Here is a 134,637-nt window from a genome sequence, read left to right on the forward strand (position 1 = left end):
TTGGGCACCACATGGTTAGGTCAGACCGCTCAACAAGAGCAACCACAAAGCGAACACGCAATATATTCTTTCCCTTACAGATGTTGAATAGAAAGTAAGTCTGACCACCTTGAAAGTATAGGTTGCCCACTAGAAGCAAATAAAGGTAGTGGTGACTGCTAACATAATATTTGCTACGTGAGACGTACCATGCCTTCCAAGTAGATATGGTCCAAGTAAAGGATTGTACAGCATAATGGAGATCTCCTGTTTATTTAAGATAGATAAGATAGATAGATAAGATAGATAGATAAGATAGATAGATAGATAGATAGATAGATAGATAGATAGATAGATAGATAGATAGATAGATATTTTAATAGTGTTTTAAAACTATTTTAAAAAAATCTTTAAATATTTTATTTAATAATAATAATAAATATATATATATATATATATATATATATATATATATATATTGTAACAAGCGACCTTCCACCAGACAAAACGCTGACACAGTTGTGTTAAAGAAATGCAGGCAGTTTATTTCCACAGCATAGTAAACCGAAGTTTTGCAGCGGGTTTCAATGGGTACCTTAATTAGGCAACAGTTTACAAATAGCATGTACAAAATCTCAGGCTCCCTCTCTCTAACCCACTGGCTCGCCCTCTATTGCCGGCCACTTGTTGACATCAGGAACCCTGAGCCCTTGCCCTAACAAGCTTTATAAAAGTGTGGCAGGTGTGCCTGATTGCTGGGAGCACTTTCTCATGTATGAAATTGCAGGGTATTTCTGTGTATTAACAGCAATACAATACTATCATTTCCAACTGTCAGATAATCTTTGGCACAACATTAAAGAGACAACCTGATGTGTCCCAACACCTCCCTGTGCTTCCTCTTGGTCCAGTCCTGAACCCAGGTTGCCTTAGCCCGGGGCACCCGAACTGTTGTGCCCTGTCCTGCAAACACCCGGGGTGGCATCCAGACTGTACTGCCACATATCGGATGGTGTAATGGTTAGCATTACTGCCTCACAGCACTAAGGTCATGGGTTCATTTCCCACCATGGTCCTAACTGTGTGGAGTTTGTATATTCTCCCTGTACTTGTGTGGGTTTCTTCCGGGTACTCCGGTTTCCTCCCACAATCCCAAAAATATACTGGTAGGTTAATTGACTTCCAACAAAATTAACCCTAGTGTGAATGTGTTTGTGTGTACATGTGATAGGGAATATAGACTGTAAGCTCCACTGGGACAGGGACTGATGTGAATGGGCACATATTCTCTGTAAAGTGCTGCAAAATATGTGTGCGCTATATAAGTAACTGATAATAAATAATAATAATAAATAATAATAATATCCTCCCCCTAAGCTTTGAGGCTACGGGTGAAGCTGAGTCCTTCTTTGGCATACATACCTGCTCACCGAACTCAACAGGCGTACCCCTTTTTGGTTCGATCTCTCGGCTCCTCCTCCTCCCCTCTAGCTTCACCCCACAGAGATCTGCATCTTTTGAAGAGAGGAACCTCCTTGAAAGGGCATCCGTGTTGCCCTGTAATCCTCCTGCTCTGTGCTGGACCTTGAAGCGGTATGGCTGGAGGGCAAGGAACCACCATGTTACCCAGGCTTTGGTTTCCTTATTCAGGTACATCCATTGGAGCAGAGTGTGATCGGTGATTAAGGTGAACTCCCATCCCAGGAGATAGTACCTCAGAGTCTCTACTGCCCACTTGATAGCCAGGCATTCCTGCTCTGCCATGGCATATCACTGTTCCCTAGGCAGCAGTTTCTTACTGAGGTAGAGGACTGGTTTCTCTTCCCCACCTACACTGCACCAAGGCCTGTTCCTGAAGCATCCGTCTGCAGGATGAACCTTTTACCAAAGTCCGGGGCTATCAACACTGGTGCTTTACACAGGGCACTTTTTAAATCCTTCCAGGCCTTATGTACCTGGAATGTCCGCACAAGCTTGTCCTGACTTTGCTTTTTCAAGCAATCAGTGAGCGGGGCTGCTCTGGTGGCAAAGTTCAGGATAAACTTGCGGTAATATCCCACCAGGCCTAAAAAGGCCCTGAGTTGGGTTTTCCTCTCAGGCCTTGGCCAGACAGCAACCGCCTCCACCTTATTGACCTGAGGTTTGATTTGGCCCCGGCCCACCACGTACCCCAAGTACTTGGCCTCCAACATACTTATCGCACACTTCTCTGGGTTGGCCGTGAAGCCGTAGAAGCGCAGAGTCTTTAATGCGGCTTCCACTTTGGTAAGATGAGACTCCCAGTCGTCGCTGAAGATAATGTCATCTAGGTACATATACAGAAATGGGTTCTCTGCGCACTGAGGTGTTAATCTGAGGCGGGCTGTGCTGCTGGTAATGAGGGGTGTCCCACCCCCCCTTAAATGGTAAGTATACAGATGTGGATAAATCCACAGGGAACCAGCGCTCAAACCCTATTTGTAGTGGTGAATGATACGGTTATAAAGTGAAACTAAAATCAATAATGAAAAAGCAGGTAATATACTTAAGGTTGTTTATTCTAAGATGCTGAGATACTTTCTTTCCCAACAGGTATAAATTCGGTTTAAAAGTCAATCAGTGATTGGGGCACGCTCCTGGTTTGAGCTTAGATTCTGAAGTGCAAGGTTCAATTGAAAGAACAAATGCTGTAATCTTTGTAAAGTCGAAAAAAAGAAAAAGAAAAATGCCACAAAAAAATATTAATGATAATATGTACTAAAGTCCAAACGGTTTACAAGTCTATACAGACAGCGGCGTCCCGCTAATCTGTGCTCTGAAGTGAAGGATTCTCTTGTGAAGTGATGAACAGTTGACAGCGGTAGTGTATGCTTTGGTTAGAGTGGAGAATAAGGACCCTGGACTGGCGCTATTCCTCCTGCAGCACGTCCCACAGTAGAGCGCCCGAATCAGGCCCGCTCTGTGGGGCCGCTGACCTGGGGTGTGTGCCTGTCACAGAGGCGAAGTGGACCCGGCCGGAGCTCTCCGAGCGGCTGGCCGCACCTCTCCTCCTCCTACAGGGACTTACCTTCTCCCTTCCCCTCCGCCTTCCACTCTCCGCTGTCTCTGGCTTCTTCCGTCGCCTGGCAACCGGTTGCTTCCGGAACTCCGGATCACGTGACCGGATGGTTTGCGGAAAGGATTAGCAGTACTGTCCTTCTTTGTAGTGAATATTCGTCCTCAGTCCAATGTAGTATAGATGGGTAGCTCCAACGCGTTTCGACCTGTTAGGGTCTTCCTTCCTTCCCAGAGGAAGACCCTAACAGGTCGAAACGCGTTGGAGCTACCCATCTATACTACATTGGACTGAGGACGAATATTCACTACAAAGAAGGACAGTACTGCTAATCCTTTCCGCAAACCATCCGGTCACGTGATCCGGAGTTCCGGAAGCAACCGGTTGCCAGGCGACGGAAGAAGCCAGAGACAGCGGAGAGTGGAAGGCGGAGGGGAAGGGAGAAGGTAAGTCCCTGTAGGAGGAGGAGAGGCGCGGCCAGCCGCTCGGAGAGCTCCGGCCGGGTCCACTTCGCCTCTGTGACAGGCACACACCCCAGGTCAGCGGCCCCACAGAGCGGGCCTGATTCGGGCGCTCTACTGTGGGACGTGCTGCAGGAGGAATAGCGCCAGTCCAGGGTCCTTATTCTCCACTCTAACCAAAGCATACACTACCGCTGTCAACTGTTCATCACTTCACAAGAGAATCCTTCACTTCAGAGCACAGATTAGCGGGACGCCGCTGTCTGTATAGACTTGTAAACCGTTTGGACTTTAGTACATATTATCATTAATATTTTTTTGTGGCATTTTTCTTTTTCTTTTTTTCGACTTTACAAAGATTACAGCATTTGTTCTTTCAATTGAACCTTGCACTTCAGAATCTAAGCTCAAACCAGGAGCGTGCCCCAATCACTGATTGACTTTTAAACCGAATTTATACCTGTTGGGAAAGAAAGTATCTCAGCATCTTAGAATAAACAACCTTAAGTATATTACCTGCTTTTTCATTATTGATTTTAGTTTCACTTTATAACCGTATCATTCACCACTACAAATAGGGTTTGAGCGCTGGTTCCCTGTGGATTTATCCACATCTGTATACTTATCATCTAGGTACATGGCTACGTACTTCTGGTGGGGCTGGAGGAGCTTATTCATAGCCTGCTGGAATGTGGCCGAGGCCCCGTGAAGACCAAATGCAAGACTCAATACTGAAACAGGCCATCTGGGGTGGAAAAAGCCGTTTTCGCCTTGGCAGCCTCGGTGAGGGGAATCTGCCAATAGCCTTTAGTAAGGTCAAGAGTGGTCAAGTATTGGCTTTTGGCCAGTTGCTCGATCATCTCATCAACACGTGGAATGGGTTAGGCATCAAATTTAGATATTTGGTTCAAATTGTGGAAGTCACTGCAGAACCGCAGTGCTCCAGATGGCTTGCAGACCAGCACTATGGGGTTATTCCACCCAATGGTGGACTTATTCAATAACCCCCAGGCATAACATTTCCTCCACTTCCTTGTGTACTGCTTCCCTCTTTGCCTCGGGTATCCGGTATGGCTGCAGATTGACCACTACCCCCGGAGGAATAACGATATCGTGCTCGATGATCTTAGCCCTCCCTGGAATCGCGGAAAAGACATCTAAATTTCTCCTGACCATGTCTTGAGCTTGACGTGTCTTGAGCTCGTCGAGAAATCTGGCAATCGGGACTGCGCATGCCGAGATCTTGGCCACTGTTGCAGTTGCTCTCTCTGAGCTTTCCATCCAAGGCTTCAGCAGATTTATATGATAGATCTGTGGAAGCTTTTGCTTTCCCGGTTGGCTCACACAATGAGTCACTGGTCCCACAGCCTCGAGCACTGTATATGGCCCTTGCCAATGGGCATAAAGCTTGTTCTCCACTGTGGGTACCAGGATTAAGACCTTCTCTCCAGGGTTAAAACTCTGTTTCTCAGCTGGGACATCATAATGACATTTCTGTCTAGACTGGGCCTGAGTCATATGGTCCCTGACTAACGGAGCTATCTGCTGGAACCGCCCGTAGAGCTGGTGAATGAACTCTACTACATTTGATCCGGTGATGTCTGTTGTTCCCATCCTTCCTTTAGGAGGTCTATTATTCCCTAGGGCTGTCTGCCATACAGCAGCTCAAAGGGGCTGAAAACCGTAGAGGACTGGGGAACCTCTTGGATGGCGAACATCAGAAAAGGTAGGAACTGGTCCCAATCCCTATTGTCCTGGGCAACTGCCCTCCTGAGCATCTGCTTGAGTGTGCGGTAAAACGCTCCACCAAGCCATCAGTCTGGGCATGATACACTGAGGTGCAAATCTCCTTAACCCCCAGCAGCCGATAGAAGTCGCTCATAAGACGGGACATGAAGGGGGTCCCCTGGTCAGTGAGGACCTCCTTGGGTATGCCCAGATGGGAGAAGATCAGCAATAGTTCTTTGGCAATGGTTGCTGTCTTCATACTGTATTTCTTAGAGGGATGGCTTCAGGGTATTGTGTGGCTTAATCAAGGAGGACTAAGATATACTGATGTCCCCTTGCTGATTTTTCTACTGGCCCCACAATATCCATCCCATTCCTTTCAAAGGGAATGGAAATTACCGGAAGAGGGATGAGGGGAGCTCTGCATTGGGGCTTTGGTGTGGTATGCCGGCAGATAGGACACTCCGGACAGTACTTTTCTACCGACGCTCGGATTCCCAGCCAGAAAAACCACTGCTGTATCCTCTGCAGAGTTTTCTCCTCCCCTAAATGTACTTCCCACAACTCTGAATGGGCAGCTTCCAGGACCAGAGGCTGATGGACCCATGGTACTACAAGCTGCTCAACTTTCTTGCCCCATTCCTTGACAACCTGATATAGTAAATCCTTCTCTGCTATGAAATAAGTGATGCCCCCCCTGGTTAAGGGTAAATACATTTTCCCATTATAAGTACAAATGTTCTGGAAAGCATTCGCAAAGTTCGGGTTTTCCTGCTGGTCTCGTCCGAAATCCTGAAGTGACATGACAGTTCTTAATGTCCTTTCGTCACTCGCTTCCTCCGGATTGGTCGGCTCTTCTGGCGTAGACATACCGACTCCACACACACACTTGAGGACTTACTCAACCTTCGAGCCACAAAGCTGGGAGAGGAAGGCAGCTCCTTCAGTTGAAATGGCAACAGTTTCGATAGGCCAGGGAAATCTCACCCCAAGCGCGGGGTGACGGCTGCCACCAGCTGGATTGTCCGCCCCCGATGTTGTACTGGAAACTGCACTCTGGGGTACTTGCAAGTGGCACCATGGATGCAGAGCACCTCAACCACAGGTAAGACCTGGTCAGCGCCTTCAGGGACCGACCCCGCGGAGATAATTGACGATTCACTTCAGTATCGACAAGCGCCTGGATTTGCCGTGCTGCAATCTGGATGGTCACCTGGAATTGGGAGGGCACAGAAGAACCCTTGCTTCCGACACAGCTGTAGTCTGGTTGCCCTGATTTTGCTGCTATGCACTCCATAGGCTCAGGTTGTTTGGTACAATCCTTTCGGATGTGGTCCAGGCCCCCATTTCGGAGGTTGACGGGTCCGGGGTCTTGGGACTGGTCGAGTCTTTCAGTCTGAGAGCTTAGCCATTTTCCCCAGTGCAGTATATCTCTCCATTGCGGCGGCTTGGTCCTCCATATTTTGAGAGAACCCACCTCTGTCTAAGACCCACACACAGTGGTCTATGGTTACGGTCTCCACCACTTGGGCAGCCGTATTCTTTTCCGGCTGAAGCCAACACTTCGCCATTTTTAGAAGTTCAGCCAGCTGGATTCTAGAATTCTCTGTCGAGGTCCAATGTCAGTCTTGGAAGCGCTGGGCTTTGCAGGCCTTGGTTATGCTGATTCGACCCAGTATGGCAGCTTTAAGTTGCGAATAGGTAGATGCCTGGGCCACAGGAAGGTCATGGTACGTTTTCAGGGGATCCCCCATCAAATATGGGGCCAGCTTATTTGTCCAGCTGTCCTCTGGCCATCCCAGGCGTTGGCTGTGCGCTCAAAGGTCCCCAGGTGGGCTTCTACATCGTCTGAGGGACACATCTTTTGCAACGGCCTAGGCTCCTGGTGATGCTGTCGCAGGAGACCCACTTCATCACGAATCAGTCACAGGGTTTCCTGCTGAGCTTTTACTTGTGTTTGGAGAACCTGCATATGGGATTGTTGCCCTGCAGCCACATTAGTTAGGGCCCTTAACAACTCCTCCATGGTGGACGGTATGGATGCATGATATATGAATCTTGCGTCCCTTAACATACACCACCAAACCATAGTTCAACAACAACAACAACAACAACAACAAAAACAACAAAAACACAAAAAGGGAAACCCCACCGATTTAAAAAAAAAAAAAAAAAACTAATTGACACACACACCCTGGCTGGTTACTAACCTGACCAGAGGAAGTTTGCAGAGTCTGTGGAGACTGTCACGGTTCCTGCGGCTCCTGCAGCTGCTAGGTTCCCGCTGCTCTTGGTGCATCCAGCAGAGGGTCCCTGTTTGGGCGCCAATTTGTAACAAGCGACCAGGGGTTAAAGTGAGCCGGAACGGGGCGGAACTGCGTTCCGTCAGTTCCACTTGGAGACGGAACGCAGTTCCGCCTCCTTTGGCTCACCTAACCCGGCGACGTGTCCCCGTCATTGCAGGGAGATGACGGGCGCCCACTGAGAGTGTGTTACCAGCGGGCGCCCGTCTTCCCGCACAGCGGCAGCCAGAGGCAGGAGCTCAGTACTGAGCTCCGCCTTCCGGCTCAGTCAGTGCGCGCTATGGGAGAGACATCATGACGTCTCTCTCATAGTGCAGAGGAGCGGGCGGCGAGAGGACTGCAGCGGCCGGACAAGGAGCGGGGCTTGGTAAGTATGGTGTGTGCTGTGTTTTTTTATTTTTTTTATTTGTGTAGCAGCTGGGGGGCAAACTACTGAGAGGTCATTACTACGAAGGCATTACTACTGGGGGGCAAACTACTGAGGGGCATCTACTGGGGTCATTACTACTGGGGGGCATTTACTGGGGGACATTACTACTGGGGGCAAAAAACAAGGGGGCAAACTACAGAAGGGCATTACTACTGGGGGACAGACTACCGAGGGGCAGTACTACTGGGGGACATTACTACAAGGGGGCAAACTACAGGAGGGCATTACTACTGGGGGGCAAGCTACTGAGGGGCATCTACTGGGGGGCATTTACTGGGAGACATTACTACTGGGGGGGCAAACTACTGAGGAGCATTACTACTGGGGGACATTACTACAGGAGGGCATTACTACTGGGGGGGCATTACTACTGGGGGGCAAACTACAGAGGGGCATCTACTGGGGGCATTACTACTGGGAGACATTACTACTGGGTGCAAACTACAAGGGGCAAACTACAGGAGGGCATTACTACTGTGGGCATAACTACAGTGGCATTACTACTGGGGGCGTAACTACAGGGGTTAAACTACTGGGGGCATTACTACTCGGAGGCATTACTACTGGGGGCTAAACTACAAGGGGGCATAACTACAGGGGCTAAACGACTGGGGGCATTACCATTAAGGGCATTACTACTGGGGGCACTACTAATGAGGGCATTGTAAAGGGGGCACTTCATAAGGGGCATCACTCCTGGGGTCATAAGGGGCACTGCTATTGCGAGCATTGCATAAGGGGCACCACTACTATGGGCTCTATATAAGGGGCGCTACCACTGTGGGCATTGTATAAGAGGCGCTACTGCTGTAGGCATTATGTGTATTATGGGGTGCTACTACTGTGGGCGTTATTACTATTGTGTAACACGCCCCTTTTTTGAGACCACGCCCCTTTTTGCGACGCGCGCCTACGGCGCGCGGAATACCTTTGTTGAATTGCCACTGTGGGAAGGGGGGTGAGTTCCACCACCTCTCTAGAACCACTTTAAGCACTGCAAGCGACCTTCCACCAGACAAGTCGCTGACACAGTTCTGTTAAAGAAATGCAGACCATTTACTTCCACAGCATAGTAAACCGACGTTTCACAGCAAGTTTCAATGGGTACCTTAATTAGGCACCAGTTCACAAACAGCATGTATACAAGCTCCCTGTCTCTAACCCACTGGCCCGCCCTCTATCGCCTGGCCACTTGTTGACATCAGGAGCCCTGAGCCCTTTCCCTAACAAGCTATATTAAAGTGTGGCACAGGTGTGCCTGATTGCTGGGAGCGCTTGCTCCAATACCTGGACCGGACCTGCATGGATGGGATCTCATGTATGAAATTGCAGGGAATTTCTGTGTATCAACAGCAATACAATACTATCATTTCCAACTGCCAGATAATCTTTGACACAATATTAAAGAGACAACCTTAATGTCCCAACACCCCCCATGGGCTTCCTCTTGGTCCAGTCCTAAACCCAGGTTGCCTTAGCCCGGGGAACCCGAACTGTTGTGCGCTGTCCTGCAAACACCCGGGGTGGCATCCGGACTGGACTGCCACAACATATACAGTGTATATATATATATATATATATATATATATATATAATCCAAGAAATGAACCCGCACTCGGATGCTGGTAAATCAAAATAAATGAATGCAGGGTGCCCTCAGCAGATGTGAAGATGCAAAGGGGAAAAAAAGGCTGCGGCACTCCAGTTGCAGAAAAAAGATGTATTAATTTAAAAGGTCATAACAGCAGTAATAATGGCAGCAACGTTTTGGTACTCGCAGGTACCGTTTTCAAGCTACATACTGCTGAAAGGAAAAAGGCAGAATAAACAAGAATGACATGTATATACTCACTTAAATACCCCCCGCCGCTGAGAGAAGCCGGGTGACGGCAGCGTCCCGCATGGTGTCCGTCCACGACGGGCGCTTGCCGATGACGTCATGCCGCAGAGCGCCGGGGTGATCCAGGGGAGCGTGATGCGTTGCCTGGCAACCGGATGCTGAGGACTGAGATCTCTCCCCGGCCTCCGACAGCAGCTAAAGGAGACACAAGCAACAAATAGAAATCATGCATCAACATAGGATATTAAAAATAAACATGGGATTATGAAAGACACATGTGTACATTACAGTGTGGGCGCGAACGAATAGAATTGCGCACACGCTGATCAGAGAAGCAGGTTACCATGGGAACAAAAATGCACAGAAGTAGTTGGATAATGTAAATATTGCTACACCATAGAAAAAACATCGCTTGCGGAGGCTAAATATTATCAAGATACCACGAGCCTCTCATAGCAAGCAAGCAAGGAAGGGAAGGCGAACTGGGGACCTAATTATATGCATTCCATATGTCTAAACTAATACAAAAAGAGCAAACGTAGCATGCCACATATACTAAATATAATAAATGTTGCTAGTGAATAGAGTGCCCTTTATAAAAAAGTGTTCCAATTATAACGTTCGTTCAATCCAGCTGGTGATACTGTATTGAGACTGTGTATCCACTTCATCTCACACTTCAACAGCTTTCCACTGCGATCGCCACCACGAAGCGATGGCGGAATGTGATCTATTAGCATATGTTTCAGCGAAGATAGCGGATGTCCGAATTGTTGAAAATGTCGGGCAACGGGTTGATCCGAGCTCCCACTGGCAATGGCCTTTCCAATGGAAGATCTGTGGAGTGAAATACGTTCGCGTGCTGTACGAATTGTTTTGCCCACGTAGTACAATTTGCATGGGCAAATGATGATGTAGATCACATAAGTGGAGAGACATGACAACGTATGCTTCAGAAATATATTTTTTGAAGTATGTGGATGTTGAAATGATGGACCAGTTAACATGTGTGAACGGGTGGTACATCGAGGGCATTTATAGCAGCCTGGTGGTTTTGTCATAAAGTGAGGCACCGGAGCAGGTTTATCAAAACCAGTGATGTCCGTGTGGACAACCATGTCCTTAATATTTCGTCCTCTTGTAAAACATGCCATGGGCCTTTTCGATTTGAAACAAGGTAAAGCTTCGTCAGACGCTACAATAGGCCATAGAGCACGGCTCGCTCTCTGAACCACTTGACTAGATGTAGAATATTCCATCTTCCAAGGGATCGTGGATTGGGTGTCCTTCACTTTCGGAGTAAGCAGTTGGGACCGGTCCAATGCTAAAACTTCCATTTTTTGTTTCTTTAAATCAGTGAGATTGTATCCTCTGGCCACAAATTTGTCAATGACAGCATCAATACTATTGGCTGCTATTGTTTTATCGCTTGCTATTCTTGCCACACGCATCATTTGTGATTTAGGCAGGCCTCGTTTAAGAGGTTTGGGATGGAAACTGGAAGCTGATAGCAAAGTGTTCCGGTCAGTCGGTTTGGAAAACACCTCGGTTCGTAATTTGTGGTCTACAATGGATACTTGGACATCCAAATAATGGATTGAAACTTTACTATAGTTTACCGTGATCCTGATGGTGGATGGTTGGGAATTGATGGTTTCAATAAGGCCCAGCAAGGCTTTTTCATCCCCCAGCCATAACATGAATAAGTCGTCAATGTAGCGCATATATATTGAGATATTTCGTGCACTCTCTGGAGCAGCAAAGAACATTGACTCTTCCTCAGAGAACATAAAGATGTTGGCGTAGCTGGGTGCTACGTTACTGCCCATAGCACAACCCAACAGTTGTCTGTAGATTGTGCCATTGTAGATGAAATAGTTGCGTGTTAGTGTAAGTTCAAGCAACTGCATGAATAAGTCGATGTCAAGATCAGTTATCCCTTCTTCCAGATAAAACGTTCTTACTGCTGAAGGACCTTGTGCATGAGGGATCGACGTATACAGACTATTGATATCCATTGTAACTAAAAATGCGTTTGCTGGGATATCAGTAATGACAGCTAGTCGGTTAAGGAAGCTTGTAGTGTCCTTGATTAGTCTTGCATGTCGAATCACATAAGGTTGGAGAATCTGATCGAGGTACATCGCGATGGGCTGGTATAGAGAGTCGCGAGCCGAGATGATTGGGCGCCCTGGGGGAGACACGGGGTCCTTGTGGATCTTGGGGACAGTGTACATTATCGGACTCACTGGAAATGGTTATAAATGGTTATATAATATTTAGCCTCCGCAAGCGATGTTTTTTCTATGGTGTAGCAATATTTACATTATCCAACTACTTCTGTGCATTTTTGTTCCCATGGTAACCTGCTTCTCTGATCAGCGTGTGCGCAATTCTATTCGTTCGCGCCCACACTGTAATGTACACATGTGTCTTTCATAATCCCATGTTTATTTTTAATATCCTATGTTGATGCATGATTTCTATTTGTTGCTTGTGTCTCCTTTAGCTGCTGTGGGAGGCCGGGGAGAGATCTCAGTCCTCAGCGTCCGGTTGCCAGGCAACGCATCACGCTCCCCTGGATCACCCCGGCGCTCTGCGGCATGACGTCATCGGCAAGCGCCCGTCGTGGACGGACACCATGCGGGACGCTGCCGTCACCCGGCTTCTCTCAGCGGCGGGGGGTATTTAAGTAAGTATATACATGTCATTCTTGTTTATTCTGCCTTTTTCCTATCCGCAGTATGTAGCTTGAAAACGGTACCTGCGAGTACCGAAACGTCGCTGCCATTATTACTGCTGTTATGACCTTTTAAATTAATACATCTTTTTTCTGCAACTGGAGTGCCGCAGCCTTTTTTTCCCCTTTGCATCTTCACATCTGCTGAGGGCACCCTTCATTCATTTATTTTGATTTACCAGCATCCGAGTGCGGGTTCATTTCTTGGATTGTTTTTTGTGAGTCACCTGACTCCGCACGGAACCCTGCACCATCAGCTGTATTTACCTACCCCTCTTGGAACATTGACACATTTCATTACGGAAACACAGTCGGACGACAGTGGTGGCTTTGCGACAGGTTGCCGCAGCATGCCCCGAACCAAGGGACTGTTGTGCAGCTTTACTGACGAAGAGGCCGAAGGTATCCTATCCAAAGAACCATGGCCTTCCTTTGAATCAGATTTATCAGCTGAAGAAGTTTATCAACATCTAGTTAAGTTAAAAAAACGTGAAATAGACTATCTAATGCACGGGGTCACCTTGACCAAATACTTCAAGGAGAAGATGATACCACGCGGCTTCCGCTGTCGCAACGCACCAACCATTGGTCGGTACAGCCCGGAATTCTGTCAACAGTGGATAGGGATTGTGAACAAGTGTGGACTCGATCTCATGTTACTTGTGATTAAAGAATCTGAAAAAGAACTCCACTTGGTGAGAGAGAAAATCAACAAGTTTCAAACGACCAATGTCCCTGTTCTGTCTGCTGACACGGGCACCGACTGGCTTTCCAAAATCAAGTCAACTATGGAATCCTACCAGAAGGAATTGTCTAAATTCAAGCTTAAGAAATATGACACAGTGGTACAAGATTATGAGACCAACAGAGTCTACCATTGGTTAATGGGTGGCGAACGCCCTTCTATGCGATCACAGAAGGGAGGATCTCACCAAGGTTGGCGACAACGCCGTGAAGCCAGGGCAAGAGGCACTGTTACTTCTAACAGTGACAGTGACTTTCAGATTCGGGACTCTGACGACCCTTTAGAGGGGACCTCTATGCCCCCAGGCGGACAGACCAAGAAAATAAAAGACCAGGCTGTCAAGTCAAAGCCACCCGCCGCGGGGGTCAAAACTCGAGGCAAAAAAGAAGTTCCCTCCCAAAAGAAAAAATGATTTACAATCTCTCTTCCCATGTGCTCACTGAGGCAGAGGAAAAGGTTCTTAACAAGGGCCTCTCCTTTGTGCCGACTAATAAACATCATGATCTAACTTGGAACATCGATCTCTATAGATTTTCCAGGTCGCTCCGATTAAAGGAGCATTTTCAACATGTCACGGAAGTTCCCACTACATCACCTACACAACAATTTTTGAGGAAGAGAAGCCGTTCTAAGTTTGATCCTAATTCTCAAAACTCTTCAATACAAACGTTTTCCCGATTGATGGATGCTTCGGTTCAGAAATTTGTGGATGCCCAACCCAGGCCACACCATAACTTAAGCAGGGACGAACATCTTGCCCTTTAAAAATTTGTCTGAGTATAGAGACATCGTAATTCGTCCGGCAGACAAGGGGGGTGCCATTGTGGTCCAGGATCTGGGGGCCTACATGGCGGAAATTGAACGACAATTAGTTGACACGGCCGTGTACCAGAAGCTTGATGGTGACCCGACTCATCAGTATCAAGTAGAACTCACAGGCATTTTACAACAGGCAAAAGCCAATGGTCAACTGGATGATATTCTCCTCCAGGCCCTACAACAACCATTTCCAGTGAGTTCGATAATGTACACTGTCCCCAAGATCCACAAGGACCCCGTGTCTCCCCCAGGGCGCCCAATCATCTCGGCTCGCGACTGTCTATACCAGCCCATCGCGATGTACCTCGATCAGATTCTCCAACCTTATGTGATTCGACATGCAAGACTAATCAAGGACACTACAAGCTTCCTTAACCGACTAGCTGTCATTACTGATATCCCAGCAAACGCATTTTTAGTTACAATGGATATCAATAGTCTGTATACGTCGATCCCTCATGCACATGGTCTTTCAGCAGTAAGAATGTTTTATCTGGAAGAAGGGATAACTGATCTTGACATCGACTTATTCATGCAGTTGCTTGAACTTACACTAACACGCAACTATTTCATCTACAATGGCACATTCTACAGACAACTGTTGGGTTGTGCTATGGGCAGTAACGTAGCACCCAGCTACGCCAACATCTTTATGTTCTCTGAGGAAGAGTCAATGTTCTTTGCTGCTCCAGAGAGTGCACGAAATATCTCAATATATATGCGCTACATTGACGACTTATTCATGTTATGGCTGGGGGATGAAAAAGCCTTGCTGGGCCTTATTGAAACCATCAATTCCCAACCATCCACCATCAGGATCACGGTAAACTATAGTAAAGTTTCAATCCATTATTTGGATGTCCAAGTATCCATTGTAGACCACAAATTACGAACCGAGGTGTTTTCCAAACCAACTGACCGGAACACTTTGCTATCAGCTTCCAGTTTCCATCCCAAACCTCTTAAACGAGGCCTGCCTAAATCACAAATGATGCGTGTGGCAAGAATAGCAAGCGATAAAACAATAGCAGCCAATAGTATTGATGCTGTCATTGACAAATTTGTGGCCAGAGGATACAATCTCACTGATTTAAAGAAACAAAAAATGGAAGTTTTAGCATTGGACCGGTCCCAACTGCTTACTCCGAAAGTGAAGGACACCCAATCCACGATCCCTTGGAAGATGGAATATTCTACATCTAGTCAAGTGGTTCAGAGAGTGAGCCGTGCTCTATGGCCTATTGTAGCGTCTGACGAAGCGATTGTGCACAGTATTGCGAGTATCAGGAGTAAAATAATAGATCATGTTCCGGCATCAATTCGGGGTGGTGATAGGTGTAAAGTGTTATTCCAGCTGGAAAACAGTTGGGTTTTCAGGCTGGACACACTGGCCCCTAAAGGGCTAAATGAACAGCATGGGTTACATAGTTTTTTATAACTTAAATGTATCCATAATCTAACTGTATCCACTGTAACATACTGGTAGAAGTCGATTAGTTTATGATTATGAGAACACCCAAGATGCTGCTTACAACATGTTCTTGATAATATTTATTAAATATACATGCCGCGTATTTAACACATTGTATTTGGGAACCATTAAATTACAGTGCCCCATAGCTTGTTTTTAACTTTATATTTCATTTTTTGTGTTTTTTTACTTATATATGTTGTTCTATTTTTTCATTAGTAGTATGTATTGAGGTAATGTTTAAATGCTTGCTTTGTTTTCGGGTTACCTAGGTAACCGGTATTGATGCCTGACTTCCGCCCCCTGCGGGCGCCCCTTGATGACGTCGCCCGCTGTGCGGCAGCGGCTGGTTAGCTGGACGGCTCGAGGCAGCGGCAGACAGTGTGGCGTTCAGCTTGGCGGGCGGGATCGCAGGTGAGGTGAATCAAGGTTGTTATTTGTGTGGTGGGAGGTCCTTATGTGGATATAAAACTTGTGTTCACATTGTGTTATGTATCCCTGATGACGGGCGGACACCCAAAACAATTGTTGGATGTTACTCCATTAAATTAATCACTGGTTGAAAAGTCTCCCGAGTGCCGCCAGATTTTCTTCATTATATATATATATATATATATATATATATATATATACCTATGGGGTGTTTTGCACCATACTCCCCCCTCCCTGTGTCCATATGCTCCCATTGTGATTTTACTTCTCGCCACCCTCACAAATATTCCCCCTAGTGGCATAAGATCCCATGAATTGTCACACCCTCCACACACCCTGATGGTAAGAGATCCCCTGGCAGAGATAGCACAGCAGAGTGTGGGGAGGCGGGGGGAGATCACATAGATGTTTTGGGGAAGGAAATGATTTTCCCCTCCCAGCACTTTTAATTCAGGCACATGCGCCCCAGAATGCAGCTCTGATCACTCATAGATGTCCTGGACTAAATACACTGAATTAAGGCCATAATGAAAGGCTGTGGTATCGCACAGAGAGCAGGGCTCTATGGGCCGCATCTTCGCTGTCCCATGGATGGCTCATTCTTCTGGCTAGCAAGTTGACTGGAATAGCACACTGCAGTCGGTATTCTGCAGGAGTGTTGCCGCGGTGCCTCCTTTTGATGCTCCAGACAGGAACCCTGCAGTTTATGCAGCCACTCAGAGCATCCTCAAGACGCTATGACCAGCGCTAGTGGTCCTGGCCCCCCTGCATGATGTCATGTGTTTAGGGGGCGGGGCAGGCACAGGGTGCTCCAGACCCTTGTTATGGAAATGAATATGTGTCAATGGCAATCCAGAAATTTGAGTCTTCAGAAAATTCCTCTACATTGTGTGGCTGATGAAGATGGTAAATTTCTCCTAGTTGTCAGCAGACTGTTGCATTCTTTCTTCCCCTGTTTTTAAAAGTTTCTCACTTTCTGTATCCATTATGTTCTCTTTGGGTTTTCAGTTATTTCCTTGCTATGTTGTTTATTAATAAATTGGCTATTCATCTCTTACAGCTGAACTGAAATAACATCACTTTCTATAGTCACATTCTTTGTGTTCAGTATCTTGTCCTTTATGTAAATGTTCAGATCTAAGAAGTTGACAATAACAGGACTACGGTTGAATATGAAATAAATATTTAAATACTTATTATCAAGTTATTAAAACATTGCTGAAGTCCTGTTGGCGTTTCCTGACATATATAAACTATATATCCATGTAACTTATACCCCCTATCCTGTGCACTATGGATTGACAGATCTGTTTGTGACAAACTGGTCTCCACCCTTGACCTTTTATTTTCCAACTCCCTGCATCTCCTAGCAAGTACTGAAACCTGAATTACCCCCTCTGACACCACTTCTCCTGCTGCTCTCTCTGCTGGGGGCCTCACATTCTCACACACACCCCGACCCAGGGGTCACCAAGGTGATAGTTTTTGGGTCCATTTACCCCCTACCTACCCCTATCAACTCATACCCCCAGAACCGTCCCTTACATTCACTACATTTGAGGTCCATGCTATACGCCTCTTCAAACATGTTCATCTTCGAGTTGCTGTCATATACAGTCGCACTGGCATTCCCATGCTTCCTGGCTCCCTCAGTTCCTCTCTTCTGATATTCTCTCCATTATCTTAGGTGATTTCAACATCCAAATTAATATCCCCACAAAATCCCTTACCTCTAAACTATTTAACCTAACATCTTTGTGCTTGGCCTCTCCTAGTCAACCTCCTCCCCCTTACATGTGAATGGGTACACAATTGATTTGGTCTTCACTCACCGATAATGATATTTCTGGTGTCTCCAACTCCCTATTTCCCCTCTCTGACTATCACCTGCTCTCCTTTAACTTATCTCTCTCTGCTACTCCATCTCTACCTCCTTAGTCTACCATACCTAAATGTAACATATCGACACCACTTCCCTATCCTCCCTGCTCGTCTCACTTCTCTCTCCTCTACTGTCTCTCTCATGCCCTGAACAAGCCACTTGCCTATACAATGCATCCTTTACTTCTGCTCTTGACACTGTCACTCAACCAATGACTATTCACCCTCGCAGATCAACACCCCAAATGCTCACATACTGAAGAGCGATAGTGTAGGAAATCACACTCTAAGACAGACTTCCTCCATTTCAAATGTATGCTCTCATCCTTCAGTGCTGTCCTTTCTCTCGCTAAACAGTCAAACTTCAAAAACCTCATATCTTCCCAGTCTTCGAACCACCTTTTTCCACTCTCAACTCCCTTCTCTGCCCACCCCTACCTCAACTCTCCTTCTCACTCTCTGCTCTTGACTTTTCCACTGACAGTAGTTCACATCATAAATTGACCACATATATCAGGACATCACATCCCTACAAACCATCAGCAACAAGCCACCTACTTTCCCTTGCCACCCCTCCCTATCCCTCTTACCAACTCTGACATCTTTCTTGCATGTTTCTGGTGAGTTAGTCATGGCCCTCATCTGTCCTCCCCTCCACCTCCCCACTTGACCCTATCCCCTCACATCTCCTAAACTACCTCTCTCTTTAAGCCTGTTCCCATCATGCCCACCTCCTTAATCTCTCCCTCTTGTCAGGCAATGTCCCCTCTGCATTCAAGCATGCACCTGTCTCCCCTATTCTTAAAAAAATCTACCCTTGATCCACACACTCTCTCCAACTACCGACACATCTCTCTCATCTCTATTACCTCCAAACTCCTTGAGTGTATTGTCTACAACTGCCTTAATGTCTTTCTATCCTCACACTCACTGCTTGACCCATTCCAGTCTGGCTTCCATCCTCTCTAATCCACTAAAACTGCCCTCATAAAAGTCTACAATAACCTCCTTTCTGCTAAATCCAAGGGCCACTACTGTCTGCTTATTCTCCTTGACCTCTCTGCTGCTTTGACATCCTCTCCTTCTACAAATCCTACACTCTGTTGGTCTGCGTGACACTGCCCTATCCTGGCTATCATCCTACCTCTCTGACCGCTCCTTCTCTGTCTTCTCTCATGTCTCCACCTTCCCACCACTTCCACTAACTGTAGATGCCCCTCAAGGTTGTGTTTTTGGCTTCTGACTGCTCCTTCTCTGTCTTCTGTCATGACTCCTCACCTCCACTTCCACTAACTGTAGGTGTCCCTCAAGGTTCTGTTTTTGGACCGCTCCTTTTCTCTCTCTATATGTCCTCTTTAGGTAAGTTCATTAGCTTTAACTTACAATATCATCTCTATGCTGATTATACTCAAATCTACCTTTCCTCCACTGACCTCTCCCCTGCTCTCCTCACTCATGCATCCAACTGTCTCTCTGCTATATCTTCTTGGATGTCCCAGTGCTTTCTTAAACTTAATATGTCTAAGACTGAGCTGATCATCTTCCCATTCTCTCACATAACCTCACTTCCCACAATTGAATTGTCTATTGAGGGCACTACTATCTCCTCTAGCTCCCAAGTGCACTGTCTTAGAGTGATCCTTGACTCCTCTCTCTCCTTCAAACCACACATTCAGTTCTGATCACAAGCTGTAACTTTCATATAAAAAATATTTCCAAGATCACCAAGGATGCCGCTAAGACCTTCATCCACTGGTCATCTCCAGACTAGACTACTGTAATCTTCTTCTATGTGGTCTCCCTGACAAATGCCTCTCTCCACTACAGTCTATCCTCAATGCTGATGCACTGTTCATCTTCCTCACCAAACTTAATAAATCCACCTCCTATCTCTTACAAGCCCTTCACTGGCTCCCCTTCCCCTTCAGAATCCAATTCAAGCTTCTCACACTCACAAAGCCCTCCCCCACTGATCCTCCATTTACATCTCTGATCTTATCCCCCTTAACATTGCTGCCCATCCTCTTTGCTCCGCTAATGCATGCCACCTCTCCTGACTACTGATTACTTCCTCCCATTCCTACCTCCAAGATTTTGCATGTGCTGCTCCCTTTCTCTGGAATTCTCTACCTCTCCCCCAAGACTCTCCACATCTCTGCAAATCTTCAAACGGGCTCTCAAGATCCACTTCTTCACCAAACCCGGCAAATTCTTATCCTAAGCCCTCTGTCCCTCACTCACTGTCTACCCCATCTGTATCACCCCTGTCTGTCTACCCCTCCCCTTTAGAATATAAGCTCTTGTGAGCAGTACCCTCTTCCCTCATTTGCTTTTCCTTCTCTTACTTAACCTATCCTCTATTTAATACTCCCTTCAATGACACTAAATCCTTTGTTTTCCTGCCACCCTAATACTTATTTCAGTGTTGTCTACTGATGCAGCTATGTTTATATACCTTGTACTTGTCCTATATTGTCTTGAATTGTAAATCAATGTTGTCCTGTTTTGTTTATTTGTTTATATACTCTGTAATTGGGCGCTGCGAAACCCCTGTGGCACCATATAAATAATAATAATATTAATGCTTTATTGATTATAGATAACATACCTCATAACATCAGCCGACTGACTCCTATATGATGGAAACCTCCAAAGGCATCAAGAAGAGAGAGAGAGAGGGAGAGAGAGAGAGAGGGGGGGGGGGGGTTTATCCTACTAGCCGTTGTAATTTACTGCATGAAAAAAAATGATTTTCAATGTGATTTTTTTCCAGAAAAGTCATTATCGGGCTATACATTTACACATTTTGAAAACGCAAAGGATCTGTGCAAAGCCATGGACCTAAAAGTTTTTACAGCAGTGATTGCAAAAAACATGCACAATTATGGGGGATTTTGTTTTGCCTGCCTGAGGCAGGCAAAACAAAATACCAGAGAAGTGGCTTATTGGATTTCACCCTTAAGGGGGGTATACACAGGAGAGATCCATTCTTAAAATCTAAGCAATTTGACTAGATTGCTTAGATTTTAAGCACGGATCTCTGGTGTGTACGCCCCCCAGCGATCGCCGGTGCTAGATTGGCCTGCATGCAGACTCAATCTAGCACATCGCTCATTTCACCAGGTGGGTGAAATGAGCGGGCCCCTCGTTACCCCCAGCCAGGCTTGGACTGGCCCACAGGGGTACAGGGGAAACCACCGGTGGGCCCCCACCTCCTACTCTAAGGATTATACATCATACATATGTTACCTTATACTGTACCCCCTGTATACTGTATCCCATTATACTGTACCCAACACCCCCTCTGTGGACTAGCCACACCCCTAAACATGGGCCCCTACCACTTAATTCCCCCGGTGTGCCCTACATTCCCCAGTCCGACACTGTCCCCACCTCGCTCAGCACACATCGCGCTGTGCTGAGCAGGGGGAGATATGTGTGCTGAACGGTTTGCTCAGCACACATCTCCCTATATCTCTCCCCGTCAGTACGACCCTTAAGTGTTGTGTAAATGTACAAGCAATAGGGTATTATCCGAAACAACAATACAGAGTAGGATGGCATTTTTTCTTTAAAGACTATCAGAGGTAGAGGCACTGGCGTATCTATAATGGGTGCTGTGTGTGCGGTGTGCACATGGGCCCCTGAGTCCAGAGGGGGCCCACATCGCACACACTGCACCCATTTTTTCTATACTTACCTTCTGGCGTCCATCGGTGAGGTGTGTGGGCCCCCTCCTCTCCTGTAGCCATCACCGCTGCTGTCCGCGCTGAGACTTTGGCACAGTGCCAGGGTCTACAACGCACGGCAGCCATTTTTTGGAGTCCTGCACATGCGCTGTAGACTGTGCCAGAGTCTCAGCGTGGACAGCAGCGGTGACGGCTACAGGAGAGGAGGGGGCCCACACACGGAGTCTGCACACGGGTCCCCTCCTCTCTAGAAACTCTGCTGAGTAGAGACAAATATTTATATAGTGCACACATAATCTGCAGCACTTTACAGAGAATTTAGTTAGTCACTGCAATCCCTGTCTCAGTGGAACTCACAATCGATATTACCTATCACATACAGTATACACACACATACCAGGGTTCTCTATTTTATGTCAAAAGCCAATTAACCTACAGTAGCACTCTGTTTTTGGATTGTGGGAGGAAACTGGAGTACCCAGATGAGACCCACGCAAACATGGGGAAACATACATACTTCACATTGATACACTTTGAAAAAGACATATAGGACTTGTCAGAAAGATCATGGTAGACTTTCAGTTTCAGTATAGTGGATTTAGCCAAAACAGAATTGTAGTCTGACTTTTCTGCCCCTTGCCCTACTGAATGCAGAGGAAATGGGTCTAGACTGCACACCCTAGTGGTTGTAATGAGAGGTGCTATCTGCTAAGATTTTATGGTAATACAGGGGAAGAAATGGGTGCAGATGCACTATGCTATCATTACTGTAAATTACAATGTATAATATATAATAAGAGGTTGTTAGCATATTATTGGCCAATGATATGGGCTTGGCCACCGCGTCGAGGTCACCTCTATCGAGCACGTCCATAACACTTTGGGGTTCACATTGGGGCGCAGAATGCAGACCTGGCTGGACACTATTAATCCTACAGCAGTAAAAGGGTTAACTGTGCCCTGAGTGCTGCTCCTGGCACTAGGACACTGATCAATCAGCAAGAGGCATATGGATCCCAGGAAGAGAGCTGGCTTGTGCTGTGGCAGCTACAGACGTGTTCTGGGACAGTTGGCAGTTGAGTGGCGGCCATCATAGAGGACAGGAGGAGCTGAGAGACAAGGCCGGCGCTGCTGTGATTCCTTGCCAGGGAGATAGGACAGAGACACGTCTCTCTCGAGTAGGGTAGAGTCAGAGACCCTGAGAGACAGCTCCATAGTGGCAGAGCCCACCATACTTCCAGCAACAGTGTGAGTGACAGCACCAGGAGGCCCTCTGAGAGAAGTAGCTGGCTGGAGGAAGGAGCAGCCTCTTTGACAGTGTCTACAGTACAAGCAACCAGAGAGGTATTATTGCAGTATACCTGATCACTTCACACCAGTGGAAGTCAACATTGTTTTATAAAGAGAGAGAAGGAGACTCGTACTATAGAGTGCAGACTAGGTACAACAGCATTATAAATGTAGGAGTAGGCACACTCAGTCTGTCAAACATTCAGCAGGAATAGTTACTTCAGCCCTAACAAAGACATCTCCCCAAAGTCACTTTGAACACTAAGTCTCGCCCCCAAGTGCGCTGTCTTGGAGTAATCCTTGACTCCTCCCTCTCCTTCAAACCACACATTCAGCATCCCTCACGAACCTGCCATTTTCATCTAAAAAATATTCCAGGATCAGACCCTTTCTGACCCAGGATGCTACTACAGAGCCGGCCCTAAGCATAGGCAAACTAGGCAACTGCCTAGGGCATTTGGGGCACCAGCAGCTTCTGCTGATTAAAATGATATGCTGCATGCCTATATTCTGTGTGTAGATTTCGTATGCAGATACAGCCACAGTCGCACACAGTATATAGGCATGCCGCATATCATTTTATTCAGCAGAAGCTGCTTGTGCATCCTAGCCATACAGAAATGCAAAGAAGATACATTTTCATTAAAAAAAAAAAGGTGCCCGACATTAGGAGAGCTGCCAGCTGACTCACACAAGGCATCTCCTGCTGCATGGTGTATTGAGGCAAGATGTATGAGGACACATCTGTATCCAAGCAGAGGCAGAGGTCACCGTGTTAGCAGCCGTGTGAGTGCTGTGTGCAGGTAGGTTGATTGTGCAATAGTATTCGGCATAAGAGGCATTATGCATGTCATGTGAATAAATGCATTAATAATGTGCAGCAAATGTGTAAGGGACATTGGGGGGTCATTCCAAGTTGATCGCAGCCAGCAACTTTTTGCTGCTGCTGTGATCAACTAATCCCCCGCCTATGAGGGAGTGTATTTTAGCATAGCAGGGCTGCGATCGCTTGTGCAGCCCTGCTATGCTTAAAAAGTTTAATGCAAAACAAGACTAGCCCTGCAGCTACAACGCTCAGCTTCTTCCTATGTCCTGTGCGGTCTCAACGGCCGCTCCACTCGCCGGCCGGCGAGGAGTCTTCAAGGAATCCTTGAAGAAGGCCAGTTGCGGCCGAAACCGGTTGGAAACAGATCCATGCAGACACCTCAAGTTTGCCAGCACATCACAGCAAACTACATCCACAATACTCCTCGCCGGCCGGCGAGTGGAGCGGCCGTTGAGACCGCACAGGACATAGGAAGAAGCTGAGCGTTGTGGCAACGCAACTTCCGGTTGTTCAGTGCGGCTTCCGGCGGGACCAGGCAGCCTAGCAGCAGAGCCAGGAAGGCTTCCAGCCCTGTCTGCTGAGGAACACCACCGGGGACGGATACAGCGGAAACAGCGCAAGTGGCCACATCATCACTCACCACAGAGTGAACAAAGAGAACTAAACATCACATCGTGAGGGTAAGTTGCAACTGGCAGGCCGGGACGCCGGCCTCCCAGAACACGACCTCCACCTACGATCAATTATTGACAAAAGAACCGCCTCTGGGCACACTGTTTAGACTCACACTGAGGGGAAAGGAAATCCCTTCAGATAAAGACTGACTCCTATATATCTGGAACAAAGACACTCCTTTTCTCACAAGACTTTTTTTTTTTTTAGGATATTCATCAAGCGGCAATACCATATTTTATTTCATCTTGTGTTTAATTTCCCTATACATCGGATGTTCACACAATATGCATGTTACTATAAGGGCATTTATGTGTAATCACAATATCATCAATTATATATGAATTATTGTACCATCTGTTATACTAAGCATTGTGACTTATAAAGGTATTTACAGATCATAGAGATACATCATTTCTCACATACAAACACCAAATAGAGGGTGAGCGCAGGTATCCAAAACCTGTATGGCAACATCCATCGCCAGGCAACGACACGCGTGTGCAATGCGCACGCCGCACATGCACAGTTCCGACCCGTTCGCACTGCAGTGAAGAACCGCTGCATGCGAACGGGTCGGAATGACCCCCATTATGTGTATAAGGGCATTAATAAAGGTTGGCAGAATGTGTAAGGCCCATTATGGTTATAAGGACATTAATAATGTGTGTCATATGTGTGAGGAGGCATTACTGTGTGGTATTATGTGTATAAATGCATTACTAATGTGTGGCATTATGTGTATAAAGTGCTCTACTATGTGGCATAATGTATAGAAAGGGCACTACTGTGTGGTCTAATGTGAATAAAGAGCAATATGATGTGGTGTAATGTGAATAAGGAGCATTTCAGTGTGATGTAATGTGAATAAGGGGCTCTATTGTGAGGAGTAACGTATATATTGTAAAGTGGTACTACTGTGTGATGTAACGTGAATAAGGGACACTGTTATATAATACAATGTGAATAAAGTTGCACCACTGTGTGGCATAATTTGAATTGAGGGTACTATTGTGTGCCCATGCCCCTTGCCAGCAAAAACACACCCCTCTTTGGGCTGCGCGCAGAATGTGCGCACTGTTCCTATTTTAAATATAGGGGGTAGGAACATGAAAATGAGGACTGCTATGGGTGAGGGGTGATGGTGCTGGAAAAGGGGTACAAGGTCAGAGGCGGAAATAGCGGTGGTTCTAGAGGGCACCAGACAAAATCTTGCCTAGGGCATCATATTGGTTAGGGCCAGCTCTGTGCTACTAAGACTGTTATCCACTCACTGGTCATCTCCAGACTGGATTACTGTAATCTCCTCCTGACTGGCCTTCCTGACAATTACCTCTCTCCACTCCAATCTATCCTCAATGCTGCTGACTGCTCATTTCTCTATCGTCCTAAGTGGATGCTGGGGTTCCTGAAAGGACCATGGGGAATAGCGGCTCCGCAGGAGACAGGGCACAAAAAAGTAAAGCTTTACTAGGTCAGGTGGTGTGCACTGGCTCCTCCCCCTATGACCCTCCTCCAGACTCCAGTTAGATTTTGTGCCCGAACGAGAAGGGTGCAATCTAGGTGGCTCTCCTAAAGAGCTGCTTAGAGAAAGTTTAGTTTAGGTTTTTTTTTCTTTACAGTGAGTCCTGCTGGCAACAGGATCACTGCAACGTGGGACTTAGGGGGAAAGTAGTAAACTCACCTGCATGCAGAGTGGATTTGCTGCTTGGCTACTGGACACCATTAGCTCCAGAGGGATCGAACACAGGCCCAGCCGTGGAGTCCGGTCCCGGAGCCGCGCCGCCGACCCCCTTGCAGATGCTGAAGCGTGAAGAGGTCCGGAAACCGGCGGCTGAAGACTCCTCAGTCTTCATAAGGTAGCGCACAGCACTGCAGCTGTGCGCCATTTTCCTCTCAGCACACTTCACTGGGCAGTCACTGAGGGTGCAGAGCGCTGGGGGGGGGCGCTCTGAGAGGCAAATATAAACCTTATACAAGGCTAAAAATACCTCACATATAGCCCATAGGGGCTATATGGAGATATTTAACCCCTGCCTGACTGGAAAAATAGCGGGAGAAGAACCCGCCGAAAAAGGGGCGGGGCCTATCTCCTCAGCACACGGCGCCATTTTCTGTCACAGCTCCGCTGGTCAGAACGGCTCCCAGGTCTCTCCCCTGCACTGCACTACAGAAACAGGGTAAAACAGAGAGGGGGGGCACATTAATGGCTATATATATATATATTAAAGCAGCTATAAGGGAGCACTTAATATAAGGATATCCCTTGTATATATAGCGCTTTGTGGTGTGTGCTGGCAGACTCTCCCTCTGTCTCCCCAAAAGGGCTAGTGGGTCCTGTCTTCATTAGAGCATTCCCTGTGAGTTTGCGGTGTGTGTCGGTACGTGGTGTCGACATGTATGAGGACGATATTGGTGTGGAGGCGGAGCAATTGCCAAATATGCAGATGTCACCCCCCAGGGGGTCGACACCAGAATGGATGCCTTTATTTGTGGAATTACGTGATGGTTTATCTTCCCTTAAACAGTCAGTTGAGGACATGAGGCGGCCGGACAATCAATTAATGCCTGTCCAGGCGCCTCAAACACCGTCAGGGGCTGTAAAACGCCCTTTGCCTCAGTCGGTCGACACAGACCCAGACACGGGCACTGATTCCAGTGACGACGGTAGAAATTCAAACGTATTTTCCAGTAGGGCCACACGTTATATGATTTTGGCAATGAAGGAGACGTTACATTTAGCTGATACTACAGATACCGTAAAACAGGGTATTATGTATGGTGTGAAAAAACTACAAACAGTTTTTCCTGAATCAGAAGAATTAAATGACGTGTGTGATGAAGCGTGGGTTGCTCCTGATAAAAAGTTGATAATTTCAAAAAAGTTATTGGCATTATACCCTTTCCCGCCAGAGGTTAGGGCGCGCTGGGAAACACCCCCTAAGGTGGACAAGGCGCTCACACGCTTATCCAAACAAGTGGCGTTACCCTCTCCTGAGACGGCCGCACTTAAGGATCCATCAGATAGAAAGATGGAAGTTATTCAAAAGAATATATACACACATGCAGGTGTTATACTACGACCAGCTATAGCAACTGCCTGGATGTGCAGTGCTGGAGTAGTTTGGTCAGAATCCCTGATTGAAAATATTGATACCCTAGATAGGGACAATGTTTTACTGTCGTTAGAACAAATAAAGGATGCATTTATCTATATGCGTGATGCACAGAGGGATATTTGCACACTGGCATCTCGGGTGAGTGCTATGTCCATTTCAGCCAGAAGAGCCTTATGGACACGACAGTGGACAGGCGATGCGGATTCAAAACGTCACATGGAGGTTTTGCCGTATAAAGGGGAGGAGTTATTTGGAGTTGGTCTATCAGACTTGGTGGCCACGGCTACTGCCGGGAAATCCACTTTTTTACCTCAAGTCACTCCCCAACAGAGAAAGGCACCGACCTTTCAACCGCAGCCTTTTCGCTCCTACAAAAATAAGAGAGCAAAGGGCTTGTCGTACCTGCCACGAGGCAGAGGAAGAGGGAAGAGACACCAACAGGCAGCTCCTTCCCAGGAACAGAAGCCCTCCCCGGCTCCTGCAAAAACCTCAGCATGACGCTGGGGCCTCTCAAGCGGACTCGGGGACAGTGGGGGGCCGTCTCAAAAATTACAGCGCGCAGTGGGCTCACTCGCAGGTAGACCCCTGGATCCTGCAGATAATATCTCAGGGGTACAGGTTGGAATTAGAGACGGATCCTCCTCATCGTTTCCTGAAGTCTGCCTTACCAACCGTCTCTTCCGAAAGGGAGAGGGTGTTGGAAGCCATTCACAAGCTGTACGCTCAGCAGGTGATAGTCAAAGTACCCCTATTACAACAAGGAAAGGGGTATTATTCCACTCTATTTGTGGTACCGAAGCCGGATGGCTCGGTAAGGCCTATTCTAAATCTGAAGTCCTTGAACCTCTACATAAAAAAGTTCAAGTTCAAGATGGAGTCACTCAGAGCAGTGATAGCGAACCTGGAAGAAGGGGACTTTATGGTATCCTTGGACATCAAGGATGCGTATCTACACGTTCCGATTTACCCCGCACACCAGGGGTACCTCAGGTTCATTGTTCAAAACTGTCACTATCAGTTTCAGACGCTGCCGTTCGGATTGTCCACGGCGCCTCGGGTCTTTACCAAGGTAATGGCCGAGATGATGATTCTTCTTCGAAGAAAAGGCGTATTAGTTATCCCATACTTGGACGATCTCCTAATAAGGGCAAGGTCCAGAGAACAGCTGGAGACAGCTTTAGCACTATCTCAAGAGGTGCTAAGACAACACGGGTGGATTCTGAATATTCCAAAATCCCATTTAATCCCGACAACTCGTCTGCTGTTCCTAGGAATGATTCTGGACACGGTTCAGAAAAAGGTTTTCCTTCCAGAGGAAAAAGCCAAGGAGTTATCCGATCTGGTCAGGAACCTCCTAAAACCAGGAAAAGTGTCAGTACATCAATGCACAAGAGTCCTGGGAAAAATGGTGGCTTCTTACGAAGCAATTCCATTCGGCAGATTCCATGCAAGAATATTCCAAAGGGATCTGTTGGACAAATGGTCAGGGTCGCATCTGCAGATGCACCTGCGAATAACCCTGTCACCAAAGACAAGGGTGTCACTTCTGTGGTGGTTGCAGAAGGCTCACCTATTAGAAGGCCGCAGATTCGGCATTCAGGATTGGATCCTGGTGACCACGGACGCCAGCCTGAGAGGCTGGGGAGCAGTCACACAAGGAAGAAACTTCCAGGGAGTATGGACGAGTCTGGAAAAGTCTCTTCACATAAACATTCTGGAACTAAGAGCAATCTACAATGCTCTAAGCCAGGCGGAACTTCTCCTGCAAGGAAAGCCGGTGTTGATTCAGTCGGACAACATCACGGCGGTCGCCCATGTAAACAGGCAGGGCGGCACAAGAAGCAGGAGTGCAATGGCAGAAGCTGCCAAGATTCTTCGCTGGGCGGAGAATCACGTGATAGCACTGTCAGCAGTGTTCATCCCGGGCGTGGACAACTGGGAAGCAGACTTCCTCAGCAGACACGATCTTCATCCGGGAGAGTGGGGTCTACATCCAGAAGTCTTCAACATGTTAATAGACCGTTGGGAAAGACCAATTGTAGACATGATGGCGTCTCGCCTCAACAAGAAACTGGACAAATATTGCGCCAGGTCAAGAGATCCACAGGCAATAGCTGTGGACGCACTGGTAACTCCTTGGGTGTACCAGTCAGTGTATGTGTTTCCTCCTCTGCCGCTCATACCAAAGGTATTGAAGATCATACGGCAAAGAAGAGTAAGAACAATACTAGTGGTTCCGGATTGGCCGAGAAGGACTTGGTATCCGGAACTTCAAGAGATGCTCACGGACGAACCGTGGCCTCTACCTCTGAGAAGGGACCTGCTACAGCAGGGTCCCTGTCTTTTTCAAGACTTACCGCGGCTGCGTTTGACGGCATGGCGGTTGAACGCCAGATCCTAAAAGGGAAAGGCATTCCAGAAGAAGTCATTCCTACCTTGATTAAGGCACGGAAGGAAGTCACCGTGAAACATTATCACCGCATTTGGCGAAAATATGTAGCGTGGTGCGAGGATCGGAGGGTTCCGACGGAGGAATTCCAACTGGGTCGTTTCCTACATTTCCTGCAATCAGGATTATCTATGGGTCTCAAATTGGGATCCATTAAGGTTCAAATTTCGGCCCTGTCAATATTCTTCCAAAAAGAATTGGCCTCTGTCCCTGAGGTCCAGACTTTTGTCAAGGGAGTACTGCATATACAGCCTCCTGTGGTGCCTCCGGTGGCACCGTGGGATCTAAATGTAGTTTTAGATTTCCTCAAATCCCATTGGTTTGAACCATTGAAAAAGGTGGATTTGAAATATCTCACATTGAAAGTGACTATGTTACTAGCCCTGGCCTCTGCCAGGAGAGTATCTGAATTGGCGGCTTTATCTTATAAAAGTCCTTATCTAATCTTCCATTCGGATAGGGCAGAACTGCGGACTCGTCCGCATTTTCTCCCTAAAGTGGTATCAGCATTTCATCTGAACCAACCTATTGTGGTGCCTGCGGCCACTAGCGACTTGGAGGACTCCAAGTTGTTGGACGTTGTCAGAGCCTTAAAAATATACATTGCAAGGACGGCTGGAGTCAGAAAATCTGACTCGCTGTTTATATTGTATGCACCCAACAAGTTGGGCGCACCTGCTTCTAAGCAGTCGATTGCTCGTTGGATTTGTAACACAATTCAACTTGCACATTCTGTGGCAGGCCTGCCACAGCCTAAAACTGTAAAAGCCCACTCCACAAGGAAGGTGGGCTCATCTTGGGCGGCTGCCCGAGGGGTCTCGGCATTACAACTCTGCCGAGCAGCTACGTGGTCGGGGGAGAACACGTTTGTAAAATTTTACAAATTTGATACCCTGGCAAAGGAGGACCTGGAGTTCTCTCATTCGGTGCTGCAGAGTCATCCGCACTCTCCCGCCCGTTTGGGAGCTTTGGTATAATCCCCATGGTCCTTTCAGGAACCCCAGCATCCACTTAGGACGATAGAGAAAATAAGAATTTACTTACCGATAATTCTATTTCTCGGAGTCCGTAGTGGATGCTGGGCGCCCATCCCAAGTGCGGATTATCTGCAATACTTGTACATAGTTATTGTTAACTAATTCGGGTTATTGTTAAGGAGCCATCTTTAAGAGGCCCTTTCTGTTGTCATACTGTTAACTGGGTTTAGATCACAAGTTGTACGGTGTGATTGGTGTGGCTGGTATGAGTCTTACCCGGGATTCAAAATGCCTCCCTTATTGTGTATGCTCGTCCGGGCACAGTACCTAACTGGAGTCTGGAGGAGGGTCATAGGGGGAGGAGCCAGTGCACACCACCTGACCTAGTAAAGCTTTACTTTTTTGTGCCCTGTCTCCTGCGGAGCCGCTATTCCCCATGGTCCTTTCAGGAACCCCAGCATCCACTACGGACTCCGAGAAATAGAATTATCGGTAAGTAAATTCTTATTTTTCCTCACCAAACGCACTGCGTTCACCTCTCCCCTCTTACAAGACCTTCACTGTCTTCACTTCCCTTTCAGAATCCATTTCAAGCTTCTCACACTCACTTACAAAGCCCTCTCCCACTCCTCTCCCATTTACATCTCTGACCTTATCTCCCTTTACACTCCCGACCCATCCTCTTCACTCTGCTAATGCATGCCGACTATCCTGCCTACTGATTACTTCCTCCCACTCCTACCTCCAAGATTTTTCACGTGCTGCTCCCTTTCCCTGGAATTCCCTACCTCGCCCCCTGAGACTCTCCACCTCTCTACAATACTTCAAACGGGCTCTCAAGATCCACTTCTTCACCAAAACCAGCCAAATCTCACCCTAACCCTCTGTTGCACGCTCTCTATGTACCACGTCTGTGTCACCCCTGTCTGTCTGCCCCACCCCTTTAGAATGTAAGCTCTCAGGAGTAGGACCCTCTTCCCTCATGGCCTTATCCTTTTTCTTACTTTAATAATATTCAACTGCACCAAATCCAGCAGTCTTCTGCCACCTGATACTCATTTCAGTGTCATCTGCTGATGTAGCTATGTTTATTTACCCTGTACTTGTCCTATATTGTTTTCAAATGTAAGTTGCTGTTTTCCTGTTTTGATTATTCATTTATGTACTCTGTAATTGGGCACTGCGGAACCCTTGGGGCGCCATATAAAGGATAATAATAATATTAATAATAATAATAATAATAATAATAATGTATGTACATACATATGTGCATAGACTAAAAACTGATTACTAGTCAAGTGTGTGTGACATAGCCAGATCTCTAGGAAAATTGGTCAGGGACAATAAACAGGAGCAAAGAATAGCAAAATTCATTACATTGATCCTACTCAGGACAGTGAGAATAATAAACTGAGCCAGAAATAAAGCCCCACAGTACTTGCGGAAATTTCTAACTATTTACGCTGCAGGATCTAAGGAGACACAAATTGTTAGTAACTCGGATTATTCTACAAAGAAACAACTCATGTACTTCAGGGCGCTGCATTGATTTCATTAGAAAGGAGTTTAAAGAATTATGTGATACAACCTTCGGGTCAGCAACTGCACGTTGTTAGTCACCTGAGAAATTAATAATGAAGAAAGGGGTGACTCCCCAAATAAGTGCCCCATTTTACAGATTTCTGTTGAACTGTGTTACTTTAAAGCCTGAGAACATTTTTGAAAGCATTTTATTTTGGTTATTTGTAATACCAGTATTTGCATGTGTTGATAGAAACAAGTGCTCCAGTTGGTCTAAATACGTGTTCATAAATACTGAATACAGTTAGATATTCATAATTCAGTTGCATAAAGTTTCTCATATTTTTCCAGTATCAATAGTAAGATTGTAACTTGAACTGCTTACATGTCTATCAGTGATCAGTATCACTGTTCCAGGTAACCTTCTGTTGTTGCCGTTAAGAAAAAATACCAGACACAGAGTTCCAGTGAAAGATTAGAAAACTGTTTTTTTTTTTTTGTTTCCTTTGTGCAATTTATTGTAAAAGTACTGACTCATCCTCCTTAACTTTCTTAAGAAGACATAAGGAACCTTTACCTAGGGCAGAGAATATGACTAACAGGTAAAAGAGAACATAGTCGCAACAGTTTACTGGCATACTCACCTTACACCAACCTGTATTCTGAGCTGAGTGTCACAGAATTATCTATAGCATTACAAATCTCCCAATTAAGAAATTGGGCATGGGGCCTAATTCAGTAAGGATTGCAAATTCTGCAAAGAAGCAGAATATGCAATCCTTGTGATCGCATGCTTGGGGCCATGCCCCATGGGATCACGCCCTTGCCACACACCCCATTTGGATGACGCCGTCCCGATTTCCCCACCTCCGCCCCCGCAACGCTCCATTTCCACCTAGGAAATGGAGCATTGCCGCACCCCACCCTATGAACGCCTCTGCCTGATTGACATGCCTGCATCCTTTTAGTAATTTTTGCGGTTGGATCGCCTATTGTGATTCAACCTGAATCGGGCCCATTGTACAAAAAAAAATGATGGTTAGGTCCATTAGTGGCATACAGTGCTGTAGCAGGTGGCACTGTGACCTGTGTTGGACATGTCCTCTGACCAAATGGCATCATGATGTCACAACTAGGGTTAGGGGCTGCCACTGCCAGAAGATGCAGCACTGCCCTGATCATCCTCCAAATGATCCAGTAGGATGCACAGGCTGCAGTATGCATGTCTATAGTGTCCAAAGGGTGCTCCAGGTGGTGCTGCAACAGCAATACCGGCTGCAGGGTGCCATAACAGGCACCCTGCTATCCATTAGCAAGGGTTATGGGGCTTCAACTGTACACCTGTGCTCTATGCAGTGACACCACTGGCACACCCTTAGTTAGAGCCCTGGGGAAATAATCTGTCTATAATGGATGACTCTAAACCCAAAAACTGAAATTCTTCATTAATTATATTACCAACTAAAATCTAAAATACAGTTAATAACTGTTAAATAACAATTTTGGCTTTATTCATTATTTAATCCAATTGTAAATTCTCAGTGTGGCAAGAAAGGTGCTGCACATTGGCAATGGCCAGACTTAAGGAATGTTATCAAATAAGGACTGGGATAGTAACAGACCCTTGATCCAACCTAAACATTACAAGAACCACCTTTCTCTACTTGGCCAATGCTGTCTTGTCCCTAAGACAAGTGACAAGTTGAATTTAGGGTGATGGCTTTGTCACCCATTCAAGGGAAACTAAACTGTCCAGAAGCAGTGACTTACAGTCTAAGCCCGGATCTAAGAACTGCAGCCTACCACCACTGAGACTCCCAAATCATAAAAAGGAAAAGAAGAGTTTGTACTGGTACAAAGGCACCTTATCAAACAGGAACTTGGGAGGCTTAACCACTTAACTGACAATTTATTTTGCCAAAAACCGCTCCGAAATTATTGTTTTTTTTTTTTTTTATAAGTCAATTAGTTAAAAAAAGAAAAAAGAAAAATTTTTGTTTTCAAATATTTTTCCCAAACATCGAAACATTGATCAAGAACATCGTGACCATTGGAACATCAGAAACATCGCGAGCATCGCGACTTTCATTTTGAAACCTGGACAGCCTCCAGGTACACAGGGGGTCTTGGGGGGGAGGGTCAATTTACACTTTCCCAGCGGCTGCTATTGTCTGCAGCCACTGGAGGGGGAGGTCCTGCCCTGCTGACCGATCAGCAGTGATCGGCAGCATGGCAATCAGTAGGGGAGAGTACAGGGAGGCAGAGGGACCTTCCTGTCCCTCTGACAGCAGCAGCGGAAGGAAGTTTCCCTTCTTTGCTGCTACTAACACACTTTATCTGACTGGTCGCATCATGTGCGACCAGGTCAGATAAAGCACTTGCAGGCATGGTCGCATCTGATGCGACCATGCCAGGCAAGTGGTAATGACTCTACCACATTCTGATAGAAGAAACTTCACAATGGCTTTGTTAATTTTAATTATGAACTCCATCCATTGTCACAGCTGGTTATTTGCTAATTACGCCCTCTTCATGGGATGGCCACACTCGATCTAAAAACAAGCATTTGGAAATCCCCCTCTAGAAATCCTGCATTTGCCCCTGCCTCATAATAGGGCTCTCATTTAATCCCTTGAATAGCCAGGTAGAGACCCCAGTGCATTGCTTTGCCCAGGGCCCTTAACGCCGTTAATATTGCCTTTAAGAATAGCTACCTCCCTCTTACTGGGCAAAATTGATTGTTCTTCATGACACACTACAGGTTCCTTTGCAAAGGCATATCCCCAGGGTCACCTTACAATTACAACTATGTTTTCCACATTGGATTAATGTTTTAATTAACACCAGATGAGTGGCCTGTAACAAAATGGTTGTCTTGACATTAGCTTACTAGGTAGTTAGATCTTTAGGAACAAAGTTGATGTGCAGGTGAAATGGCGGATACAGCTAGTACATTAGCTCTGTAATCTCATCTGTCTCTCTACCATTGTTAGTATGTGGCATCATTTCCATTGGGGTAAAGAGTGGTACAATGCTGCCTGGTCTGGAATGCCTATAAGTTATTTGGTTAACCTCAGAGGGGTCGTAAATAGGGATTCTATATCTTTAAGGCTAACAATGACAATGCCTGAGTTTTTCATGGGAACTGTCACTTTTTGGTGAAGCAGAGGAGAATGCTATCTTGGCTCCTTAGCAAGTGATTGTGGGTTAGTTAGCATGGTCTTCTACTCTAAACATCTTACTATCTCAATTCAGCTCCGGACAGCTCCTCATTGTCATTAGTCCTTCAAGCTAACAGTTCTATTTATTCAGTCAGGGTTGATGGCCGCAATATACAGGTACTTCCAACCATCGAGGAATGGCAATACACTCCCATCCCTACATTGATTTCTGACCTCCACTCCTTCTGTCAGAGCTACAGTATCAGCAGTGACACAGTACTCTGGTTCTCATTCCAAGACCCCCTTTTCTCCTCTTTGGTTTTAGCTGTACTAGGTGTTAATATGTCAAGGGGGTTTTAAATCTTTAAATGCATTCTTACATGAGAAAAGCATTTATTCTACCTACTGTATCTTTATATTTATATTTCATACTTGATATTTAATACTTTGGTAGCATACAAAAGATATGGGAAAATATTTTTCCTCTGGTTAGGTGGCCAGTAAGACTGCTCATAAACCATTAGGAAAATCTTTACATAACATACAAAATATTTGTCCTGAAAATACTAATGAGTCATGGTCACCAAATAGCTGTTGGTGTTTCCAGTACAAAACCACACCTTCAGCATGTCTGAATAATCCAGGAAAGTCAGAGGTGTCTATTTATAAAGAGTAGAAGCTAATAATCTGTATCTCCACTTACCACAGCAATTTTGTTTCTTCTCTGGATTTATTTTGAACGGGAATTGTTGTAGTAGAAATAACTATTACGCGGAATAATTAGCAGAGTTTTGTTTTGATATTAATAGATATTAGTGGTCACCAGGGCACAAGCAGGGTCATAATGTCATAGTGTCACAGCTGGACCAGAAAGAAGATGGTCTCTGTTTTAGGCTGCAGGGTACCATTCCTGGTACTCTGCAATTCAAATACAGGTGCAAAACGGCAGTAATGGTGCCACTCCCTTGGTCCTGTGCCCTCACACATCCCTAGTTACGGCCCTGGTGGTCACAGTATCTATATTACAAATACTTTTTATCTGGGTGTAATGTACTTAGCAGTGCGCAGTACCAGCACATTTTTGTGTGTCATTTTTAATTAATATAGCTAGTTCCAGAATCAGCAAGAAATCGCTGAAATCATTTCAGAAATTGATAAAATAAGCATCTGAAGACCATGTAATTTACTATAAATATTGTATCAACTTGTAACCTTAGTCGAATATCTGCATCTTTTTTTTCTGAGAACCATAACCATTTTCCAAAAGAAGAAAAGGAGTTGGTATATGAGTATGAAAATGACATTGCTAGTACAAATTCCAACGGTCTATGTCTATGTTTATGCCAGTACTTTAAATTTGTATATCTAGTTGGTCTCTATTGTTCAATGCATTTTTTTACATAGCTTAGGCATTGTGAATGTAGCTATTCCTATGTATTGAAGGTTGTCAATTGTAATGTTCTTCCAGTTATTTGGATTTGTTCTTTTGGTTTGTTGAAGGGTTATACGGGTGTGTATGGGGCTGATTCAGACCTGATCGGTGCTGTGCATTTTCGCACAGCAGCGATCAGGTCTGAACTGTGCATGCGCTGGCGCCGCAGTGCGCCGGTGCATGCTAGACAGACGATGGCTGTCTCAGCCTTGCGATCGCCTCTGCCTGATTGACAGGCAGAAGCGGACGCTGGGCAGGAGGGGGCAGGCTGGCGGCATTTAGCCGCCGTTTATGGGGCGTGGTCTGGGCAATGCAGGTGTGCCCGGACCGTTGAGGGGGGCAGGCCGCGGCAGCTGCGTGATGTCACACGCAGCCGCTGTGACCCGAGCAGCGGCGAGTAAACTCCCTGCCAGCTCGCAGGAGCTGCACTGGCAGGGCGCCCCTGTGCGATGCTTTTGTACTTGTGCAGGGGGGTCGGCCCTGACATGCGTGGCGGACTAGCCCTGTGCTGGGCATCCCCCCACATGTCAGGGAAGCTGATCGTAGATGTGCTAAATTTAGCACATCTACGTTCAGGTCTGAATCACCCTCTATGTCTTTTGATTAGGTTTGGTTAAGTCTGGTTTCTGTAATTTTCTTTTTACTTGCCTGTACAGTATGTGCACTGGATAGAATTTTCTTTGGTTGATTTTGTTTTGTTTGTTTTTTTTTAAAGTCAAAAATACAAAAATAATACATTTATCAAACTGCATTTTATCAAACTGTAAAAGTGAAAATCAAATAATGAATTTTAATTAAAAAAAAAACTCTATCCTATTCTGTTAGTGTCAATTTCTACTTAGCATTAGACCCAGTCTGCTAGGGGCCGATCCTGACTGGCTGTCTTTCTATTAAAAATGTGAATTTACAAAATGTTTACTCATTTGAGGGCCTATTCATCATGTTAATAATCAGGGTCTGGGTGGCCCCCAATAATTAAATATCCAACTAGCTGCAAGTGGCAACAATTGCATACTTACATATTGTGGGACAATAATTAAGTATCACCAGAGCACCAGAGATGGATTTAGGGGTCAGGCCGTCCCTAGGCACAATAATATTGGCCGCCCCCCACTCCCCCCCAGGCACAATGATATCCCCCCACTGTTTACAGCGGTTAATACGGTTAATAACTCACCAGATGTACCTTTGTTCAGGTGCTCGGTGCCTATATAGCCATTCTTCTCAACCCGCCTGTCCGTCCGCCCTCCATCCGCTGCTGTTCTGATGTGGCGGTGGGAGGAGGAATTGCCGAGCTCTGATGTGGGGGGGGGGGACAACTGCTGTATACACATTACGCCAGGTAAATCCTCTTATACACATTGCGCCAGGTCGAGCCTGTTATACACATTGCGCCAGGTAGCCCCTTATACACATTGCACCAGGTAGCACATTAAACAAATTGCACCCGGTAGCCCATCATACACATTGCAACGTGAGCGAGAGAGCAAGAGTGAGTGGGTGTGTGTGTATGTGTGTCTGTCTCTGTGTCTCACCCCCATCCGCAGTGGCTCCTGTCCCTCGACTCCTGGCTCTTCCTCCCCAGCATCAAGTAAGGGATGGTAGTGGGAGGTGGCACAGTGGGTGATGAACAGCTGCGGTCAGCAGGCAGCTGCTTATGGCACTGGCACGGTGACTGCCCGCCCTGCTAGCCCCGCCATGAGGAGGGAGGAAGGGACTGCTGTGCTGCTCCTCTGGTTTGGGTGGGAGAATGCTGTGCCACCCGCAGCAGGTGCCACCCATAGTCATGTGCCTCATGTGCCTAGTGGGAAATCCGGCACTGCAGAGCAATTCGACATTGCTCCAGTACGCAGAAAGCTGATCCTGTAGCCATGAAATTTAGCACTGCTGAGTCTGACTCATTAGTGGAAGGAGACCAACAGGAACAAAGGGATCTGATTGAATCCCCCTTCACAATTTATGAGAATTATTCTCATAAGAAGAAACGGGCATGCAGATCAAAAGATCACGCAGGTTTCCGCTATCAAGCTCTAAACATTTAGGGGGATATTCAATTTGGCCCGAAGAGACATCGGGAGTAAAACTCCCCGATGTTTCTTCGGGTGCTGCGGTCGGGCTATTTAATTTGCTCGGCCAGTAACAAGTCTTCTTAAACCCGAAAACACACTGGTTCAGTGAAACCTGTGTGTTTTCAGGTGAAACAGCCCCATTTTCAGTTGAAAACGGGGCTGTTATCGGGCATTTTGCTTCGCCTGCCGGAGGCATGTGAAGCAAAACCCCCGAAAAGCCGCGGCACGCGCCGGCTTATCGGGGCCAATTAAATAGCCCCCGCCGGCCGATACTTATCACCCGGCACCCCGGGCCAAATTGAATATCCCTATTAGTGTTTTAGGTCCCCATACTATTGTACAGTGGGCCAGATCAGTACTGAAAGGTAAGTAGGAGACATCCTTTTAATTTTCACCTACAGTACTTTGTAGAAATAAAGAGATGCTAAATAGACCCCTAGGTATTTGTCTTGTTTGTCAATGTAGGTTTTTTCACAAATGGATTACAATGAATCATGAAAAGAAGAAGATTGTAGGAAAGTACTTACAACATTCACTGCACTAAAGAAAAATATAAAAAGCCTATGGATACTGTTGTCAATGCTACAGTACTTCAATTAATTTGGTGTGTAGGGTTTTTAGTTTGTATTGTATGTGTATATGTTAGGTGGTTGTAAAAGTTAGATTTTTTTCTCATGCTCCATAATACTTTAAAATAGCATGAACATTGAATAGACGGTGGCCATCTTGCGGTTTCTCCCCTGCTCTCTGGGAGTGCAACTGCTCAGCCTGATCTCTGCGCTTGGTGGTCCCCCAGCTTCACGGTCCCTGCTGTTGCTTCTGGGAAGGACTCTCTGCACCCTCTGGACACTACACCCCACAGATAGAGCCTGTTGCTGGCTCTCTGGGAATCAAGAATAGTTGGAGCCACTTGCAGCTTTCCTCCCTCTGAGTATGGTAGTGGTGTAGTGAGGCGCCATCTCCTCACCTGGTGCATCCATTGCATGACACTGAAGTGGTCTTTTTCCCAAGTGCTGGTTCTGAGCAGTATATGAGCTCATCGTATTGTGGCACAAACTTGTAGCCGCTCACTGTTCACCGCTGCTGCCTCACTTCTGCCCCTACCCTAATACTGGGTGACACCATTTACTATTCCGGGGGATATATCTATATATCTGCTTGTTTGCCCTGATACTGGATCCTGTAGACCCGCAGTATTGCAGACTTCCTCTGCACAGCGATGTGGCGCTGGACATTCTTTTCATCTCCATCCTTCAGCCCCGCTGCTACCTGCTCTGGCCGCAGCCCCTGATGCTACACCCATGGCCCTCTTACTCTGACCCATGCCCAAGGTCCCATTATTATAGTGAGTTAACCACACCATCTATGTCTCACTGGCAGGACCAGTGTACTACCCTCGAGTGGTATAGTAATATTTTATTTGTTTAGGCATTCTCAATTTTTTTTACATCCCCCTGCCATTGGCATCTACCTGATTTTTTGTGTACTGGACCCTGACAAGGAGTATAACCATGAGTAATTCTAATACCGCTGCTAAAAGGATAAGGATCTCCTGATGCAGTTGGAAGAATCGGGCCCTGCATCTACTCCGACTTCCGCCTCTTCAAAGAACTAATTCTGCCTATGCTTTGCTGAAGAGTAGAACATTCTTCTCCAGATTTTCTTACAGATGCTGCAAGTGTATGCTATCTTTTTCTGATTCATTCTTTCAGTGGATTATGTTTATTGACTGTTTGCCCATTGATATCTGTGTAACTTTGTAGACAATCCCTCCCTTTTAGTTTCGTTGTGTGTTTTTTTCGCCCCCATTGGACCTTCAGCTGCTAATTGCGGGACACTCCATACTGTACCTCGATTAATAACGTCCTTGTTTATTGACTCAGATTCGCCCTCTTCCCGCTAGGTTCACCCCTTAGACAATATGGTACTTGCCTACAGTTCACTATTTACTTAGACCACTGCTCGTTTGAACTGTAGCATTTATCACCTTTCTTCATATATGTATATCTCCTCGTGGATGCCTTGGATAAGTTGATGGCTTTTTCTTTTTCCCACCCTGAAATTCTGAATTGTTAGATTGTTCTTACTAGGGACTGGTCATCCGACTTACTCCAGGGCACCCCGACATGATTTATAGTACCTCCTTACCCTTATTCATATCGTTGTAGCCTGCAAGTTATTATTGATGTTTTTCTGCCTTGATTTCACATGCTTATAATTCCTTTCTTTATTGTTCTTTAGTTAATATTTTCTTCTAGTCTTGCAAAATTTTCATATTTCCTTGGCCTTCATTTTTTGGCCATTACTTATATATTTCTGTTTACAAAACCACTGGAGGGTTTAGACCCTCTACTCTGTTACTTCTCTCCCTGTGTTTGATATTTTTGCACTGTTACCACTAAGCTTGACCCCTTTGGTATTCTCCTCTCCCTTCCCCTGAGGAAGTCTGGAAGTTCTCTGATACTTCCCCGATTCAGACCACAAGGACCTGAACATTTTTCCTCTGCAGGACGTGAGGAATTTCCACACAGATTCCCCTCCCCTCTTCTTTTTCCTTCCCTATTCCTCGCTCCTGACAAACCGGGAACCTTCTTCTATCCTCTCTCCCTGCTCCTCCCTTTGTTTTCATTTTATCTTTCTCCTTCTTTTCCGCTCCCTTCATTTCCTCTCACGATGCCCCTAGTCTTGGCCTCCATGAATGTTAAAGGTTTAAATACCCCGCAGAAGCGTTCCTTTCTATTCTGCTCTCTGTGGACTTTCAAAGCAAGGATTGCATTCATCCAAAAGACCCATTTTAAAGCTCTCTCTCATCCCACTTTAATTTCGAAGCAATATCCTACAGTCCATTATTCCTCCAGCCAATCTAAACACAACGGGGTGGCGATAATGATAAATAGTAAAGTTCCATTTACTCCCCACTCTGACCACAATGACTCTGACGGTCATTACATCATTCTTACGGGTAAACTGGGACATCTAGAATGTACGATAGCCAATGTCTACGCCCCCAACTCTGGCCAGGCCTCCTTTTTCAACTATTTTTTCTCTACTCTGTACAAAATTCGAAAGTGCTACTTGCTGTTAGGGGGAGATTTCAATGCTGTACTTGATAACCATTTGAACAGGTCCTCTTCTCATTCTCACATGAGCACAGCCCTTCGACATGCTCCCTAAACAGACATATTAGAAAATTCGGACTCTTCACACTTTCTATTCCATTTCACACCAATCTTATTCCCACATAGACCTTTTTCTCTGCTGTACCTTGGCCTCTAAGCATATCTCGGGCTCTACTATTATCACTAATATGTGGTCGGACCACTCCATTTTAACTGCCACTTTCGATTTTCTGGACACGCAAATATCCTGCCCCTCTTGTCATTTAAATGAAACTCTGCTGAAGATCTCAGTTTCAGGAAAAAATTACACTGGCTATCTCTGACTATTTTTCTTTGCATATTTCCAACTCTTATGTACCCCATTAGTGTGGGAAGCACATAAAGCAGCCATCAGAGGCCACATCATCAGTTATGCCTCCCATAGAAATAAAGAACATAAGCTCAAACTGGCCTCTCTCACAGAAGAGGTCCACACTCTGAAAACTCGCCATAAACAATACCCCTCGCATGCTCTTTACACTCAACTCATGAACGCAAGGGAAGCTCTTAATGCCCTTCTTTCTGAAAAGACTGAGAAGGCTTTCCGCTGGCTTAAACAGAGATTTTACAAAAAGAGTAATAAGATAGCATGAACATTCATAAGAAATAACAATAATAAGAAATTATAATAATGATAATAATAATAATTATTATTATTATTATTATAATAATAATAGTAATAATAATAATAATAAAAAGCAATCTATCAATCCATGCATAGCATTTCTGTTACCTAGGAGACTACACACTTGCCATACAAACTTTGTTTCAAGGTGTTTTGTTTCGAGATAGAAAGTGTCCACTTACAAAAGCAACTTTTTAAAATCAGCAAAGGGAAGATATTATACACGGTCAAGTCACATTATTATGACAACTTTCTATATTTGACCTCGGCAGCGTGTAGCCCATGAAGTGTCATGCTCTGGCTTGGTGGGTATATAAGGTGTGCGATAGGATGTCTGCACACATATCACTCGTTGCTATCATGGTAAAAGGAGCATTTTATCTGAGTTGCAAAAAGGGATGATTATAAGCTTTCGGGCCATAGATGGCAGTATTTCTGAAACAGCACAGTTTGTGAAGTGTTCGCATACTGCAGTGTTGACAGTGTATCGTGACTGGATAAATGGCACAATTGCGAATAGCCAACATGAAAACTGCTAGCACCGCGTGCCATTGATGTGAGAGGTGAATGTCGGCTGTGAAGGTGCGTGAGGGCAGACCGACACAGTACAGTGGAGTAGCTCACCATCAAAATGAATCAGGGGGCTACCAGACGTGTGTCTAAAATGACAGTTCAGCCGATCTAGCTGCTTTCCATGCTGCACATGGAGGTTATTCTGCCTATTAGCTGGTGATCATAATAATGTGACTCAATCATGTATTTAGATAAGTAATATAATGTATGTATAAATATTTTGCATATGCCAAAAGATATATTATTTAGATAACTCCTACACATATATTCATGAATGTAGCTGTAAGCCTACTGGCATGTTGAGTATGCTCTTCTATAGAAAAGAACTGTGAAACCCCAAAGCATTGATGAAAGGTATAGGATCATCTTGAGTCATAAAATGAATATAAAATGTTTCACTCAAAGAGTTAAAAATTCTTTATTACGTCAAACTAACACAGGCAAACATGTTGACTTACATCTTAAGTTTCCTATAATTGAACAGTTTCCGCCCTTTCCTAGTCAACATTTGTCTTTCCATTTTCTTACTGATGACTAGTTTGTATGTATGGTAAAACTATAGGATCAGAATGAAAAGCGCCTTCTTTGTGCACCGGCATTTACTGTAAATTGCATTCTCAATATTATTATCTATACACCGCCAGTGCTTATGCAAGCTAATTGTATTGTATGTTTTTCTTCACTCTGTATTACACAAGGGCATTTATATTTAAATGTGATATCAAATGATCTTATTCTGCATGTAGTTGACGGTGCCTGCTTTTTCAATCTGCTCACTATTCCACCTTTTCTTGAACTTCATTCATCTTGGTAGAAACAACTTTCCCATCAACCACTTCTTCAATAATTGTTTTCACAACCCTTGTTTTTAATGGATCTAAAAATATATGAGAAATTTAAATAAGGTTAGAATCAAAGTAATTCCAGTAATTCATCAGCATAGACTTAAAATGCGGTTTTGAAATTGTGAGTTATGTAAAGTGTGTCTGTTGTAATAAATGTTACGTGTATACAGTACATCAAGGCATGCTGTACATCAGGCATTCCCAACTGCGGTCCTCAAGGCACACCAACAGTGCAGGTTTTAGTGATATCCAGGCTTCAGCACAGGTGGTTAAATCAAAATAACTGAGGTGCTAATTAAGTCACCTGTGTCCAAGCCTGGATATCACTAAAACCAGGACTGTTAGTGTGCCTTGAGGACCGCGGTTGGGAAACACTGCTGTACATAGTAATATATATATATATATATATATAAATGGAGGAAAGTGCGGCACTCGGCTCTTAATAAATATAACAAAGTCAAATATTGATTCAAAAAGTTGAATCAATATTTGACTTTGTTATATTTATTAAGAGCCGAGTGCCGCACTTTCCTCCATTTGTATTTATTCACTGTGAGGGCACCGACTGAAGTTATACACTGCAACAAGGAGTGCCAGACTTCCTTTCGTATATATATATATATATATATATATATATATAAAAAACAAGCAAGAAAAGCCGCACACATTTGCATAGTTAAGCCCGGGTGCTGTAATTCCATATAACAGGTATAGCAAGCATTCCAAAAGCATGAGAATCCCTCCTCAGCAAAAAGAAAGAAACCAGCACACCAACACTAATCGATTCAAAAGTGCTCTATTTCAGCATGGCAACAGTCAGAATTTGAAAAAAAACATTATCCTCCAGTTAGGCTAAACATGATACATCACATGTCCCTCTGGTAGAAAAGTCATGGTTACATGACTTTTCTACCAGAGGGACATGTGATGTATCATGTTTAGCCTAACTGGAGGATAATGTTTTTTTTCAAATTCTGACTGTTGCCATGCTGAAATAGAGCACTTTTGAATCGATTAGTGTTGGTGTGCTGGTTTCTTTCTTTTTGCTGAGGAGGGATTCTCATGCTTTTGGAATGCTTGCTATATATATATATATATATATATATATATATATATGTCTGTGACTTAGCTAACCAATCTCCTACAATGTTTTATTTTAGATATATTCCTAAAATAATACATGGTTTATTTGCATTAATGGTTAAAAAATTTTAAATCAGTTTTTATTGCTTTTGTAGTTTTGACTGTTTAAAGATTTTTATTACCTTGTGCAATGTATATCTACTGTATAAATGCACTTCTCAGCTGATGTAAAAATAGGTAGTGCAAAGTGCAATCCAATTTACATGCTATCGGCTCTAAGAGAGTGCAAAATTCAAGTGTTTTTGCAGAAGGGAAATGGCTTTGTACTCAATAATACAACAAGGAACCCGCATAAAAGTATGTGTACTGTACCCCTCTATCCTATTACAATTTCACAGCTACAAAATAATATTTTGCTCTTGCATGGGTAATCTAGGAGAGCACTGTCTCTGCTTAACCCTTGCCATCATATGTGAAAAGTTGTGTGCCTTTTTTGCAAAAACCTTCAGCAAATTCATGCACTTTGGGAAAAAATATGTCCGTCATTGCAAATCCATTGTGCATGACAAATAACCTGTGTGTTCAAATCAACATACGGTAATAAGATTCTGCTGGAAGTTCAAATAGGGACTTTACATTTTAGACTTAGCACATTTTCGAAAGGGGGCTTTATATATTATCTGCTATTGGCTCATTTTCAAACATGTCAATATTTCTACATAAGTGATTATGCTTTTCAGTTACAATTCCCTCAACATCACCAAACACATGTTCAAACAATACCCTACAACATAGTTTGCAAAGAAAGTGTATATACCCATTCATTATGCTTCCATCATTTTCTGCACATACATTGCTAAACTCACTCCCATCAAAATTATTATTTTCTTTATTGTTAATAGGGTGACTGTTTCCCTGGGAGGTAATTTTAAAGTCAATCTGCTAAACGTCATCATTACATTAATTACCACTGACTCATTTCCTTTCATGTTGTATGAATGGCTGGAGTTTCTGTAACTTTCTTGGTAATGTGCTATAATTGACGCCCCTTCCTGAATGTAGTGCATTTTAACAAACACTCCAAATTAGAGAATACTGACTTGCTATACATTTCTTCACTGAGATAGTCAATGCTGCCAATGACAATTGCAGAAAACAAATGTATTTTGAGATTTTCAGTGTATTGCAGTGAGGGTATAAAATGAGGATTATTTAAAAAAAAAGATAAAACGGACATTAATTCTGTAGTATCACTACATATGTATGAAGCAAATGCATCGCATAGGTGAGCACACTGCATGCTGGGCTACTAACAGGACAGGAAGGGTAAATAGATATTTTAACTGTTACTTTGCTAGATATATACTATCATTACATTTACACTATTATGTACAGTAAGTGCACATTTAAATTACCGGTAGGTGTTTTCTTTTTGTAGTCTGGTAGTGAAGTTCCTACACTCCTCACAGAACAATTATTTTATATTTATGAAATACATTATTTTATCTTTGACAATGCAAGATGTGTAACCCATGTGTATGTCATTCATTATTATTGCTTTCATCATCTTCAAACTCTTTTATAATGCCATCTACAATTGTATTCATCATAATGATTAATTTATTTTGCTACCATGCTGTATCTAGTACTGCTAACATAACTTAGCTTAAATAGGTTATCTTCAGTTTACTACGGGTCAGTTTTATGTATCAAACTTTCACTTACCTTTCTTTGAATCTATTGATGATGCTTGTGACTTGGGTGGCTGTGCATTGAAACTCCTGTGAATATAAAAATTGTAACACAAATTATTATTATTATTATTATTATTATTACAGAGTCTTTGCAGCTTTAGAGGTATATTCAATTAGGGTCAGATCCATTCCGACATGCATTTTTTAGAATGGATGCGACAACCCCTATTCAATCTCATCTCAATTCGACTTTTAAAAAGTCGAATTGAGATGAGGGACCCAGAGGAGGAGAGGGGGGGGGGCGCGGGGAGACCAGCGGGGACAGCCGCCGGCAGACGGAGGAGAGCAACGTTACAGTAACGCTGCAGGAGTTTGTCTCACAGCCACCCGACCTCACGGCAGTGTCCACCCGGCCCCAGCAAGCATGACCTCACTTGCTGGAGCCGGGCGGAAGCTGCCGCGAGCGGCGCGGCTGGGAGACATCCTGCTGCAGCGCTGTGCTGTAGCGCTTCTCTCCCCCCTGTATGCCCGTGGCTGTCCCCCGTCTGGGCCGTCTCCCCGTGCCCCCTTCCCTCCTCTCCTCCTCTGGGTCCCACATCTCAGTCCGACATTTTTTTATGTCGGACTGAAATGGTCGGAAACTGTGCCAAATTCTGTAGAATTTGGCCCCGTTTCACTCAAAAGTACGTGAATCAGCAGCTATACCGCCAATTCACGTACTATTCGACAAGTCGAATTCCACGACTTGTCGAATATTAACTGATGGGACTGAATAGGTCGAATCACTATTCGACCTTAAAAAGTCGAAAACTGCCGTCTTTTCGACAGACGGCAGTTTTCGACCCTAATTGAATATACCCCTTAAACTGTCTACTCATGGATTGATCCATAGGTCAGTTCTGTAATTTCTGATTAAATTACCCTATCATCACTGTGTGCTGTCCAAATAAGAAATCATTATGTTAACATGATTGAGTTTTTATTATTGTTGCTTGTAAATGTTGTTGGCAATGACATACTGTATTAGTGTGTGCAATCTGTTATCTAATAGCCATGCTGATAAACTTGTTCAATTAATTACAATATCTGAATAATTTAGCCCATATTAGTGTCCCATATTAACTTAAGGTATTAATCAAGTAATTACTGCACTGTTAGGAATGATATGTAGGTTAATGTCATGGTTTTTAACAAGATAATTAATTCAATGGTCTAAGTTGTCAAACCGATATAATTGTCTTCACAGTCTCAGGTTTCAATTTAGCAATTGAAATGTAAGTTAAATTGTGCATTATTATAACCATGGTTATTGAAGTAATTTTCTCATATAATCATCTCCAATCAATGTCTAGCGGACACCTTGAGCTTACCCTAGTTCTCCCTCCAGTAAGCGTCTGTAGGTCTCAATCTCCATCTCCAGCCTTGTCTTGATGTCCATTAGACGGAGATATTCTCCCTTCTGTCTTTCCATATCAGACCTGACCTGTTGCAACTGTTCTTCAACGCTGGAAATCTGAAGCTGGAGTTGATTGAGCTGAGCACAGTAACGCCCTTCTGTCTCTGATAATGTACCCTCAAGAGAGTTTCTCTAGAAATGAGACCGATGTGGAAAAAGATGAAACAAAACATTTTCTGGATATAGAAATACTATAAACAGGCTGAAAACTGGTGAGCTGAGCAGCATCTGAGTGGTTGTGTCAGCATTATTCCACAAATACCTGGGGCTATTCAACAGCAGGAGACTCTGCTCTACAACACTAAATTGTGGCCTTAGCTCGAGGAGCTGAGTTGGAAGGGACTAAGTGTCACGTTGAGCTTATGAGTAGGTACATCTTAGTAATACATTTACAGCTGGTTTGTCCTGTGCATCAGGGTAACGTATTCAGAGAAGAGAAACACATACTATACCTTGTTGGAGGATGGTGCCAGTCCCATACTAGGATATGGTGAATATAAACCGGCTTTCCATATATTGTATTAACCATCTACTGCTACTAAGTTTTGCCACCTGTTCAAAATATCTCTACACGCTCACAGATAGAGCTCAATTATGCTTGTATGCATTAGAAGTATACTGGCTAGACTTTTATTCTAGGTGCTATTTAAACAACTGTGTGACCCATATTGCGATGTCATATGTGATATGTTTATATTTATTTTTTAATACTTGTATAATATTGAATTAACTAATCAATATATATTTTATGAAATTTTAAACCAGCAGATATACATAAGGGCCCTTATTGCTGTTCAATAATTTCCAATAATTATTTATAGGTTCCCAGACCTATATCGTAGTGGCAGCTGTGTATGCTGCATATAATACATTTTATGTTAATTTTATTTAAATACCATCCATTATAATTCATTTGTTATGCTCTATAAATATTTTATCTTTAGTCGGTTACAAATATTATAAACATTGGCCTGAAATGTGCAATGCTATCAGTGATGATAATCACATTTAATGTCATTTATTAGTTTCACACACCTCATTGTCACAGGTGTGCTAAAAAACCCTTCCATCTGTGGACAGTAGATTGGTCACATGAAATAAAGCATTCACGCTAAAGAAGGGATACATGTTTTAAATAACAATGATGGCTATTTCATTGTTTTACACAACTCCATGGATGTTGATTTGTGTGGTGCTTTACAGCAATGGTAACGTTACCTCTATTGAGAAGGATAAGGTTGCAGAACATTGTCTAACACTTACCATGGAGAACTGAGCCTGTAATTCAATTTCAAGACTTTGCAATGTGCGCTTCAGGTCTGATATCTCAGTTCTGCTTGTTTGAACTTCTTGCACGCCAACGGAAATTTCTTTTTTCAACTCACTGCTCTGTAATTAAATAACAATGACAGAAACCTAAGATTGTCTTCTTCGAAAAGTAACTCAGAAACGTAAAACTTGATGATTCAAAGACACTATACCTTCTTCAGGAACCAGTCTTCAGCTTCTTTGCGATTCTTCTCAGCCAGTGTTTCATACTCTGCTCTCATGCCATTCAGAAGTTGGGTAAGATCCACACCAGGAGCAGCATCCATCTCAACATTCACTTGGCCAGAGCTTCCTTTGTAGGTATTCATCTCCTTAACATAAATATTTATCAATAACAGGGCTCTATTTATACTTAGTGCAGTAGAAAAGCTACAGGTCCCATAGACACCCATAAAGGATGGTCTAGCAAGCCTATGGCATCCCTGTTTCTATTTATTACTGCATTTGCAATGCAAAACATATTTTTTGTATAATTATCTAATCCTACCTACAGTACATTATAGTTTACATGATTATCTATATCTTGTCCATTATGATACTGCTATAGTTCAGATATTGTACAGCACATTGAAGTATTTTGACCCCATAATAGTTTGTTGATTAATGCTAACATTAAGGTCATCTGTTCTAGACATCATTGGTATTTAGTATTATTATTAGAGATGTGCGTTTTGCTTCTCCAGAATTCAGACCCACCTGAATTTTGTGAATCTGAACCGAACCAAAACCTGGTCTGGATTTCCCAAAGGGAATTCGGATCTTTCCGAAGTTCGGAATTCATATTTTAAATCTGAATTTGGGGTTTTGGATTGCAAAAATTACATGATTTTAGCTGTTTTTAGCATTAAAAAAAATCCAAATCCAAAACCAAAATACGTAATGATGGTTTTGCAAAATCAAAACACGAGAATCAATGCAGAGTCAAAACCAAAACACTGGGCTCGGCACACATCTCTAATGATATATTTTTTTCAAATAACATCATAGCATTATATATGTACAGTGTATATACTAAATGAAACCAGAGCTCCCATAGGTGAGCCAAAGAAGCACAGTGAGAACATAGAGACTAATAGGATAGATAGAGATAGATAGATAGATAGATAGATAGATAGATAGATAGATAGATAGATAGATAGATAGATAGATAGATAGATAGATAGATAGATATGTGATAATGTTACCGACACCGGTATCCCGACCACTAGAAACGGCGACAGTTGGCATGCCAACTTACAGGGACAATTCCCACTTGTGGGTGTCCACGACACCCATAGAGTCGGAATAGAACCACCGAGCCCACTGCATGGTGAGCGCAGCGAGCTTGCAAGGGGCTTTGTTCCGCTCGCCCCCTCGCTGGCATTCTGGTGGCTGGGATCCCATCCTCTGTATGCTGACCGCCAGGATCCCGGCCGTCAGCATCAAATACCCAACCCATACATAGATAGATAGATAGATAGATAGATAGATATGTGATCATGTTACCGACACCGGAATCCCGACCACTAGAAACATCGACAGTTGGCATGCCGACTTACAGGAACTATTCACACTCTATGGGTGTCCACGACACCCATAGAGTGGGAATAGAACCTGTAGCGAGCGTAGGACGGGATCCTGGCCGTCAGCATCAAATACCCAACTGATAGATAGATAGATAGATAGACACACACACTAATGAGTCCTGCTCCGAATCAAACACATGACAACAGCACCTCTATTCAGGAATACTAACCACTCTGCCACAGATTACTCTATATACAATGTGTAACAGTGTTCTATTCATTTCTGCATTTCTTACCTCCAGATGGTTCTTTTTGAGGAATGCAAGCTCCTCAGTCAGTGACTCCAGTTGCAACTCAAGGTCAGATCTGGAGAGGGTTAATTCATCCAGTACACGTCGGAGACCATTGATGTCAGACTCCACGCTCTGGCGTAAGGCCAGTTCATTCTCATACCTGAAAGAAAATAAGTGATAATATAATAATAATAATAAGAAGAAGAAGAAGAAGAAGAAGAAGAAGAATGATTATATTTTACTTCAATTTAAAATGATGAAATTAGTTGTGTTACATTATATCAGTGAATGTGCTGATCTCGTGGGAGGCAGTGACCTGTCCACTTACATCAAGCCCTCACTTCATGTGATTATACATTGGGGAAAACAGGGCTTGATGTGACGGTGGCAGTGTCATGATGAGAAGAGGAAAATTAATGCAGTTGGGGACTGAGAGAGGATAGTTAGTGGGAGCAACAGGTTTTCTAAGAGCAGTAGATGTCAGGGGCTGGTGAGGTAGAAAGATTGTGACAAAACATGGATTCTGGTTTCCAAACCTGAAAACTGTCAAATTTCATGTGAAACCCAAAACTATCAAAAACCAGTCTACACATTTATGGATTTATGTACTGCACTGTGGTGGAGATGTACTAAGCCTTGGGGAGAAATAATATGGAGAGAGATAATGAACCAGCCAATCAGCTTCTAACTGCCATGTTACAGGTTGTGTTTGTGAAATGAGTTAGGAGCTGATTGGCTAATACTTTACTCCACTTTATCATTCTCCAATGCTTAGTACATCTGCCCCTTTATGAATAAAGTCCAAAGATAACAAAGATTTTTTTGCAACTATGTTTAATGGAAAAGACCAGATGAGATTATATGTTCAACGTGATGATTCTCTTATGAATTAAGTTATACTCACTTCATTCTGAAGTCATCAGTAGCCAACCTGGCATTGTCGATCTGGAGGACCACTCTAGCATTGTCTGTAGTTCCAGCAATAATCTGTAGGACATAAATATTTGTCATGCAAAGTACTTGATCAGCTTTCATGTAAATATGTCCCAAAACACAAGTTGACTAATTTGATGCATCAGATACTTTAGTCATAGTCATAAACAATAAGCCTTAGCTAATGTTGGGCCAAAGTGGACAAGAAATACTGTATATGTCACAGATATCATTCTAATATATATGCACACATATTATTATTAATTATTATTATTATTATTATTATTATTGTTTAAGTACTAATCAAACATTTAAAATAATAAAAACATAGGATAAGCATTTTTAACCAATCATATGTCTTAGAATTTTTAAACTATACCCAATTAATAACTTGGGATAAAGGGGGTCATTCCGAGTTGATCGCTTGCTGCCGATTTTTGCAGCTCAGCGATCAGGTAAAAAAATGGCAAAACTGTGCATGCGTATGCACCACAATGCGCAGGCGCGTCGTACAGGTACAAAGAGGTTTGTTGCTAAGCGATGGATTTAACGAGGAATCCACTCGCACAGCCGATCGCAAGGAGATTGACAAGAAGAATGCGTTTGTGGGAGTCAACTGACCGTTTTCTGGGAGTGTTTGGAAAAACGCAGGCGTGTCCAAGCATTTGCAGGGCGGGTGGCTGAGTTAGTCCAGACCTACTCAGAAACTGCACAAACTGTTTTTGCAGAGCTCCGCTACAAAGCCGTTCGCACACTTGCAAAGTGAAAATACACTCCCCCATGGGCGGCTACTATGCGTTTGCACGGCTGCTAAAAGTAGCTAGCGAGCAATCAACTCAGAATGAGGGCCAAAGACTCTGGGGGGAATTCAATTGTTTGAAAAGTCAGTTGGGTGTTTGTTTTTTCCTGTTTATTAGATAGGAAAAACAGACACCAAACTGACTTTTCAAACAATTGAATACCGCCCCCTAAATATAAGGAAGGGTTTAAAGTACTATACACACAAAACGCTGCAGTAATATTCACAAATACATTATAAAAATCTAGAAATTTTGACCTTAAGGTCATGAACATCAGTCTTTTTCAATTCGCTAAATGATCTAAAAGTCTTGTTTTATTTGACTAAATTAAGCCTCAGTTAAAAACAGTCATCAAAAAGGTTTAAGAAAAATTAGTGATAAATGTGGGGGCACGTAAATATCGTCCAAATAGAAAGGCACAGGCACAGGGAGAAAAACTTACAAATAACTAATAAAAGAGACTGTGAGGGCATTTATGAAAAGACAAAAATTTTTGGTGTTGCCTAGCTTTAAACCACATTTGTTTTTATTTTCTAACCGGCAACTGAGAAAAGAAACTATTTGAATTCGATTTGGAAACCACAATTTTATCGTCGCACCAGTCTTCAGAATTGCCTCTACAGTACATCATTTCATCACGGATTTTAGGTTTAAGAGCCTTTATGTTTATATTATAAACCATAAAAATAAGAACACAGTTAAAAGGGTGGTTCTGCTTTATTATGTTTATTATGTTTAAGTCTATGTTTAGACTAATTATATTATATTTCTGTTATTACTGTCAGTTAATATGTCGTCCCTATGATACTGTTTCTCATAACACACAAACACTTGTATTGTTTGCTTTCTATGGGACCATGTTTTCATTACTCTTTAGTGTGTGTTGGATGTAACATAAAAGCTTCAGACATAGAAACCATCTCTAAGACAGAGAGCCTCAGGGCATCAGCATGGCAGTTGTATGCAAATACAGAATATCCTGCTTCAAAGTATTGTGAGCAATTGAGAACAGTAGCAGTAGTATCTATTCACCACAAAGCTGTCTATAACGCGTCATCACTAAAATATATTGTAATAAGATAGGACAATTTTATGACATCCAATTTAGAAACTTCCAATTTTAGGGGGAGTATTTGTCTCCCAAGTTCTAGCGTTTTATTATAGTAACATTCATGTGATGACTTTTTGTTATTTATAGTCATTTTAGTGGTTTATGGTAATCTTGTTAGTTTTAATTTAGTGTGAATTGGGCATGTTTTGTGTTAAACAAGCAAAACTGTAAAGCTACTGTACAGTAGAATATCTTGTCTATAAATGCATTCAAAATAATTTAGATATATATATACACCTTAAGCATTTTTTAACAAGTTGAAACTTTGAGTATTATGAACGTTTAAACCACTTCCATACTTCTGTCTGATTTGTAGGCTAACACATTTTTAGCAGAGGTGCTAATTACAAGTAATTTGGACAGTACATTAGTATTGGATATACACACCATAGTAATATAGAATATAAAGTAAAAAACATTAATAATGACTCAGCACCTGGATAATGAAAACCAATAGTTTATCGGAATCTGACATCTGTGTTTTCAGCCCACTTTATGAAATAATGAATTGTGAGATATCATTCACCTATTGTGATATCTCACAATTCATTGTGATAAACAATAGTACATGTACAGAGATACACTGGCTGTAATGTATGTATTTTTATACCGTAGATGATAATTTATTTTTGTACAAAAACATTAGTGATTAAAAAAATATATATTTTGTCCTACTTTATGTGGAGACAGAATGACTAGAGGATATTAGTTAACTATCTCATAAACCTACTGTACTGTAATAGTAACTTGCCTTATTCTTCAGATCTTCGATGACTTGGAAGTATTTGGAGTAGTCTCGGTTTTGGTTGTTGTTGAGTGCATGATGCTGCTCGTACCATTCTTTAATTTTCTTCTCCAGCTCGGAGTTAGCTGACTCTAGTGCTCGCACTTTATCCAGATAGGAGGCCAGACGGTCATTCAGATTTTGCATGGTCTGTTTTTCTCCGCCAAGCAGAAGACTGTCACTCGCACCAAAGCCTGAGCTACCATAGCTGAGGATGGCACTTTGAGATGACAATCCTCCTCCAAAGCCAGCTCCAGACAATGAGCCACTGCTGAATCCTCCATAGCTACTGCCCCTATTGCCACTTTGCACCCTCTGGCTGGATGATCTAATGTGATAACTGCCTGAGAGAGACATGATGTACAGACAAGCACCACCAGCTGTGTTGATGTAATATTAGAGGATTGCTCAATAAGAAGCAGTATCACCCTGTTGCAGTGAGGATGCAGAGACTGTGCTCAGTGCTGTCTGTGTCACCTTTATACGGTGAAAGTGGGTGGGTCTCTGGATGCTCATTGTGCACATTCCTCCTTTTCTATTTAGCTACTTTTAATGGTCTGTTTACCTGCTAAGCATCTTCTTGTGCCCACCTGTTTAAAACAACAGACGTAACAGGCATCCCTTTTAAAATGTGCCTGGAGCATTTTTTGGTCCAGGACAACGGAACAGAGGCAGGAAGACATCTAGCTTTTACAAGAATACTTTTCCTCTTACAGTGGCTTTACTTATAGCCTGTGCTTTTTGATGCTTTACAACCTATGCCTTAGGGAAAGAGAACAGGCAATTTAGTTGTGTATTTACATAGTATATCCTACCTGATCAGCACTCTGTTCCAGGGGATATATCTTTCTCTTTTTCACAGCATCTGGTTTAGTACATCCCAATAACAAAATCTTGTTTTTCACAAACAATATTTTGCAGAGTAAAAATTTAGGGCTAGATGTACTAAGCCTTTAAATGTGATAAAGTGGATTTAGAGCACACCTGTTTATTTCCCAACTAAAACAACACAGCAATGGCTATAATATGTTATCAAAATAATCTCTATTCAAAGTAATGTCTGTCCTAGGCTTTTTATATAACAGCAGATGGTGGATGAAAGTGTGGCATGGTAGCACAGAGGTTAGAATTGTTGCTTTCAGTATCTGGGTTTTAGACAAAGCTATTTGTTCAGTATTATTGTCTGGGATCCACACAATCTTCTCACAGTCCAAAGACGTACTGGGAGGTGATGATGGCAGTGGTGTTGTGTCTATATAGTAATTGTTTTACAATGCTCCAGTGGGACATGACTGTATTTGCCTATTTCTTTGTATGTACCGCACTCACTGCAAGATTGGTTGGTCCTATTAAATGATTATTATTATTATTATTATTATTATTATTATCATGCTGATGTATATGACATATAATCTAGGAGTTGCTATGCTATTATTAATGCCTTTTACTGCCCAGTGATATATCTTACATTATATGCTGCTACGTTTAATCATGAGTTGAATTTTGGCACTGAGACTCAAGCAAGCAATAGTTAAGTGTCAGATCCAAGGTAAACTTTCTTTCACAATTTTATCTCATCCGTGTACATTTCTTAGCAGTTTACTGTGCAAGTGTCTCCAGGACATGAGCCGACATTATGGAAATTGCTCCTATTTCAGCCCCAATTAGAACACTTTAAAATATGTTTTAAACAGAAAAAAGAATTATAGGGAACACGGTTCTGTTACATTATGAAATAGGATGTGGATCTGTGTTTAGTAATGTAGCAATAATTAATCATAATTTGTGCAGCCAGGGTGTGGTTGCAACAAGGTACATCTGCCATTCCTTTAATGCTTCATCACCTTTCCCTGTCATTCCCTCCTATTGTGATTTCAAATTGTGAAATGAAGTTTCCACGCAAGTAAAAGGAGATAATGATTATATACTTGGGTGGGGGCAACATGTTGAACAATTTAGTTTCTTGGTATGTGAATTCATAAAACGTCCCAAGAATGATGATTTATCACTATGACGGGTGAGGCTCTAAGTTATTGCAGCTTTCTATAAAACTGACAGAAAACCAGTTTCATATTTGATGAATTGATCTCCTATTCAGAGTCAGGCACCCATGAAAGCACACGAGGGTGATGATAGTAATGTGAATCAAGTCCATGACCCGTCTGGTGCTGTTTAGTGTAGAAAGCTTCAGGCACAAATATGAATATGAAATATTTTAGTTTATGTTATTCTTGACAGTCTATCTCATCAGTGTTATGTATGTATTTGTGTATATGGAGAAACAGAAGGAACTTACTGTACATGGTGACTTCTGGACTCGCATACAACTACATTTCCTATAAAATTGATCACTTGGGGATAGATTTACTAAAGTTTCTAAAAAAAAGACCATAGCAACCAAGATTTTACTGTAGCTATCATTTATCTGTTGCATTCTAGAAAATTAAAGAATCTGTTTGGTTGCTATAGGTAACAATTCACTTGACCGTTTTAGAAGCTTTAGTAAATCTACCCCTTGAAGACATAGTGGTCATTTGCAAATCAGATGTGCATTTCTAATGTCCCACAAACCTATCATGATGCTACACAAACTGTATTGGCCAGTTTTTAAAAAAAACTGTACCAGATGAGACGACATTTTGCATGTGATTTGGTTATGTGACCGATGATCGGGAGATCACACACGGTGGAAAGCCAGACAGTCGGCATGCCAACTTACAGGGACTAGTCCCACTCGTTGGTGTCCACCACACTTATAGAGTGGGAATAGAACCTGTGGCGAGCGGAGCAAGCTAGCAAGGGTCTTCGTTTACCTCCCACCCCACCCCCAGCAATCTAAACCCCCGGGATCTCTACCGCCGGTCACACATAGCCAACCCATTTTGCACAGCATATTGGATAGATAGTACGCAATCATATAGGATATCATCATGATGCACAACCAGGGGCATAGGGAGGGTGGCTCCGGTGGCGCTCAAACTCCAGGCGCTGAAAATATTAGAAGGCACAGGCCAACCATGCCTGCGCCAGCACTGGCCACCCGTCTGCCTGGCCACCCACAGCTCGCAGCTGTTAACAGCCGCCTGAGCTGCTTCATCCCTCTGCGCTCCCAAGTTCTGTGTGTGGCATCATGACAAATGATGTTAGATGGGTGGAGACGCTGCTGGAGAGGAGAAGAGAGTAAAAGAGCTGGGACTCACTGAAAAAACTGAAAAAAGGTGCATTCTGGCTGCGCAGCTGCGCCTGCCTGCCTGCTGCTATATAGTATATGTTTTGTAATATAAGTTTTATTAAATAGATATAGAAATGTAACATATATATATATATATATATATACTCCCGAGTACCGCCTCCTTCAAATTCGCTATATATATATATATATATATATATATATATAGTTCTCCAATTCAGTCAGCACTCTGGTCCTAAAAGACAGCTTCCCCCGGTGCCTGATTCCTTTAGAAATAGCTCTCCAAACGCGGTACAAACAGCACTCGCAGGGTTTAGTAGATGAAGAAAACGCTGGTACATTTAATAGTGTAACGTTTCGGAGCTGACACCAGACAGAACAAACACAGAAACAAACTTACCCCTTCTTAACTCTCCCTGATCAGCGCCGCTCACCCGCACCCGGGCGCACTTGCAGTCCAATTCCCTGTACAATGACACACTTCCTGGCCGTGACTTCCAGCTGTTGCCATAGCAGCAGCCGGCTTGCACTCCAGCCCCGGGCTTGCCATGGGGACGCGGCTGCAGGCGCCCTGTACACACAGGCGGGCAGCGCTGAAACAACAAACTAATAACATAAATATACATAATCAACACATTTAGCATATATATCCACAACAAGAATAATGTAACAGATACCTTAGTGATAGTGTACATATTAACAATGTGATGAACGTATATATATATATATATATATACTCCAGAGCATTGAAGCATACCTAATAATACAATATATATGGTATATAAAGCACATATAACGTATAGATTAAATATATACACAAAGCAAAACCAACCCCCCAGAAACCACATTAAAAAGACAACCTTACATGAAACTATTCCAATTGATTTTCTCATTTAAGCCAAGTGGAGCCATGGTGTTTAACCTGAACATCCACCTAGCTTCAGTCAGCAATAATTCTCTACCATGGTCACCCCCACGAAGGGATTCCGGGACATGATCAATTATAAAATAGCGTAATTGAGATAGCAAATGTCCCTTCATTTTAAAGTGTCTCGCTACGGGTTGATCAATACTTTTACCCGCCAGTGATAAATCAATGTTGGACCTATGGAGGGCCATCCATTCTCTAAAACTACGAGTAGTCTGTCCCATGTAGTATAAACCACAGGGACAGTAAACTACATACACCACGTGCGTGCTTTTACAGGTGAGCACGTGACGAATGTAAAACATCTTGTCAGTGTGAGGATGTTTAAAACTTTTACATGGAGACATGTATTGACAGGTGACACAATTGAAGCAGCTAACAGCCTGGTTTCTTAAAGAATACATTTGGAGGTCTAGGGATCCCTCTTCCAGAAATGTCTGTTTTTACAAGTCTATCCTTTAAGTTACGGCCCTGTCTGAATGCGGCCATGGGTCTACATTCATTGAAGCAACCCAGTTCCTTATCTGATTTTACAATCGGCCATAACGCCTTCATCACCCGGTTGATGACGGGATTTGCTACCGTAAATGTACTAACCCAGGGGATTACATTTCTGTCACTGCGACTCGATGGTTCAAGCAGTTGAGCCCTGGACATCCCTAAGACCTGTCTCTTCTGTTGCTGAAGCACTCCATGATCATAACCCCAAGCTTTGAATTTGTTAATTAACAAATCCAACTGCTCTGGAGTCTTTGAAGCGTCACTCGTGATCCTAGCCACCCTCATCATCTGAGACAATGGTAATCCTCGTTTTAGTGGAACAGGATGATGACTTCCTTCCAGGTGGAATGAGTTGCACTCAACGTCCTTAAAATGGACACCGGTCACAACCCGGCCCTCACTGACACAAACATTCACATCCAAAAAATGTGTCTCATCCCCACTGTATGAGTAAGTAAACTTGATAGTAGTATCCATCTGGTTTACCTCCAACATCAGTTGTTCAAAAGCATTGTGACCCCCATTCCACAAAATGAAAATATCATCTATGTACCGGGTATATGTAAGTATATTACAATTAATTTCCGGTCTATTTAGAAACATTTGCTCTTCTATATCAAACACGTAAACATTTGCATACGCTGGGGCCACTGCTGAACCCATTGCGCCGCCGCGGGGCTGTAAAAATTACTGACTATCATGTAGGAAATAATTGTTCAGCAATGTCAGCTCAAGAAGATGCAAAAACAGATCATGATTAAAAACAGATGCATCTAAATAATTAGCTAGAAATTGTTTCATAGACGCCAAACCCCCAGCATGGGGGATCGATGTGTATAAGCTGGTCACATCAAGACAACACATCAAAGTACCTTCTGGTACTGTATTAATCCCCATCAGTAATTTAATAAAGCCAGTAGTGTCCTTAAGGAAGGATTTTTTTAAAGGTAACAGCGGCTGTAATATAAAGTCCAGTAGTTGAGCAGTGGTTTGGAAGAGTGAATCACGAGCAGAGATTATCGGCTGAACGGGCGGATTAACAGTGTTCTTATGTAACTTGGGTAGCGTATACAAGACCGGTACCCTAGGAAACTCTTTACACAGAATTTTCTGAAGAGCTGGAGTGATGAGACCATCTTAGACTGTCCCATTCAGTAGTGTCCGCAGTTCTAACTGAAATCTTTTAGTTGGATCACAGGGGAGTTTTTTTATATACCTCTGTTTCCGCCAGTTGTCTCTCGATTTCGTGTCGGTATTCACTAATTCCTTGAATAACTATGGCTCCGCCTTTATCGGCAGGCCGAATAGTTATATCTTCATATTTGGCAAGATTTTGCAATGCCGTGGTTTCTGCTCTAGACAGATTTTTCTGGACTTTGCCTGGCGCTGATGTATATCTAGTAACGGAATCATCCAGAAGTCGATTAAATGTCTTCAATGAGGGGTTAACTGAGGGGGGGGGTCAAATGTCGACCTAGCAACTGATTTTATAAATTTCTCCACCGATGTTCCTTCAGCCATTGCAGATTTATGCTAGAAATGTTCTTTTAGGCGTAATTTACGCGCAAATTTATGGAGTTCTCTCCTCCATTCAAATTCATCGTGGAGGTTCGTCGGTACAAAGGAGAGGCCTTTTTGCAACACCCCAACTTCTATATCCGTCAGCACCCTCGTCGAGAGATTAACTATTGCAGTTTGTTCTTTGCTGCTTTCCTTGTAGTGGTTCCTTTTGTTTTGTCCACCCCTGCGGGTGGCCGTTCTTTTAAAGGTTTTGTAGACTCTGGCAGGTTCCCTAAAGGGACACCTGCCGATGTACTAGGGTCATCCGATTCTGATATACCAAAGTCGCTATCACTATGACTTACAGAAGTGTCCGTTTGATTCCAAGTACGTGATGCATCTTTATGCCATGGTCTGCGTCTGCGACCTTTCTCATTACCGCGAATTACAGTCTCTCCACCAGATAACCAACGATAGACCTTATTGTCATCATAATCATTGTCTACCGCATGTTTCTTATTCCTCTTGAATTTGAGTAGGTCGCGTTTATACTGATCGCATTTTTGATCCAATTTAGTGATCCAACTGGCATTTGCTGGATCCTCAAGTATTGATTTAGCATCTTGTTGTAATTTATCGATCTTAAGCCGGGTCAAGTCCAATTCACGATGAGACTCCTCAATTACTAGGACCATCAAGTCCAGTACACATCTATTCAAAATGCCGACCCACATTCGTACAAATTCAGGGTTGTTGCGGCCAATTGTTGGAGTGTTTCAGGAGCGGAAACCTTGCGGGATTTTCCTCTCCCGGTAATATTCTGACAGAGAAGAAGCATGTAGTAGATAATCTGTTTCTCGTCGTCTCAGCTTAAAAAACTGAAAGTAAATATCTTCCATATTTTGCATGGTATCTTTACCACCTGTGGTTTCCTGCAGCAGGATTCCTTCAATTTGCTCTGGAGTAAATCCAAATACCTCACCAGGTGGAAAGATAAAATTATTATCATATTGTTAATATGTACACTATCACTAAGGTATCTGTTACATTATTCTTGTTGTGGATATATATGCTAAATGTGTTGATTATGTATATTTATGTTATTATTTTGTTGTTTCAGCGCTGCCCACCTGTGTGTTCAGGGTGCCTGCAGCCGCGTCCCCATGGCAACCCCGGGGCTGGAGCGCAAGCCGGGTGCTGCTATGGCAACAGCTGGAAGTCACGGCCAGGAAGTGTGTCATTGTGCAGGGAATTGGACTACAGGTGCGTCCAGGTGCGGGTGAGCGGCGCTGATCAGGGAGAGTTAAGAAGGGGTAAGTTTGTTTCTGTGTTTGTTCTGTCTGGTGTCTGGAGGAAGGAGCAGCAGCTCTGAAACTTTACACTATTAAATGTACCAGCGTTTTCTTCATCTACTAATCCCTGCAAATACAGTTTGTACCGCGTTTGGAGAGCTATATATATATATATATATATATATATATATATACACACAGTGGAAATAGGCCGGCACTCCCATAAAATAAGTTTTTGGCTCTGGTGCCCACCGTAGTTAAAGGTACAGCAAAGGAAGAGATACAGCGGCAGTCGGAGTCTTAATGAAAATTAACTGTATTGCTAAAACATCCAATAGCCACCAACGTTTCGGGGACCTACCCTCCCCTTTGTCAAGGTGAGTAGACGAATGTACAGAGAAAACACTTACTGTACCTAAATAGTAACAAAGCTTACCACCTGTGTGAAAACCCAGCTGAAATCCGAGAGGAGAGCGGCGCCGGACTGGTGCAGGGAGATGACGTCAGCATAGCCGGGAAGGACGGGTCGCCATGGCAACAGTGGTGCGTGCATCCAGCTGCCTAGGCAACTACACCCGCCCCCAAGCACTCCGCTGCACGTCACTGCAAGAAAGAAACATATAAATGAAAGTAACAAATGTCACTACATTACTGAATAGAATTAAACAATACACACGTGAACGATTAATAACAGTATTGCACCTTCAGTAATACACAGTAAATGTCGATCAATATGTAGCCACTGTGTCACACTAAGGGGATTGCAGGAGCCAGGAGAAATATACAAGGGCTCCAATGGGAGAAATCCAACCTGCAGATGCAGACACAAATTTTGAGGAGTCCTTGTATACGCAAGGAGTCGTACAATAAGTCTACATGACTGCTAGGGGTGATAAAGTCAAGCTACACGCTGAGGGAGAGCAAGGGATAGGGGGATAATCCTAACAACTCAGTCATTGTTAAGGCAGCGGCATGAATAGTAAGCTGTGTGTCTATGCACAAGGAATTGTGAAAGAAATGGATGGCATAGGGGCTGCTGTGCAATTACTATTGGCTGAAGGTTAGGGTTAGGGTGCAAAATACAATGAGCTAAGGACCCCATGACAATGCTGCCGTAATAGCCGACCTATGGAGAGCCATACGCTCTCTTACACTCCTGGTGGTTTTAATGACATAGTATAGGTCACACGGATACTTGATCAGATAGACAACAAAGGTGGAAGTGCAAGTTACGATTTGGTTGATCTTCGACATCTTGTCTGAATGTGGGTGTTTGAGGGAACTGCCTGTGAGCATATGATTGCACGTTGTGCAGCCTAGGCATCTGTAACGCCCTGCTTTCTTAGTTAAGAAAGTAACTGGTTTAATTTCGGCCTTGGACATATCTGAGATGTCTGTTCGCACAAGAAAACCCTTCAAGTATCGTCCTTTTCTGTAACAAGGCATGGGTCTACTGTTGTGAAAGCACTCAATTACTTGTCAGATGAGACTAACGGCCGTAAGTCCCTGGTGACTCTTGGAAGGACTCGGCTCGCAGTGGTGTATGTACTGGTCCAGGGGATCACTTGGCTGGCGTCACTGTGTTTTGGTTGTAGTAGAGACATCTGGTCCATCCCTGTAACCTTTTTTGGGGAGGTTTCAGTAGCTTTAGATCGTAGCCTCAGGCCTCAAACTTGGTGACTACATTGTCTAATTCTCCATGTAGTTTGGAAGGATCGCTATTGATCCTGGCCACCCTCATCATCTGGGATTTGGGTAGGCCACATTGGAGTGTATTTGGTTGATCTCGCTTTATATTGTATAGTTACAATGGGTCCTACAGGTTACAGTCATGGGGTCCTTAGCTCATTGTATTTTGCTCAGCATTGTTCTAACCTTCAGCCAATAGTAATTGCACAGCAGCCCCTACGCCATCCATTTCGTTCACAATTCATTGTGCATAGACACACAGCTTACTATTCATGCCGCTGCCTTACCAATGACCGAGTTGTTAGGATTATCCCCCTATCCCTTGTTCTCCCTCAATGTGTAGCTTAACTTTATCACTCTTAGCAGTCATGTAGACTTATTGTACGACTCCTTGTGTCTGCATCTGCAGGTTGGATTTCTCCCGTTGGAGCCCTTGTATATTTCTCCCAGCTGCTGCCATCCCCTTAGTGTGACACAGTGGCTACATTTTGATCGACATTTACTATGTATTACTGCAGGTGCAATACTGTTTTTAATAATTCACGGGTGTACTGTTTAATTCTTTTCAGTGATGTAATGACATTTGTTACTTTCATTTATATGTTTCTTTCTTGCAGCAATGTGCAGCGGGGGCGGGTGTAGTTGCCCAGGCAGCTGGAAGCACGCGTCGCCGTTGTCATGGTGACCCATCCTTCCTGGACACGCTGACGTCATCTTCCTGCACCGCTGCTCTCCTCTTGGCTTCTGGCTGGGTTTTCACATAGGTGGCGGGCTGAATTACTACTTAGGTAAGTGTTTTCTCTGTACATTCATCTACTCACTTTGACCAAGGGTCGGGTTGGTCCCTGAAACATTGGTGGCTATTGGATGTTTTTTCAATAGTTAATTTTCATTAAGACTGTATCTCTTCCTTTGCTAAATATATACACATATATATTATGTTTATATATATATAACATATATGTATATATATATACACATACATAATGCAAGTGTGCGGCACTCCTGGCGACTAAGCACCTGACAAAAGTGCAAAAAATTAAAGGACATTGAAACTTGCCGCACCTATGCCATTTTAAAGTTGTCTGTTTAGTCGCCAGGAGTGTCACACACTTGATTATATATTGATTGTTTTATGTGGACATGCAGCACCATTTGACATTATACTGGGAGAGCAGAATAAGGATGTTGTTTATACAAATATACAACAGAATGGACAACAATTTAGGATTTTTTTATATATTTTTTCTTTTCAAGTGTAGCATGCCCCCATGTGTTGTCCACGCCCTCAACTCAGTACAGGGGTGGGGGGCACCGAACATACCCATGCTCCGGGCACCATGGCACCTAGCTACACCTCTGTGCACAACTCAAAGGTATTTGTAGATACAAAGATGTTCTTGTATTGATGTTGTACTGCACAGCTGTGCAACACAAAATTACCAGACATTTGAGGTATTTTAGAAGTGGCATTCAAAGAATTTTTCATAAAATGTTAACAAAGTCACATGAGCTATGCAGAAATAAGCAGGTAAACGCTAAGATAAAATAAGCCCAAATATGCAATTTAAACTAATTAATATAACAGAAGTATAGTAAAATATTTATCACTTGAAATATTAGCAGCCCCAATGTCAACCTTTGCAGAGTTAAAATAAATATTAGTAGTACTTAAATGTTGCCAGATGAGTTCTATAGTTCTCTAGTAACATACATAGGGGCAGATTTATTAAGCTCAGTGAAGTGATAAATTGGAAGGTGATAAAGCACCGGCCAGTCAGCTTCTAACTGTCATTTTTCAAACCCAGCCTGTGACATGGCATTTAGGATCTGATTGGCCGGTGCTTTATCACCTTCCACTTTATCACTTCACCGAGCTTAATAAATCTGCCCCATAGTAACATAGTAACTAAGGTTGAAAAAAGACAATTGTCCATTGAATTCAACCTATTTGTGGTCTCCTATGCAGTCTTATTATAGGACTAGTTATTTTTATGTTAGGACTAGTTATATTAACTATCATACGTGCCTATGCACCATAACCCTGAATATCTTTATCCAATAGGAATTTATCTAACCCATTCTTAAAGGTGTTGACTGAGTCCGCTGTTACTACTCTCTCAGGCTGGGAATTCCAAACACGTATTGTCCTTACTGTGAAAAAACCTTTTTGCCTCAATTTGCGGAAACTCCTCTCCTCTAACCTAAGTGAGTAACCACGTGTCCTCTGTGCTGATCCTATAGAAAACAGGTCCCTCACGAGCTCTGTGTATTGACCCCTTATATATTTGTAGATGTTGATCATGTCCCCTCTTAGTCTCCTCTTTGCCAATGTATACATGCCTAGCCTTGCAAGCCTTTCCTCGTATTCCAGCGTCTCCATGCCCTTGATTAGTTTGGTCGCCCGCCTCTGAACCTTTTCTAGCACCAGGATATCCTTTTTGTAAAATGGTGCCCAAAATTGCACACAGTATTCAAGATGTGGCTTCACTAGTGATTTATATAATGGGAGTATAATACTCTCGTCCCTTGCATCAATTCCCCGTTTTATGCATGCTAATATCTTATTAGCCTTCTTTGCTGCACTCCTACTTTGGGTACTGCTGCTTAATTTGTTATCTAAGAGAAGCCCTAAGTCTTTTTCCAGTAAAGAATCCCCTAGTATTACCCCATTTAGTATGTAGGTGTAATTTTTGGTCTTGCCCCCACAGTGCATTACCTTACACTTGTCTGTGTTGACTCTCATTCTCCATTTTGCTGCCCATGCTTCCAGTTTAGTTAAGTCGTTCTGAAGAGACTCAGCATCCCCCTCTGTATTTATAACCTCACACAATTTGGTATCGTCTGCGAAAATTGACACCATGCTCTCTAGACCTATGGTTAGGTCGTTGATGAAAATGTTGAACAAAAGTGGTCCAAGTACAGACCCTTGTGGCACACACTTAGTACTTTAGTCCAATTTGAAAATGATCCATTGACCACAATGCGCTGCTCTCTATTATCTAACCAAATACTGACCCAAGTGCATATTGTGCTCCCTAGCCCTATTTCTTGCAGCTTATAGATAACACGCATGTGTGGTACAGGGATCGGTATGAAATACCTCCAATCATAATCCCGACACCAATTGACCGATGGTCAAAATCCCGACAAGGTCAAAATCTCGACATGGACAAAATACCGACATTTAAAATACCGACAAGGTCAAAATACCGACATGCAAAATGCCGACAGGTCAAAATACCGACATGTGGTTTTTGTGTGTGTGTATGTCGACATAAGTCAACATGGACACCATATAAAGTGTACCGCGTTCGCTCGCCATGGTTCGGGCACGGTGCCTCGCTGCGCACGGCACACTATTATATTCCCCCTCCAGGTCCACTGGGATGGTAAAGTATGAACAAGTCGGTTTCAATGAAAAAAATCATGAAAAACTCATGTCGGTATTTTGACCTGTCTGCATTTTACATGTTGGTATTTTGACCTTGTCGGTATTTTAAATGTCGGTATTTTGTCCATGTCGGAATTTTGACCTTGTCGGGATTTTGGCCATCGGTCAATTGGTGTCGGGATTTTGAACATCAGGATTTTGATTGGAGGTAAATTGACTGCATCCCGTGGTACAGTGTCGAAAGCTTTGGCAAAGTCTAAAAAAGATTACATCCACCTCCTTACCCTGATCAAGGTTCGCACTTACTGTTTCATAAAAGCCAAGTAAGTTGGTTTGACATGATCTGTCCTTCACAAATCCATGTTGGTTCCTTTTAATTACCTTATTTGCTTCAAGGAACTTTTGAATACTGTCCCTTAGAAGTAAGACTAACTGGTCTATAATTACCTTGTTCAGCTTTGCTCCCCTTTTTGAATATCGGCACTACCTCCGCTATATGCCAGTCTTTGGGAAGTTAGTTTAGTGTGCAACTCCATAAGAACTCTCGGGTGAATTCCATCTGGACCAGGTGACTTATTAATCTTTAACTTTTTTAATCGGTCACAGACTACCTCCTCACATAAATAAGCATTTAGCAGTGGGACATTATCTTTGATGAGATTTTGTGTTAGACCCAGCATTTGGTCCTCTCTTGTAAATACCGTTGAAAAAAACTTGTTTAGTTTGTTTGCTATGTCATTATCATTTTTGATTAAGACTCCCCTCTCGTCCTTTAAAGGGCCTATACTCTCCTTCTTTAGTCTCTTGCTGTTGATGTACTGAAAAAAAATGTTGGGATTCGCTTTGCTTTCCTTTGCTACTAGTTTTTCAGTTTCTACTTTAGCCGCTCTTATTCCTTTTTTGCATATTTTGTTACAGTCCTTATAGTGCTAGAATGACTCCGCATCCCCCTCAGATTTGTATTTTTTAAATGCTCGTCTTTTTTTGTCCATTAATTCCTTTATATTTTTGTTAAACCACATTGGTTTGGGATTTTTATTCCTTTTTTTGCTGCTGGTAGGAATAAATTTACGAGTACAGGTTGAGTATCCCATATCCAAATATTCCGAAATACGGAATATTCCGAAATATGGAATTTTTTGAGTGAGAGTAAGATAGTGAAACCTTTGTTTTATGATGGCTCAATGTACACAAACTTTGTTTAATACACTAAATTATAAAAAATATTGTATTAAATGACCTTCAGGCTGTGTGTATAAGGTGTATATGAAACATAAATGAATTGTGTGAATGTACACACACTTTGTTTAATGCACAAAGTTATTAAAAATATTGGCTAAAATGACCTTCAGGCTGTGTGTATAAGGTGTATATGAAACATAAATGCATTCTGTGCTTAGACTTGGGTCCCATCACCATGATATCTCATTATGGTATGCAATTATTCCAAAATAATCCAATATCCAAAATACTTCTGGTCCCAAGCATTTTGGATAAGGGATACTCAACCTGTATTATTAATTAGCTTTGATTTTAATACATCCCATTTCTCTGTAGTATTTTTTCCTTGAAACAGAATTTCCCATTAAATGTCCCTTAACGCTTCCTTCATCATGTCAAAGTTGGCTCTGCTAAACTTTAGAGTCCTAGTTGAGCCAGTATAGGACTGCTTATGAAAACTGATATTGAATGTGACCATATTGTGGTCGCTGTTACCTATGGGCTCTCCTACTTCAATATTTGATACCAATTCCCCATTATTAGTTAATACCAGTTCTAAGATTGCATTGTACCTAGTTGGTTCCTCGATTAATTGAACTAAGTAATTATCATTTAGCGTGTTTAAAAACATATTGCCCCTAGCAGTATCACATGAATTGATTTTCCAGTTTATCTCGGGATAGTTAAAGTCTATCATCACTACTATGTCTCTTACTCCTGCTGCTCTTTCAATATGATTCAGTAACAATTTCTCGTCAGACACATTAATACCAGGCGGCCTATAGCATATCCCCAATAATAACTTCTTTATTCCTTTACCCCTGCATGCAATTTCTACCCATAACGTCTCAATAGTATTTACAGTCCCTTCTTGAATATCTTCCAATATAACAAGTTTTAGAAATGGCTTTACGTAAAGACATACCCCTCCACCCCGTTTATTTAGTCTGTCTCTCCTGTACAGCGCGAAACCCTCTAGATTGACTGTCCAAATCGTGAGATTCGTCCCACCACATTTCAGTAATGCCTATAATATCATATTCCTTGCTTGTTGAGAGGATTTCTAGTTCCCCTTTTTTACCTGTAAGGCTTCTAGCATTTACGTACATACAATTGAGATATGTATTTCCCCTTATGGTAGGGCAGGCATGTCCAAACTGCGGCCCTCCAGCTGTTGAGAAACTACACATCCCAACATGCCCCGACACAGCTTTTACATTCTCTGACAGCAAAACTGTGTCAGGGCATGCTGTGATATGTAGTTTCGCAACAGCAGGAGGGCCGCAGTTTGGACATGCCTGTGGTAGGGACATCATAATTCTTATGCAGCAAAGATGATCCATAATCGTCATTGGTTACTGTTATTCTAAAACCCTTTTTAGTTCCCATGTTACCAGGGGTGTATTTAGGGGTCCAAGCGCCCCAGGCAAAGTAAAGGACTGGTGCCCCCCTCCCCCCATATTTGAAATAGGGAAGGCACATGTGCCTAAAAAAGGGGCATGGCCACTCAATAGTACCCCAATTCAAATTACACCACAGTAGTGTGCATGGGCGTAGCAACCATAGATTCAGGGGATGCGACTGCTATGGGGCCCGAGTTGTCTCTGGGGCCCGAGCCTTCCCCTGCACCTACTGTAGTTACTGAGTGAGCCCCGGCGCTGGCATCTTTTACCTTTAGGTGTGCTGCTGCACTGCAGCCACACCTGCCAGATCCGCCTCTCCTGAGTATTAATACTGGGAGGAGGCGTGGCTGAATCTGCAGGGACATCCCTGGACCACGGCCATGCCCCCTCCCAGCGTCTGTGAGGAGACACGAGGTGGAGCCGGGCTGGCCAGGAGAGCGGATGAGGTGGCAGTGCAGCCCTAATGGTGAGTGCTGCGGGGAAGGGGTTTCTATGGAGTATTCCATGGGGGGGTTGGGTGCACGCGTGGCGGCAGCAGGGGGCGGGCCTGTTCCGCGGCATGGAAATATGCTATGGGGCCCCGTCTGGCAAAGCTACGCCCCTGGTAGTGTGCCTTACTCACATTACACAGCACAGTAACATACATTATTCACGTTATGCTACACAGTAGTACCCCTTATGCACATTATGCCATACAGTAGTGCCTATATATATATATATATATATATGGGAAGGCATGCACACTCCTGGGAATGTGGACATGGCCTCACAATTTTATATTATGATATCAAACTATAAATATATAATCACACCCCGACACATGCACACACACACAATTAGCAGCCTTACACACAATACCCACAATAGTTCTCCTTACACATAATGTCCCCAGTATAATGTCAGATGCACATAATATCCCCTAGTATAGTGCCAGTTACACATAATGACCCCAGTAGTGCAGTGCCAGATACATATAATGCCCCCTCAGTGCCAGACACTCGTATACCCCACAGTGCCGGACACTCAAATGCCCCCACAGTGCCAGACACATGTATACCCCCACAGTGCCAGACACACGCATGCCCCCACAGGGCAGGATACACATATGCCCCCACAGTGCCAGATACACATATGCCCCCACAGTGTCAGATACACGTATGCCCCCACAGTGCCAGACACACGTATGCCCCCATGTTGATTTTACTATTAAAAGCAGCACTTTTTATTAAAGGCTGCATGCTGTGATCATTACTGGGCATCCCTGCTGGTGAGGAACTACACGGGGTGGAGGGATAGCTGCTGCCTCTAAAAGTGAATCTACCTACTGCCCGTGGGTGGCACCTCTTGATGGCGCCCCTCCTTGGCTGGCGCCCCGGGCGAGTGCCATCCTGGCCAATAGGAAGATACACCCCTGCATGTTACTACCCTTGCTGTCTGCTCTATTCCTCCCCCCTACTCCTCCCCTGTTTTGTTCACTAACACCACCCCTGCTATTCTTACTGAATGACCTGTGATTTCTTGCTAAACCCTCCCCCCAGGCACCTAGTTTAAAATCTCCTCCAACCTTCTAACCATCCTTCCCCCCAGCACCGCTGCCCCCTTCTCATTCAGGTGCAATCCATCATGACAAAAAAGATGGCGCCTGACTGAGAAGTCCACCCAGTGTTCCAGTAACACAAACCCTTCTTTCCTGCACCAATCCCTAAGCTACACATTAAACTCCCTAATCTCCCTCTGTCTCCCTGGGCTAGAGCGTGCCATGGGTAATCATTCAGAGAATATTACCTTAGATATCCTTGCCTTAAGTTTCTTGCCTATTTCGCTATAGTCTTTCTTAAGGACATCCCACCTTCCACTAACTTTGTCGTTGGTGCCAACGTGCACCAAGACCGCTGGATCCTTCCCAGCCCCTCCCAACAATCTATCTACCCAGTCCGCGATGTGCCACACCCGAGCACCCGGGAGACAACATACCTACGGCAATCACGGCCCCGGTAGCAGATTGCCCTATCTGTCTTCCTAATACCTGTAATGGAATCCCCTACCACCACAATCTGACTAGGTACCTTACTAACTTTTATCCCAACTGCGCCAGAGGGACCACTCCTCTGGTTGCTAGATGGAACAGTCTCCTCCAGCACCGTCATTTCCTCACTATCATCCTCCGATTCCTCGTCCAGTCATGCAAATTTATTTGGGTTTGATAGTTCAGAGTTGTCGAGCCTCCCTCTCTTTTTCTTCCTTCTAACTGTGACCCAGCTAACTGCCTGGTCATCCTCATCTACCAGTGACCCCTCCCTCAACTCCTCCATCTAAACTTCGCTCGAGATTGTGAATCTCCCTTAGTCGTGTAACGGTTTGCTCTAGACACTCACAACCAAAGGATGATCTTGTCTCAGGAGAAAGTCCTGAAGCTTCAGGACAGGATTAGTTGCTTCCTTTCTCGTCCGCAAGTGTCGATACATTCGGCGATGCAGGTGCTGGGCCTCATGGTGTCAGCATTCGACATGGTGGAGTATGCTCAATTCCATTCTCGCCCCCTCCGGAGGCTGATTCTAGCCAAGTGGGACGGCCTGCCTCACCTGATCAGGTCTCAAATGATCTAATTGACTCCAGAGATCCGTCTGTCGCTGCTCTGGTGGCTCCAGGACCGACAATTATGCAGGGGCCGTCCCTTCTGGATATCCAACTGGGTCCTGTTGACGATAGATGCCAGTCTAAGAGGTTGGGGCGCAGTGCTGGAGCAACACTCCCTTCAGGGTTGGTGGACCAAGGAATCCCTCCTCTCGATCAACATTCTGGAATTGCAGGCGGTCTTCAATGCGTTGAACCTGGCCCAGCATTTAATTCAGAACCATCCTGTTCAAGTACAGTCGGACAACGCCACCACAGTGGCTTACATAAATCATCAAGGTGGCACTCGAAGCCGTTTGGCAATGAAGGAAGTCTCACAGATTCTACATTGGGCAGAACGCCATCTACCTGCCATATCGGCAATCTTCATTCCGGGAGTCCTGAATTGGGAAGCGGACTTTCTCAGTCATCAGGACGTACATGCCGGCGAGTGGGGCCTCCATCCAGAAGTGTTTCAACTCCTAGTGGAAAAGTGGGGCCTTCCAGACGTAGATCTGATGGCATCTCGACACAATCACAAGGTTCCGGTCTTCGGAGCAAGGACTAGGGAGCCTCAAGCAGCATTCGTGGATGCGCTGGCAGTGCCGTGGAGGTTTCGGCTGCCGTACGTGTTCCCTACGGTGTCACTCCTGCCTAGGATAATTTGGAAGTTCAAGCAAGAAAAAGGAATTCTGCTTCTCATAGCTCCAGCGTGGCCCAGACGGCACTGGTTATCAGACCTGCAAGGCCTATCATCAGAGCGTCCAATTCTACTTCCACAATGCCCAGACCTCCTCGTTCAGGGCCCCTGTGTCTACCAGGACCTTGCCCGGCTGTCTTTGACGGCGTGGCTCTTGAAGGTTCTGTCTTAAGGCATAAAGGGTTTTCTGAGGCGGTCATTCAAATTATGTTGCGGGCCCGGAAACCGGCTTCGGCTCGTATTTACTATAGGGTCTGGCATTCTTACTTTGTTTGGTGCGCATCTAACGATTATGATGCTTCCAAGTTTAGTATAGCCAAGTTCTTGGCTTTTCTTCAGCAGGGCCTGGACTTAGGCCTCCGTCTGGCCTCCCTCAAGGTTCATATTTCTGCCTTGTCGGTGTGGTTTCAGAGAAAAATTGCGACCTTACCTGATGTGCATACCTTTACTCAGGGTGTGTTGCGTATCCAACCTCCCTATGTCCCGCCTGTGGCTCCTTGGGACTTGTCGGTGGTTTTGGAGGCGTTACAAGAGTCTCCATTTGAACGTCTTGGTTCAGCTGATCTTGAGTGGCTTTCCCTTAAGGTGGTGTTTCTGCTGGCTATTGCTTCAGCTAGAAGAGTGTCAAATTTGGGTGCCTTGTCCAGTAGTTCCCCATATCTGATTTTCACCGTGACCAGGCGGTTCTTAGGACTCGTTCCGGATATTTACCTAAGGTGGTCATTCCACCTTAACCAGGAGATTGTGGTTCCGGCACTTGTTTCTCCTGATCTGTCTACCAAAGAGAAGTCTTTGGATGTGGTACGGGCTCTCCATATCTATGTGAAGAGAACTGCTTCCATTAAGAAATCTGATTCTCTCTTTGTACTGTTTGGATTTCACAAAAGGGGCTGGCCTGCTCACAAGCAGACTTTGGCCATATGGATTAGAATGGTGATTGCACATGCTTATGTGAGGGCTGGTCTGTCGGCTCCTGCTCACATTATGGCCCATTTTACTCGGTCTGTTGGACCTTCTTGGGCGGCCCGCCATGGTGCGACCCTTGAACAATTGTGCAAGGCGGCTACGTGGTCCTCAGTGAACACGTTCATAAGGTTCTTTGCCTTCGATACTGCCGCTTTCCAGGATGCTTCCTTTGGACGCCGGGTTCTTGTGCCCACTACAGTGCATCCCCTCCCATAAGGAACTGCTTTAGGACATCCCCAATGTCTATCCTTGTGTAGCCCCCGCAGCAGAAAACGAGATTTATGGTAAGAACTTACCTTTGTTAAATCTTTCTGCGAGGTACACTGGGCTCCACAAGGCGCCCACCCTGACGCACTTAGCTTCTTTGGGTTGGTATGGCATTAGCCGCTGACACTTCTCCTGTCGTGAGAGTGTGGTGTATGTGGCTACTAACCGTTGTCGTCTCTTTTCCTGCTACTGCATTGGGCTGGTTAACTAAAAACTGAGCTCCTGTGCAGGGTGCGGGGTTATAGAGGAGGCAGCGCTGTGCATTCTGGGAACAGTCAAAGCTTTGAGCCTGTTGTTGCCTCGGATCAAGATCCTACTCTAGACCCCAATGTCTATCCTTGTGGAGCCCAGTGTACCCCACAGAAAGAGATTTCCCCACTGGCAGCGTCACTGGGCAGTACCTAGTATGCTCACACACAAAATAGAACAAAAACAAAGACAGAAACAAAGGCAGCCCTATACCCTCAAAACTGCCCCACACACACACACACACACACACACACACACACACACACACACACACACACACACACACACACACACACTAGAGATGAGCGGGTTCGGTTTCTCTGAATCCGAACCCGCCAGAACTTCATGTTTTTTTTCACGGGTCCGAGCGACTCGGATCTTCCCGCCTTGCTCGGTTAACCCGAGCGCGCCCGAACGTCATCATGACGCTGTCGGATTCTCGCGAGGCTCGGATTCTATCGCGAGACTCGGATTCTATATAAGGAGCCGCGCGTCGCCGCCATTTTCACACGTGCATTGAGATTGATAGGGAGAGGACGTGGCTGGCGTCCTCTCCGTTTAGAATTAGAATAGATTAGAGAGACACTTGATTTACTAATTTTGGGGAGCATTAGGAGTACTCAGTAGTGTACAGTGCAGAGTTTTGCTGATAGTGACCAGTGACCACCACTTTTATTTATAATCCGTTCTCTGCCTGAAAAAAGCGATACACAGCACACAGTGACTCAGTCACATACCATATCTGTGTGCACTGCTCAGGCTCAGGCCAGTGTGCTGCATCATCTATTATCTATATATAATATTATATATATCTGTCTGACTGCTCAGCTCACACAGCTTATAATTGTGGGGGAGACTGGGGAGCACTACTGCAGTGCCAGTTATAGGTTATAGCAGGAGCCAGGAGTACATAATATAATCCGTTCTCTGCCTGAAAAAAGCGATACACAGCACACAGTGACTCAGTCACATACCATATCTGTGTGCACTGCTCAGGCTCAGGCCAGTGTGCTGCATCATCTATTATCTATATATAATATTATATATATCTGTCTGACTGCTCAGCTCACACAGCTTATAATTGTGGGGGAGACTGGGGAGCACTACTGCAGTGCCAGTTATAGGTTATAGCAGGAGCCAGGAGTACATAATATAATCCGTTCTCTGCCTGAAAAAAGCGATACACAGCACACAGTGACTCAGTCACATACCATATCTGTGTGCACTGCTCAGGCTCAGGCCAGTGTGCTGCATCATCTATTATCTATATATAATATTATATATATCTGTCTGACTGCTCAGCTCACACAGCTTATAATTGTGGGGGAGACTGGGGAGCACTACTGCAGTGCCAGTTATAGGTTATAGCAGGAGCCAGGAGTACATAATATATTATATAGTGAGTGACCACCAGACACACAGTGCAGTTTATTTAATATATCCGTTCTCTGCCTGAAAAAAGCGATACACACAGTGACTCAGTCAGTCACATACCATATCTGTGTGCACTGCTCAGGCTCAGGCCAGTGTGCTGCATCATCTATATATATTATATATCTGTCTGACTGCTCAGCTCACACAGCTTATAATTGTGGGGGAGACTGGGGAGCACTACTGCAGTGCCAGTTATAGGTTATAGCAGGAGCCAGGAGTACATAATATTATATTAAAATTAAACAGTGCACACTTTTGCTGCAGGAGTGCCACTGCCAGTGTGACTAGTGACCAGTGACCTGACCACCAGTATATAATATTAGTAGTATACTATCTCTTTATCAACCAGTCTATATTAGCAGCAGACACAGTACAGTGCGGTAGTTCACGGCTGTGGCTACCTCTGTGTCGGCACTCGGCAGCCCGTCCATAATTGTATATACCAGTGACCTAACCGTGGTTTTTTTTTCTTTCTTTATACATACATACTAGTTACGAGTATACTATCTCTTTATCAACCAGTCTATATATTAGCAGCAGACACAGTACAGTGCGGTAGTTCACGGCTGTGGCTACCTCTGTGTCGGCACTCGGCAGCCCGTCCATAATTGTATATACCACCTAACCGTGGTTTTTTTTCCTTTCTTTATACATACATACTAGTTACGAGTATACTATCTCTTTATCAACCAGTCTATATATTAGCAGCAGACACAGTACAGTGCGGTAGTTCACGGCTGTGGCTACCTCTGTGTCGGCACTCGGCAGCCCGTCCATAATTGTATATACCACCTAACCGTGGTTTTTTTTTCTTTCTTTATACATACATACTAGTTACGAGTATACTATCTCTTTATCAACCAGTCTATATATTAGCAGCAGACACAGTACAGTGCGGTAGTTCACGGCTGTGGCTACCTCTGTGTCGGCACTCGGCAGCCCGTCCATAATTGTATATACCACCTAACCGTGGTTTTTATTTCTTTCTTTATACATACATACTAGTTACGAGTATACTATCTCTTTATCAACCAGTCTATATATTAGCAGCAGACACAGTACAGTAGTTCACGGCTGTGGCTACCTCTGTGTCGGCACTCGGCAGCCCGTCCATAATTGTATATACCACCTAACCGTGGTTTTTTTTTCTTTCTTTATACATACATACTAGTTACGAGTATACTATCTCTTTATCAACCAGTCTATATATTAGCAGCAGACACAGTACAGTGCGGTAGTTCACGGCTGTGGCTACCTCTGTGTCGGCACTCGGCAGCCCGTCCATAATTGTATATACCACCTAACCGTGGTTTTTTTTCTTTCTTTATACATACATACTAGTTACGAGTATACTATCTCTTTATCAACCAGTCTATATATTAGCAGCAGACACAGTACAGTGCGGTAGTTCACGGCTGTGGCTACCTCTGTGTCGGCACTCGGCAGCCCGTCCATAATTGTATACTAGTATCCAATCCATCCATCTCCATTGTTTACCTGAGGTGCCTTTTAGTTGTGCCTATTAAAATATGGAGAACAAAAATGTTGAGGTTCCAAAATTAGGGAAAGATCAAGATCCACTTCCACCTCGTGCTGAAGCTGCTGCCACTAGTCATGGCCGAGACGATGAAATGCCAGCAACGTCGTCTGCCAAGGCCGATGCCCAATGGCATAGTACAGAGCATGTCAAAACCAAAACACCAAATATCAGTAAAAAAAGGACTCCAAAACCTAAAATAAAATTGTCGGAGGAGAAGCGTAAACTTGCCAATATGCCATTTACCACACGGAGTGGCAAGGAATGGCTGAGGCCCTGGCCTATGTTCATGGCTAGTGGTTCAGCTTCACATGAGGATGGAAGCACTCAGCCTCTCGCTAGAAAACTGAAAAGACTCAAGCTGGCAAAAGCACCGCAAAGAACTGTGCGTTCTTTGAAATCCCAAATCCACAAGGAGAGTCCAATTGTGTCGGTTGCGATGCCTGACCTTCCCAACACTGGACGTGAAGAGCATGCGCCTTCCACCATTTGCACGCCCCCTGCAAGTGCTGGAAGGAGCACCCGCAGTCCAGTTCCTGATAGTCAGATTGAAGATGTCAGTGTTGAAGTACACCAGGATGAGGAGGATATGGGTGTTGCTGGCGCTGGGGAGGAAATTGACCAGGAGGATTCTGATGGTGAGGTGGTTTGTTTAAGTCAGGCACCCGGCGAGACACCTGTTGTCCGTGGGAGGAATATGGCCGTTGACATGCCAGGTGAAAATACCAAAAAAATCAGCTCTTCGTTGTGGAGGTATTTCACCAGAAATGCGGACAACAGGTGTCAAGCCGTGTGTTCCCTTTGTCAAGCTGTAATAAGTAGGGGTAAGGACGTTAACCACCTCGGAACATCCTCCCTTATACGTCACCTGCAGCGCATTCATAATAAGTCAGTGACAAGTTCAAAAACTTTGGGTGACAGCGGAAGCAGTCCACTGACCAGTAAATCCCTTCCTCTTGTAACCAAGCTCACGCAAACCACCCCACCAACTCCCTCAGTGTCAATTTCCTCCTTCCCCAGGAATGCCAATAGTCCTGCAGGCCATGTCACTGGCAATTCTGACGAGTCCTCTCCTGCCTGGGATTCCTCCGATGCATCCTTGCGTGCGCCTACTGCTGCTGGCGCTGCTGTTGTTGCCGCTGGGAGTCGATGGTCATCCCAGAGGGGAAGTCGTAAGCCCACTTGTACTACTTCCAGTAAGCAATTGACTGTTCAACAGTCCTTTGCGAGGAAGATGAAATATCACAGCAGTCATCCTACTGCAAAGCGGATAACTGAGTCCTTGACAACTATGTTGGTGTTAGACGTGCGTCCGGTATCCGCCGTTAGTTCACAGGGAACTAGACAATTTATTGAGGCAGTGTGCCCCCGTTACCAAATACCATCTAGGTTCCACCTCTCTAGGCAGGCGATACCGAGAATGTACACGGACGTCAGAAAAAGACTCACCAGTGTCCTAAAAAATGCAGTTGTACCCAATGTCCACTTAACCACGGACATGTGGACAAGTGGAGCAGGGCAGGGTCAGGACTATATGACTGTGACAGCCCACTGGGTAGATGTATGGACTCCCGCCGCAAGAACAGCAGCGGCGGCACCAGTAGCAGCATCTCGCAAACGCCAACTCTTTCCTAGGCAGGCTACGCTTTGTATCACCGCTTTCCAGAATACGCACACAGCTGAAAACCTCTTACGGCAACTGAGGAAGATCATCGCGGAATGGCTTACCCCAATTGGACTCTCCTGTGGATTTGTGGCATCGGACAACGCCAGCAATATTGTGTGTGCATTAAATATGGGCAAATTCCAGCACGTCCCATGTTTTGCACATACCTTGAATTTGGTGGTGCAGAATTTTTTAAAAAACGACAGGGGCGTGCAAGAGATGCTGTCGGTGGCCAGAAAAATTGCGGGACACTTTCGGCGTACAGGCACCACGTACAGAAGACTGGAGCACCACCAAAAACTACTGAACCTGCCCTGCCATCATCTGAAGCAAGAAGTGGTAACGAGGTGGAATTCAACCCTCTATATGCTTCAGAGGTTGGAGGAGCAGCAAAAGGCCATTCAAGCCTATACAATTGAGCACGATATAGTAGGTGGAATGCACCTGTCTCAAGTGCAGTGGAGAATGATTTCAACGTTGTGCAAGGTTCTGATGCCCTTTGAACTTGCCACACGTGAAGTCAGTTCAGACACTGCCAGCCTGAGTCAGGTCATTCCCCTCATCAGGCTTTTGCAGAAGAAGCTGGAGGCATTGAAGAAGGAGCTAAAAGGGAGCGATTCCGCTAGGCATGTGGGACTTGTGGATGCAGCCCTTAATTCGCTTAACAAGGATTCACGGGTGGTCAATCTGTTGAAATCAGAGCACTACATTTTGGCCACCGTGCTCGATCCTAGATTTAAAGCCTACCTTGGATCTCTCTTTCCGGCAGACACAGGTCTGCTGGGGTTGAAAGACCTGCTGGTGACAAAATTGTCAAGTCAAGCGGAACGCGACCTGTCAACATCTCCTCCTTCACATTCTCCCGCAACTGGGGGTGCGAGGAAAAGGCTCAGAATTCCGAGCCCACCCGCTGGCGGTGATGCAGGGCAGTCTGGAGCGACTGCTGATGCTGACATCTGGTCCGGACTGAAGGACCTGACAACGATTACGGACATGTCGTCTACTGTCACTGCATATGATTCTCTCAACATTGATAGAATGGTGGAGGATTATATGAGTGACCGCATCCAAGTAGGCACGTCACACAGTCCGTACTTATACTGGCAGGAAAAAGAGACAATTTGGAGGCCCTTGCACAAACTGGCTTTATTCTACCTAAGTTGCCCTCCCACAAGTGTGTACTCTGAAAGAGTGTTTAGTGCCGCCGCTCACCTTGTCAGCAATCGGCGTACGAGGTTACATCCAGAAAATGTGGAGAAGATGATGTTCATTAAAATTAATTATAATCAATTCCTCCGCGGAGACATTGACCAGCAGCAATTGCCTCCACAAAGTACACAGGGAGCTGAGATGGTGGATTCCAGTGGGGACGAATTGATAATCTGTGAGGAGGGGGATGTACACGGTGATATATCGGAGGGTGAAGATGAGGTGGACATCTTGCCTCTGTAGAGCCAGTTTGTGCAAGGAGAGATTAATTGCTTCTTTTTTGGGGGGGGTCCAAACCAACCCGTCATATCAGTCACAGTCGTGTGGCAGACCCTGTCACTGAAATGATGGGTTGGTTAAAGTGTGCATGTCCTGTTTTGTTTATACAACATAAGGGTGGGTGGGAGGGCCCAAGGACAATTCCATCTTGCACCTCTTTTTTCTTTTCTTTTTCTTTGCATCATGTGCTGATTGGGGAGGGTTTTTTGGAAGGGACATCCTGCGTGACACTGCAGTGCCACTCCTAGATGGGCCCGGTGTTTGTGTCGGCCACTAGGGTCGCTAATCTTACTCACACAGTCAGCTACCTCATTGCGCCTCTTTTTTTCTTTGCGTCATGTGCTGTTTGGGGAGGGTTTTTTGGAAGGGACATCCTGCGTGACACTGCAGTGCCACTCCTAGATGGGCCCGGTGTTTGTGTCGGCCACTAGGGTCGCTAATCTTACTCACACAGTCAGCTACCTCATTGCGCCTCTTTTTTTCTTTGCGTCATGTGCTGTTTGGGGAGGGTTTTTTGGAAGGGACATCCTGCGTGACACTGCAGTGCCACTCCTAGATGGGCCCGGTGTTTGTGTCGGCCACTAGGGTCGCTAATCTTACTCACACAGTCAGCTACCTCATTGCGCCTCTTTTTTTCTTTGCGTCATGTGCTGTTTGGGGAGGGTTTTTTGGAAGGGACATCCTGCGTGACACTGCAGTGCCACTCCTAGATGTGCCCGGTGTTTGTGTCGGCCACTAGGGTCGCTAATCTTACTCACACAGCTACCTCATTGCGCCTCTTTTTTTCTTTGCGTCATGTGCTGTTTGGGGAGGGTTTTTTGGAAGGGCCATCCTGCGTGACACTGCAGTGCCACTCCTAGATGGGCCCGGTGTTTGTGTCGGCCACTAGGGTCGCTAATCTTACTCACACAGCTACCTCATTGCGCCTCTTTTTTTCTTTGCGTCATGTGCTGTTTGGGGAGGGTTTTTTGGAAGGGACATCCTGCGTGACACTGCAGTGCCACTCCTAGATGGGCCCGGTGTTTGTGTCGGCCACTAGGGTCGCTAATCTTACTCACACAGTCAGCTACCTCATTGCGCCTCTTTTTTTCTTTGCGTCATGTGCTGTTTGGGGAGGGTTTTTTGGAAGGGCCATCCTGCGTGACACTGCAGTGCCACTCCTAGATGGGCCCGGTGTTTGTGTCGGCCACTTGGGTCGCTAATCTTACTCACACAGCTACCTCATTGCGCCTCTTTTTTTCTTTGCGTCATGTGCTGTTTGGGGAGGGTTTTTTGGAAGGGACATCCTGCGTGACACTGCAGTGCCACTCCTAGATGGGCCCGGTGTTTGTGTCGGCCACTAGGGTCGCTAATCTTACTCACACAGCTACCTCATTGCGCCTCTTTTTTTCTTTGCGTCATGTGCTGTTTGGGGAGGGTTTTTTGGAAGGGACATCCTGCGTGACACTGCAGTGCCACTCCTAGATGGGCCCGGTGTTTGTGTCGGCCACTAGGGTCGCTTATCTTACTCACACAGCGACCTCGGTGCAAATTTTAGGACTAAAAATAATATTGTGAGGTGTGAGGTATTCAGAATAGACTGAAAATGAGTGTAAATTATGGTTTTTGAGGTTAATAATACTTTGGGATCAAAATGACCCCCAAATTCTATGATTTAAGCTGTTTTTTAGTGTTTTTGGAAAAAAACACCCGAATCCAAAACACACCCGAATCCGACAAAAAAAATTCGGTGAGGTTTTGCCAAAACGCGTTCGAACCCAAAACACGGCCGCGGAACCGAACCCAAAACCAAAACACAAAACCCGAAAAATTTCAGGCGCTCATCTCTAACACACACACACACACATGAAATCTCAGCCTCTCACACATGCAACAATCACAACCCCTCTGCTACTCCAAGTTAGAGACCCCCTCACTCACTCACAAGGTCAGCCCCTTGCAGCCTCACCAGAGACTTAATGGTATTGCAAATATTTGTTTTCCTGATTGCATATTATAAAACTCACCTTTTTCTGTATTCTAACTCACCTGCTGCTGTTTCAAACTCACTATTCACTTAAAAAGCCAAACTATCACTTTAGAATGCAATCTCTCACAATGAGCCAGCTCTTATGAGTCTGTTCACTCTAGATATATAGTATTCCAGTCATTGGCACAACGTATTTCTTGTATAGCATTGTAGATATAAATAGTGTCCTAATTTCTGAAATAGGATTAGAGTTGCTTGTTACATAGTTACATAGTTAGTGAGGTTGAAAAGAGGCAAAATGCCCATTGGTAATTCTAGTTAACCTCTTGCGCTATTGAATTTAAAGGTAACATGACTTGAAGACACTTAATTAATGATTGAAATAGATTTAATATCCATAAAATAAATTATAAACATAAAAATGAATAGTTAAGTATGCGCATACACATAAAAAGATAAATACTAAACTTTACTAATGAGCATAAGAGGTGGATCATATAATTAATTGTGACCATGTATGACTAATCAGTATTCATACGTTGACAGTGTCCTTTAATTGGTATTTTCAACATGGAACAGTCCCATTAATTGTGCTCGTAGAAATGAGTTTGGGTGTATACCAAGTGGGTAAACCGAACCACTATATCAGTTGTAAATGGTCCTTTTGTACATGGAGAAAATCTCCAAACAGCACGGAGAGGATAAATGTCACCTGGGGTTTGGTGCACAGCCAGCACCTATGTGAAACTCCCGGTTACCGGGAGTTTCACATAGGTGCTGGCTGTGCACCAAACCCCAGGTGACATTTATCCTCTCCGTGCTGTTTGGAGATTTTCTCCATGTACAAAAGGACCATTTACAACTGATATAGTGGTTCGGTTTACCCACTTGGTATACACCCAAACTCATTTCTACGAGCACAATTAATGGGACTGTTCCATGTTGAAAATACCAATTAAAGGACACTGTCAACGTATGAATACTGATTAGTCATACATGGTCACAATTAATTATATGATCCACCTCTTATGCTCATTAGTAAAGTTTAGTATTTATCTTTTTATGTGTATGCGCATACTTAACTATTCATTTTTATGTTTATAATTTATTTTATGGATATTAAATCTATTTCAATCATTAATTAAGTGTCTTCAAGTCATGTTACCTTTAAATTCAATAGCGCAAGAGGTTAACTAGAATTATTTTTGCTACACCTGGTTTTAATCAGGTGTGATTGTGTTGGCCATTTCCACAGGCCATTTCACCTTGTTTGCGGCTATTTAAATTGTATGAACTGTAAGAGAATTATCTATTTATTTATACACTATTTATAACTGTTGATAGCGCCTGACATTAGTACTAGTATTTAAAATGCCCATTGGGTTCAACCTGTATGCTGTGTTAAACTGTTCATATTATAATGCACCTGTTGAAGTAATGGTTTAGTACCAATTGACATCTGTGTTTCTTACCACTCCCAGATATTAATGTCACTATGTTAAATGCTATAACCCTGGATACTTTTTCCAGTTAGAAATTTGTCCAATCCGTCTTTAAATGCATTTACAGAGTCTGCCATTATTACCTTCTCCGGCAAGGAGTTCCAAATCTTTATTGCCCTTACCGTGAAGAACCCTTTCCTACTTTGTGTACAGAATTTTCTCTCCTCTAGCCTCAGTGAGTGCCTACGTGTCCTATACAGAGTTCTTTTAATAAACAAATCCCCTGCTAACTCCTTTTAATGACCCTTTACATATTTGAAGATATTAATAAATGTCTCCTCTTAGCCACCTCTTTTCTAGTGTATACATATTTAATGTACTAAGCCTTTCCTCGTGCTCCAGTGTCTCTAACCCTTTAATCAGTTTAGTAGATAGCCTTTGAACTCTTTCTAGTTCCCCAATATCGTTTTTATAATATGGTGCCCAAAATTTAACACAATATTCAAGATGTGGACGTACCAATGATTTGTACAGTTGCAGAATTACATCCTCGTCCCTTGTCTCAATGCCCCCATGAGCGCTGTGTTCCACATACTATGCACGCAAGCACTTTATACTTGCCTTTTTTGCTGCATTTTGACATTGTGTACTGTTATTAAGCCTATTATCTACGAGCACCCCCAAATCTTTTCCCACCATAGTTACCCCTATAGTTTCCCTATTTAGAGTGTAGGATGCATGTGTGATTTTTGTCACAAAATGCATAAGTTTGCATTTTTCTATATTGAACCTCATTCCCCATTTAGACGCCCAGGTTTTAAGTTTAAATAAGTCATTCTGTAGAGACTCCACATCTTTTTCTGACTTAATTACCTTGCACAGTTTAGTATCATCTGCAAATATTAACACTGTGCTTTCCAGGCCCATTCCTAGATCATTGATAAATATATTGAACAGAAACGGGCCAAGTATGGACCCTTGTGGTATTCCGCTGACTACTGGTGCCCAGCTGGAGACTATCACATTGACCACTCCTCATTGTACTCTGTTACCCAGCCAATTACCTATCCATGTACAAATAGTATATCCTAGGCCAAGTTCCCTTAATTTGATGATCAGTCTCCTGTGAGGCACTGTATCGAAGCCTTTTGCAAAGTCTAAATACACTGCTTTTCCCTGGTCCAGATTCTCGCTCACTTCCTCGTAGAAGCTAATTAAGTTAGTTTGACATGATTTTTCCCTTACAAACCCATGCTGACTTTTGCTAATAATTCTCTATGCTATCACTCAAAAGACCTTCCAATATTTTACCCACTATAGAGGTTAAACTAACTGGTCTATAGTTACCAGGATTATTTTTAGTTCCCTTTTTAAATAAAGGCACTACCTCAGCTATGCGCCAATCCTTTGGTACCATGCCTGATGTAATTGTACTATAGAAAATCAAGTATAGGGGACTTGCTAGCTGTGACCTAAGCTCCATAATAACCCTCGGATGAAAACCATCCTGGCCTGGTGATTTATTAATTTTTATGTTGCTTTGTCTCTCCAGGACTACTTCCTCACTTAAACAAGCATCACCTTCACTATCGTTATGTACTACTCTCACCGGCTGATCCTGCTTGGTGAATACTGAGGGGAAAAAATTGTTTAGTATTTCAGCTTTTATTTTATCATCATTTATCATCTTTCAATGGGCCTATATTCTCCTTCTTTAACCTTTTACTATTTATGTATTTATAAAACTTTTTAGGATTGGTTTTACTCTCTACAGCAATTTGCTTTTCGGTTACAATTTTAGTTGCCCTTATTACTTTTTGGCTTTTTTTATTGCATTCCATATAATGCTGGAATGACTCATCCCCTTCATTAGATTTAAATATTTTGAAAGCATGCCTTTTTTTAGCCATTGCTTCTTTGACATCCTTATTAAGCCACATTGGCTTATGTTTAGTATTCCTGCATTTACTGCTCATGGAAATGAATTTGTGACTATTGCTATCAAGCAACCCTTTTAAATCATCCCACATATCTGTTGTGTCTTTACCATGAAACAAAACTTCCCAGTCAATGTCGTTTAGTGCCTGTCTTAGCATATTGAAGTTAGCTTTTCAAAAGTTAAATTTTAGTTGTTCCCTTATAACTATGCTTCTTGAGACTGATTTCGAATGTAGTGGTCACTAGGGCAGATGTATTAACCTGGAGAAGGCATAAGGAAGTTATAAACCAGTGATATGTGCAAGGTGATAAAGGCACCAGCCAATCAGATCCTAACTGTTAATTTACATATTGGAGATGATTGGCTGGTGCCTTTATCACCTTGCACATATCACTGGTTTATAACTTCCTTATGCCTTTTCCAGATTAATACATCTGCCCCACTGTTTCCCATGGTCTCCCCAACTTTAGTGTTTGATATAATGTCCACATTATTGGTAATAACTAGGTCCAGAATATTATTACCTCTAGTTGGGTCCTCAACTAATTGAGTCAAGTATTGATCCTTTAATGTATTTAAGAACCTGCTGCTCCTAGTATGTCACATGTTTGTGTGAAGCAGCATTTTACAGTACATCAAAAGTAAGTAAGCCGTCCATTGGTTTTATTAATACACTTGCCCCTCACCACCTACCACCTTTTCCCCCAATAATCACTCGGACAACTGAATTGCGATTTAAAAGGTCACAGCCAAATTTATTGATCGAATTAGAATTGGTACTCTATAAATGGGTGGCGAGAAAGCAGTGCGTGCCCCCGGCTACAGTCTCAATATTAAGTTTCTCCTCAATTAAACAATGGGGCGGAACCGAAGTCCTGCCCTTGCGCAAATTAGCTGAGCGGTACCACTTCCCACCATTGGCATAGCACCGGTCCACCCTTAAGATGACGACCGTGTCGGCCCTTGAGGCCACGACAAACTCGCCGAGTATCTGGGGGAAGTGCCGGCCAACCGATGTTGTGCTACTACAGACCGCCGAGGAGCACTGCTTGCCGCGCCTGCTGGATCTCTCTTGTCAGGTGATAATTACACTTCGAAATGGCCTGACGGTGCCTCCATCGAAAATAAAACATTCCAACATTCCAATTATCCAACTTTTGCACTGCTTACGTGCCAATACTGCCATGTCTTGTCAGTTGATAATTACACTTCGAAATGGCCTGACGATGCCTCCACCGAAAATAAAAAATGTCTACATCCTGACGGTGCCTCCACCGAAAAATAAAAAATTCCTACATTCCAGTTATCCAACTTTTGCACTGCTTACGTGCCAATATTGCCATGTCTTGTCAGTTGATAATTACACTTATAAATGGCCTGACGGTGCCTCCATCGAAAATAAAAAATGTCTACATCCTGACGGTGCCTCCACCGAAAAATAAAAAATTCCTACATTCCAGTTATCCAACTTTTGCACTGCTTACATGCCAATACTGCCATGTCTTGTCAGTTGATAATTACACTTCGAAATGGCCTGACGATGCCTCCACCGAAAATAAAAAATGTCTACATCCTGACGGTGCCTCCACCGAAAAATAAAAAATTCCTACATTCCAGTTATCCAACTTTTGCACTGCTTACGTGCCAATATTGCCATGTCTTGTCAGTTGATAATTACACTTATAAATGGCCTGACGGTGCCTCCACCGAAAATAAAAAATTTCTACATCCTGACGGTGCCTCCACCGAAAAATAAAAAATTCCTACATTCCAGTTATCCAACTTTTGCACTGCTTACATTCCAATACTGCCATGTCTTGTCAGTTGATAATTACACTTCGAAATGGCCTGACGATGCCTCCACCGAAAATAAAAAAATTCTACATTCCAGTTATCCAACTTTGCCCTGCCTACGTGGCAATACTGCCATGTCTTGTCAGGTGATAATTACGCTTCGAAATGGCCTGACAGTGCCTCCACCGAAAATAAAAAATTCCTAAATTCCAGTTATCCAACTTTGCACTGCCTACGTGCCAAAAATACCATACCACATGGGCGGGAGGGTGGGTGCCTTCTTAGATCCTTGTCCAAAGTGAAAGAGGAAGCCTGCCTGCCTTTCCTGACCTTTTGTACCTCCCAGGTAACTCTCCTCCCCATTTCCCTGTAGGATGTGCTCTGTTATCTCTCTGATCTACACTCCCCTTCCCCCTCCCCTCCCCCCTTCCCCAATTCCCAGCCCTAGGCTTCCTTCCTTAAAAAACCAGGACGCTTATTTATTCTTCAGGCCTATTTGGCCCTTGAATTCTTTTAGCCTTGTCTCATGATACAGGTAGGAAAATGCTGTAAGCTGCCCAGGACATTGATGTGTTCTAGCTCAGCAGGCAGTCTTTGTTTGTCTGTGTGAAAGACAGAGTGGAAATGGCTCAAAATAACCAATTCTCTGTTGAATCACAGGTTACTATATATTTGTTCTAAATGACTGTACTGTATATTGTGTTTGAAACACAACTTTGGATGATATGTTGTCAGGGCCGTAGATAGCAGTGCTGGGCGTGTATATTGTAGGGGTTATGGCAATGTCCCCTACAAAAAAATAGGTACATTAACATCAAATAAGTAATTGTGGGGGCCTGATGCTCAACTATAATATGCAGTATTCATGTGATGAAAGCCTGATTATTTGTAGTATAAGACACCTGTCATATTTGAACTCCAGCCAAGAAATTCACTGGACATGCTCATAAAGCCTTTTACCATAGGCACAGTCAGATCTAGTCAGGAATAGTTGACTAAGTGCAGCCTACTAAATCACCCAGATTGGTTCCCCTGCTCAAAAAAATCAACAGGATTAGTTCTGGATTTAAAGTTATTAGAGGGGTGGAGACATGCTCTCTCTTTCCCTAATTACAGGCTGACTAGAGGTTACAGCCTGTGGCAAACACAGGGGAATCCAATACTAGAGGTCCTCAAATAATTTTGCTCCAATTATAGATATGAATACACTCATATGTTTGTCTATGTCACCATATTTCTTATATTATCTCATATTTCTTTGTAGGCTCTTGCAAAAATAACTTGCTGCCTGTCAACTGCTGGTTACTCCTTCTTATAATGCAGCAATAAATTGATGCTCGGTTTCTGGAAAACTGAACCCACAAAAACCTCAAGGATCTGAGTGCCAACTCGGGAGTTCCCCTCCTTACTTGGTTTTCAAATCGAGGCAAAACGTCATCATCACGGCAGCGGATCCTCATGGGTTTTGGATTGTATATAAATGCCTACAATGGTGATTTAGTGTTATTTCACATGTGACTCCTGGCTGTATGCATCTACTCCTGGCTGCTATGCTATCTCTCCATGCTTTGTGTAGTGTACATCCACTCCTGGCTTCTGTGCAGACTCCACGCTGTGTACATTCACTCTTGGCTGCTGTGCCGAGTCCATGCTGTATCCATCCATTCCAGTGGCTGATGTGCTGACTCCATGCTGTGGCTGAGCTGACCTATGTCTACTCCAGTTCCCTCAGACTCCTTAATATTAGCCAAGCTAGATTATTACAGTACAGGCAGTTAGCAAACCATTATTTATTTATTTTTTTATAGTGCAGAAATGTATAATACATCTATTGTAGTGGTGCTGCCATTGACGTATCTCTAATGGGTGCAGTGGGTGCATGTCAGATGGGCCCCGGGGTCCAGGGGGGCCCGACCCACACATACTGCACCCATTTGTTTATTACTTATCACTCTGGAGTCCCCCGTCGGAGCCATCCGCTCTCAGCAGGACAGTAGAGTCTGAACACTAGAAAGAACAAACTCTAATAAACATTAATTGTGTAACACAGATGGAGGAGGCAATCTCCCACAAGAGATGTGGTTCAGCTTTTGTACGTGCTGCTAGGATCCTTGTGCATGACATACTAATAGCAGACACAAATTACCTTTTCTTTGTGATAATACATTGTTGAGTTAAGAGGAACGGATACATTTGGAAACACTCTTTCACATCTAAGTAATGACAATGTGTCAGTTATGATAATGTGCCTGTGAGTACTGAAAGATACAATACTGTTTCATCTGTGTTACACAATTAATGTTTATTTGGTAAAAACATATATAGGAGAGGAATAAGAGGAGGCATACCAATCTGAATACTATCTGTAGTGATTATATATGATATTTATTCATTCAGATTTATTTATGAAGATAACCGCTGCCTGCTGCAACCAAGATAGATTACTTGCACCACCTTCATTTTCAAGAAATATATGCAGTTATCATGGACTGATCTCGCTCAGATATTTTCGCCACAAGGACGAATTCCACGTCTGTTATTTACACTTAGGGGTAAAATATTAATAATCATATTCTAATTGTATACCACACAAATTTTATATTTGAATTGAGTAATAAAAGTAAAGTTTTAATAAAAAATAATCACGTGATTTTCATTAGAGAAGAGTGCTCCAGACAAAGCTATTTTCCTTCCTACGGTGTGTTAGGTTTTACCACACACATTGGATATACATAATATAGGGGGAGGGTCAGGGTACAGGCAGGGCCATAACTAGGGGTGTACGAATGGTGACACCACCAAGGGCACAGGGGGTGTCACCATCATGTCTCCATAGAACCTGCATTTGGCTTGCAGGGTGCCTGAAATGGATCACAGCAGTCTGTAGAGCCACTGCTGAACCTCCCAATGAATCCTTAGGATGTTCCATGCGTGTACCCTACAGCCTGTGGTGCTCATTAGCGGATCTTGCCACGGGCAAGCAGGACTTTTGCCCGGGGCGCCGCCTTCCGGAGGGCGCCGCACCATGGCAAGATCCGCTACTGCTGTGCCGCCCGCTGTGTCCCACTGCCGCTGCGTCCCGCTGTGAAGGGCGTCCCGCTGTGAAGGGAACTAGACGTATAGCGACTAGTTTCCCTTTGTAGAGAGGACCTTTACTGTGTGGTGCGCGATGATGTCATCGTGCACCGCACAGCAAAGGTACTCTCCACGAGGGGAACTAGATGCTTAGCGTCTAGTTTCCCTTCGTGGAGAGGACCTTTGCTGTGCGGTGCGCGATGACGTCATCGAGCACCGCACAGCATTTCAGCTGCGCTACTACTGTACAGGGGGCGTAACTGACCACACCCCCTGTATGAAGCCACGCCCCTACTACCCGCCAGGGCCGCAAAAAGGCGTAAAACTGGCCCTGGTGGTGCTGCTTGGAAAATTCTTAAGATGCTTCAGGCACTCCTGTTCTTTCTGGTTCCATTGGCCCATTACACAGTAATTAGAGGTGTGTACTGGGCCATTTTTGTGTTTTGTGTTTTGGATCTAGATTGGTTTTGTGGAAACCACCTTTGTGGGTTTTGCTTTTGGTTTTGTATCTGTTTTTTCGTGTTTTTTTGCCAAAAAAATCATCAAAACAGCTAAAGTAACAAAATTTGTGGTGTTTTTGTTCCTATAGTATTATTAACCTCAATAACATTCATTTTTACTCATCTCCGGACTATTCTGAACACTTCACAGCTCACAATATTGTTTTTATCCAGTTTAGGCCAAAAGGTTGCACCAAGCTCGCTGGACCGAGCAGCAGTACCCCTTGGATGTATATAGTTGGATGACAAAATATCTATAAAAAAAAAGTGTATTTAAAAAAAGACGCATTAGGCAAGGCTCAAGATTTTAGTTCACAAAAACATGATTAAGGCAAAGAAGAATAAAAAAGACAATATTTTCGATAGAAGAATAATAAATGAACATTTTTTTTATTTAATTTATTTAATTTACTTTAATTTCAATTTATTTTAATTTATTTAATTTAATTTAATTTACTTAGAATCAAATTCTTCATTTCCTCCAAGATATCTTCAATATGCAGAAAGTTCACTATATGAGTGTGGAGAGTTTGATTATATTCATTTAATTGCAATTTCTCTAATTAATAATAATAATAATAATAATTAGTAGTAATAATAATAATAATAATATTAATTTGAATTAATTACAATGTGGTGATAAGAAGAGTTATGAAAATAGGACAATAAGTTATAATAAGAATATAAGCTACAGACACCACACCCTGAAATGGATGGAGCACACATGGGTGTATTCTGGTAGGATACAGCACAACATATATATATATAAAAAAAAGTATTTTATTTTGAGTGGACTGACAGAACACTCCCAGAAGGACAGAGCAGCTGCAGTCCCTAGATGTATACTGGGATGACACAGCACAAAATATAAATTTAAATCAAAATATATACCTGTACATTATTTTTTATATCACACACTGTGTGCACCATGGAGTAACTAGAAATTTTTCTCCCCCAAGCCAAAACATTCTCTGCCCCCTCCCCCATTAATTGCCACTAGTAAAGTGATAAATCTGCAAAAAGGGGCATGGCCTTACTGAAATGGGTGTGGCTTTGCATAAAGGGGTGTGGTATTGCAGGAAAAGACTACCTTATACCCCAGGTTTGCAACCTGCACACCCAGACGTTGGCCACCACAGGAAAAAAAATAATCCTGATTCATGCCCCTTACATTATTTGTCATTTTTCCTCCTTATAGTATAGCCCAGTATACATTATGCCACATACTGCAATGGCCCTTAGCCATTATGCCACACACAATAATGCCCATTACACAATATGCCACACACCGTAATGCCCCTGACACATTATGCCACACACAGTAATGCCTGTGACACATTATGCCACGCATCACAATGCCCCTGAGACATTATAGTACATACAATGCCTGTGATACAGTACACCACACACCGTCATGCCTGTGACACATTATGACACACACCGCTGCCACACACTGCAATACCCCTGAGACAATATACCACATACCACAATGCCTGTGATATAGTATACCACACACCGTATTGCCTGTGACACATACCACAATGCCCGTTATACCTTATGCCACACACCGCAATGCCCGTTATACATTATGCTGCACACTGCAATGCCCCTAAGACATCATACCACATACCACAATGCCCGTGATATAGTATACCAAATGCCATAATGTCTGTGACACATTATGACACACACCGCAATGTCCATGGTACATTATGCTACATACCAAAATGTCTGAGATACATTATGCCACACACTGCAATGTCCGTAATACATTATGCCACACACCGCAATGCCCATGACACATTAAGCCCTACAGTAAGGCCTCTAATTACTTTTAAATTACCTGCTCATTGCCAGTGGTTTCATGCTCTTGGTTCCATGCACAGTGCCAGGGGTTTTCATGCTCAGGATGTCATGCTCGTTGCCAGGGTTTTCATGCGCTAGGTGTTATGCTTGTTGCCAGGGGTATCATGTGCTGGGTGTCAAGCTTGTTGCCAGGGGATAATATTCTTGACAGGCATTTCATGCACTGGGTGTCATGCTCGTTGCTAGGGGGTAATGCTTGTTGCCAGGGATTTCATGAGCTGGGTGTTGTGCTTTTTACCAGGGGGTAATGCTTGTTGCTAGGGCTGTGCTCCCACTGCCACATATGCCCACAGTGCCAGATATTCCCCCACAGTGCCAGATAGAAATATGCCCCCATAGTGTCAGCTACACTTATGCCGCCAGTGCCCTATATGCCCCCCCAGTGCCAGCTACACATATGCCCCCAGTGACAAAAATACCCACCCCAGTGCCAGCTACACACCCTTCCCTGCTGCTGTGAGTCTGGAAAGGAGCCTGAGGGCACAGCATGCACCTCTCCTAGCTGTGTACATCCTGTGTCTCCAGCGGCATGTCTGTCAAATGAAGTGCTGGTACATGAGCCAATCAAAGCTTGCGTACTGGCAGCTGCGGCTCCTGATTGGCTGCCGGTCCACGAGCTCTGATTGGCTTACAAACCGGCACTTCATGTAACAGACACGCCTCCACCACCAGAGACCCAGGAGGGACACTCAGAAGAGGCACACACTGTGCCCTCCGGCTCCTTCCCGAACAAACATAGCAATCAGTGGCGGCGTCCCAACAGCCCTGTGCCTTCAAGCCTCCGCAGTGGCTGTGTGGGCAGGAGTTACGCCACTGGTGGTACAGTGTCGCACAAATGAGTGAAAAATATGTAGAAGTATTTTGTATATCACACACCGGCGGTTACAGTGTGACACAAATGAATCCGAAATATATATAATAATTACACACTGCCACTGACTACACTGACAGCATTGCACAATACATTTATGAGTAGGAAATAATATACTGCAGTCAGTGACCGCCAGTGTCACAGTACTTAAGAAGATAAAATAAAAAATGTACAGTACACTGGGGTACAGCACAAACAAAACAATAGATTTTTTAAATAATTATAATGTTATGCTTTTTGTTTTTAGCTTTTATTATGTTAATTTTACATTGGTGTGTAGCCCCTGGATGGACGGACAGACCACCCCTTTCAGATACAGCAGACAGATCACCCCTTTCAAATACATAATAGAAATATATTTTTGGCTTTGGATCACACACAGAGGATATATAGCAGTAGTGTATGGCAGCCGCAGTACTAGTCATCACTAAGTGACACACCGATAGAATATATTTTTTACTCTGGATCACACACAGAGGATATAGAGCAGTAGTGTACGGCAGTACTGGTAGTTGTTACTGAGTGACGCACCAATAGAAATATATTTTTTGCTCTGGATCACACACAGGGCCTAATTCAGAGTTGATTGCAGCAGCAAATTTGTTAGCAGTTGGGCAAAACCATGTGCAATGCAGGTGCGGCAGATATAACATTTGCAGAGAGAGTTAGATTTGGGTGGGTTATTTTGTTTCTGTGCAGGGTAAATACTGGCTGCTTTATTTGTACACTGCAATTTTTATATCAGATTGAACACACACCACCTAAATCTAACTCTCTCTGCACATGATATATCTGTCTCCCCTGCAGTGCACATGGTTTTGACCAACTGCTAACAAATTTGCTGCTGCGATCAACTCTGAATTACCCCCACATAGGATATATAGCAGTAGTGTACGGCAGTACTGGTAGTCATCACTGAGTGACACACCAATAAAAATTGTTTTTTTGCTCTGGATCACACACAAAGCATAAATAGCAGTAGTGTACAGCAGCCGGTGTACTAATAGTCAGAGTGATGCACCAACGGAAATATTTTTTTTGCTTTTGCTCACATACAGAGGATATATAGCAGTGGTGTACAGCAGTACACAGCCCCTTATAGACAGAGAATAAAACCTGGTCCTATACACAGCCACAGTATGCTATATGCAGTGCACTGTATACTATACAGAGCCCTAACACAGTGACAGTCACAGCACACCTACATAAGCAGCACCCCAGGTTAACTCAACTCTCTTGCTGCAATCCATCTGCTCTCTCTCAAGCCCCCCTTCCCTAACCTGCCTATCCAATTACAGCACAGCATACAGCTCAGAATACAGCACAGAATACAGCACAGAAGGAACATGTCCTTACTGTGCACTCTCCAAGTCTGGAGTGAAGATGGCGCAGATCACTGGGACTATATATAGAATTCAAAACCTGCAAGATCTGACAGCGGGATGATGACATTTTGCCTCATTATCGGATCTGAGTTAGACAAGAGAAACCGAGCCTGACTCGGATCTGGGCTCGGACCTCAAAGTTCGGGGGAATTCGGTTCTCTGAGAACCGTACCCACTCATCCCTAACAGTAATACAGAAAAACATAAACGTTCCCCAACTGTGCCTATGTTTCCTTCCCCATCTCTGCTTATTGCCCCTCCTCAAGTCTGCCTTCCCCTGTCAACACGTGTGTCTCCTACCTCCTTTTCCATCTGCCCTTCTGCTTCTTCACCATCTGTGCCTCTACCAGCTTCTTTATTTATGCATCTGTCCCCTTCCCCATTTGTGCCACTGCCACCCTCCGCATGTGTGACTTCTCCACTTCCCCCATGGAAATGGCATAGATGAATGGAGGCAAGACCATGTTCAACTTGACTTAATTGAACCTGAGTAAGCACAATTTTTCCTTAGTAGATCATTAAGGTTTATTTCTTACTTTAAAGGTTTGTACATGAAAATTTATATTTTTAAAAATGTTAATGTTTTAATATTTTTATCTAATTTTTATTATTTATTATATTTTCTATGTGTATATATACACTACCGTTCAAAAGTTTGGGGTCACCCTGACAATTTCATGTTTTCCATGAAAACTCACTTTTATTTATCAAATGAGTTGCAAAATTAATAGGACATATTGCCAAGGTTAGAAATAATGATTTTTATTTGAAATAATAATTTTGTCCTTCAAACTTTGCTTTCGTCAAAGAATGCTCCCTTTGCAGCAATTACAGCATTGCAGACCTTTGGCATTTTAGCTGTTAATTTGTTGAGGTAATCTGAAAAAATTTCAACCCACGCTTCCTGAAGCACCTCCCACAAGTTGGATTGGTTTGATGGGCACTTCTTGCGTACCATATGGTCAAGCTGCTTCCACAACAGCTCAATGGGGTTAAGATCCAGTGACTGTGCTGGCCACTCCATTACAGACAGAAAACCAGCTGCCTGCTTCTTCCCTAAATAGTTCTTGCGTAATTTGGAGGTGTGATTTGGGTCATTGTCCTGTTGTAGGAGGAAATTGGCTCCAATCAAGCACTGTCCACAGGGTATGGCATGGCGTTGCAAAATGGAGGGATAGCCTTCCTTATTCAAAATACCTTTTACATTGTGCAAATCTCCCACTTTACCAGCACCAAAGCAGCCCCAGACCATCACATTACCTCAACCATGCTTGACAGATGGCGTCAGGCACTGTTCCAGCATCTTTTCACTTGTTCTGCATCTCACAAATGTACTTCTGTATGATCCAAACACCTCAAACTTCGATTCGTCTGTCCATAACACCTTTTTCCAATCTTCCTCTGTCCAATGTCTGTGTTCTTTTGCCCATATTAATCTTTTCATTTTATTGGCCAGTCTCAGATATGGCTTTTTCTTTGCCACTCTGCCTAGAAGGCCAGCATCCCAGAGTCGCCTCTTCACTGTAGACGTTGACATAGGCGTTTTGCAGGTACCATTTAATGAAGCTGCCAGTGGAGTACCTGTGAGGCGTCTATTTCTCAAACTAGAGACTCTAATGTACTTGTCTTCTTGCTCAGTTGTGCACCGGGGCCTCCCACTTCTCTTTCTACTCTGGTTTGAGCCTTTTTGTGCTGTACTCTGAAGGGAGTAGTACACACCATTGTAGGAAATGTTCAGTTTCTTGTCTATTTCTTGCATGGAATAGCCTTCATTTCTAAGAATAGACTGTCAAGTTGCACATGAAAGTTCTCTTTTTGTGGCCATTTTGAGAGTATAATCGAACCCACAAATGTGATGCTCCAGATACTTAACTAGCTCAAAGGAAGGCCAGTTTTATAGCTTCTCTAATGAGCAAACCCATTTTTAGCTGTGCTAACATAATTGCACAAGGGTTTTCAAGGGTTTTCTAATCATCCATTAGTCTTCTACTGTGATTAACAAACACAATGTACCATTAGAACACTGGAGTGATGGTTGCTGAAAATAGGCCTCTATACACCAATGTAAATATTCCATTAAAAACCATCCGTTTGCAGCTAGTATAGTCATTTACCACATTAACAACGTATAGAGTGCATTTCTGATTAATTTAATGTTATCTTTACTGAAAAAACAGTGCTTTTCTTTAAAAAAAAGGAAATTGATAAGTGAGCCCAAACTTTTAAACGGTAGTATATATATATAAATAGAAACGTGTTTTTGACTGGCACTCTGACCATCGTCCACCCTCATTCTGGGAAAAAGATCAGGATTAGACATGTTCTTACGTGCACGACGAAATATGTCATTTATGTCGTGTCCCTGTGGACTTGCTTATATTGGGAAAACGATGTGCTCATTCCGTGAGAGAGCAGCCCAACACAGGTCGGCAATTAGAAATGCACTTGAAGGAAAAGCGAGTGATCAACCAGTGGCTAGACATTTCAAGGAAGCAGGCCATTCGATGGCTATGCTACGTTACAAATTGGTGGATCATGTTCCGCCCATGAGCAGAGGTGGCGACAGAAACAAGAAATTAATCCAATGGATCTTTGAGATGAACACAGTGTCCCCTGGGGGGCTGAATGAAAATCTATCTCTGACTTGTTTTCTGTAGTTGATGTCTAGTTAGGTTGTGGCTGATTTATTATGCTGTACTATTTCATAATTCGGTAATTACTAGGGTATGTGCATTGTTTTGGGCAGATTAAAAGATTGCTGGGTAGTCTCTGCCATATGGGTAATAGACCCCAGCTATGGTATTTGATAAAATGTTCTGCCCTACTACATGCTCCTTAGTTGAGTAAGTTCTTGCCTATAGTTTTAGCATAGGCAATTTGTAGGCCATGCACTGTAGGAAGATAGAAAAGGGACAAGGGGGAGAACGACCATAGAACGTTCGTCACCCAGAGAAGGCTTACTTTGTAGCGCACTCTTTTTTATTATTACATTTGTAAATATTGTAAGATTAAAACTTAACATTTATTAAGATTATTAAGATAAAGTGGTCAAAAGTAGGACACAAACAAAACAGGTCGGTCAAAATTGACTTTTGGTGACACAAAATCATAACATGGCTTGTACGTGGTTAATATTCCTTATATTGTACTAATAAAGTCTCCAAATAGATAAATTTAAAACATAGCCACGTACCTGCTAATGTGACAAAAATACAATAAAAAATAATGATAATCATTTCATAGTGTAGATAGCTCATCATTGACCTCATAGCAAGAATAACCCATCCAAAGGTTACTTCTAACATATAATGATGAGAAAAATGTGAAACAAAAAGTGAAATATTGATGAAATAATTTTACGGGTAGCTAAAGGTTCCAAGAGATCTCTCTCAATAAATGATTTTGCAACTGCCTAATCTACTGGCGTACATGCCCTTTAATAAGAGGGAATAGTAGTCCTCCAAGAGGACAGGAATGGTATAAATGCACACTTCAGTAATCTTTAACAATTAATATCGCACCTAATGCATCAGAAAATCAGTGGGTAATCAAATAGCAATCCGTATCTTGATTACTAAACATATGTGTATCAATCAGTGTCTTAATTATTGATCCATATCTTTGATTATTATAACATAAGCGTCTCCTATTCATGCGTAATGGCAGCTCATATACATACACATGTTTCTTTTTAGTAGCCGATAATTAATAGAACAGGAGAAAGACATGAGGTTCATATAGTTCAATAATACCACATGATGACATGCACATGTAAGTAAATTCATAAAATATATACATCATGATCATGGTCCCATTACTAGATAACCTAACACTGTAACATCATGTATTGAAGAAGAGGAAATCCCTGATGGTAAGACCTGTCTCCTTCTATGTTATTCCGTTCTGTCAGGCCAATGGCTAAAACATATTCAGAACCCACATAATAGCATTATTTTATTGTGAAACAAAATAAAATAATATTGTATCTATCAATGACAACAATGTATCATAGTGTAGTATACCCTGTTGCAAAACAGTAGGCTGCTATTTCATGTAGGTGATTTTTAGGAGAAAGTAAGCAGGTCCCGGCACTGACAGACTGGTTCCCCTTTCTGCTGTCGTCTCATGTGCAATTATGCAGTGAATGAGATCGATGAGAGTTCGGGTCACGTCTAATGCCGGGATGGAAGAAAGAAGTACGAGTTGCTTCTGCTGTCCCAAAAAGAACCCCTACTCCCCTGTTGTGCCGCCACAGTGCAGAGGCAGTAGGGGGACTAATGTGGATGAGAGAGCCGCTCTGAAATAAAAGAAGCGTGTGTATGCCACCATTCCTGTATGCACGGACAGATGCAGAGAGCCGCTCACGTGACCAGACGCCGGGTCGGGCTGAGGATTCCACGCCCCCGGAAACAGTGTACGTCTGGTATGCCGATGACGTACGTTTCACTAAGGCTTGTTCACATCGGTATCGCATAGACCTGTGAATCAGATCTATATAAGTAGCAGTCTCAGTGCAGGCGTGACTTTCAATTAGATACAATTGTTGCGGTCCCTAGAGCAGTTTGCGGACCAAGAGTAATTATTACATGCACAAAACATGGGCCCTCATTCCGAGTTGTTCGCTCTGTAAAAATCTTCGCATCGTAGCGATTTTCCGCTTAATGCGCATGCGCAATGTCCGCACTGCGACTGCGCCAAGTAAATTTGCTACGCACTTAGGAATTTTACTCACGGCATTTTCATCGTTCTGGCGACCGTAATGTGATTGACAGGAAATGGGTGTTACTGGGTGGAAACAGGCCGTTTTATGGGCGTGTGGGAAAAAACGCTACCGTTTCCGGAAAAAACGCAGGAGTGGCCGGAGAAACGGGGGAGTGTCTGGGCGAACGCTGGGTGTGTTTGTGACGTCAAACCAGGAACGACAAGCAGTGAAATGATCGCAGATGCCGAGTAAGTCTGAAGCTACTCAGAAACTGCTACGAGGTGTGTAATCGCAATATTGCGAATACATCGTTCGCAATTTTAAGATGCTAAGATTCACTCCCAGTAGGCGGCGGCTTAGCATGAGCAAATCTGCTAAAATTCACTTGCGAGTGAACAACTCGGAATGAGGGCCATGATTCTAATCGGAAACACATTCCCCAATTCACAGGTAAAAAATTCTAGTGTTGTCCCTAGAGCAGTTTGCGGAGCAAGAGTAATTAATAAAACATGATTCTAATCGGAAGCACTGTCCCCAATTAACAGGTAAAAAGTTTTTTTGTGCTGTCAATTGATAATGACATAATCTAATTCAATCAAAGACCATGGCCCAACATAATTAATATTATTAATTAAACATTAGTGACAATCTAGTAACATTGGATCCACTTACAAAATGTAAGCTCCAAATTATAAATTATGTCAAAATGATGTCATTCCGAGCTCTCATCGATCTCATTCAATGCATAATTGCACATGAGACGACAGCAGAAAGGGGAACCAGTCTGTCAGTGTCGGGACCTGCTTACTTTCTCCTAAAAATCACCTACATGAAATAGCAGCCTACTGTTTTGCAACAGGGTATACTACACTATGATACATTGTTGTCATTGATAGATACAATATTATTTTGTTTCGTAATAAAATAATGCTATTATGTGGGTTCTGAATATGTTTTAGCCATTGGCCTGACAGAACGGAATAACATAGAAGGAGACAGGTCTTACCATCAGGGATTTCCTCTTCTTCAATACATGATGTTACAGTGTTAGGTTATCTAGTAATGGGACCATGATCATGATGTATATATTTTATGAATTTACTTACATGTGCACGTCATCATGTGGTATTATTGAACTATATGAACCTCATGTCTTTCTCCTGTTCTATTAATTATCGGCTACTAAAAAGAAATATGTGTATGTATATGAGCTGCCATTACGCATGAATAGGAGACGCTTATGTTATAATAATCAAAGATATGGATCAATAATTAAGACACTGATTGATACACATATGTTTAGTAATCAAGATACGGATTGCTATTTGATTACCCACTGATTTTCTGATGCATTAGGTGCGATATTAATTGTTATAGATTACTGAAGTGTGCATTTATACCATTCCTGTCCTCTTGGAGGACTACTATTCCCTCTTATTAAAGGGGATGTACGCCAGTAGATTAGGCAGTTGCCGCTAATCGGGTATATGCTTTCAGAATGAGATCCAATCGATTATTGAGAGAGATCTCTTGGAACCTTTAGCTACCCGTAAAATTATTTAATCAATATTTCACTTTTTGTTTCACATTTTTCTCATCATTATATGTTAGAAGTAACCTTTGGATGGGTTATTCTTGCTATGAGGTCAATGATGAGCTATCTACACTATGAAATGATTATCATTATTTTTTGATTGTATTTTTGTCACATTAGCAGGTACGTGGCTATGTTTTAAATTTATCTATTTGGAGACTTTATTAGTACAATATAAGGAATATTAACCACGTACAAGCCATGTTATGATTTTGTGTCACCAAAAGTCAATTTTGAACGACCTGTTTTGTTTGTGTCCTACTTTTGACCACTTTATCTTAATAATCTTAATAAATGTTAAGTTTTAATCTTACAATATTAACAAATTTAATAATAAAAAAGAGTGCGCCACAAAGTAAGCCTTCTCTGGGTGACGACCGTTCTATGGTCGTTCTCCCCCTTGTCCCTTTTCTAGTTTGCATTATGCTTACTGGTGCACCTCCAGCCCAATTCAATTATATTGAGGGTATTCTACCTGTTTAATTGTTTTCTCTCAAATAGGCTGGTTCTTATTTAGGTATATATATATTTTTTCATTAATACTGTTGAACAGCCTGTGCATGGCCCCTAGAGACTATATGTCTCTTCCTTTCTCTTGACTGTAGGAAGATAGTAAGGTTTACAGATAGCGTTTGATATAATTCCGCTTGATCAGAAGATTGCACAGGATCTAGGTTCGACATGCAATTGATAACTGTCACTATAATTGTGTTTTTAGGTGTTTTTCTAGAAGTGTATATGTATGCTTTTTTGTTTATGTGTCACGGGTTGCTTTGGATACTGCCGCGCCCACCTGCGCCGGCTTGGTTGGGATACGAGCGTCTCTGCACGCCCCCGGAAGGTCTGCTGGGGACTGGGACACGTGTGGATTGGTGCTTGGTCGCCATGGACACCGGTCCCGCCCCTCAAGCCGGTCCAATCACGTCGCGGAGTGTGATGTAATGACGACCAGCTCCGGAAGTGCGGGGAGACGCCGGGAGGTGGAGGGTACACTGACTGCTATAAAGGTATGTTTTGTCTAGTTGTTCTTTGTCCTGACGAAAGGCGCTAATAAAGAGTGCATGAAACGTTGATATACTAAGCTGTCTGCTGCATTGGTGATTTCTAAAGTCCTGTGGAGTGCCGCCCGTGTGTCTTTGCTGCATCAAGTCCCTCACAGGTCGTTGGGAGGGCACCCAGGTGCTATTGTTCTTATGTGGAGTGCCAGTCAAAAACACGTTTCTGCTTATACATGAGTCTTATTGGATAAGTACCCTGTGGACAAGGCAACCACTGCTGTATTGTTCTATTCAGTATGTCAGTGTCCTGTTTTTAACCCTTTCATTCACTAATTTACACTCAAGGGTGTGTTTTCATTTTTTGTGACTGTTACCTATTTAATTGCGGTAGTTACCCTTTAATACTCGTATTTGGTTACTATGGAGAAAACTAATAAAATTAAAGTTCTTGTGGGATTTCAGACCGTTAACCTACCGGTGGGTGAACTACTAAGTTTCACTGATTCTGAAGCAGAATCACACTTGGTTAAGGAGACACTACAAACGACGGCCGGTGGTGACTCAGCAGAGGACACGTTTTACAATTTACTTAAACTAAAGAAAAAGGAAGTGGATTACCAGCTGCATGGAATCACCATTTCGGATTACTACCGAGACCGCAAGATCCCAACGGGTTTTAGACTTAAAAATGTACCTACGATTGGAAGGATAAACCCTGCGTTCTGCCGCCGTTGGGTGGCAGTACTCAACAAGTGCTCCTTTGGCCTGATGATCCTGGTAATAGAAGAATCCACCAGGATTCTAAAGGAGACGAGTGCCAAGGTAACTGAATTGGAGAAAAAATCTTTACATTTACTCACAGATGATCCTGATGCAGGCTGGATAGACAAATTACAGCAAAAAGTTGATCATTATAGACGAGAACTCATCAAATATAATAAATCTAAACTAAGCACTGTAAATAGAGATTATGAAGAACAATCTGTATATCCGTGGGCCACGGGCAGATACCCTCAGAGACAGCAAAGGTTGTTTGCAAATAGCAGAAACGCAAGACGGTTTTTGACTGACACAAAAGCCTCCACAGGTGATAGCACGGCAAGTGAAGTGGAACTCCCATCCTCTAGTAACAGCAAGAAACCCCCTTTAGGGGCAACGACGCGCGCCGGGGGTGCGCAAGGAAGAGACACCACTTCAAAATGAGGCACGGGGGCCAATGCGAAAGGCAAAGGAAGATGCTAATGCCTACAAATAATCTGATAATCAATTTATCATCACATGTATTGACTGCTGACGAGACCAAGGTATTGAATAAAGGATTGTCTTTTATACCGACTGTCAAATTCAATAGATTTGAATGGAAAATTGACACGTGGAAACATCAGAGAAATCTTAAATTAAAAGAATATTTTGGTAGGATGCTAGAGAGAAACTCCGTTGATTCTATGGGACATCCTTTTAGACCAAAATCCTTATTTGATCCACCTACACATAATCCGTCCATAAGAAGTTATGCACGGATGTTGGAGTCTACAGTGGACATTGGGGCTAAACAGCTTCCTCCAACACCTTCTAACCTCACTAAAGGAGAATTTGCGGCCTTAAAGGAACTGAGTTTGAATAAATCTTTAATAATAAGGTCAGCAGACAAGGGGGGCGCCATAGTGCTTCAAGACCTGTCGAATTACAATGAGGAGATCTACCGACAACTGAATGATCATGGGGTATACCGTAATCTTACCTCTGATCCAACTACCACATTTAAGAGAGAGGTTGATGAAATTCTATTGAGTGCCCAGCAAGCATCTGTCATTGATATGACGACCATGAAAGCATTATCTACTGAGTTTCTGGTGACCCCAATCCTTTATACACTGCCCAAAGTCCATAAAAATTTGGACAAACCGCCGGGATGTCCAATTATCTCAGCACGGGGCTCGCTATACAGTATGATAGTGAAATACCTGGACTTTTTCCTTCAACCAGTTATACAAGCCGAGGTCACAGTACTACAAGACACAACACAATTACTTATACTGTTGGAAGATTGTCCATCACTTCCGGAAGCATGCGTACTAAGCAGTGTCGACGTCGTGAGTCTGTACACAAATATCCCCCACAGTGATGGGATCAATGCTGTTAAGTTTTTGTTGGATGGTAACCCCCATTATAAAGGACCAGAGCTGTCCTTCTTCTTACAACTACTGGAGCTAACGTTAACACGTAATTTCTTCTATTTTGATGGCCAATACTACTTGCAGCGTGTTGGTTGCGCCATGGGGAGCAATGTGGCTCCGACGTTCGTCAACGCCTATATGTTAGCCATGGAGCGCAAGTTATTTCTGCAAAATTATTCTTTTTCAAGGGGCATAATCATCTTTACAAGGTACATAGACGATCTTCTGATAGTCTGGTCAGGTAAACAAGAAACGTTTCAAGACCATATGGAAGCCATTAACCTCATGGACCCCAACATCAAATTCACGTATGAAAGTAGTGTTGAGTCTATACACTACCTTGATGTTAATATCACAAGGAAGGGGAATAAGCTGGTTACCTCACTGTACCATAAGCCCACAGATAAAAACACATTGCTTTATGATACCAGCTGCTACCCTGTGGCGATGAAGATAGGGTTACCGTTCTCACAATTTCTAAGAGCAAGAAGAATCAGTAGTGATGTCTCTGATGCAGAAGTGGAGATTGATGGAATGATACAGAAGTTCCTTCAAAGAGGTTATCTAATGAATGATTTATTAAAAGATAAGTCAAAAGCCCTTTCTTTGACACGTGAACAGTGCTTGACAAAGAAGGACAGAAATGTCCGTAAAATTACTCCTTTCAGCACAACCTTTAATGTGGCTAGTACGCTAATAAGGGACAATGCAAGGAAACTGTGGCCGATTATACAAACTGACAAATCCATCCCTGCCCTAAAGGATAGCCAGTTACTTCAGTGCCATCGCAGAGGGAAGAATCTCAAGGACTGGCTAGTCCATAATGATGTGACACCACAAGGCAAAGAGCTTAGATCACATTTCCTGAGTAAAGCACCAGGTTGTACAACCTGCCGTTACCTGGAAACGGGTCCGACCATCGTCCACCCTCATTCTGGGAAAAAGATCAGGATTAGACATGTTCTTAGCATATTCCTGGCCAGGGCTATGAGCTTACCCACCGCATCAAGGTAACCTCTCATTGGGTAAGTCCCTAACACTAACTATAGGGGTTCAGGTCCGGGGGGCAGGACACCCCAGAGCTGTTGCTGCATGTTTGAATAATGTGAGGAGTAAAGGAAAATTATGTGAAGGTGTTACATATATATATAAAACAAACTATTAGTGCCATGGAGTGATGAAATAGTGTTAAATTGCGATGCCCCAGGGACACCCAGCCACGGCAGGCACAGGGAGCCCCACACCCCAGAGAATTCCCCCCATTATGGACTGCCATATTAATCAAAATGTAGGAGTCTTACCTCAGTGTGCTCATTCCAAATGTAAAGGCTAGAGTGTTGGACTATTTAAAATCAGAGGGGTGGGTGGGGCAGGGTGCTAAATTAGGGTGATGGTGTCTCCTACCTACAAAAATGTATGAATACATCAGTTACAGAGGGAAAAGGGCCCTAATTTGCACACCTTAATTAGGTAGTGAGGTGCTACTCTGCTTGAGACTTAGTAAAGTGTTCAGAGGGAAAAGGTAGCAGGTGCACTATCTCACACTAGCTCAACCTGTAGTAACCAGAGGCACTTAGCATATTCCTGGCCAGGGCTATGAGCTTACCCACCGCATCAAGGTAGCCTCTCATTGGGTAAGTCCCTAACACTAACTATAGGGGTTCAGGTCCGGGGGGCAGGACACCCCAGAGCCACCCAGCCAGACAACCCCAGGGCATCGCAGGAGTGATAAAAATATAGGGTTAAAGAGGTAGGAGCAGCTGTTGCTGCATGTGTGAATAATGTGAGGAGTAAAGGAAAATTATGTGAAGGTGTTACATATATATAAAACAAACTATTAGTGCCATGGAGTGATGAAATAGTGTTAAATTGCGATGCCCCAGGGACACCCAGCCACGGCAGGCACAGGGAGCCCCACACCCCAGAGAATTCCCCCCATTATGGACTGCCATATTAATCAAAATGTAGGAGTCTTACCTCAGTGTGCTCATTCCAAATGTAAAGGCTAGAGTGTTGGACTATTTAAAATCAGAGGGGTGGGTGGGGCAGGGTGCTAAATTAGGGTGAAGGTATCTCCTACCTTCAAAAATGTATGAATACATCAGTTACAGAGGGAAAAGGGCCCTAATTTGCACACCTTAATTAGGTAGTGAGGTGCTACTCTGCTTGAGACTTAGTAAAGTGTTCAGAGGGAAAAGGTAGCAGGTGCACTATCTCACACTAGCTCAACCTGTAGTAACCAGAGGCACTTAGCATATTCCTGGCCAGGGCTATGAGCTTACCCACCGCATCAAGGTAGCCTCTCATTGGGTAAGTCCCTAACACTAACTATAGGGGTTCAGGTCCGGGGGGCAGGACACCCCAGAGCCACCCAGCCAGACAACCCCAGGGCATCGCAGGAGTGATAAAAATATAGGGTTAAAGAGGTAGGAGCAGCTGTTGCTGCATGTGTGAATAATGTGAGGAGTAAAGGAAAATTATGTGAAGGTGTTACATATATATAAAACAAACTATTAGTGCCATGGAGTGATGAAATAGTGTTCCGCCCATGAGCAGAGGTGGCGACAGAAACAAGAAATTAATCCGGCTTGAATCCAAATTGATCTTTGAGATGAACACAGTGTCCCCCGGGGGGCTGAATGAAAATCTATCTCTGACTTGTTTTCTGTAGTTGATGTCTAGTTAGGTTGTGGCTGATTTATTATGCTGTACTATTTCATAATTCGGTAATTACTAGGGTATGTGCATTGTTTTGGTCAGATTAAAAGATTGCTGGGTAGTCTCTGCCATATGGGTAATAGATCCCAGCTATGGTATTTGATAAAATGTTCTGCCCTTCTACATGCTCCTTAGTTGAGTAAGTTCTTGTCTATAGGCCCTCATTCCAAGTTGTTCGCTCGCAAGGCGATTTTAGCAGTATTGCACACGCTAAGCCGCCGCCTACTGGGAGTGAATCTTAGCTTCTTAAAATTGCGAACGAAAGATTCGCAATATTGCGATTACACATCTCGTAGCAGTTTCAGAGTAGCTTCAGACTTACTCGGCATCTGCGATCAGTTCAGTGCTTATCGTTCCTGGTTTGACGTCACAAACACACCCAGCGTTCGCCCAGACACTCCTCCGTTTCTCCAGCCACTCCCGCGTTTTTTCCGGAAACGGTAGCGTTTTTTCCCACACGCCCATAAAACGGCCTGTTTCCGCCCAGTAACACCCATTTCCTGTCAATCACACTACGATCGCCTGAGCGAAGAAAAAGCCTTGAGTAAAAATCCAAACTTCATAGCAAATTTACTTGGCGCAGTCGCAGTGCGGACATTGCGCATGCGCACTAAGCGGAAAAACGCTGCGATGCGAAGAAATTTTCCGAGCGAACGACTCGGAATGACCTCCATAGTTTTAGCATAGGCAATTTGTAGGCCATGCACTGTAGGAAGATAGTAAGGTTTACAGATAGCGTTTGATATAATTCCGCTTGATCAGAAGATTGCACAGGATATAGGTTCGACATGCAATTGATAACTGTCACTATAATTGTGTTTTTAGGTGTTTTTCTAGAAGTGTATATGTATGCTTTTTTGTTTATGTGTCACGGGTTGCTATGGATACTGCCACGCCCACCTGCACCGAATTGGTTGGGATACGAGCGCCTCTGCACGCCCCCGGAATGTCTGCTGGGTACTGGGACATGTGTGGATTGGTGCTTGGTCGCCATGGACACCGGTCCCGCCCCTCAAGCCGGTCCGTTCGCGTGGCGGGGTGTGACGTAATGACGACCAGCTCCGGAAGTGCGGGGAGACGCCGGGAGGTGGAGGGTACACTGACTGCTATAAAGGTATGTTTTGTCTAGTTGTTCTTTGTCCTGACGAAAGGCGCTAATAAAGAGTGCCTGAAACGTTGATATACTAAGCTGTCTGCTGCATTGGTGATTTCTGAAGTCCTGTGGAGTGTGTCTTTGCTATATATATATATATATATATATATATATATATAACAGCAATTCCCAAGCGGCACCCGGACCAATAAACTCACGATCATGCAGGCATGTGTAGCAGCAACGTTTCGATGTATTTTATTTTCACATCATCATCAGGCATATAACAAACTTAAAACCAGGCTCACCTTATATCCCCACCGAGTGACACGCGCCGCCAGTGGCGTCCGGAACCAGGAAGCGTGGCGCCCACCAATGGCGTCATCAAGCCCAGTCCATAGCCCTGGTAACCGGCGCTAATAAAAACAAAGTGAAAAAACATAGCAAGAGGTGAACTGAAAAGCATACAGGACTACAATCCAAATATACATGCAGCATAAGAAAAATACTGTCAACATTTGATATATATAATTTAAATGAATGCATGAAGACCCAAAGTATCATTTAAACCACGAGGTACAAGAGTCCCTAATCTATGGTTCCATCCTGACTCACATCTAAGTAATTTAAGTGAACGGTTACCACCTCTTAAAGATGCAGGCACATGATCTATAATCATATATTGTAAATTAGCCATACTATGTCCTGCCTCAGCAAAGTGCCTAGCAACGGGGTGATTACTACTGCCAGATTCCAAAGCAGCCCGAATGGTGGAACGATGCCCTGCCAGAGTATTGTCGGTCTTGCCGACATAATAAAGTCCACAAGGACATCTGATGAAATAAACAATAAACTTGGTAGTGCATGTCACTTTATGTCTAATGTAGAACCTTTTGCCACTGTATGGATGACAGAAACTGTCACCCGCAATAAGGTATCGACATGTAATGCAATTGATACATTTGTAGCATCCGTTGCATCGACTTAGAAAATATTGGCCCTCATTCCGAGTTGTTCGCTCGTTCTTTTTCATCGCATCGCAGTGAAAATCCGCTTAGTACGCATGCGCAAAGTTCGCACTGCGACTGCGCCAAGTAACTTTACTATGAAGAAAGTATTTTTACTCACGGCTTTTTCTTCGCTCCGGCGATCGTAATGTGATTGACAGGAAATGGGTGTTACTGGGCGGAAACACGGCGTTTCAGGGGCGTGTGGCTGAAAACGCTACCGTTTCCGGAAAAAACGCAGGAGTGGCCGGAGAAACGGTGGGAGTGCCTGGGCGAACGCTGGGTGTGTTTGTGACGTCAACCAGGAACGACAAGCACTGAACTGATCGCACAGGCAGAGTAAGTCTGGAGCTACTCTGAAACTGCTAAGTAGTTAGTAATCGCAATATTGCGAATACATCGGTCGCAATTTTAAGAAGCTAAGATTCACTCCCAGTAGGCGGCGGCTTAGCGTGTGTAACTCTGCTAAATTCGCCTTGCGACCGATCAACTCGGAATGAGGGCCCTTGAGTAGAAGGAACACTGGACATATTAGTAATATCAGTTTTAAATACCCAATCACGAATATTTCGCCCTCTGGTATAATAAGGCATAAGTGTCTTATCCTCCAAATTCAAGTCTCCATCAGTGCTTACAATAGGCCAAAGATGTCTAGAAATAGATTTAATAGCCCCACTCGATATATATATACTGTATGGGAAAGTCTAAGGTTAAGTTACATACATAGAATGTACATTGCGTGCATTCTATTGCTCTAGGCGTAAGGGCTCCTTGCTACACTTCTGCATCCACTGGGTCAGTATCAGGGGCAAGGAAATGTTGGAGTTTGTCAAGGAGGTGGGGGGGCTCTGCCTGTTTCATTTGTATTGGGCCCCACAATATTTGTTGGTCACTCTGTCTAATGTACCATTGTTAGAAGGGGTTCGGTATGAATCACCGCCAGACCGGATGCCAGCGGTCAAAATAGGGTTCCACAGCCGATCCCTTACCCCCCCTTAGTGCCTAACTGTAACCTCCCCTAGTGGTACCTAAACCTACCCCCCCCCCTCCCTGTACGCAGCCTAACCCTAACCTCCCCGGTGTTGGCTAAACCTAATTGCCCCCCACGGCAGTAACCTGAGTATACCGTGTATACTTACAATGGTCTGGATCTCAGCTGTCTGAGTTCTGGCATTGGTATCCTGACCCTATCATGATTCCAAGGCCGGGCTTTTAATGGGTGACTGTATTCTGACAGCCGGAATTCCGACAGCTGGGATGTTAACCGCATCCCATTTGTAGAACAACTGTTTGTCTTTTTTCTTCTTTTTTTTCCTGATTAAGAACACTTTTATGATTCTTGGGTGTTGTCTTGGCATATAGAAAATTTTAATGTTTAGTGGAATTGAAGATATTATCTGTCACTTTCCATTTCCTGTTATAGAGACGTTTTGGGACTCTTCCAACTAGCCATGGGGAGATCCTTGAAACTTGATGTGCTTTGTTCATATTATAGTACATTGCTATATTGTTTAACACATATATACATATATATTCCTGAGTATTGAGGATCTAGTGTTGACAGCTGTAAAGATTAGGAAAGATACACATAATCCTTAACTATTTGAGTACACAGGTATAATGGTTATGACTGTACTTGTTTAGTTATGTGAAACATACAAAAATGATTACGTGGTTTTTTTTTTCCATTGGTCTTTGCTCAGAGTATGAGTTTTCTCTTTAAAACAAAAATCAAAAAATCCTGAGATCATCTATTCTGTATGTCTCTGTCTGTCTGTCTGTCTGTCTGTCTGTCTGTCTGTCTATATAGAGTTGAAGGAGGAACAAGTTCTAAAACTTTTTCAATTTTCCTAGACATCAATGATGCAGAAAATAAAGTAAGGCTTTTAAAACAATTACAAGTTTTTCTTAACCTCTGCACTTACATTAAAGCTGGCCATACACTACACCAACATTCAATCCAACCAATCCCTGAAAAAAAGACATTATTATTTTATTATTATTATTATTATTAGCAGTTTCTTATATAGCACAGCATATTCCATTGCGCTTTACAATTAGAACTGTTATAGAACAAAACTGGGCAAAGACAGACAGACATAGAGGTAGGAAGGCCCTGCTCGCAAACTTACAATCTATAGACATGAACTATCTTTCAGATAAATTGTTTAAATCAAACTGATTTAACCAATTTACCTGAATGACCATTTTAATCTGTTTTCCAGCATTTGGAAGCAAATTGCTGATTGCCATTTGCTCTCATACAATACCAGATTTTCATTCCAACCAGCCAGCTAGTTGGATGATTGGATGCAAGTTGGTTTAGTGTATGACCAGCTGAAGGAGTCTATTCACTGCTTCATGAATATACCCCTAAATCTGGATAGACTGCACCTCTCCATACACATCAAATATATATGCTGGACTTTCCCGACTGTCAGATTAATAATAAACATTTGTAGAGGGCATGGATCTGAAGCATTATTGCACAACAGGAATTAACCCCTTTTCCCCATCAGACCAGTTAAATCATGCTTCGGTATGGTAAATGTATCTTGCTTCATAATTACTACTGAAACATACATTGTGTGGATCAAGAAAAATAAGTAAGCTTTTTTCTGCTAGATAACCCGTATTACATAGGGGTGCAGCAAAGAAATTCCTGAGACAATAAAGGGTGTTGTGATCCCAGGAAGTTTGTGGACCACTGGTTTAGAATAAATGTTTTGTTTTGTTTTTTTTACATTATTTTGAATCTGTACGTCTATAAAACTGCAATGGTTGTGTCTGTACACAGCTTTTTTTTTTTTATACTGTATATACTTCTAGGGACTGTTTATGAACTATGTAGACTAAACATTTTTATCTTGACTATCTTTGTCTGTTTGTTCATTTCAGCATTACACAAAACCTGTCACGATCCGGGTATCTGGACGCCATTACTTGCCTTTTAGATGTCTCCTGAGGCTGGCTCAGCGTTCCAGAGCCGGATCTCAACTGTGTTACTGATGTCCACACTCTGCATCTCCCTCCTGTCACTCTGAGACACTGTCACAGCGGCGCCATGTTTGATTTCTGTATGGCGTCTCCCGTCCTCCGCGGCCTCCGCCGCCGTTCCTGTGTTCCAGTATACAGGTTGTCATAGTGATGTCTCATGCCTGCCGCGGCCTTCGCTGTCATCCATGTGTCCCAGTGTGCAGTTGTCAGTTTGGCATCTTCTGTCCTCCGCGGCCTGCGCCGCCATTGCTGCTGTGTTTCCACATGGTTTTCCAAACCAACTTTCTCTCCAAGTACTAACATGGGTGCAGCCATGTTGGTTTCAGTCACATGTTCAATCTCCACCAATCCGCTGCGCTGTGGAATCTGCATGATTGATCAGCCAATGCCTGCATTGCAGCAGGTATGAATATCCTGTGCCTGAACCAGGAAATGGTCAGTGCTTTGGTTGTCAAACCTAGTTCCAGTCTCTCTCTCCTGTGGTTGTTTCTCCAGGTTTCCAGCTCCTGTCTCCAGCCTCCACTAAGAGACCCGCACCTGCTTTCCATCCTGCAGTGCAGCCTGACTCTGCAGTCCTCCGTGGCTATTCCAGCTTCCAGCTATTAACCCATCTGCTTCCAGCGGTTAGCTTCCAGCAGTATCCAGCTTCTTTAAAGTGCCGGTGTTGTTCCAGCGGATCCCTACTTACCAGCAGTCTCCACTAACCACCGGTAACCACTTTTCAACTCTCCTGTTTCCACGCTCTCTAGCATCATACAGCATCCACTCCGTGACTTCATCACCTGGCTGGTTCCATCCAGCATCCACTCCGTGACTTCATCACCTGGCTGGTTCCATCCAGCATCCACTCCGTGTCTTCATCACCTGGCTGATTCCATTCAGCGTCCACTCCGTGTTTCTACCACCTGGCTGGTTCTATCCAGTATCTACAACAGTCTGTTCAAGTTACCAGCTTTACCTATTACACCTGCTGGCGTGTTCCTCGGCTACGTTCACTACTACAGACAGGCCTGGTAAGGATATTCCATCAATGGGACTTTAACATCTGTTCCTCAACCTACCAGTGCTCTGTGGCGCCTCTCAAGGTTATAGTGATCCAGGAACTGTTTTATTTATCTCTGCTTATTATTATCTTTGATTACTGTTGTATCAACACGGAGTCTGTTAATAAATCTTTTATTGACTTTTAAACCTGGTTGTCATGGTCACACCTTCGGGTAATCCTTCTACACTTACATGTCCAGGGGTCTGATTAAACCTCCCAAGTTTAATTTCATCTCAGCCCCTACAACTGAGGCTTCCTCCTGTCAGCCTAGACCCTCAGTTGTGACAAAACCTACATGATGAATTTGGATTGCATATTCACTTGTATAGCTTAGTGGCCTAGAAAGAAAATTAGGTAATATGAGCTTGAAGAAAAACCAGACACTTGACACTCAGTGCAGTGTGCAGGCTCCTCAAGTCCAAATTGACTATATAGATCTATCTATCTATCTATCTATCTATCTATCTATCTGTCTATCTATCTATCTATCTATCATCTATTTATACTGTGCATTTTAGGGGGTGTTACTTATGTTATTCACTAACATTTACACACTCACTTGAATGTACACTTAACCATTTGAAGAATGTAGGTCACATTTGAGACTATAAATGCAGCAGTTTTTACTTGATAGGGGTTATCATATTTGGGATTCATAAGAGCCAAAAATGACTGTAGAAAAGATATATTTAATAAAAATATTAAAGATATTTGTGTCACTGAAATAAATGACTATTGTGATTTATTTATAGATCATTGTGCAAAAAAGTAACACGATTTTAACTGTTTTTATCAATTGTCAAGGAATTCAAAACCCAAGATTCAGATTTTAAATCTGAATTCCGAAACAAAACACTTGAGGGTGGCTTTGCAAAACCTAAACAAAAACACAAGGACGATATTATAACCAAAACGAAAACACGATACTCCGCACACATCTCTGCTTTACTACTGTGACCACAAGCTCTTTGATGATTTAGGTAATGATTCCAAGTGAACATAAAGTGGTCAGCTAAATTTGGGCCTTACCAATACTTTAATTATGAGGAGTCTTTTACCAGATTTAAAAGTTTCTTTAGACTAGGCATGTCAAACTCAAAATCCAAAATGGGCCAAATAATCAAGGTCTAGAATCTTATATGCAATTTTCAAAGGTTTTTTTCGAAAAACCAACAATAAAGTATAATCAAAGAGATGTCAAGTATCGTGAAGAAAACATTTACTTCAATGCAGTGGTACTGTGTGTGCGCCTTAGGCGCGCGTGCCAAAAAATGGGTGTGCGATACACACGTGGGGGCCAGATACAAATATGCCCTCAGTAGTGCAGTGGCAGATACACATATGCCACCAATAGTGCCAGATACACATATGCCACCAGTAGAGCAGTACCAGATACACATATGCCCCCAATAGTGCCATATACCCATATGCCCCTAAAAGTGCCAGATATACATAGGCCCACACTGTTGCAGATATACATATGCCCACACTGTGCCAGATGTACATATGCCCCGACAATGCCAGATACACATATGCCCCCACAGGAAGCATAGGAATCTACCAATGTTGATATTGATGTAATGTAGTGTTATCGATATATATGAATCTGCTGATGCTATCACTGATATATCTGAATCTGCTGGTATTATCACTGATATGAATACATTTTTTGATATTGATTTGCACAATAAGGCAGAATTAAATCAATGTTAGGGTGAATTTGCATAGTACTAATGTTTTAATGAAGCAATATTGACTCTTCCCATTTCCCCATTCTCTGATCTCAGACCACTAAACAGGTGGTCAGAAGACCTTTTGAAAATGTAGTGGCTGTTGATGATCAGTCTTTGGATAGTGCAAAGGAAATTAAATATTCCTGTTTTGTTTTATGGAATATTCTGAATAGAGAAAAGGAACTTAGACAAATGGGAGAAATTGTATTACTATTGACTATTCCAGGTAACAAATTAGTAGCATAATTGCAGGGTCCTATTGAAGCAAATCATACACTAGCAGATGTAAATTATGACATTTTCCAAACAGATACCCAAAGGGTAATATAGATTCATCATGTGAATCTATTGAAAGCTTGGAAATCACTGGAGACGCTGTTTGTTCATTCTGTGGAGGGTGGAAGTGATCTAGTACCTCAAACATTCAGGAATGTTTTGCCAAGGGTCAGGTTTTGGGTTACTCTTCCTTAATCTTATAAAAGAAAAATTCTTTTAAGCTCCTGGTGGCTGACTTTCTGGATGTAGTTTAAGATACTTTGGAGATAATTAATTTCATACAGCATAAAGGGGCTAATTCAGACCTGATCGCTGCTGTGCGTTTTCACACGGTGGGTGATCAGGTCTGAACTGTGCATGCGTATGCACCGCAATGCGTAGGTGTGACGAACTGCAGCAACGGGATGGTGAGAAAATTCCAAACGCACAGGCGATTGCAAGGAGATTTACAGGAAGAGGGCGTTTGTGGGTGGCAACTGACTGTTTTCAAGGAGTACTATGAAAAATATATAGAGTGATGCAACTTGCGCCTTCCTAGCTGCAGCTCAGTCCTGCTCACAAGAACACCACTTCTTTAATCGACATATATTTTAACACACAGAAGAGCGATCCTCAAGCACTGCTAGGTTTTCTCAAAATAATTTCGTGAACATAGGTCTGTAGATATATATGAGAAGAGATCACCACAGCATCATAATATTCAATAATCAGCTCTGATCTTTTCTAGAGTGGTCTCCTTTACTCACCGTTAAACAGTGAGATGCATGCACATAAAGGTATCTTTTTACTTGATATTCCACTTATTCATAATGGACTGTACTCGTATGGAACAACACTCACCTGGGTCAAAGGACCCTATATGCACAAAAAGGTTTCTTTTTCCTCAAGATGTCCTTCACGACACATCCAAGTCCCAAAAATACACCAGATAAAATCCAAAAGGGTATAAAAGGATTTTATTTACTTGAAACAAGATCCATAAAATGATTAAAAAAGATTCTTTTAATTTTTTGTAAAATACAAAGAAATAACAAAAATGATAATAACAAATAACCTGGAGGGCATACGATTTTTGTATCACTCTATACCCATCGGCGTTAGGAATGCAAAAGATAAGGAGCCGAGCTGATTCACCTCATTGTTCCCGGGAAAAACAAAATAGGGAACCTCCAATTGCTCCTTAAATTTGGATGGTATGCAGACCAAGATGGAATAAAGCCAATAGGTAAAATAAGAGTGAATGCCAGTCTCCAGGAATACCTCAACACCAACGCGTTTCGGAAATCCTTTTCCTTCCTCAGGGTGTAGAGTCATACAAAATGAACTGGGTATTTATACCCTACAGTGCAAGTCACATGTAAGTTCCCACCAATCATATCCCAAATGGTGTACACATTCGTATAAATCCACAATTTCCATATCCCAACGTATCTTATTAAATACTTAAAAAAAAGGCATATAATGAACCAGAAATATCCCTAATTTCATAATTATAAGTCCTCTTTTATATATAAAAACAATTAATTGGTACAAGTAAAATCATGATCCGGATTCATGGAATGTTATTTTGTAGGTTGAAAACATAGCAGAACATCCATTCCATCTGCTTAGCGAAGTCCATGTTTTTCCAGTAGTCATTTACCCATAAAACAATGCGTCCCAACGAATCCCGGCACTTCCTGTCAAAGATTCCCGCCAAGGAAATCCACCTCCTAGTTGTCATGGAGATGTTTACTGTATATCCGGAACTAGTCATCAAAACGGGTCGTAGCACTATCCGTCAGCGGAGGTGATCGTCATTCTCCCACTCGCGACGGTTGCTATGACGACCTTCATAGACCGGAAGTCATGCGTTGTCACTTCCTATCTGTGAGACGCAACCAGGAAGTCGTGCCCCGCTCGTTGGAACGCAAAAATGACACGATGGTCATATCGATAGACATACAAAGAAAGAAAAGGGTAGAACAATTTAACAAGTTGTATATCAAACCTAACTCTTCATATTTATGCAATTAAGATACCCCGTAATAAAAACCACTTTTATAAAAACCACTTGGTTTCAAATTCAACATTCAAACCTCTTGGGACTAATGTCTTGAGTTCATATATACTCCTCATCTCTTCTCTAGCTAAAGTTTCTTCCTTATTATCCACTCTCCAATTGGATTTAACTGCCTTTATGCCACAAAAACTGACCATATTTTTAATGTCACAGTTGTGTACATTCTTTTTTTTTTTAAATATGTTTATTAGGAGAAAAATTATAGGTGTAACACACACATTTTACATGTTACATGATAATAGTTTAACAACGTCTTTTTCTATGACAATATCAAATTTAATGATATGTAGGAATGTACTTAAATATGGTTGAAGGCTGCGCTCACATTGGGGGATGGTGGCTGAGTGTGCAGCTGACCTGGAGGTGTCCCACCTCCTGTTACAATTGCGTATTTCGTGGTGGTCAGCGCGCTCTAAAGGGTGTGCGAGGGATTGGATTGATTGGAGAGGTGGATGGTGGTGTGTGAAGTGATGTGTTCTCTGTGTATCTATTTGTAGGGGATGTGGTAATGATCACTCGATGTAAATGAAATATAGGATTTTATTTGGATGTAATAGGATTAATATTCCATAGTCAATAATGAATGTCCCAGGTTGGTTCACCACTTATCAGGTGTGTCTTGCAGACTACCCTTTCTCTGAGTATACCCTCCTATTGGTATACTGATGGAGCTACAGCTCAGGTAAATGTTAGGTATGCCCTAGGGGCCACCTTTACCATAGGTGTGGATGGTCCTATGTATCCTCTGATGCTGTGTCTATTGTTAGGTTTGTGGTTAAGTTTATGGTGTGACTAGTGCGGCGTCCCGCCTGTCAGACCCTTCCGTGTGTGGCAACGAGTGGCGTGGTCATATACTGTGTAATGAAACTTACCGCCGGGGGCAGGTGCTACCTGCCGCCGGTGACCAGTTCTTAGCCGTCCTCAAGCCTGTGTTCCTCGATGTATCCTCTCTGGGTGTCCTCCGTGTCTCAGAAGCCGCGCACCTTGTCTGTAAATGCCGGTCTCCTAAACTCCCGTCCCGTCCTCTGACTTCCTGGTTCGCGCGTCACGTGCCGGGTCACGTGAGCGGTAGTAAAGACTTTACTACCGACATTGCCACACACATTCTCCTCTCTCCGGCTGGAGAAGGAGACGCTTCCGCACACATCGCGCTCACGTGACCCGGCACGTGACGCGCGAACCAGGAAGTCAGAGGACGGGACGGGAGTTTAGGAGACCGGCATTTACAGACAAGGTGCGCGGCTTCTGAGACACGGAGGACACCCAGAGAGGATACATCGAGGAACACAGGCTTGAGGACGGCTAAGAACTGGTCACCGGCGGCAGGTAGCACCTGCCCCCGGCGGTAAGTTTCATTACACAGTATATGACCACGCCACTCGTTGCCACACACGGAAGGGTCTGACAGGCGGGACGCCGCACTAGTCACACCATAAACTTAACCACAAACCTAACAATAGACACAGCATCAGAGGATACATAGGACCATCCACACCTATGGTAAAGGTGGCCCCTAGGGCATACCTAACATTTACCTGAGCTGTAGCTCCATCAGTATACCAATAGGAGGGTATACTCAGAGAAAGGGTAGTCTGCAAGACACACCTGATAAGTGGTGAACCAACCTGGGACATTCATTATTGACTATGGAATATTAATCCTATTACATCCAAATAAAATCCTATATTTCATTTACATCGAGTGATCATTACCACATCCCCTACAAATAGATACACAGAGAACACATCACTTCACACACCACCATCCACCTCTCCAATCAATCCAATCCCTCGCACACCATGTAGGAATGTACAACATTATATCTGTACAACAGCAATCACATATAATGGTTAGAGAATAACGTTAAAAGGATATCATGGATATTACAAGACATGTAGCAGGGAATGGTCATTTCGCGGTGCCATTAACAGTATAATTAAGCTAGGCAAGGAGGGTGTTCCTAAAATAATAAAGTTAAGGTTAGAATGGCGCTGATCCCCTCGTGAGAACCTCTGTATTGTACCAAGTAGTATATTTAACTACTTTACGCATGCCATCACGAGTTGATTGTGGCAGGGTTACTACATAGGGTAGCCATATTGTAAAGAATTTGGGGGAATTGGATTCCACTCTAAGAGAGCATTCGATCCAGTCCATTTGGTATAGATGTGTCAGTTTAGGAAGTAGGAGAGTTATGGGTATAGGGGTTTTGTGTATCCACTGAGACAGAATGGTCTTTTTCGAAGCTGCCGCTATCCGCGCTAGTAATAATTTATTACCTGGAGAGAGGGTACAGCCATTAGGGTCATATTGATTCCAAAAGGCCCAGCGCAAAGTAGGCGTGAGAGGAATATTTAAAGTCGCTGTAATGTAGTTACCGACATCTTTCCAGAATAGTTGTATTATAGGGCATGACCAAAGGCAATGAATGATGTCTGCGTCAGGTGAGGAACACTTGAAGCAATGGGAGTTATCAGAGATGCCCGTGAGGTATCTGAGACGGGGAGTATAGTATGCCCTGTGTAAAATTTTTAAATGCATTTCTGCATAGGAAGAAGACACCAAATATTTATTAAGTAATAAGTGCCATTGTATTATGGTCTGCAAAGGGGTGCCTGGGAAAGTGATCAACCATTTAGCTAGACCTGTGGTTTGACTATCTAAATCTATCTGACGTCTGGTGTGTGCATAGATAAAGGATGTTGGGTAGGGAGAGTGAGGATTTAAGCGCAGTTGGATGTCTAGGGGAAAGGTATAGTCTGTCGGCTGTAGGCGTGCTATCAATTGTGTTGCAAAGCTGCGGATTTGAAAATATGCAAATAGTCGTATATGCAGGTTTGGAAATTTTTGCTTTAATTGAGACAGGGTGAGCATTTCGGTACAGGTGATATTCAAGAATTGATACACTAAACGTAAGCCTTGAGAATACCAGGTCTTGATAATTGCATCGGCATTCCCGCCTTGAAAGTCTGGGTTATGAAGTAGTGGTTGGAATAAGGAGTAGGTGGGTGTCAGCCCTATGCGTTTACGAAGGTGTCGCCATGCTTTGTACGTAGCGAGCAGTAAGGGATTCGTACGTATAGACGTCAATGTGGAGGGGTCTGGAAAATGTAGTATGGTAGATAAAGCACCTTGGGGTAGCATATGCTGTTCTAGAGATGTATTAGCGTAGCTGGAGGAACCTCTCACCCAGTCAAGGGCATACCTATAGTTAGCGGCTAGAGAGTAGTCCTCTGGGCACGGTAAATTCACTCCACCTAATGTAGTCGGTTGTTTCAATTTGAAAAGGGCAATACGTGGACGCTTATTTGTCCAGATGAAAGTGTTAAGGGCCTTGTTAATTGTTTGAACATCTCGTTTGGTCAGGAGAAATGGGAGCATTTGTATCGGGTATAGCAGACGGGGGAAGGAAATCATTTTGTACAAGTGGCATCTACCCAAATATGAGACTGGCAAGCTCTGCCAGCGAGTAAAATCTTCAATCATTTTATTAATGGCGCGCGATAAGTTTAGCGTATATAGGCCCTCATTCCGAGTTGTTCGCTCGGTATTTTTCATCGCATCGCAGTGAAAATCCGCTTAGTACGCATGCGCAATGTTCGCACTGCGACTGCGCCAAGTAACTTTACTATGAAGAAAGTATTTTTACTCACGGCTTTTTCTTCGCTCCGGCGATCGTAATGTGATTGACAGGAAATGGGTGTTACTGGGCGGAAACACGGCGTTTCAGGGGCGTGTGGCTGAAAACGCTACCGTTTCCGGAAAAAACGCAGGAGTGGCCTGGGAAACGGTGGGAGTGCCTGGGCGAACGCTGGGTGTGTTTGTGACGTCAACCAGGAACGACAAGCACTGAAATGATCGCACAGGCAGAGTAAGTCTGGAGCTACTCTGAAACTGCTAAGTAGTTAGTAATCGCAATATTGCGAATACATCGGTCGCAATTTTAAGAAGCTAAGATTCACTCCCAGTAGGCGGCGGCTTAGCGTGTGTAACTCTGCTAAATTCGCCTTGCGACCGATCAACTCGGAATGAGGGCCATAGTTCAGCTAGGATAGGTGAAAAGCGCAAACCCAGGTAGGTTATAAACCCCATCGCCCATTTAAAGGGGAACCTGGAGCCCCAATTTTGTGTGGCTTTGGGGCCAAGAGCCAAAGCTTCTGTTTTATCAAAATTGATCAAAAAGCCCGAAATCAAGTGGAAATCATGGAGCATGGACAATAGAGAAGGGAACGCCGGTATGGGATCATTAAAATATAATAGCAGGTCATCAGCAAAGGCCGAAACCTTCACTGATTGTGGACCAATTTTTATCCCTTCCCAGGCAGCATTCTGCACACAAGTGCGTATCAGTGGGTCTAGAGCTAGGTTAAAAAGTAGGGGAGATAGGGGGCATCCCTGGCGAGTACCTCTATGCAGAGAGAAGTCTGGTGTGTTCAGTCCATTAATGGTTAAGTGAGCTTGAGGATTAGAGTAAAGCATAGTAAAGACTTTAGTGAACCCCTCACCGAATTGTTGAGTATGGAAGATCCTAAGTAGGTGCGCCCAAGATACCCGATCAAACGCTTTGTCGGCATCGCAGCTGACCACTAGCGCTTTAGATGTTGTAGAGTCTTTGACACTATGTATTGCTGCTATCAGGGTGCGCACATTATGCACGGACGTCCTAGTCTTCACAAACCCTGTTTGGGCTGGATGTAGAATGCGTATTAGTATCGGTTGGAGGCGAGTGGCCAATAATTTGGTGAATAGTTTTAGGTCTTGGTTGAGAAGGGATATGGGTCTATAGGACTGGACATAGGAAGGGTCTTTACCCGGTTTTGGGAATACTACTATTCTAGCTTCAGTGAATCTCGGGGGGGGGGAGGTGAGCCATTCAGCAGTGCATTAAATAATGTCAATAAATATGGTATTATGTGAGGAGCTAGCATCTTATAGTATACTGCCCCAAACCCATCTGGGCCCGGCGACTTCCCATTATGGAGTGATTTAATCAAAAACAGTAGCTCTGTGTCTGTTACGGGGCACGTTAATGATTCCCGCTCTTCCTCCGTTAATGTGGGCAGGTCAGCTTTATCTAGAAACTTCATACCCTCTGTGGGACTATCTAAAGGTGCTGCGTATAAGTTAGTATAATATTGTAGGAAGGTGTCTGACATAGTTTGCGTATCCATAGTTAAAGTGGTTGGGTCCGTGTGTAAGCTAGTTATGCGAGAAGGGGCTGTAGATGACTTCACTAAGTTGGCCAGTAGTTTACCTGATTTATTACCCCCTCGGAAGAATTTATTCCGGTGGACATCGTAGGAGAAACTGGCTCGTTCAGTGTAAAGTGCATCATAAAGATGTTTCGCATCAGCGTAGTTTTGTCTGTTGTCTGGGGAGTCATTTAATAACATTGTATTATATGCTTCAGTTAAGGCCTTGCTCAAATCACACAACTGGGTATTCAATAGCTTGCGTTTTCTAGAAACATATTCTAGTATTTGTCCACGGACAACTGGTTTGGAAGCCGACCAAAATAAATTAATGTCGTTCTCATGAATTTTATTGTCCTCAGTATAGTTAAGGAATGCTCTAGTAAGGAATTTATCAAAGTCCTCAGATGTTTCCAAATATGCAGGGAAACGCCAATTATAGGATCTGGGCAAGGGGGTATCTAGAGTAATTGATATCCAAATTGGGGCATGATCCGAGAGAGAGATTGGCTCGATTTTAGTATCCACTATATGATGCAAAAGAGAATCAGTGATTAGCCAATAGTCTAAACTAGAGGAGGAATGGTGTGGGTGGGAGTAGAAGGTATATTCTCGAGCGTCTGGGTTGCGCATTCTCCACGGATCGGTTAGTCGTAGAGAAGAGGTAAGTAGTGTGAGTGAGGGTAGAGTGGTAATTGCGGATGCACCAGACATAGATGTTTTATCTAGACCAGCTGATTGTACACAATTAAAGTCCCCTCCCATAATAATTTCCCCCTCTGCCCAACCCTGCAAACCTGCGTATATATCAGAGAAGAAAGATGCATTAGGGCCGTTAGGGGCATATATATTAGCTATCGTATACAGCGTATTTAATATTTTTAATTTTAAGAACAGAAATCTACCCTCTTGGTCGACCAAACTATCTATGATAGTGGCTGGCAGTGATCTATTAAGAATAGTTAGGACGCCTCTGCGTTTGGATGTGTATGAGGCTGTTCTATACTCTCCCACCCACGTATCTCGTAGTACATTGGGATCGGAGGTCCGCCAATGAGTTTCCTGCAATAACACTATATCAGGTTCTAGTCATTTCAAATAGGTAAGGACCTTTTTCCGTTTGATGGGAGTATTAAGTCCATCTACGTTCCAGGACACTAACCGAAATCGTGATTGCATTATTGTTGGAGGATCAGGAGTTGACGGCATCAGCCGATACCGACCCTAGGCCAACATTGAAAAACAATATACCATACCCGTCGATCCCAGTCCGTCCCAGTGAGCGGACCTTTATGGATCAATGATGAGAAATAATAAATGTAAAACATCAAGTACATTCCTATCACAATATGTGAACTATGTGTGTGCACAGTAACAATATTATGAACTAAGTTACAGAACCATTTTAACATTTTGCGAACCCATATGGGCGCCCTATTAACCCATGTCAGCCTCCAAATGGAGAGCACTAAAACGTTTGCGGAGGGTATCCTCCAACCTGGTGACCAGGGGCACCATATTCCAAAACAGTATGACAAAAGATGAGAAAGTAGGGTGAGGGGAAAGGAATATAATAAGAAAAGGAGTAATAGAGGCTTTTGTAGAGGGGGAAAGGAGTATTGAGAAATAAACAAAAGAACATAGCCAAGGTGGTACTGTCGGGTCGCGGCCCTCTTCGAGCTCCAGCCTCGGCAGCAATCCATCTCTACAGTGTACAGATACATTTTAAATAACTTTTCAAACAGGAGGAAGTTATTGGACTTTAACATGAATGGGTCAGTCAGAGGTGACTATCGGCCCACTTGAGAAGGACACTTAGAGTCAATCAGCATCATCTGTACCCGAAAGAAGAGCTGCATCCAAAGAGTTCACGAAATTCCTGGCCTCCTGTACGGTTTCAAAAAAATGGGTTTTCCCACCATAGGTGATTCTTAGCTTGGCCGGATACATCAACGCAAATCTGTGGCCTAGCTCGTATAGACGTTTGCAGACAGGTGAGAACTCTCGTCTTCTTGCAGCAACCAGATATGAAAAGTCCTGAAACAATAGAATCCTGGAGTCCTGGTATCGAAGGTCCGTGTATTTCCTGTAGGCCTCCAGCAAACGGACTTTATCGGCATAATTGAGAATTCTCATGATGACCGGTCTGGGCCTATCTCTGCCGGATTGGCGATCGGGACCTATCCGATGGACACGTTCCACTAGGATGGAGCCCGTTGCTGATACGCATCCCAGCTCCCTGGGTAGCCACTGGGACACCAGGGCCATGAGTTCGGAGAATTTCACAGATTCTGGCAAGCCCACCAGACGTACATTATTTCTTCTATTCCGATTTTCCAAATCTTCTAATTTGTCTTGCAAAGATACCATCAGCTTGTTGTGTTCCATCTGGGTCGTTTTAACTGTTGACAGATCATCCTCTAGATCCGAAATTCGTTGCTCTGCCTCGGAGATACGTTGATCATGGGCTGTGAGTTGTGCAAGCGCTGAATCCAGAGAGGTTTTTAGGGGTGCCAGTTTTTGATCCAGCAGAGATGAGAGTATATTTGTAATTTCATTCGTAGTGAAGGATTTGGAAGGATCCATAATTGGCGCGGGTTGCCCCCTAGGACTAGAGCCTTGACTATACGTCGGGGAGACAGGGGCACTGTTAGCGGGATTTTCACGATTTTTGCCTTTACCCGACTGAGCACCCCGTGGGTTACGTAATGATTTAGACATGAATTTGTCCATAGTATTAACAGATTCAGGGAGATCTATATCGCGGTCCAGAGGGCCGTGGTGAGTAGCCCCGTAGGGAGAGTGTTCTGATCTGGACCCTCCACAATCCTAGTACTGACTGAACATATCTGTAGGGATGGGATTGTGAGACAATATACTGAGGGGTATCTTCGGGGAGCTGCGAGTGTGTAAATATCTCTCGCAGGTGGAGATGGAGTAATGGCCCACTCCTGAAGGTCGGTATGTTAAGCGGTGGGAGCCAGTGTCCACTGAGTATTCCTCCAGCCCTTCCTCCAATCCGCACTTCTAGCCTTCAGTTTATAGGGGGTATCGGGCTTATGCTTTCTCCATCTGTTCCCCTGTTTTTTTGGTTTTTTTTATTTTTTTCCCCTTGTTTGTTTGTTTGTAGTTTGCTATTGATATATATATATATAAAGGGGTATGGGTATATATATATAGTAGCCGGGGGATGGGGGGGGAGGTCAGGTAGGGGGAAGGTAGAGTTCCAGTAGCTGACTTTCTGGTACATATATGTATGCTCACAGACTATGCCCCAGGGTGAGAGGCTCCCAGGCAGGCCCAGGCCCCGGCCACCACCGTCCGTCGCACCCCCGACTCAAGGCGAACCTCTATGGTCTTCCTCCCCCGCTGGGACCCCTCAGACCGCCAGTCCATAAAGTGTACTCACTCTGGGGCCCAGCAGGAGAGATGCTGCAGGGAGCCGCTGACGCGCTGGTAAGACGGCCGCCGGCCTTCTCGCGGTCTCGTCCAGCATCCGCGATGACCGCGTTCCCGGGTAGCAGAGGCAGGCGGCGTGTGGCGAGGTGAGTCTCTCAGCCGTGGGCAGCGTCAGCACGGGTGTCCAGCGTCCCGGAGGAGCTTACTGTCTTGTCTCGAGGTCCCCGGAACCACTGTCGGTACGGAGGATAAATCGAGGCCCCGGCTTCTATGTGTCTCTTAGGCCGCAATCCGCGGGAGCAGTAAAAACTACTCCCCGATTCCGCGGCTTGGACAGGGGCACTGCAGTGGGGATAGGAGAGGTAGTGGGGCTGCTAAGAGTCTTGAGTGAGCCCAGAAATGGGCTTTTTATGGGTATTTAAGCCCCGTTTTTCAGGAGCTCCTGTAAAAGGTGTCTGTCTCTTTTAACAGTCAGGCCACACCCCCGTTGTGTACATTCTTAAAGTGCAAGGATACATTATGTGCCTCTAAACCTTTCTTAACATTACGTATATGTTCAGACATTCTTATTTTTAACATGCGGGATGTGCGACCCACATATTGAGCTTTACATGTACATTCAAGAAGGTACACCACATCTTTTGTGTTACACGTAATAAAGTCTTTTATAGGATAGACCTTGCCTGTTTGTGTGGATCTATACTCTGTAAGCTTGTTTTCTTTGCTTGCACATGTGCGGCACATCTGGCACATGCCGCACCTGTAGAAGCCCTTTGATTTGTTCCTAGTGGTTATCTTAGGAACAGTTATAGCACTTCTAACCATATTATTTTTTAGATTACGTGCTTTTCTATATACAAATCTTGGATTTTCCGAGACATAGGGTTTTAACAAGGGATCTCGACTGAGCCCTCCCCAATGTCTCCTTATAATACCCTCTATCTGTCTGTGTTGACTGTTAAATCCTGTAATGAACGGAATAGTCCCATTTTCAGCTTTTCGGCTCTTCCCTTTATTGTTTTTTAAACTTAATGTTCTGTCTTGAAACAACACTTCCTCTCTTATTCTCTCTACTACCTCTTTTTTATATCCTTTCTCAACAAATTGATTACTCAAAATGGCTGCTTGTTCTTGATATGTATCAATATCCGTACAGTTCCTTCTTATCCGTTGGAACTGACTGATAGGAATACTTTTGAGCCAATTTATGTGATGGTTACTGTTATGTTCAATAAAGGAATTGCAATCAGTGGACTTAATGAAGTTCCTTGTTTTTAAGTGACCATTATCCACATATATACTTAAGTCTAGAAAATCAACCTGACTTTCACTAATATTGAAGGTCAAAACAATATTATCCTGATTATTATTCAGATGTTGACAAAACTGATCCAAAGATGGTCTATCACCTTTCCAAATAAACAAAATATCGTCTATATAGCGATACCATGTCACCAGACTGGCACCGAATTCATGCCCACTCCACACCGATTTCTCCTCCCAGTGGGCCATGAAAAGGTTAGCATAACTCGGTGCCAGTCTGGTGCCCATGGCAGTTCCGGTTAACTGTAAATAAAAATTGTCATCAAATCAAAAGAAGTTGTTCTGCAAAATAAGCCAAATAGGAAAAAGAACTTAAGTAAAGAGGAACAGGAAGCTGTAAAGTCACTGAGCACAAATAAAAATATTGTAGTGAAGCCTGCGGATAAAGGCGGGAGCGTGGTTATAATGAATGTAGAAGATTATAATGAAGAGGTTATGAGGCATTTATTAGACAAAGAAACATATAAAAAATTGAGGAATAATCCGGGGATGATTATATCCAAAAAATTTGAAACATTTTTGGCATTATATACTGGTAAAGGGGTTATAACAGAGGAAGAGAGGCTGTTTATGATTATTGAAAAACCATCCATCCCTGTAATATACATATTACCTAAGATTCATAAATGTAAGACCAAGCCACCTGGTCGCCCTATTGTTGCAGGGACAAATTCATGTCTGTCTAATTTGTCCCTATATATAGATTCCTTACTACAACCACTGGTTAAATCGGTACCCTCTTACCTTAAAGATACGATCAATACGATTAATAAAGTTGATGAAATTCATTGGATGGAGGATTATATTTTAGTGACAGCCGACGTGGCTTCACTATATACTATTATTAGTCATGAAACAGGTTTGGAAGCTACTGAAGTATTTTTGAGACGTAGTGATATGTCAGAAGACAAGATCCAATTTGTATTGGAAGGTATTTCTCTTATTTTGCAGAACAACTTCTTTTGGTTTGATGACAATTTTTATTTACAGTTAACCGGAACTGCCATGGGCACCAGACTGGCACCGAGTTATGCTAACCTTTTCATGGCCCACTGGGAGGAGAAATCGGTGTGGAGTGGGCATGAATTCGGTGCCAGTCTGGTGACATGGTATCGCTATATAGACGATATTTTGTTTATTTGGAAAGGTGATAGACCATCTTTGGATCAGTTTTGTCAACATCTGAATAATAATCAGGATAATATTGTTTTGACCTTCAATATTAGTGAAAGTCAGGTTGATTTTCTAGACTTAAGTATATATGTGGATAATGGTCACTTAAAAACAAGGAACTTCATTAAGTCCACTGATTGCAATTCCTTTATTGAACATAACAGTAACCATCACATAAATTGGCTCAAAAGTATTCCTATCAGTCAGTTCCAACGGATAAGAAGGAACTGTACGGATATTGATACATATCAAGAACAAGCAGCCATTTTGAGTAATCAATTTGTTGAGAAAGGATATAAAAAAGAGGTAGTAGAGAGAATAAGAGAGGAAGTGTCGTTTCAAGACAGAACATTAAGTTTAAAAAACAATAAAGGGAAGAGCCGAAAAGCTGAAAATGGGACTATTCCGTTCATTACAGGATTTAACAGTCAACACAGACAGATAGAGGGTATTATAAGGAGACATTGGGGAGGGCTCAGTCGAGATCCCTTGTTAAAACCCTATGTCTCGGAAAATCCAAGATTTGTATATAGAAAAGCACGTAATCTAAAAAATAATATGGTTAGAAGTGCTATAACTGTTCCTAAGATAACCACTAGGAACAAATCAAAGGGCTTCTACAGGTGCGGCATGTGCCAGATGTGCCGCACATGTGCAAGCAAAGAAAACAAGCTTACAGAGTATAGATCCACACAAACAGGCAAGGTCTATCCTATAAAAGACTTTATTACGTGTAACACAAAAGATGTGGTGTACCTTCTTGAATGTACATGTAAAGCTCAATATGTGGGTCGCACATCCCGCATGTTAAAAATAAGAATGTCTGAACATATACGTAATGTTAAGAAAGGTTTAGAGGCACATAATGTATCCTTGCACTTTAAGAATGTACACAACTGTGACATTAAAAATATGGTCAGTTTTTGTGGCATAAAGGCAGTTAAATCCAATTGGAGAGTGGATAATAAGGAAGAAACTTTAGCTAGAGAAGAGATGAGGAGTATATATGAACTCAAGACATTAGTCCCAAGAGGTTTGAATGTTGAATTTGAAACCAAGTGGTTTTTATAAAAGTGGTTTTTATTACGGGGTATCTTAATTGCATAAATATGAAGAGTTAGGTTTGATATACAACTTGTTAAATTGTTCTACCCTTTTCTTTCTTTGTATGTCTATCGATATGACCATCGTGTCATTTTTGCGTTCCAACGAGCGGGGCACGACTTCCTGGTTGCGTCTCACAGATAGGAAGTGACAACGCATGACTTCCGGTCTATGAAGGTCGTCATAGCAACCGTCGCGAGTGGGAGAATGACGATCACCTCCGCTGACGGATAGTGCTACGACCCGTTTTGATGACTAGTTCCGGATATACAGTAAACATCTCCATGACAACTAGGAGGTGGATTTCCTTGGCGGGAATCTTTGACAGGAAGTTCCGGGATTCGTTGGGACGCATTGTTTTATGGGTAAATTACTACTGGAAAAACATGGACTTCGCTAAGCAGATGGAATGGATGTTCTGCTATGTTTTCAACCTACAAAATAACATTCCATGAATCCGGATCATGATTTTACTTGTACCAATTAATTGTTTTTATATATAAAAGAGGACTTATAATTATGAAATTAGGGATATTTCTGGTTCATTATATGCCTTTTTTTTAAGTATTTAATAAGATACGTTGGGATATGGAAATTGTGGATTTATACGAATGTGTACACCATTTGGGATATGATTGGTGGGAACTTACATGTGACTTGCACTGTAGGGTATAAATACCCAGTTCATTTTGTATGACTCTACACCCTGAGGAAGGAAAAGGATTTCCGAAACGCGTTGGTGTTGAGGTATTCCTGGAGACTGGCATTCACTCTTATTTTACCTATTGGCTTTATTCCATCTTGGTCTGCATACCATCCAAATTTAAGGAGCAATTGGAGGTTCCCTATTTTGTTTTTCCCGGGAACAAGGAGGTGAATCAGCTCGGCTCCTTATCTTTTGCATTCCTAACGCCGATGGGTATAGAGTGATACAAAAATCGTATGCCCTCCAGGTTATTTGTTATTATCATTTTTGTTATTTCTTTGTATTTTACAAAAAATTAAAAGAATCTTTTTTAATCATTTTATGGATCTTGTTTCAAGTAAATAAAATCCTTTTATACCCTTTTGGATTTTATCTGGTGTATTTTTGGGACTTGGATGTGTCGTGAAGGACATCTTGAGGAAAAAGAAACCTTTTTGTGCATATAGGGTCCTTTGACCCAGGTGAGTGTTGTTCCATACGAGTACAGTCCATTATGAATAAGTGGAATATCAAGTAAAAAGATACCTTTATGTGCATGCATCTCACTGTTTAACGGTGAGTAAAGGAGACCACTCTAGAAAAGATCAGAGCTGATTATTGAATATTATGATGCTGTGGTGATCTCTTCTCATATATATCTACAGACCTATGTTCACGAAATTATTTTGAGAAAACCTAGCAGTGCTTGAGGATCGCTCTTCTGTGTGTTAAAATATATCTTTTCAAGGAGTGTCTGGAAAAACGCAGGAGCGACAAGGCGTTTGGAGGGAGGGTTTCTGACGTCAGCTCCGATCCCAATCATCGCACTGGAAGAGTAAGTCCTGGGCTGCGCAGAGACTGCACAAAATTAGTTTGTGCAGCTCTGCTACACATTTGAACGCACACTTGCACAGCAAGTTCCCCCTCCCTCTGTAGGCGGCGACTACCTGATCTCAGGGATGCAAAAAACGCACCCTAGCAATCAGGTCTGAATTACCCCCACAGTAACATAACAAAGGCCTTATACAGTATGTTACTAGTTGGCCATCTTGAACAAGTTATTAAATAAGTGAAAGCAATGTTAATATTAGAGGTAATACAAAAATACAATAGTGAATGGTGTAACCCTATTGTGTTGGTCCCCAATGCTGAAGGAAGTATTTATGCATGTGGTGAATGAACTCCTTGATTGGTTATGTTCAGCCCAGTATATTTCAAACCTTGATCTCACAAAAGTGTAGTGGCAGACCGTGCTGATAAAGGTGTCTAGGGTGTGGCAGGGACAGCATGATTCCACATGAGATTAATGTGTAATGGCAGGATTTTTCAGGATTGGAGTAGCAGCATCAGGTCTGATGGAATCCAGTCCAGGTTGAGTCTCTTGTAAGCAACAGCTGGGCTAATCACTTCAACTTGTCTACTACCTTTAAAAATGTGTTTGTTTCAGTAGGTCTTTGCTCCTGATGCCAGCAAGTGGCCAGGCGATAGATGAGAGTATTGGGTTACGTTAGGAGCCATTTGGAATATCCATTGTTTGTGATTACCAGAACTTAGAATGTTATACTACTGTTTTAATAACGGCCTATAAAACCTAACTTGCAAAACCTGCATCCTGCCTGAAATGGAAATAAAGTGTGTTGGATTATACTCCATCTATGTTATTCCTGTCACAAGGGAAAAAGCACCTGTTTCTACGCTTTTAGGTTTGTTCCAGTGCATTTTGGATTTCATGGGGTCCCTACGTCTTTTCATCAATTATGAATAAGGTTCTTCAGTCTTGTAAAAATAATCCTGCCACCGATTTGGGTTTATATGTAGCACTCACTGGAGGGCGCATTTAAACCATATTCAGACTGTACTCCAGAAAGCCAGATTAAATACTGTAAACATACCATGGGAACTAAAGAGACAAAATGCTTGGGTTAGGTAAGCAATGGTTGTCTTTGGTAAATATGGTGCAGTAGCAGCTGTGTTCTTTTCGGGGACTGGCAGTATATTGCAGGAGATTTATTCCACAATTTTCAATGGTGAAAGTACCCTTGACAGATTTATGAAAAAAATCTGTTGCAAAATATCGGAAGTGGTCTTCTGAGTGTGACTCAGCTTTTGATTTTGTCAAACAATTGCTCTGCAACAGCCCAATGATGAAAGCACATGATTTCTCTATACATTTTATTGTACAAACAGATGCTTCCAATAATGGTTTAGGAGCTGTACTACTTCAGAAATTAGAGAGGACGGAGCATCCAATCTTATTTTTAAATTGGAAACGTTTTCCTTGAGAGGTTACTTCACAATTTGGATATTAATTTGGTACTCGTCATCAGGAGTGTCTACTGTAGAGCTCTCAAATTATGCTCCATTGAAGCGGTGAGTGGTAGGACTCATGATATGATACTTGGCCTTCTAGCCTCATTTTTCAAAGTCTGTTTCCAGTTGGGGTGACTTCATCTTGATGCAGATTTTTATCCTAAATTTAACTATCTTGTCAGCCTTTCACCTCAGTTAGTCAGGGACTACCCTCTAAGGGTGAAGCATATTGGGCAGAGAAGCACACTGCCCCATGTGAGGAAGGCTTTAATATCCTTGTATGCTGGTGGTGACTCCGACCATTCTTCACACCTCTTCAGTTCAAGGCCTGCAGCATTTAAGGACTAGTAGCTGAATTGTATTTTGTTATGGATAAATGATCTACTGTATACCTGTGAACCATTTTGTGGTATGCTGGAATACTGCTATGCTGTGATACTACTGTACTGCAAAACTGCTAAATTGATACTGTAAAATTACCTTACCATTGCTGAAATACATCTGTAAAAAATTGCCAGAGTGATTATTTACAGCTGTGTCAGGATTCTACTTGAAACTACCCTCTTACACACTTTTACTGTTGGTATAATGAAAGGGTTCTCATGGAATCCTGAACTGCTATGGCACTCAGCGATCCCACTCTCTAGTCAGATTGCTTAAAAATTAAGCATACATCTCTCCGTGGGCGGGATGTATTAACATACATCGCCGCACCTCGCCGGTTACCGCAGCGATGTTGATCGCGTATGTACTAACATATGCGATCAACATCGCGATGCGGTGACGGAGGCCCCCCCGCGATACCTGTTAGGTGGTCTGCGGGGGGTCTCCGTCACCTCCATGGGGTCCCCACACAGGATAGATGCAGGGAAGCAGCAGCAGGCTGCCCCCGGCGCCTCCTCCTCCCCCCTGC

The 134,637-nt window shown here is 43.4% G+C and overlaps 1 protein-coding gene and 1 long non-coding RNA gene across 2 annotated transcripts; one reads left to right on the forward strand and one right to left on the reverse strand.

Moving 5' to 3' along the window:
• Positions 1-22,552: 22,552 nt before the first annotated feature.
• On the forward strand, positions 22,553-114,613 carry LOC135055583 (uncharacterized). The gene is made up of 4 exons (XR_010243778.1): positions 22,553-22,896; positions 62,497-62,689; positions 66,423-66,565; positions 113,324-114,613. It is a non-coding gene; the product is annotated as an uncharacterized LOC135055583 (long non-coding RNA).
• LOC135055582 (keratin, type I cytoskeletal 47 kDa-like) lies at positions 43,840-55,721 on the reverse strand. Its single transcript, XM_063959813.1, has 8 exons — positions 55,225-55,721; positions 52,534-52,616; positions 51,633-51,789; positions 49,984-50,142; positions 49,766-49,891; positions 48,417-48,634; positions 47,078-47,133; positions 43,840-44,301 (listed from the first exon to the last, which is right to left on the reverse strand). The coding sequence occupies exons 1-8, from the start codon at positions 55,612-55,614 to the stop codon at positions 44,201-44,203; spliced, it is 1,290 nt and encodes a 429-aa protein (XP_063815883.1). The 5' UTR covers positions 55,615-55,721; the 3' UTR covers positions 43,840-44,200.
• Positions 114,614-134,637: the final 20,024 nt, after the last annotated feature.

The sequence above is a fragment of the Pseudophryne corroboree genome, chromosome 3 (genome assembly GCF_028390025.1).
Source record: "Pseudophryne corroboree isolate aPseCor3 chromosome 3, aPseCor3.hap2, whole genome shotgun sequence".
Taxonomy (NCBI): domain Eukaryota; kingdom Metazoa; phylum Chordata; class Amphibia; order Anura; family Myobatrachidae; genus Pseudophryne; species Pseudophryne corroboree.

Excerpts from the sequence above, each read along its gene's own strand:
- LOC135055582 (XM_063959813.1), bottom strand. The coding sequence starts at position 55,614 with ATGTCTCTCTCAGGCAGTTATCACATTAGATCATCCAGCCAGAGGGTG. Across the intron at positions 52,617-55,224 it reads TCGAAGATCTGAAGAATAAG|ATTATTGCTGGAACTACAGA; the intron begins GCAAGTTACTAT and ends TATGTCCTACAG. Across the intron at positions 44,302-47,077 it reads ATCAATAGATTCAAAGAAAG|ATCCATTAAAAACAAGGGTT; the intron begins GTAAGTGAAAGT and ends ATATATTTTTAG.